The sequence below is a fragment of the Mytilus trossulus genome, chromosome 3, assembly GCF_036588685.1.
Source record: "Mytilus trossulus isolate FHL-02 chromosome 3, PNRI_Mtr1.1.1.hap1, whole genome shotgun sequence".
NCBI lineage: Eukaryota > Metazoa > Mollusca > Bivalvia > Mytilida > Mytilidae > Mytilus > Mytilus trossulus.
The window spans coordinates 70690835-70835013 of record NC_086375.1 but is presented as its reverse complement, the minus strand read 5'-3'; the positions used below and the strand labels follow the sequence as shown (position 1 = coordinate 70835013).

The 144179-nt window shown below is 32.2% G+C and overlaps 6 protein-coding genes across 8 annotated transcripts; 4 read left to right on the top strand and 2 right to left on the bottom strand.

The window, feature by feature from the left end:
• Positions 1–5086: 5086 nt before the first annotated feature.
• Positions 5087–56938, bottom strand: LOC134712288 (uncharacterized). The gene is made up of 10 exons (XM_063573689.1): positions 56687–56938; positions 48166–48333; positions 45982–46143; positions 44619–44731; positions 41096–41277; positions 18600–18753; positions 17477–17533; positions 11624–13148; positions 9493–9584; positions 5087–6711 (listed from the first exon to the last, which is right to left on the bottom strand). The coding sequence occupies exons 1-10, from the start codon at positions 56818–56820 to the stop codon at positions 6596–6598; spliced, it is 2703 nt and encodes a 900-aa protein (XP_063429759.1). The 5' UTR covers positions 56821–56938; the 3' UTR covers positions 5087–6595.
• A 14304-nt stretch (positions 56939–71242) lies between these two features.
• Positions 71243–80602, bottom strand: LOC134709685 (monocarboxylate transporter 12-B-like). Its single transcript, XM_063569833.1, has 6 exons — positions 80550–80602; positions 77606–77830; positions 76744–76887; positions 75562–75708; positions 72538–73620; positions 71243–71520 (listed from the first exon to the last, which is right to left on the bottom strand). Exons 2-6 carry the CDS (start codon positions 77778–77780, stop codon positions 71393–71395), a joined length of 1677 nt encoding a protein of 558 aa, XP_063425903.1. The 5' UTR covers positions 77781–77830; positions 80550–80602; the 3' UTR covers positions 71243–71392.
• Positions 80603–92343: 11741 nt separating this feature from the next.
• On the top strand, positions 92344–94161 carry LOC134712287 (tripartite motif-containing protein 2-like). Its single transcript, XM_063573688.1, has one exon. It carries the CDS (start codon positions 92384–92386, stop codon positions 94133–94135), a length of 1752 nt encoding a protein of 583 aa, XP_063429758.1. The 5' UTR covers positions 92344–92383; the 3' UTR covers positions 94136–94161.
• A 16743-nt stretch (positions 94162–110904) lies between these two features.
• On the top strand, positions 110905–115030 carry LOC134709684 (short-chain collagen C4-like). The gene is made up of 4 exons (XM_063569832.1): positions 110905–111043; positions 111367–111493; positions 112814–112882; positions 114494–115030. The coding sequence occupies exons 1-4, from the start codon at positions 111035–111037 to the stop codon at positions 114973–114975; spliced, it is 687 nt and encodes a 228-aa protein (XP_063425902.1). The 5' UTR covers positions 110905–111034; the 3' UTR covers positions 114976–115030.
• Positions 115031–124220: 9190 nt separating this feature from the next.
• On the top strand, positions 124221–136324 carry LOC134712283 (monocarboxylate transporter 12-like). Of its 3 annotated transcripts, none has more exons than XM_063573682.1 (6): positions 124221–124447; positions 127763–128009; positions 129533–129676; positions 130237–131076; positions 131891–132016; positions 136009–136324. In XM_063573682.1, exons 2-6 carry the CDS (start codon positions 127775–127777, stop codon positions 136188–136190), a joined length of 1527 nt encoding a protein of 508 aa, XP_063429752.1. In that variant the 5' UTR covers positions 124221–124447; positions 127763–127774; the 3' UTR covers positions 136191–136324. The 3 variants fall into 3 exon arrangements, with proteins under 3 accessions (XP_063429752.1, XP_063429754.1, XP_063429753.1); XM_063573683.1 differs by lacking the exon at positions 124221–124447 and adding an exon at positions 125023–125080; XM_063573684.1 differs by lacking the exon at positions 136009–136324 and having other exon boundaries at positions 130237–131118; positions 131891–131991.
• A 4238-nt stretch (positions 136325–140562) lies between these two features.
• LOC134712284 (acetylcholine receptor subunit beta-type acr-3-like) lies at positions 140563–142261 on the top strand. The gene has a single exon (XM_063573685.1). The coding sequence runs from the start codon at positions 140581–140583 to the stop codon at positions 141766–141768; it is 1188 nt and encodes a 395-aa protein (XP_063429755.1). The 5' UTR covers positions 140563–140580; the 3' UTR covers positions 141769–142261.
• The last annotated feature ends 1918 nt before the right edge of the window (positions 142262–144179 follow it).

Sequence of the window (144179 nt, the reverse complement as noted above, 5' to 3'; positions counted from 1 at the left end):
TTAACGAAACCATAAAACAGTTTCCTCTGCTTCATTTTTAGACATATACTTCGAATTTGACTACAGTGGTCAAATTAATTCCTGGTCCAGATTATAAACGATTTCAATTTGAATTTATACATTTTTTTACTTTAATAACAAAAATCAAACTTAAATTGCATGTGGAGTATACATATTTCAACTAATATGATATATAAGAGCTTGCAGATGGTACAAAAGAAGGCAGGATTGTCTTTAGTTATAGGTTTTATGTTCAAAGCTTGTGCATCATTTTACAATTTATAAGTCTTTGTACTATTGTCATTCAATTGGTCACTAAGCTCTACACGTGACTAGGTATTTGTTCATTCAGCCATCATATGTTTGGCTTTGGGCAGTTATTGTGAATAGATAGAGTGGTACATTTCAGACTAATGAGTTTTTGAAAGTATTGATTTCATTTTTGTTAGTTCATTTTTAGTTTATTGGGTTTTTTTTCTCTTTGGTTTGAGTTTATCAAATCAGTTGTATTTGTATGTCTTTGGTTACATAGTTTTTGACTTCTTGAGCAGCAACAACTAAAGTGGGTTGCTCACTAAATTTTCACAATATAACTGACCTATTCTAATTAACTATTCTCTTAACAAAATAATGTTACATGAAAACTAGAGGCTCTCAAGACTCTGTGTCGCTCACCTTGGTGTATGTGCATATTAAACAATGGACACAGATAAATTCATAACAAAATTGTGTTTTGATGATGGTGATGTGTTTATAGATATTACCGAACATTCTTGTTGCTACAATTACTACGAGGATTCTCGACAGTCCTTTAACATTATAATTTTTTTTGATGTTCGTGTTAGTTATTTGTTAATTTTGTTAATGTTGATGGTCGTTGGCCGTTGTTTTTATAAAAGCTTTAAAGATTAAGGCAGTGAGGTCGTTGATACAAATCAGAATTAAGACACTGAATGGGTCTATCAATGTCCATGCTGAGTCAATCTTTAAAACCCTAATGTTACAAAACACTTATCCTACCTTCAATACAAATATGTTGTTGTCCCCGCAGATTAAGCATAAAAAACACCGTTGTTGTGTGTAAAACTCATTACATTAACTGCTTGATAAACGAATTAGGATTGACAATTCACTTGAAAACCCAACATATACCTTAACGACACTTACAAAAGAAGAAGTCCTGGATAATCATAGGTATGTTCTATGTTTCTTTGGAATTTCAACCAAAGATGATGAACTGGATCTTCCATCACTGTATTGGATATATACTGCATGAGTGTCCTTACAGAATACATACGATCTAACTCTCTTTCATCTTGTAATAGTATTAAAACTTTTCTACATTTATACAAGTATTCCACATTCCAACCTAAATGACCAGTTGAACGAGTTGGTATTGCTTTGTTTAAAAAAGAAAGAATGGCCAATGAAGATACAAGTCTCTTGTCTTAGGAAGGGATCCATTCTACTTTGAAAAGAATCACTCTGATTCAAACAAAAAAATCTCTGAGACTGACATTATCAAGATGACTGTTCTTGCCGACTAGTTTCTTTATTATCATGATGCTGACTTCATACATGAACTTCGTAGGTAAAAAGATAAGAAGTAAGCAATATCCTTTAACTCTACTTTCCGCTATATAGACGATGGTCTTTCACTAAATACTTCAAAATTTGGTGACTATGCCGAATGCTTTTATCCAATTGAACTAGAGATAAAGAATACAACAGATACAGTTAAGTCGGTCATATATCTTGACTAACATATTGACAAAACTTTACAACAAAAGAGATGATTTCAGCTTTCCAATTGTGAACTTTCCATTTCTAAGTAGCAACATTCCAGCAGCACCTGCATACGGTGTATATATCTCCCAATTGATACGATATTCCCGTGCTTGTATTTCCTATCATAAGCAACACGACGGGTGCCACATGTGGAGCATGATCTGTTCTTACTATCACCTTGAAGATCTATTTTTTTGTTATGTTACTATCAATGATGTCAACAGGATAAACAGAATAACTCGTGTTTTACCAACCAACGAAATATTTGCTGGAACAACAGTGCAGTAATCAAATTTGAACAACCCCAGGTAAGTGGTAATATCATTTCTATTTCGTAATCAATAACAAAGTATCACATTTCGTATCTGTTTGTCAACCTTTTTTTGTTGTTGCCTAAGTAAGAAAATGTTCATTAAAGAAACAAGTTAAACTGGACAACTTACAAAATGCTTTGATCAAAGGTTTTTGCTGAATAAACTCATCATAGATACTATGACTTAATTTAGTATATACGCCAGACGCACGTTTCGTCTACAAAAGACTCATCAGTGACACTCGAATTCAAAAATGTGGCCAAATAAAGGACAAAATTGAAGAGCATTGGGGACCAAAATTCCTAAAGGTTTTGCCAAATACATCTAAGGTAATCTATGCCTGAAGTAGAAAAGCCTTAGTATTTCAAAAATTTAAAAATTTGTAAACAGTAAATTTATATATAAAACCATATCAATGACAATTCATGTCAGCACAAAAAGTGCTGACTACTGGACTTGTGATACCCTCGGGGAAATAAATCTCCACCAGCAGTGGCATCGACCTAGTGGTTGTAAATAAACTCATCATAGATACCAGGACTAAATTTAGTATATACGCCACACGCACATTTCGTCTACAAAAGTCTCAACTTGGAAAAGTTTTAATGCCTGGCATCCACTAGATATAATAAAGTTAAATGCATTTTGTGTTTTAGAAAGATAAAATCTCTTTTGGATTTGGATGGTTTTTTTTTTCCTTATGCAAAAGGTGGGAAAATTAACCAAGTTGTGGTACAACTATGAGATGCACCCTCAGGTCAAAAACCGGTTTGTATTGTTTTGATTGTCCTTAATTGACATGGACAAGATGTATCTTCACACAACTATAGGTGAGTTAAAGAGTTTATCTGAGTCAGCTGTGAGTGGACAGTATCAAAGTAATTCAGGTGTTTGTTTATTTTTGCACCATCTGCAGAAAGGAAATAAATGCCCATCAAAAACCAAGAAAGATTTTATCTTTCTTAAACACAAACTGCATTTAACTTTTATATATCTAGTGGATGCTAGGCATTAAAACTTTCCAAACATCACAGGTAAGTCTGTACACCGAGTGGTTTTGGAGGCGAAAATACGGCCATATTTGTCCATTTGTTATGATGAACCTTAATCGTCTCACCACACTTACATGACGTATATGTATACACAGAACTTTTGCTATGTTTATACCATAAGGCTTTGTATTATGGTGTCGTAGTGTTTTTGTTAGAATTTTTGGGCTTTGTATCGATCTCATGAGTTAATTAAACTCATTAGATTTTATAGTTAGATCTCTTGTTTTGTACATTTAAACAAACGTCCAAGGTTATGTGGTAAGCAAAACAAAATGTGTTTAACTTTGTACACATTTTGTATATTCCTGTGTCCCGTCAGAAGCATATAATTTAGTGGTTCTCGTTTGCTGCAGTATATAATATTTGTGTTTTTTTAAAACATTGTTTAATACATGAATCAGGGCGGGGTTTTTTTCTCGTTTGAATTAAAAAACATTTGTAATTTCGGAACTTTTCATAATCGACTATAGATTGAAATAAACAATCAATTTCCCCATAGGCGACAATGGTAGCCTTTTTCGAAATACAGACTTAAGAAAGTTGATTTTTTTAACGAAACCTTGCTAGAATTACGGAAAAGTTATTGAGACAATATTTTTTGGTCCAAAAAATATAGGTACGCGTTGCTTTTTTTAGCGTACTTTGTACTTATCTCCCATGCCTATCAATTTTGCCCTTAAAAATACGTGTCTTGTCCTAGCGTTGAAAAGTCATCTCAGGACCTTTTATAGGGCTACGGAATAATTTTTATTTTGCCTTTTGTATAAAGCAGAGTGAACGAAGTCTCTAATAATAAAGAATAACGGGCGCACATATCGACCAATCAGGATTAGCCATACTCTTAATTCTGAATACCATGTTATGCTAATGGTGTATTGTAACCTAAATGTTATTGGTTTTAATGAAAGCCGTGCGTTGACCTTCAGTTTTAAACTTAAACGCCATTTGTACTCTGGTGCTGATCTGTCTCATTGACAATCTTCGTATTGTCATTTTTATACGAGTTGCAGCAGATATATTTGTTTTTTGTGTTTTTTCTAACGACGATTTTATGTTTATCAATTATTTATCAGTTTTTTTCATTCCATCTGTAAGTAGTTAGAAAAGATACCAGGCTTATAATGTAATACACCAGATTCATCAATGTCGATCAAATCAAAATAGTTATAAATCCAAATAGCAAAAAATTTAAGAGCATAAAGGACTCAAAATATCAAAAAAGGTGTGCCTAATACGGCTAAGCGGATCTTTTAGGAAAGCAACAGAAATCAGAACCTTTAATCTAACTTATATTTAAGAGCTAACTGATATTTTAAATAATATAAAACAACCATGTGATGTTATTTAAGATCACTGCTGCTGCTCTCAGTCTCAGACATAAACATTATAGATCATCAATTTTTGAAAGCTACTTGGTCAGTCAGTTTTGGAAATTACTAAATGCTTGTACAACAAAAGAGCTATTTAATTCGTTGTAAAGAGCTTGGCCGTCAGATGGATACAAAGCAGAAATAAACCTAATAAAAACAGAAAGTGGATATGGCTGGGTACTTTACCTTCCTAAAACATGAGACAATGAGTACAGACCTGAGAGTACATGCAGTTATTGACAGCTTGTTTCAAGTTAATAACAACTATTACAAAAAACATGCATCTTAGACTAAAATATCAATCGGTGCACATCCAGTGGATTTAGTGTCATTATTAGTCAGAGAAAAACATGACCTAATGCAATGCCAATTTAGATACTGGTATATACAGATTGCGGAGCCATTAGTGGGACGCTGATGGACACCTCCGGGTGCAGGAATTTCTCGTAGTATTGAAGACCTGTTGGTGACCTTCTGTTGTTTTCTGCTCTATTGTCTGGTTGTTGTCTCTTTGACACATTTCCCATTTCCTTTCTCAATTCACATGTATATAGAAATAATATTAAGTTTGATTTTAATTTTCTGATAACAAAATCAATATAATTACAAATAAAAACCATGTTCAAAAATCTAATCACAGTGTTGAATTGATTTCCTTTTACAATTACTTTATTTAAAGAATTTATAACTTTACTGGGATCGTACCTTAGTTTTCAACCTCCGTACAATTATTATGCGCTATCCCTATAACTTGAATGTTCATTTTGCATATTTCACCTTTCTTTTTATTGTCTTGCAGTTCCTAATAACCTAGTGATATCTTTTGATTAAAAAGTTGATCCAAATATGTAAAATTGGTTATTTTGTACCAAAATACCCCCAATTATAACATGAAGAGAGGAATAACTTTTTTTTAATTTTATGGAAACTCTTTAAATTATTAAACTGTATCTTAACTATTCAGACTCACTAATATTCAATTACTGTAAAGATTTGACAACTTTTATATTTAATCCTTGCAAGGTTAAACTAATACAAGGGAAACTTGTCCAGTCAAACCAAGTCAGGAATATGACAGTTGTTGTCAATTCGTTTGATGTGTTTTATTATTTGATTTTGCCATTTGATTAGGGACTTTCCGTTTTGAATTTTTCTCCTAGTTCAGTATTTTTGTGATTTTACTTTTTGTCTTACTCCTGCCGCCATTATGATTATGTAAATGTTTTATCTAATGACGATTTGTAATCTTTCGCATGATAAATCAATGACGCTTTCATGTTTTACCTGATTGTGGAATGATTGCTGGAAAACCAGTAGAGATTTTAACTTCGAAGGCGACACTACTAAAATTTTAGAAATTTACCAATTTTTTGTACTGGAACAAACTGGTTCAAACATGTCTTTGCTGTTTTTTATTATTCTTACACGATTTATCCTTTTCCTGACATGTTGACTATTCTCATTTAGTCACAATGTGGTTCGTTGATCTCACCTGGTTACTTAATGGTCTTCGATTTTGGCGTCAAATTTTCTTGCTTCCTTTGAATTTCCTATTGTGGTGGCATAAAAAAAACGACCATGTCTTATGACATCTCATAGAAAGAAAACATTTTTTTGGAAGATCACTTGAAAAGAAGGAATATGTTTGTCTGCATATATTGTAAAGAAACCATTAGAGATAAAGATCCCACCACCATATCTCGTGAAATACTATTTTTATCCACTCTTGAAAGTTAATGTTTTAAATATTTAAAACGCTTGCTATTGGTCAATATTCAGATAGCTATGTACATTAACGGCTCGCAATATCACACAAGGAAGTCCCAATGTACAGAGGCAAACGTGATACTCAGATAGAAATATTGGATTTGGATCAATATCACGTGGGCTAGTCATGTCCAAACAAATACTGATTTCGATGTTACAAATGTTATACAGAGTACTAGTTTGTTTAACAGTATTAGATATGATTAATATGACTGAAATAGTTGTAGCGAATAGTCGTTTGTCCCTACAAACTTGTACAATCTGTTGATACAAACATTACACTTTACATTTTTTGTCATTAATTTTACTTTTGCGGCCTGTTTCTTGGTAATATAAAATTTGTGATAAATAAATCCAATATTTCACACCAGGACAGTAAACTGGCTCCTAGAAATAGTCCCATAGATCCTCCAATATCACCTGAAAAAAAGTTGTGAATATTACTTTAAAATAAAATAAAAAGTATCTACTCAATACAACGAAGATATATTATGATATTATATGTATACATGTAATATATTTATAAGGGTTTACTTTTATAAATTGTTATTTGGATGGAGAGTTGTCTCATTGGTTCTCAAACCACACCTTCCTATATCTATATACATATACAGTATTTTGTTGTACCAAACAAATAAAACGTAACATGTTTATCGTTTGTTATCTATATGTTAGAATGTCTATGTTCACAATTAAACTTAGTGTGGAGCAAATTAGACAAAAATTTACTTTAGAACAAGTTTTTCGGGGCTGTCAGGATTGAGGTTAACTTTAGGCATGATTGGTTTCGATATATACTTCTTAAACAAGACTGTTTGAACTGAACGTTTCGACAGTCATTAAAACAGGCCTGCTATACAGTGTGGGTTTTTTTTGTGAACATGAATTTGTCCTGGTCATATGTGATGTTTATTTGCAGCTTTACTAACTTGAATATACAAATTACAAATTAGTTATCAAAGGCACCAGGATTATATAAGACTTATCAGTGACGTTCATATCAAAATATTTATAAAGCCAAACAAGTACGTAGTTGAAGAGCATTGAGGATCCAACAAGTTGTGTCAAATACGGCAAAGGTAATCTCTTCCTAGGATAAAAAAAATCCTCAGTTTTTCGAAAATTCAATGTTTTATATTCAGGAAATTTATAAAAATGACCACATAATTGATATTCATGTCAACACCGAAGTCCTGACTACTGGGCTGGTGATAACCTCGTATACAAACCCAGTATATATGTAACACTCCCAAACGTGTCCTTCCTCCCAAACGTGTCCGATTCCCCCAAACGTGTCTTTTCTCCCTAAACGTGTCCGAAATTTACAATATTCCCCAAACGTGTTTGGATATATCACCCCCAAACGTGTCCGATAAATGTTATTCGCCAAAACGTGTCCAATATTTAACGCCAGAACGTCTCGAGTCTTTTAGCGTTAATACATGTATCTCCTAAATCAAATCGCTGATAACGTTTACGGCAATTTTATGATGGGTACACAGGTGACAAAGTTTCCATTTGTTAGCTTTAGTTAATTTAATATAGGTTTTTATTGAACATCATAATTCAAAATCTAATCTGTAAAGGTTAATTCATTTTTGATTGAAATTGCTTATTGTTCAGTTGCAAGTATTTCAAACTCATTGAGAGCGAACCTGCACATAATTATAGAGCTTAATTAATCGGTGACTTTGTAAATTATTTTGTACTTATAAACTTCGATGATGCTTTTTATATTTATCCGATTTTTTTTTCACTTTTGTTAATAGTTCTCCATCTGAATTTGTGTGTATTTCAAAAACTCATTAAATCATAAACTGGTTATCCGGTTATTTTTAAATAAATTTTAGGTTTCCAGCATCACTAACGACACACGATCAAGATACATAACGTCCAGTGCCAAATATTTCATGCATTGGTTTTATAGATTCTTTTTATAAATAAGAATGTTATGTGATCAACGCCGGTTATTAGTGGTTACCGTAATTGCAAATTTAATTTGTACTGTATAAATTCACTTTCTAGACTGTTGATAGCGTATTGTCCAGTTGCAAGTACTCTGTGCATATTTAGAGCGAAATAGTTTTACATTTGCTGTATAAATTAACTTTAGACTGTTGATAGCGTATTTCCAGTTGCAAGTATTTCATGCATATCTAGAGAACATAATGGTTTTAATGATTTTACTGTTCTATACTGTTTAAATTATCTTTAAACTGATAATTGTGTATTGTCCAGTTGCAAGTATTTCATGCATATATAGAGAGAACATAGGTTACAAGTTTTTTATTTTTTTTACATTTGTACTGTATAAATTTATTTTAGACTGTTGATCGTCCAGTTGCCGGTGTTTCACATTATTTAGAGAGAATAAACACATTTTAATGTGCAGAGAAAGGGGCACTTTTATCCGTTAACTGTACAGTTTAACTAAACATGTTTGCTTACAATTTACAAACAACATAGCCGAAATGACGCCCCCACTTTTACCCAGTTTTTTCGGCCGGTTTAAAAAAGTACCTTATCTTTATTTTTAATAAATGGTAAAATTAGTATACGTTAATGGAATAGCAATAACCAAATAAAGCTTGATATGGACACATTTTTTGGATTGGACACGTTTGGGGGTTTGTTGAGAAATGGACACGTTTGGGCGTTTATACAAATCACACGCTTTGGCAATTTTTTAACTAGACATGTTTTGCAGTTCAGTGACGTCAATGTGGACACGTTTGGGGGATTCGGACACGTTTGGGGGGAAGGACACGTTTCTGAGTGTTACATATATGCTTTCGTTGATAAATTAATCAATCATAATAAACTTCGTTCTAATTCAAATCAGACACAGTTATTCAAAATTAATTAAAAACATCGCAACCTCACTTTGTAGCAAATTTTCAACAAAAGTCTACATGTGTTATACAATACATTGTTGGTTAGTTTCTGGTCGATGTGAATTCAAAGATCTCCGCATTGCAACAAATGATTGATTAAATTGATAAAAAAAAACTATTACATCATGTGGTTTTGGGTTTTTCGTTTATGTTGTTAGTTTCTGATACATATCAACATTCAGCTTATTTCTTTGCCTCAATTTTGCCATGAAATTTAATTTTAGGGTGTTTCATACGTTTGTTATACATTAAGATCAATTTGCTGAACTAAAAAACATAAATTGGTTAATTAATATTTGATACTCACAAATCAGAGCAAATGGATCATAAGCTTCCTGTTGAGTTATTTCCTCATAGCTCATTTGTTTATAAAATATATCAAGTTGTAGAAAATTTTCCCTAAAACATATTAAGAAAAGAAAATACAGGGAGTTAAATAATGAAATTAAAAATTCCTTAAGCAGAAAACCTGAAAATCGTGCATGAATTGACATTGTTCGTTTTATCACGATTCATTTAAATTGACCTTTTTTACTTGTGCAAAAGTCCTCAAAAAGTGACAATGTCATTTTGTACAGTCTTTTTATTGAATGTTTGAAATCATGAAACGTGTACGCCTTATTTAGGTAACTTGCTGTTGTCATTAAATTAACTAAATCTAACTAGAGTGAGAGGGAAAGAGAGAGAGAGACAATCAATAGAGTGGAATTCGAAAATACAAGTCCGATAAAACCAGACTTTAACATCACCAATGATAATAAAAAGACTGAGCAGCACTTCTGCACCCGTTGTGTTACTCAATCAAGTAAAAATATTGTTACAAGTCACTCTCACTCTCGGTAATAAGATAAGAAATATCCGTGACATTTTAAAAACAGTTACACCTATTAACAATTGCTAAAGGTCTTGTTATTCCAATAACACTTTATAAATGGGTTAATCGTCAGAGGAGAAAATTAAATTGAGATGAACTTATTTGATTGCAGTACATTCCGGAATACTTTTTTACCCTCTGACAATAGTTATCCCATTTGACAAAAAAAAATATAGACAACAACAACTATTTAAAGTACTATATAAATATAGATATGAAAATTGTTATCAAGTCGTTTGATGTGTTTGAGCTTTTCATTCATATGATTAGAAATGTTTCCGTTTTATTTTTTTTTGGTATTAGTGTCATTATACTTCTTCCTATCACGTAACGTAATACTTTTTCCCTCTGACAATATTTATCCCATTTGTCAAAAAAATATATAGACAAAAACAACTATTAAAAGTACTATATAAATATAGATATGAAAATTGTTATCAATTCGTTTGATGTGTTTGAGCTTTTCATTCATATGATTAGAAACATTTCAGTTTTAAATTTGTTTGGTATTAGTGTCATTATACTTCTTCCTATCACGTAATGTTTCATTTTAGCGGAACATTAAAGATAATAATATAGCGAGAGGTTTTGCTAGCTATATAATCAGGTTTAATTGAAAAATTTTATTAAAATTTCCTTTCTTAAATCGTGAATATGGCAGTTGTTTTCAAATAGTTCGATTCTGTGTATTTTGGTTTTAGTTTTTGTTGGCATTTGGTGTTTCTATTGTCCCTTTTTTCGTCCTATAATTTATCCTTGTTATCTTAGAGATCGTTTCTTTGTGTGTTGCGTTGTCGTTTTTTTATTGTTTTTTTTTCATTTCACTTTATGTCACTTCAATACTGTTTCGTTGTATTTCTGTTATAGTTAATGTAAAATTTAAAATTGAGAATGGAAATGGGGAATGTGTCAAAGAGACAACAACCCGACCAAAATAAAAAAACACAACAGCAGAAGGTCACCAACAGGTCTTCAATGTAGCGAGAAATTCCCGCACCCGGAGGAGTCCTTCAGCTGGCCCCTAAACAAATATATACTAGTTCAGTGATAATGAACGCCATACTAATTTCCAAATTGTACACAAGAAACTAAAATTTAAATAATACAAGACTAACAAAGGCCAGAGGCTCCTGACTTGGGACAGGCGCAAAAATGCGGCGGGGTTAAACATGTTTGTGAGATCTCAACCCTCCCCCTATACCTCTAACCAGTGTAGAAAAGTTTACTTCAGTTTAAGTTTGTAACCCGGATTTGTTTTCTCTCAATCGATTAATAACTTTCGAACAGCGGTATACTACTGTTGCCTTATAAATGTATTTCCCGCGTTTTTTATCCGGATTTGTTTCACCATATCGATTTATATCTATTAAACAGCAGACTAATACAATAAATTGCACATTGTACTACTTTAAATGTAGGAGTTTCAGAGAGTATCTCAAGAAATATGAAATAAATCATAACCATTTTTTTTTAAATCTCAATAATGAAACGACATATTTACATGTATAACGATTTACATATAAAGCATATTGAACTTTTAATTAGCTAAGTTAATGCAACTTACTTAATAAATTCATTATTAATATTCATCATTCCCATGTAAGCTGAAAAGTATTCTTCCAAGTTTTTTACGGATTGTAAGAACGCTGTCCCGTCTTCACCAACTGTTTCGTACAATGTTACCAAAGCTTTGAGTCCTGTATAATTACTGGTAATCGTTTCTTTTATATCTTCAAAGGTTTGTAAATATTCGGAATGGTTGGAAAAATTGTAGTAAATAAAGGAGTCTTGGTCATTTACTATTGTTTTATAAATTTCTAAATGATACGAAAATACTCGGTCTAATTCTGACGTTATATCAGAATCATCAGTTAAGATCAATTGTAATAAGTTTGTAAGATCAAGTTTACCATTTTTCACTTGCCCAGATAAAAACTGAGTTCCAATATCATACTTTGTACCGACAAAATTAGAAAAATAACGATCAGTAATAGAACTAATCAAATGAAGTGGTGCAAAAAGAGTGTTATTAACCGATCTAATTGTGTTTGTTAGGGAATGTATTGTTTCTTCTATCGATTCCATTACAGCTTCTGCAGAGAAACACTTCTGTTCAAACTCTGAATGTCTGTCTTGTAATATACGATATGGTCGTTCTACTACTTCGTAATAAGTTACTGCTTTTGCGTATCTCCAATTTCGCATTAACCATCTAAATTCTTCTATCCCATAAAACATTTCATCGTCTGTCACACTACGGTTTGCATACGCGTTATCAGCTAATTCCTTCAAATATGTTAAAATGTCATAAGTTCTATTCAAATAATTTGCAAACCTGTCAGTGTATTTAACGGCATAATTATTATGCGTTAAAGAATCATTCATCAAATGCACCGGAACTGCGTAATCGTTGTGCGACTTTGGTGCAGAGTCATATGTATAGTTGAATATTCCTACCCCCTCACGATAAGCTGTTATTAATTCAGTAAAATTTATGAGTGATCTTCGAACTATTTCTTGTCTATTCAATAAAATATTAATAGTTTGATGATAAAGAAAATCGCGGACAGCCTCGTCAGCAAAGACGGTTGAATTTAATGATTTTATCTTATTTTCAATCATTAAAATAAACTCAGTATACGCAAGGGAAATGATATGAAAATGGCGCTCTTCGTATGCGTCTCGTGCACGGATGAAATTCTTCTGCACAATGTATTCTTGATACCCATACAACCATTTTTTCCAAGTACAAACTGATCTTAAAAAGTCAAAATCCTCTGAAAATCGTATCTTCACCTCTCCCAGTAAGTTCATTAAATTACCAAACAATTCATTTTCAACAACAGATAATTTTGTATAGAAGTTTGTGTAAAGATCTTTGAATTCCTCAAGTTTATCCCCATCCATTCGGGAAGTAACCTCATTTGCATTCATCAACTTTTCTCCCAGTTCTTGTGTAACATTCCCCGCCAGGAATTTATTTGCAGCAAACCTTGAAGTTGAAGCATATGATATGTCGTTTTGATATGCATTAAATGTGCAAGGAACAGGGCAATTACAATTCTCTTCGTACATACTTGGAAAATCATCTGAAATGAAAAACACTTTTATATTTTGTCAACGTTGAATATTTTTAAAGAAAACCCTTGACTTTTGAGTTATTTTTTTTTAAGTATTATACCTTGATTTTTAACTTTGGCTTTGCTAAGGAATTCCTGGTCAACGGTTATGCATTAACTCTGCTTTTTCTGCAGGGAAATCAGTATTTTTTAATATTGCCTGACCAGTCATTTAAATTTGTGCTAAATAAGCAATATTTGACATGAATGGTATTTGACAAATACACTCACAATTATCATTATTGTGTATCTTTAATATATATTACATTCAGGTTCGGAAGTTTTTAAGGGTGAATATCCCTGAAAGTGTATGAATAATTCAAATATAATTTTCTCATCATGTCACGACAGGTATACAACTCGTCACGTGTGTTAATAAAGGCAACAGTGGTAAACCGCTAAAATCATTTGCAAGAAGAAACAAACAGGTTACAAACTAAAACCAAGGGAAACACATCAACCATAAAAGGAGAACTAAAGAACACTGAAGTGCAACAAAATAAAACGACAATGACAATGCAACATACATAGAAACGAACTTTAAGACATTGACGTTTTCTTGGGAACTTAATCACAGCAATCAAACTTTATTAGGTCATGAATATTTGAAATTGATTTTTCATTGTAAATATATTTGCAAAATATGAATCTAAAATTTGAACTACGGAGTTACTCAACCAAAATTGTATATACATGTAGCACTTCTAGCTGATCAGCACATTTTCAAAATGAGGAAACATTTTCCAATCGTAATAAAAAATTTAAAAAAACGTCATATGACACACTATGAAATATTCATAGGAAAAACCACATTTTGAGCTTTACAAACTGAGCTAAACAGTAGACCGAAATGAAAGACTATTTTTGACCGTAGTTTACTTCACCTAGTCGTGTCGTTGATGTTATTTTCGAGTATTTGCAATGTTGATATATGTCAATTGCAAAATGCAGTAAAAATTTCAATGAATTGTTATGTAAGTGAACCATTGTTTACACGTTTTTCTTAATATTTCATTTCGTTTAATATAAAATCTTATTCAAATACGGCGAATTAAAATACCGCCAAATGTTCATGAAATGTGGTAACTGATGGTTACATTAATTTATCAATTTTTAAATCTGGTAAATCGATTAAGAAGTGACCAATAACCATATACACAAAACAAGCTGGGATATCTCGATTAAACTCACAAAAGTGACAGAAATAAGGTGCAACAACAGAGTGTCTACTGCTATGCATACTTATTGATGTGGGTCTCGTTTCTCGTTGTTTTAGATATATTAAACCGTTGTTTTTTTCATGTTTGTCAATGAATTGTTTTACACTAGTCCTCTTATATCCTACTGTTCGGTGTGAGCATATGCTTCGTGTTGAATACTGTACTCAGACCAATAATCGTTTACTTTTACAAATTGAGTTGGAGTTGGATAGAGAGTTGTCTCATTGGTACTCATGCCTCATATCCTTATATATATCAACCGCCACTAAAATCCGCACCTAGTCATAGTATCACAACCAGAAATAGGGCATATTTGGTGAATACAGATCAGAAGACTATATATATTTGTTTTTATCCTAGTATCATATGCAGAAAGACGAAAGCTTCTAAAGATCGGAAGGTACTTAACTACACATGAGTAACACGACGGGTGCCACATGTGAAGCAGGATCTGTTTGTTGGTTGTATATATAACTATATATGGTATATGGTGGGGTATGTGATATTTATTCTTAAGTTTTCTGTGTTGTGTCTTGTGTACTATTATTTGTCTGTTTGTCTTTGTCTTTTTAGCCATAACGCTGTAAGTTTACATTCGAGCTATGAATATGTGTGTCTCTCTTATATCTTTAGTTCCTCTTTTCTATCTTTGTTTATGGAGTACAGCGATGCAGAAAACTAATCTTTGGATGGAGAGACATAGCTGGAAAAACAATCACAATTCATTCCATCTCTAAAATGATCTCATCGTCCAAGTTTTTTAGCACGTTTGTTTTATTTGCAATAAAAAAAATATACCGGTAGTTTTAAACCAAATAAATAAAATTGAGAATGGAAATGGGGAATGTGTCAAAGAGACAACAACCCGACCAAATAAAAAAAACAACAGCAGAAGGTCACCAACAGGTCTTCAATGTAGCGAGAAATTCCCACACCCGGAGGAGTCCTTCAGCTGGCCCCTAAACAATTATATACTAGTTCAGTGATAATGAACGCCATACTAATTTCCAAATTGTACACAAGAAACTAAAATTGAAATAATACAAGACTAACAAAGGCCAGAGGCTCCTGACTTGGGACAGGCGCAAAACTGCGGCGGGGTTAAACATGTTTGTGAGATCTCAACCCTCCCCCTATACCTCTAACCAATGTAGAAAAGTAAACGCATAACAATACGCACATTAAAATTCAGTTCAAGAGAAGTCCGAGTCTGATGTCAGAAGATGTAACAAAAGAAAATAAACAAAATGACAATAATACATAAAGAACAACAGACTACTAGCAGTTAACTGACATGCCAGCTCCAGACTTCAATTAAATTGACTGAAAGATTATGATTTCATCATATGAACATCAGGCACAATCCTTCCCGTTAGAGGTTTAGTATCATACCATTATAACATATATGAGAAGAACATAACCCGTGTCATGCCAACAACTGTTTTAAGAATAAATGTGTTTAGTTCCGACGCAAAGACCTTATCAGTGACTCAATATTAACGCCAAAATATGCAATCTTTAATGACTTGACAACAGTATCGTAATTATATCCCTTCTTAATAAGTCTATTCAAAGGTTTTGTAAGTTTCTGAGGTGAATACTGACAACTTTTTACTTTTTAGATTTAAATGCAGTGCATTTTAGGTACAAACAAACTCAACAAATACTTTTCCTGGTTTTAAGTACTTATAATTCGATTGAAATATCTTACTATGTCATCAACTTATCATCATGAATGCACTAAGTATTCATTATCTAATGAACAATTAAACAACAAGAACGTCAATAGTTTTAATTGTTTGTTTAGATAACCCATTAATATATTGAAAGAGAAAAACATATATAATCCCATTACAATTGTGTTTACTATTTACATATATGTTTAGATGAAAGGAATATCTTAATCGGAATACAAAACTGAATCAAGAACCATATTAGTACTAATAGACAATTACCTCAAATCTATAACATTCAATATGGCAATGCAAACATGTGAATCATGCTTGCAAGCCAAATTAATTATGGATTTGCTTTTGATAAGAAATGATGGGTAATTTCCATTGATTTCTCAGTAAAACATATATAGAATTATAAATATACTTTTATGATTGGAGAACTTTCGAACTTTTGAACAACGGTATACTACTGTTGCTTTTATGTTTGGTTGTTTGTTTGTTTTTTAGTTATATATTTGTCATGTCGAGGGCCTTTTATAGCTTGCATTGGGGTCTTTGTTTAGTTCATTGTTGAGGGCTTAATGGTAAACTATCCTGGCTATTATCTACCTATTATCTGAAAAATGAAGTCTTTGGAAGAGAGTTTTCTCCTTGGCTGACCAAGTGTTGTTTCTTTGTAGTCGATCCATCATCAAGGATGACGGGTACGTGTACATCCCAACAACATAAAAGACACTAGGAACAGTTAGTTAACTGACAGCTAGTTCAAAGCATATAACAACTAGTTTTAAAAAACTCATGCATCTAAGACTAAATTATCAATCCATGCACATCCAATATCCAATGGATTTAGTGTGAAGACGTCATAAACAGCCAGAGAAAAGCATGACCTTGTGCAATGCCATGATACAGGTTCCAACAGATTGTAGATCCATGAATGTGTATATGTATATAACATACTAGTAATGTTTAGTTTGATTTTAATTTACTGATAACAAAATCAATATGTATACCAAAAAACACAGTATGCAATTATCTTATAACAGTGTTGCATTGGTAACCTTTTAGAAAAAGTGATTTAAAGGAGTGATAAGTTTACCAGGATCTCTAAATTTCCGGGAACGGTTAACAACATTTCCGTAAAACGAGGATGTGCTATTCCATTTGAAATAAGTTTTTTACAGGTTCAACCAAACTTCAAAACCAAATCTTTATATGTATGGAAAAATTTAGTAAAGGTTTTAAATAATTTATGGTAACGTTATCCCTGATTTAATAATTTCGTCACTGGTTAATCTTTTGTAGACGAAAACGCGCGTCTAGCGTAAATATAATATTTCAATGCTGGTATCTATGATGAGTTTATTTACCAGTAATACATTTACTTCATTATATCACATACCCAATATCTGTTTTAAACATCCGTAGTACTGCTTGCTTGTACAAACTGGAGGGTAACCTAAAACAAATATAATTTTTTTCAACATTTCATTTTTGTATTTGAGTTTTTTACCACTTCTGATGAATGAAACAGTCTAAATAATGTTCAATTTTTAAATAACATTAAAACGTTTTTAAATAGATGTACAATCGATCATTCAGCTAAAATCTGTACCATACAAGTGAAATAATGTTCTATCAGAGTTATATTATATATTCATTTGAATATTATTGGTTTTTTCTACACATTCTGTGACATTAGTTTTTAGTTTTACCAATGATAATAAACAATGAAATCTTTTTTTCTATCTTTTTTATGATGTGATTGTTTGGGCTTCTTACTGTAAGGTAAATTATCAAAAACTATTTGACACTGAAAGCAGATTTGTAGTATAGTTCATTGAAAGAGGTACAACAAAAATGCTTTTACTATACATGTATATGAGCATTTTCAGAGTGATTGTCACTTGATTGACATTAAATGAGGCATATGCAAATAACAATCGTTGTAATAATAATTAAAAGGAGTGAGCATAAATCTACATAGTAACACACATATTTAGCTGAAAAATCTTTTCAAACTTCAATCCTGGTATCATTGATGAGTTTTGTTTCTTTTTTAATGTTATGGCCATTAGGTTTTTAATCGATGATATATCCGACATTTAGACAATGGCTGTAGTCAAGTTTTATTTGTAAGCCTAGTGATTAGATAAAAGAAAACACCAAAAAAGTCAATGACGAGACCACGTACAATGGAATGAAATATTTGAGATTTGTTAAAAAAAAAACTTTTTTGGGTAAAACAAAGACTACACAAAAACATGTACGCATAGCAAACAAAAACAATTTCACATAACCTTGCCTTGGTCAGTGAACAATAGCAAAAATGTATATTTAATCATCTATGGTTTTACCCTACAATACACTTGGCATTAAAGTGCATGTTTACTGAATCCGTATCAAATGTCAACCCATTTTTGAAATGAATTAATTAAAATCATGACATATAAATGTATGAGAAGCAATTGTTCCCTTCTTCATAACATCATAATGAGTGAACCTATTAAACTGCTAAAACAAACCGTTTTTTGATGGCATATAAATATGTCTACATCCACACATTTGGGCAGCTGTATGTGACAGACAGTCCAGTTTACAAGCTCCTTGTGAGTATCTGTCAATATAATCCAGTTCTCTGCTACTGCATAAACCATGTGGGGAGGGTAGATTTACAACCTATAACCAAAATATGAATACATAAATAATACATACTCATAATTGCCGTTTAAAAACAGATAGTTAAACCAGAGAATACTCTTCTGTTAATGAATATACCAAGTCATTCGCTTAGATACGGTCCTGGTCTTTTTGAAGATATTCAGAAAAATCCATACTTAAAACTTATTTAAGATAACGCTATATCGATCATAATTCGATAAGAAAGACTTTATTTGAACAAAGTTGAGTGGAACGTTACATGATTAATATCAGATAAACTTTGATAAACATGTCGAATTATTTTGAAGAGCTAAACGTAAAAGTATAAGCAAAGGCATGTCAAAAATGAAAGTCAATTACACACAGACAGTACAACGAATACTAAGGAGTGAGAAACACGAGCCCCACCAAATTAAAAGCAAAGAAGAACTCGGTTGGGACAAACGTACCCGTCGATTGTTTTTATTGCTTGTAAAAAGATATTCAGAAAAGTCGTATTCGGTCATGTCAAAATTTTATTGAGAAGTGGCGGGTTTATTGTTGGGACAAGTGTTATTTATCGTTGTCAATCACCTGTGATTCAAATATTATATAACGGTTAATCAGATGAAAGTGACAAACCTTCCAAAGGAGACATGCAACTCAACCATTCTTGAATTATAAATGCAATTGCGGTAACGCACTGTTGGAAAAAACGCTACAAAGAACTTGAATGTTACCATCTAACATATATTGTGTCGTATCCGTGAAATCCCTACCGCCTTTGATTGTCAATTTGAACATTTAAAGTCATATGAATCTTCAAATTAAAATAATGCTTATGTTTTCTTAGTGATGTCAAGGAGTACTGGAATACTCGACTATTGCTCGGTTGGACCCAGTATCGATTAGCAAAATGATACTCGACTAATCGGTTCCCTGTTGTTGCTTTCTCACGTTTAAACAAAAAATATTTTCATCGAAAGCACCTCCCGGGACATAATATACTATTCATTATTCAAATTTGGTTAACTTTGAATACGATTCGAATGTTAGTGTTTAACTGTCATTTAGAATTGCTCATCACATAGGCATATGTAGGATACATATGAACAAGAGCATTTTCCAAGGCTGACACTTTTTGCTAATCTTAGTCATTCCTCCACCTCTCTCAGACCATATATTTTCAAAGGCAAGACCATTAGTTACCTAAAAATTGCTACGTCCCAGAAAAGGTTGACAATAAGAAGAAATTCGTTACACCTTGTATCGACCCTCGGGAAATGTTTCACGGGAAGAGTAAGTTATAATTATCACCACTTTCATTATCATTGAATTTGATTTTTTAATGTTTACTGTTATTCGAGTAATATTTTTTCTATAGATATAATTATTTAATTATTTGATTAGATTACTACCAGTTTATATAACTTGTACATGTAGTAAATGAGCTAATTATTATGGTATAGAATTCCTTGGACTATGATCTAGCTCTATCCTTACCTAGGCAAATATTTTTGAGGGTTTTATGATCATAAGGCAACGACTTACAACACATAAAATTGTATAATTTTGTGTTTTTCTTTCGTGAATGTGTTAGCGAGCGAGTTCTCGAGTATCGCTCAGTAAAATTCAACGAGTAATCGATTAGTAAATCTTCACTAATTTGACATCTCTATTTTTTTAACAAAATGAATAGTTTTTATTATCAAACTCATGTACATATACTTTTTTCTGAAGAAAGTTCTTAAATATGTCCACATTTAGAAGAAATTTACTTTTTTCAATTATTTGCCTCTAGGAAGCAATTCGCCGACATATTTTCCGTATGTAAAGTGACCTTAGCGTCAATTTACCCGTCAAAAATCCGGTGATCGCAATATGCGGTCTGTCACTGAAATAAAGTAGTATCCGATAGTACTTGTTAAACAAGTGGTCAATACCCATACTAACTTGTTTATTTTTTACTTTAATGTGACAATCGGTAACCTTTGCAGTCAAAAGTCGTCATTTAATAAACCGTTTTGTAAAATCATAACAGACAGAGAGTAAATAAATTGACGATTATGCGATATATTGCGTAAAAAAAATACAAGAGGCTGTCACAACGACAGCAAACCGGATTTATTAACATTTATTTGTGTCCTGGCAATATCACAAGAACCATTACTGATGAATGGTGAAAGTGAAAATCGTCAATATCAAATTTGACCTCCATTTTGTTATCAGTATCAACATATAATAATTTGAAAAGCTTAGATTGAATGGTTCATGAGTAAATGCAACAACTTGAATGGAAACGCCATTTTACGATCTTTCAAGAACCATAACTCCTAAACGGTAAAAGTCAAAATCGTTATTATTGAACTTGACCTCTATTTTGTCATCCGTAACAACTTTAAAAATTTCAAAAGCTTTGGTTGAATGGTTCACGAGAAAATGCACGGACACGACTGGAAACACCATTTTTCAATCTAACAAGAACAATAACTCCTGAACGGTAAAAGTCAAAATCGTCATTATTGAGCTTGACCTCCATTTTGTCATCAGTAACAACATATTAAAATTTGGGAAGCTTTAGTAGAACAGTTCATGCGTAAATGCACGGACACGACTGAAAACTCCATTTTTCAATCTTTCAAGAACCATAACTCCTGAACGGTAAAAGTAAAAATCGTCATTATTGAACTTGACCTCCATTTTGTCATCAGTAACAATATATTTAAATTTGGGAAGCTTTGGTTGAACAGTTCATGCGTAAATGCACGAACACGACTGGAAACTCCTTTTTTCAATCTTTCAAGAACCATACTCCTGAACGGTAAAAGTCAAAATCGCCATTATTGAACTTGACCTTCAGTAACAACATATTAAAATTTTAAAAGCTTTGGTTTAACGGTTAATGAGTTAATGAACGAACAACATTTGATTGCCGCCCGCCCGACCGACCACCCGCCGTACATCCCCAAATCAATAACCAACATTTTTGTTTCATATGATTTTAAGTTTTAATGTGCTCCAATCAACATAAACAAAAAGTACATCATCTTAATTCTTGAACGTAAAATAAATGTGAAAGCAAATTTTCTTTTGTTTTTCAAACTCAAACAAAGTCTGTTCCATATCAATAGGTCGATACAAATGGTTGCAATAGGTAGGAAAAGTAGTGTATGTTAAAAACAAAAGACGTCCAGGCGTTACGATAATTAACTTTTGAAATGAATTACCCGTCATTTGATCGAAAGGATATAGGTTTAAAAGTATCAAAACTTTGTTGTACAGAGAGTTTTTCTATACTGTGCTGCCACTTGTTTTACAATATCTTGAGTTATAAATGCAACCAGTTGTATCTAGTTGTTTAAAATCGCATTCTGAGTATGCTACTAAATTAGTAAGAGTTAATATTCAAAATTGTAGGCTAAGAAAGCAAAGAGACAACCAAACCCATAATGCGGAATTAATCTGGCGATATCATGGCTTATATCACATGGGCTTTCATATTTTATTGTTAATACTTGATGAAGGATAATTTTATAAATGGCGCTGTTATGAATACTGTATAATAATAATAATAATAATAATAATAATAATAATAATAATAATAATAATAATAATAATAATAATAATAATAATAATACTTAAACAATTTTAAAAATAGACAAACAAAACACAAAATAGAATACTAAATACTAGAGACGAAGCAACACAAACCCCACCAAGAATAGGGGGATTTTGGGTGCTCGGTAAGGGTACACAGATCCTGCCCCACATTTTCACCCGTTGTGTAGCTTGATTGCGTACACATCCCATGAAAATCAAATACTTTTCGGGAAATATTTGATAGTAAGTGTAACACATCTTTGCCATCTGTGCAAAATTATTCTAGTTTATTATACAATTTGAGTTATCTTAGATTGCAGACAGAGATAACTTAAATGCTTATGAAACGTTAATAATTCAAAAACTAATCTATAGAAAATTTTACGCAATGCACTCTAAAACATATCAATATTAATCTTAACTGCTTTAACGATGTTTAATGCACCTTCATTTAAAAACAAAAGCATTTAAAATATTTGTTTATTAAAATAATTCGTAGAAATAGTACAGGAAGCTTTATCCGTATTAAAAATACTGTTATAACCTGTTGCAGATTTAGATCTAAAAGCAAACAGCAATTACAAATTTGCAATTTAAATCATTGAAAAGATCTTTCATCTGTCATCTATTGAAAAAACACAATGTTTATCATTATTTTCTCAAATTACATAAAGTTGTAAAACTAAAATATAATGCATGTTTCAACATTTTTTATCAACGCACAACTAGAAAAGAGTAATTAGACCAGCTAACATAGCGCTATATCTTATACCATTCAAAAGCTTATCGTCCGTAATATTTTTGTCGACAGCACAATTTGTCAAATAATGTCATAGATTGATAAACACGTTTAGAAAAGAAATTGATATTTTGTATGTTTAGAAAATACAAAATACAAAACAACATGTGAAAATTATTTAACATTACATTAAGTCACACCCCTATTTGGGAAAATAAAATATGAAATGTTAACTTTAAAGCAAGCTTCTTTTTTTAAAATGTGCCATCATGTTGTTTTTAAATCGACAATAGTTTACTGACGATCAAATCTCGTAAATTGATTAGGTAGAGACATTTCAACAACTATTCACTACAAACCATTAAAGTCTGAAATGGCCTATATCTGTACTCGACTCTACTGATTTTTACTCGACCAGTCTGAATTGGTCTGACTTTTACTTGACATTACTCGACCCCAGTCTGAACCATACTTGACTGTATTGAATCGTAATTGACCCTTATCTTTGCTGTTGAAAATAGTCTGAACTATTACTCGACCAGTCTGAAACACTCTTAACCCATTCTCGACATGTACTCGACCTTTTTTTTAGTCTAAACCATACTTCTCCAAAGGTCTAATCAGTACTCGCCCAGTCTGGACCATACTAGACCCAAAAAAACTCTACTTTTTTAACTGTTTAAATATTTTTTTATATTTTTTTTAACCTTTTATTAGAAATATATCTTTGATTATATTTAGGATAAAAAAAAAAAGAATAAAATTAAATAATAAATAAATTTGTTTTTTCTGATAAGTGGTGAAATATAAAGAATAATCTCTGCTTGGGGGCAAACTCATAAATAAGATCACACCTGGTCAGAGGTATTAAATTCTAAATAACATTGATTCAAAATTGCAACATCCTGTTTAAGTTAAATAACAAGGCCTTTCGAATAAACATGTATGTACTAGATAAGTAATACACTACTTTAAGAACACATGGCTTTCTTTTTACCTGTAAAACACACAGGTACTGAGATAATTAGAACATTTTAATGTGCTTTATGTATGCCATGTTAATTTGACAAAAAAATACTTAAATTGATTAAAATAAATTTTTACTGTTACTTTGGAATACATTTCCTTTTTTAAAAAGGTTATCAAGGATTGATATTGAAATTCTATTATCATGATTACATTAAATTCTTGGTTTAATAAAACAAAGCAATCTAGCCCTCAGTTTTTAAAATTTATTAAGTTGTTTTATATACTATTTCATATATATATTTATATAAAAAAAAACATTCACGTCATTATTAATTAAACTGAACTAAATCTATACTAGGTTTAATTAATGGTGAAAATAGTCCATTAAGGTACCATAAAAAAACCTCGGAAATAGAAAAAAAAAATATTGAAAATATTTGTCATTTGTTATTCACAATTCATTTTTTTAGACAATTTGATCAGCTTGTTTTATTTATATTTTAAAAGTTAATATATATTATTACGTTAGTGTTTTGTGTTGAAGTTATTCTATGATTGATTATTGTGAAATTGTAATTTCAATACTGTATTTTTGATGATTCTTTAATTTCATTTTAATTAAAAAAAATCCTAAATTGATAAAATTCAGTTGAAAGAAACATAGAATAGGTCTAGGTTGGTTAAGACTTGGTCGAGTATGGTTCAGACTAGGTCGAGTATGGTTCAGACTAGGTCGAGTATGGTTCAGACTAGGTCGAGTACGGTTCAGACTAAGTCGAGTACGTTTCAGACTAGGTCGAGTACGGTTCAGACTAGTATAAAATGGTTAAGTACTGGTTAAGTACACATCCAGACTGTTAAGTATGGTTCAGACTACAGTCGAGTATTATCAAGTAAATCTCAGACGAATTCAGACTGGTCAAGTAAAAAACAGTACAGTCGAGTACAGATATAGGCCATTTCAGACTTTTAATGGTTTGTAGTGATTAGAATCGCTTGAACTAAAAAATGTGAGATGGGATCCATCTTTATTGCAAGCATGCATCAACCAACATATGTTTTACGCTCAGTAAAGAATTTCACAGTCAGTATAACTATACCAGACTATTTTAGTTATTAAAGATGTATAACCTTAAAATCATGTACCCAGTGTTTAGAGATACAAACACAAAATGTTCGACGACCAGCTGATAGTGACCGAAAAACTTTCAGTCAATTCTCATGAATCTAATTTAAACAGTTTAGGAAAAAGGGGCACGACCTATTTAATCAAGTCGGTTAAGTTTAAACATTCATGATAGCTCATATGGTTGTATATCAAGTTGTTCAAAACACCGCAATATTGCAAAAGTAAATTTTATCTGTTAAAGCACAAATGTAAAGTTGGGTCGACGAAACGCCTTTTATTACAAGATTAAAAGGTGTAGAGGAAATTTATATTTTGGATTCCTGCTTTAAGTGGGTTTTTAAGGGGCTCCAACTTGGTGTTTCAGTATGTTTTGTAACTGCACTTGTGAAAATAAATTGTCTTTATGCAGGAACTGCATGATAATGACATTTTTTTCAAAGTATACTGTGAATAGCCAGCATGTCAGTCGTGCAAAAAGAGTGAACGCCTAAAATCGACAGTTTTTTGTGTAAACAATCTTATTGCAGTTAGTTCTCCGCACTTGCTCCTCACTTTCGTTCGGTTGTTTATATGTCGCGCGTTGTGGTTGATTTACATTCTTGTTCACTGCATCATGGTTCCGAAACGACATTTACTTCAAATTCGTGAATACATAGCCAATGACATAGTTGAACTAACCTGATATCGAACAACCGGTTAAACTATTTCACTTGTTACATATCTGAAACCGGGTTCAATTTAACTGGAAATAATTGGATTGCTTTCTCGTCTTATTCATAAACATAAAAATGAGGCAATATCAAATGAAGTGAAACCGATGTGGACATGTAATGCAAACTTGTATGAATAAAATCGTTATATTTATCTTTGAATACTGTTAAATTCTTTTAAAATTTGGAATAAATATAACAAACGTGCTTAAACCTTTTTGAAACGGTTTTAAAATACATTTCATACAAGGAAAGAATTTGTCAAAGACTTAATTAGAAAAAATTGAAAGTACAAATGTACTTCCATACATAAAGTTCGTCGAAAACAGTATAACCTAAACATATAAAAGAATCAAATGTATGCTTTTAACGCAGAGTCTTACTTTAATATGTAGTTGTATAACTTTACTTTGATCATATGATCTTGAAGCTGTGTAATGTGTAATTGATAAGATGGTTCTTTTCTAAAGAGTTTTCTTATATCAGATAGGTTTCTATAATTTAATTAGAAAATTCTAGTTTGACTCATCTTAATGTGAAGAATAATTGCCACATTCAAAGGAATCGTATATTGGATTTTCTTGTGGTTAATTTCAGAACTAAATGCAGGTTTTTAAAAGTATTCAAGATGGAACTATGTAACCTTCACATTTTGTATAAAGCGCAGATAACATGGTAGAGTCAATACTCTATACCGTGATTGTTTCACATCAATTTACGAATATAAAACGAACTGATGTTTTAAGTTATACAGCCAATACAAAACTGTATATGAATCAAAAAAGCAATTAATTAAAAAAAAATGTTGAATAAGCACCAGCAATATTATTAATTTGAATACAAGTATATGAAGCAAGAAATAAATGTGTGCTTCAAAACTTTCTATAGCTCCACGAGTATAGCAGGTTTAACGTGTTCTTTTGAACCATCTAAAACTATCCTTAGTTTTACGTTTGGGTGCTCGTTGCTCACTCCTAAGTGTTATATATAGTGTTTTGTCAACTGATTTCAACTTGTTTGGGGTTTTTTTTTATTTTTTATTTCTTTCGTTTTTGTCATGATGCTTTATGTTTATCTCGAAGCATGAATTTTGAATGTACCCTTAGTATTTTCCGTCTCGGACCATAAGATAGGTAAACCAAAAATGCTGAAATGTATTAAAATCAATTCAATTTAAAATTGCATGAAAACAATCAAATTCGGCCTGTTTTGTCGTTAAATTTTCACCTTTCACACATTTATTTTCTACAAAAGGTATACTAGAGATATAAGACCTATATATTGAAATAAAGCAATTTAATTTACAAGCATACGAGCTTCTATCGATCTCAAAGTTCTGAATTAACAACGTTATTTTGACCCTTAACGAAAAGAATTGATGCATATTGATTATATGTCCCGAAAGGTGAATGAGTTAGAATATATAACACAGGTTCTGCCATAAGACATATGCAACTAATTCATTTCATTATATATCCATCACTTTCCTTAAGATTTACGCTGACATATATTCCATTAGTATAACTGTTCTATCGAAAATTGACGTATATCTTATTTGTGATCATTACCTAGCATTGAACTTTTCTATAAAAAAATTATGAATAAACCATGAAGAGAAAATGTACTAAATACGCCAATTCAACAGCAAAACAATAGAATTAAAAACATCTAGAGGTTAACATCATGTTTTATTAAGTATCAATTACTCATGTGTCGAGAATGTCATTGTTTGGAAAAACATTATTGTATATATGTATACTTTTTGTTTACTTTCGACTGTTTTAATAAAAAGTATTCTCAATAAACGTCAGTTCTGTGTGATTGAATGTTTTTCAATTTCGATTGATTAATACTATGTCATAGATGTTGATGAGATTTTTGCGTGAAGAAGACAAAATGTCGTATAGTCATTAATTCTGATTTTGCTCTGTTCATTAGTTTATACTGTTATATCTATAATCATATAACTAACTGTGTATTTGATCAGGGTTATTTCGAATAACTATCTCTAGACAACAAATGAAATGAAAAAAAATCCTTATTTTTTTGTTGCCTTCGAAGCGGTTTTCTGTACTTTTTTCTTTAATCAGAACGCTCATACCAAAACTATTGAATGCATTGATGTATAACTACATAAATACTGTGTACATATGACCTTCTCAGGTGTAGATATTTTTAATAAAAGGTTTTTGTAAGCACTTACATTTAGTTAACAATAGTATGTTACATGGATGCCATTAAGGAAACTAGTTATTTATGGTTTACTGGTACTAAAATAGTCTTTTACTATATACACCTTAAAACCATGTTCGTTTTTGCTCTATATGATATTTAGTTTGTTGATCAATTTCAAATTCTTATTATTTATCCTATAATGGATCTGCACATCAATTGTTCTTCGCTGCTGTTATAAAATGTTGCTCAAAAGTCAAATGGCAAAAACACCAAACTCATAGGAAAATTCAATTCGGAAATTCTTTTATCAGTTGTCATTATCAAAAACTTTACAAAACAAACGAAAGGAACAACTATCATAATCCTGACATAGTACAGGAATACCTTTAAGTTACAACGTTGTCGATTAAATCTGGTTTTATCACAAAAGAAAACGCTCACTTGTTTATCATTTAAATGAAACTCCTTAATATATTTCCCGTGCTTGCATTTCCTATCATGATTTTCTTGATAGAGGGTTACTGCTCACAAGGAAGCTATTAAACCAAGAGTTCCAAATGGTGAAGTTGAAATCATCCCCTCGTAAATTTTACGGACGCCATCACGAGTTGGTTGACCGTTATGGAATAACCGTTTCACAAATGATATCGGATATGTTCCTTACGTCTTAACTACAATCCCCTTCCCTTTCATGAATTTGACCTACCGAATTAGACTATTTACCGGATTTGTAATCACATAAGCAACACGACGGGTGCCGCATGTGGAGCAGGATCTGCTTACCCTTCCGGAGCACCTGAGATCACCCCTAGTTTTTGGTGGGGTTCGTGTTGTTTATTCTTTAGTTTTCTATGTTGTGTCATGTGTTCTATTGTTTTCTGTTTGTCTTTTTCATTTTTAGCCATGGCGTTGTCAGTTTGTTTTAGATTTACGAGTTTGACTGTCCCTTTGGTATCTTTCGTCCCTCTTTTATATTGCCAAAAGTGTAACTAAAGCAGGATACATTATACATAAGAATGTCATAAAAGGGACACAGTAGTCAACACTGCTTTTTAATCTGAAATCATAAACAATAAACAGATACGTCAAAATATACCATACATGATACAGGGTTTTTTTTCAAATATAATCGTCGCAATGAGTGCTGTTTACATTTAAGGTTCAATATGCTTTTATATGTACTTACGTTTTGCTCTGGGAATAAATAAAGGCGACAGTAGTATAACGCTGTTCGAAAGTCATAAATCGATTGATAGAAAACAAATCCGGATTACAAACTCAAATTGAGGTAAACACATCAATTTTAAAAGGAAAACAACGAAACAACAGAACCAAAACGACGATGCAACAAACAGAGACGAAAAATCAGATAACAACTGCCATTTTCCTGACTTGGTACACGATATTCAAGAAAACAGGTTGATTGAACCTAAATTTGCGCGTTTTTACTTGTCACCAAGAAAGCAAATACTACGCCAAATCGGAAGTTCCTGCTAATTTTTCACAACATTTGCTAACAATGGGAATAGTTAGTACTACATAACTATATAGAAAGTTATTAAAAGGTTTATCTTAAAATGAATAAAAATATCAATATCGGAAGATAATCTTAAAATCTGCAATTAAACTTTTAACCGTTATTTTCAGGGATGAGAGACAACAACGAGAAACTATAAAAGAGGGACGAAAGATACCAAAGGGACAGTCAAACTCGTAAATCTAAAACAAACTGACAACGCCATGGCTAAAAATGAAAAAGACAAACAGAAAAACAATAGTACACATGACACAACATAGAAAACTAAAGAATAAACAACACGAACCCCACCAAAAACTAGGGGTGATCTCAGGTGCTCCGGAAGGGTAAGCAGATCCTGCTCCACATGCGGCACCCGTCGTGTTGCTTATATGATTACAAATCCGGTAAATAGTCTTATTCGGTATGTCAAATTCATGAAAGGGAAGGGGATTGTAGTTACGACGTAAGGAACATATCCGATATCATTTGTGAAACGGTTATTCCATAACGGTCAACCAACTCGTGATGGCGTCCGTAAAATTTACGAAGGGATGATTTCAACTTCACCATTTGGAACTCTTGGTTTAATAGCTTCCTTGTAAGCATTAAACCTCTATCAAGAAAATCATGATAGGAAATGCAAGCACGGGAATATCGTATCAATTGGGAGATATATACCCCGTATGCAGGTGCTGCTGGAATGTTGCTACTAAGAAATGGAAAGTTCACAAATGGAAAGCTGAAATCATCTCTTTTGTCGTAAATTTTTGTCTTCAACCGACCCTCATTGTCAATTTCTAGATGTAAGTCAAGATATGAAGCCGACTTAACTGTATCTGTAGTATCCTTTATCTCCAATTCGATAGGATAGATGCGATCCACATAGTCACCAAATTTTGAATTGTTTAGTGAAAGAACGTCATCTATATAGCGGAGAGTAGAGTAAAAGGATATTGCTAACTTCTTGTCTTTCTTCCTAAGAAGTTCCTGCATGAAGTCAGCCTCATAAAAATAAAGAAACAAGTCAGCAAGTAGAGGGGCACAGTTTGTTCCCATTGGGATGCCGACAGTCTGTTGAAAAATACGTCCTCCGAACGTAACAAATATGTTGTCAATCAAGAAATCAGGCATCTTGATAATATCGGTTTCAGAGAATTTTTTGTTTGGATCAGAATGATTCTTTACAAAGTAGGATTTATCCCTCCCTAAGACAAGATACTTGTATCTACGTTGGCCATTCTTTTTTATGAAGCCAAGTAATACCAACTCTTTTAATTTGTCTCTTAGTTTGGAATGTGGAATACTTGAGTAAAGAGTAGAAAAATCAAATGTTTTAATACTGTTACAAGATGAAAGAGAGTTAGATTGTATGTACCCTAAAAGATCTTTGGAATTTTTAAGTATCCACATCTGATTCACGCCACCTCTAGAATAGGCAGTTTCACAATAACTTTGAAGCCCGTCTTTGAATGCTGATAAAATAGATGTTAATAATTTAGAAAGGGGTTTCGTGGAGCACTTGGAAGACCCAGCAATATACCGTTGTTTGTAAGGACACTTATGTAGTTTAGGTATCCAATACAGTGATGGAAGATCCAGTTCTTCATCTTTGGTTGAAATACCAAAGGAACAAAGAACAGACCTATGATTATCCAGTATTTCCTCTTTGGTAAGTGTCTTGAGGGTAAATGTTGGGTTTCCAAGTGAATTGTCTATACCTAATTCGTTTATCAAGCAATTAATGTAATGACTTTTACAGACAAAAACGATGTTTTTTGGGGCTTTGTCTGCGGGGACAACAACATATTTATCATGGAGGTCAGATAGGTGTTTAGCAACATTTGGATCTTTGAAGATTGACGTAGCATGGGCATTGATGGACCCATTCAGTTTCTTAATTCTGATTTGTATTAACGACCTCACTGCCTTAATCCATTCGGATAGAGTGTCTACGTCTTCCTTCTCGTGCTTAGCCCATTGATGGCATAATCCTCGACTGAATCCATCAAAATTTTAAAGTTGTATTTCCAATTGATGGATTTAGGCTCACGATATTTCGGACCTTTTGATAACACGTTTCGTAGAGAAGTGTTATTAACAATGTTAAGGTAACCGGTAATAACGTGGCCAGCAGGATTATATGTGAATTGGGAACTAGCACAAGTGCAATCAGGAGGTTTAGACTTGAAGTCATCAATATCGAGATCCTGTAAGACGCGTTTGTAATTGAAAATTTTAGTTGCAATACGTTTGGTATAGATATAAGAAATAATTGGTACAGACTGGTCTTTGAAATAAGAAGGTATTTTCGATTGAACTAATTTATGATGAAGGATATTGCCTAGGTTGACGCCATCGAGACCTTTGTTGGCAAAGGAAAGATTTAGAAAAGATCTTTTCTCTTTTTCATCTTTTCCAATGCGAACTGGCTTGTAAAGTCTGTGACTAACAATATCCGAAATTAAAGCTTGTAGTTAGTATTGGTTTGAATGAGGGTTTGTAACAGTGGATTCCAAACATAAATTGAACAGAGAATGAAGTTTTGAAAGGGGTAATGAATAAAGTTTCGTGCGAATGTGATGAATACCTAACGGTTTTTGTATGCATGGCAGCAAGCCATTAATAGAGACATCATGTATAAATATCTATGAAAAAAAATCAAGGCAAACGATACATTGTGTAATGAAGTTTTCATGATTTGTTTTATATATAATGTACATTGAATTAATACAGACAGTATGTGAGATCATTTGTCAAAGGACAAGGTATGATAAGAGGCGTTTTTGGCCCCCTTCCCAAATAAGTTTATATATATATCATTGATAGTTTTAGGATAAAAACTCTTAAAAACTGTGTTTTTTTATGTTCCGGTGAAAGAAAGGTTGCCTAGCAACGGTTTTAATAAATAGCCAAATTATCACATATGCATTGCTTTCTTATTACAAATAAGCATAATTCAAAATAGTATTGTTTGTTTAACAATAACTTGAGTTTGCAAAGGAAAAGTCACTTCAATTTCAGTTTAAAAAAATGCTTAGCAACAACCTAGCAACAAAAATTTTGCCTAGCAACGGTTCAAAAATTTGTAATTTCGGCCATATGAGGTATAGATATAGCAATATTTAAAGATTTAGCTACCGTAAATGATTTTTCTTTCGTATATATGATGTCTTGGTCATCATTTTTTTTCTCAAGAAAATGAAATTGACCATAGCAACCTAAAAGTTGCTTAGCAACAGCCGAAAAAGATAGAAATCAAATTGAACTACAGAAAAACAGTTTTGATTTTTAATTGTACAAATTAGAGTACAAGGTTTATAGAAATGTTAAACATGCAAGAATAACTAGAAGTAAGAAATGAAAGTAAGTCAATTGTATAGCATGCTGATAAAAAGATTAGCAACCAAAACAGTGCTTAGCAACGATTAAATAATGGTGTTTTTTTTTTTTGTATACCGAAGTAGGTTTTTTGGTATCATATTTATATCTTGATGAAGTAAATATTAAATCATATGCTGTTACAAAACACAGGGTTGAGATCTCAAAAAATATTGTTTAACCCCGCAGCATTTAAGTCATGAGCCTCTGACCTTTGTTAGTGTTTTATGATTTTTCATTTTAGTTTCTTGTGTATAAATCGGAGTTTAGTATGACGCCAAATATTACTGAACTAGCATACATATTTGATTAGGGACCAGCTGAAAGATGCTTCAGGGTGTTGAAGTTTCTCGCGGCATTGAAGACCCATTGGTGGCCTTCAGTTGTTGTTTGCTCTTTGGTCGGGTTGTTGTCTCTTTTCCCATTTTATTCTCAATTTTAGTATTAGATAAAAGATAGCTATCAAGGAATTGGTCTGTTTAATAAAAAAAAAGCATAAATAGAAATTATATAAGAATGTGTCCCCAGTATAGCATACCATGAAAATGGGGCAGCATCTCTAATTTGGCATTAAAATTAGAAATATCATATCACACGGAACATGTGAAGTAAGTTTCAAGTTGATTGGACTTCAACTTCATCAAAAAATTTAACATGAAGCGCGACAGATGGACGAACGGACGGACAGGCGGACGGCGGACGAACGAACATACGGACGCACAGACCGGAAAACATAATGTCTATAAATGGGCCATAAAAACTTCAAGTTATACAAGAAGTGACAATTATTATTCACAAATAATTGTGAGACGTTACGCGCGATGTTCGTACCTCATTGGAAAATCGGTGTAGTTGACATGATGCAAGTCCAAAATATTAAAAGTTATGAATATAGCATTTCACATTTAAATGATGATTACCGGTACATTGAAAAACTGGATTACTATTGAAGATTCAGTATCAGATTTATACAGTATGTAGAGCAAATATGCATAGCCTATACAATGCCATTGTTTGTCACTTCAATAATCGTACACTGTGAACTTTTTAACACTTAACACAATATTTTAAAGAAGGAAATGCTTAAAAAACAAAGTTAAAAATGTTCAATGAGGTCAGGCTTCAAGACGATTCAAAAACTCATGAAGATATGTAGACGAAAGAGGCATGAACATCTTCAAGCTTCTCTACAAATATATTATTTCTACGATATATATCCTTAAATTAGCACATTGATCGCCAGTGTAAAGAATCATGTGCAATCATACCACATCTCCTTATCTTATCCAAAATGTTTTTTTTTTTTTAATGAAACAGTTATTGGTAAATAGTATTTTATACCTAAAAACATTTGAATTTGATAAGAAACGTAGACACACTTCATTAAAGACCATTAAAGGGTCTTGGTGGCCGAGTGGCCTAAGAAGTTACTTCTGTAATCCCTAGCTAGTCAACACTGAAGTTGTGAGTTCGACCCCCGATGGTGCGGGTGCACTCGTTTTCAACCTGAATTTATCCTTTTTAAGTTGATCTATTTATTTTTTTTATTCTGAATGTCTGAATGTCTAACCAAAAGGTTTCAATTTTCAAGATTTGCAGCCGATTTCATTGAGTGTGTAGCCAAAGGTATAGTCTTTGGTAAGCTTGCTTGTTAGCTGAACCGTGAAGTCATTATTTTGTCAGGTTTACTACCCTCTTTTCGAAGTAGTATAGTCCATCAGATAGAAAGATTGGCAATCTGCTGAAGTAGTATATTCTTAAAGGAGGGTGGTTAACCTGACCTAACAATGACTTTATGGTTCATCTTACTAACAAACAAACTAAAGATATTACCTTTGACTTCACACTCAATGATGTCGGCTGTAGAAGTCACCAAGTTCAACCTTTCCGGTATTGAATAAATATTTAAAATTACTAAAAAAATCTTATTTATTGCATTAGGGACATTTAACTGTAGTACTAGTAGTGCAATTTGTGTCTTCAGTAATATATATATATATATATATAGCATGTGAGAGGGAAAACAAGTTCAACTACCGTTTTTGGTGAATATTCAACAACTACCCTAATTGGTTTTTTTAAGTACCAAGAAATATTGACTAAGTCCAAAAGCCTGACATTTTTAGAATGTTTGAAGAATAACAAAAATCCGGTGTACAATAAAGGTATTAAAGCTGTATCTCTAAAACTGTAGGATAACCAAGTGGTGGATCCAGAAATGTTCATAAGTGAAGGCCCACTGGCTGCCTAAGAGAGGGCATGATTTTGTCAAGCTTCAGTGATTCCCTATATATAAGCAACCATTTTATTTCTCAAAAGGGGAGCCGGTCCCCCTCCCCTCCCCTAAATCCGTCTCTGTAACCGACTCTTCATATATATAGCTTGTACCAAAAAGTTAATGTGTCAATATACCGGACATTTATAGAAAATTTTATAAAAAAAAATCAAAACCCTGTAGACATATACATCTCTATTATAAATAAAAAGCTTTTTAGGTCAAAATCTTAAGGCGATAAATAGACGTATATGTCCGGACAGAAACAAACGGACGGATGGATGGATGGACGTACGGACAGATCTAAATTAACGAACGTGCTCGACATTAAAAAGTAAAATATGTTAAAAGTAATTTCGCTATAGCATGTTTTATTTGAAAATCCAAATTAGATCTGAGTCAATTGAATGCTACATGTGTACTGTTTTTATGGTTACAGCTTGTCAAAAGAGTGCTCTGACACATGTATAAGAAAAATCATTAGTGTACCGATATATGAAAAGGCTGGAACACATAATTTACAGTATTGTATACAGAACAGAACAGAACAGAACATATTTTATTTCCAATTAAGGGCCCACAAGGGGCATACAGAGCATACATGAATAAGGAAAAAGAATATTAATTTGATAGATACATAGATACAAACATTATTTTACATACAGTAACAATACAATTATTAACTCATATTCACTTTAATAAATTTACCAACAGCATTAAGGACCTGATTGTCTTCACAGTTTAATAAATAAATAAATTTATGCTGATTATCCAGTATAGAAAAATTTGGAATTCTTTGGCAAACAAAGTCAAAGAGAGCATCTCTATCTGATTTAAAAATTTTACAGTTAGTTAAAAAATGGATTTCATCTTCAACACAGCCAGAGGAGCATTTTTTGCAAATTCTTTCATTTCGTGGAATATTTGAAAAACGTCCAACTTAAATTTGAAGCTTATGAGCAGAAATACGTTATTTGCATATAGATCTTCTTAAATCAAAGTCCTTAATTAAAGAAAGATAATTTTCATAACCAAAATTCTGCTTAAATTTCACATAATTAAACAGTTTTCCATCAGAAGCTTTATTTTGGCTAGCATACCAATTGCTAATATATTTAGTGTGAATTAATTTGCTAGATATGTTCAAAAATTTATATTGTCCGAAATGTTTTACTTCTTGTTTAATTTCAAAAACTTCTAATACTTTCTTAGCAAATGAGTACCAAGTAGTTATGTTAGATTTGTGAAGCTCTTGGCTGCATTTATAAGCATCTTTCAATAGACTGAATTCAGTTGTAAAATTTTCAAATCTATACCAGTATTTTACAATTGACTTTACAATATCATAATGTAAGGGGAAACGCCCCGGTTCTGATAATACAGCAAAATTGACACTCCTTTTGTGTACACCAAGTATAAACTTAGAAAATTTAAGATGGAGATTCTCACACTTAAGATTTTTAAAAATATTTTCAAGATTAAATAAAGAAGACTGTAATTTATTACAAGAAACATTATAACCTCCCCATACCTCTGAATTATATAACAGAATGGGTTTAAGGGTATGATCAAAAATATGAACACAAGATTTTGTATAAGTGTAGTTAACTTATTTTCAGTATCAACTGCTCTTAAATTTACATGGAATTATGTTTATAATTACATTTCATACTTTAAATTCAGCATTAACACTGTTTGCACTGATGCTTAACGTTTTAGTTTAGTACTGTATTTAGATATTTTTCTATTAACAAGTCATAGTATCTATAGCATGTACGAAAGTATAGACAATTCACATATACTTAATTTAAACCAATAGATATGTAACATATTTTTCTGTAGATGGTAAAATAGAAAACTTCAAAGTGCAAAATATATAAGTTTTGATGAAATGATTTTCTTCAGAACTACAAAAAGGGTTTGAATATATTGTGAATTTATTATAAAATTCATTTGTAAGATTTCGTTGAATATTTGAAAATAATAATGAATAAAAATTAATTCACCATATAGGGACAAAACTCTGTATTTGGCTGCATAGTGTTGGACTATTTTGATTAATATGGGTCTTATTTCACGTACTATATATTTCTTTAAGAGAGTGACATGTCTTGATGACTGGATACGGCGTAATACTATCCGTACGTGATATTCTGATCGATTATGTATCCCGGAATAATTTCTTACCCGTGCCGATCCCTATGACGTATTACAATGACTTGCCAAAATAATGTAAACAATCGGATTATTTTTCAAATTTTTAGACATGAGCGCCAACGTAGACCACCATGATATTTTGTTATGGAAAAGATACAGAAGAGTACCGTTGATGGTTAAAAATTTCAAGATGGTCTACGTTGGCGCTGATGTCAAATTTCGTCTCCGAACTTGACAAAATTGTAGATTTCTTACACTTTTCATCGGTTTAAGCCTATTCAATGTCTAAGTTTGAACATATTTGAGTACATAACACCTAAAAATAAGGTTCTACAGGGACGAACAGATATTGAAGTTCATTACACAAGCGTGATGGGATTCAACTTTAAAGTTTAAAAATTCTGGAAAAAGGGGGGCCAAAAACGGCCCTTATCATACCTTGTCCTTTCTATTGTAACAACGAAAATTTCATAGATGTCAATCATGTTTATTATACCCTTTCTTTTGAGCGGGAATTTTACTGAACCTAATCATGATAACATTGACTGGTCAGCACAAATAGACTTTGCAGTGGCGATATCGGTATTTACAATAAAAAGAATACACATGCTAAAAATCATACAAAAAGACTTATCGCATTCAGCAATTTAATAATTGAAATAATATATAACTTTTCAAAAGTTAAAGTTAAGAAACAATACTAAAACAAAATTCAGATTAAGTGAAGGCATGCTAAAATCATTATCTGCATCATAATTGATCAGACAAATAAATCATATTTTACTGTTGAAATCTTCAATGACGAATGGAACGAAACATATTCTCTATTAATTGATTACTTTTTGTATAACTTAAGGCATGGAGAAAACCAGAACAAACATGTTAAACATCTAATTAATTTCTTTTTGTGTAAAACAACGGACCATCAAACTAATGTCAATTTGTATTCTATAACAGCACATTGGTTAAATAATCGACATTGTCAATATGCATGTTTTGCTGTATAGATTATAAGGTCAGATCGCAACATGGTTGTAATTTGACGCGTTAACTTCGGTTACAAAAATTAAGGTGGTACCCAACACCTTTACTAAAATTAATTTGGCTCTTTTAATTTCCATAAAATTTTGTCAAAGTAATTGACAAAATATAAAAAAATTCAAAATAACTGAACCAACCAATTTATATGAAAAATTACACTGGTTATATAGCAGTTTGACAAACACTGATTTTGATCATTAAGGAGCTTAATTTCCCTTAACAAAACAACGTAACTAAAACGTTTAGCTGATTTTGCAGAGTTATCTCCCTGTGGTGTTAGGTACTACCTTAAAATCACAAAAATACAAAATTCTGTTGAAAATTCAAAACAAAGTTAGAACTGTATAAAATATAAACATTAAAACAGTTATATGTCCTTTGTATTAATTTATATCTAGTGTAAATTACTTACATCGACGTTGTAAGAATTCTAATGATAATACCATCACATTGTCTTTATAGAAATTGATAGTAAACAAATTATAATAAATGGCTAACGACCGATATATAAAGAATAGAAAACAAATAGTTTATACAAACAAAGAGTTGTGGTATGGTTTCCAATAATACAACTATAAAACAAAGTCCAAAAGAAGTACATGTAAGCAATTATATGCAACCGTAAGGCCTCAACCATGACAAAAAAAACGAATATTCGGGTATTAAAGGGACCGACAGGAATCAATTTAATTAACAAAACTAACGGTCTAATCTAAAACAAAAAACTTACGAACAACAATATGACAAACATGAACCAACGACAACCAATGAATTACAGGCTTCTGACTTCAGAGAGTCACATAAAGAATGCAGCCGGGCAAAACCAGTGTGTTAGCGCTCAATCATCCCTTTACATTGGACAGTTGAATAACAGCACAATATAAGAACAAACCACACAAATACTAATTTAGGTCGACAAAGGATTAATCCATCAGATCGATGCAAAAACAAAAATCAACTGTATCCAGTCAATTGAATATATTATACGGTACTCCTTTAAAACATACATCGAAACAATTTCCGTCATGATACAGCTGGTTTAAGATTCCCATAGATCCACTGACCGTATATATGTACAACTTAAATTTATTACACTATAAATGCTTAAAATATTTTGATCGAAAAACTTGAGTATGGAGGTTGACTATTTATGAAAATTAAGCAAAGGAATTTCAATTGAAATATCAGTATTAATTTAGATCACGTTGTATATTTCATTTGTTACAAAAACAAGTCCTGTCTTAATCTTTTAGAATTAAAAATTTTCAGAAGTCTTTTTTTAGTGTTACTAAGCTATAGTTGTTTATTCACTTCATATAAGATGTAACGTATAAAACTATCGTTTAAATATACGTATGTAACAATCTACACAAAAAAAGTAATAATACTATTTAGGGACATTTTTGTTTTTCAATTTGTAACCATTGTCGTTTGTATATGGCCCTTCACAGGGCAAATCCTAGCATGCTCATTTCAATACAAGTAAATGTACATTTAATCTTTCCATGACAAAATAATTTCAACACAAACATAACGGACATCACATGCAAACGAACATTAATATTGAAATTTTGAAAGTCTTTAAAGGTGTAAGCAAACAAAATGAAGCAGCAGATCTATATATACATACATGGTAACACACCCGATGCTGAAGTGAATTATAAGGAATATAGATCAGAAAAGAAGATAGTTTAAGATGTTGGAATAGACAAAAAACATAAATACTCAATTAACCTTGTTTTGTCATGCGTGTTTCATTGGTGATAGATATATACTGATAACTTAGTTTTAGATATCTGATACACTCATCTCGGTATCATGTGCTAATATGACAATTATATTGTTAAATGACATGCATGGTGAAGCTGATAAAACATATTGATGACGTATTATTACTTTATACTTAACATCAAAGAGTTGCCAATCCCGTATTATAGATAATCAAACAGCACAAGAATGAAATCAAACACTTGTCAATATACCAAACCTTTACGTGTAAACAGAAATTAAAGTTTCTTTTATACTAAACCTTTTTTGCCGAAGATAAAACTTGCTTGTTTTGATCTATTTGCGCAAATTTAAAAAAATAATCACTTTGTTTGCTAGAAAAGTTTGAAGTAGAAAATACTTTAAAGGAACAGTCAAAATGCATTGAGGGAAACAAAAGTTAATGAAAAACAAGTTACAAGACATCATTGCGTACAAATATAATCAAAATCGAAAATGGATCAAAACAAACTTCACTTCACATTAAGGATCTAAGAGGGTAAGCAACTACTGCTGCACCGTCGTGCTCTTGTCCAAAACGGTGGAATGAGACAGGGATTGTGGCAAGGACAAAGTGGAAAATCAAAACTTACAAATGTTTTGACATATATACTTTTTTTCTACATTTTGTATAATTCAATTGCGAGAGAGAGTTGTCACTGCCCAACAATCAACTCCTGGTAATCAATCATTTCACACAGAGTTACTAGATAAACAGCTTAATTATTTATGATTTTTTTAATCTGCTCGTTTAAAGTGCTAGTGATAGTAACATATTGCTCGAGTAATATGCACAGACAAATCAGATAGAGATTTTTCCGACTTTCAAAAAGATATACAAGTAATAACAAGCTAGTTGGAGGCATATTTTTGGGATGAAGAGCAAGTCGTGGTTTAGTTATCAACTTAAAAATATCTTTACCTTTAGCAATTGCACACCTGCAAAAACATTGGAGCCTGTGGATACGGCTTGACCAAGGGCATACACTCTTGGTATCTCCAATCTATCATGAATAAGAATTTTAATACCAGCAGCATCATGAGGTCCTGGCATATATTCATACTGTTCTACGTTCAGTCTCAATTTTAATCCATTTTCTACACCTAAAATAAAAGTCAATGTTTTAAGGCTGTTTATTAAATATATTATAAATTATAACCATATCCTTGACAAACAAAAACTTCCATATTCTAAAATATGAATGTTTACGTCATAGTTGTTTTTCTATGTTCCGTATGCGTTGCCGAATATACTACCTTTAACTTCTACTAAAATAACAATCTATATGATAAAACATGATTTCAAAGTTAAAAGCTACATATAACTATTTGTCATTATATTATATATGCTATAACTTTATGGGTTTGCGTTTTCAATGTCATGGTTTTATTTTCTCATTGTTTTTGTTTTCATACTCTTTGTCTGATTATAATTTTTATATTGTCAAGTCGTTTGACTTTGAAATGTTAAACACTTTAAATTCGTCAATTATTGTGACTGTTTTATATTATCCACAGAACGAACTAAGAGATAATTTGTATTTTCATCGTTGTCTGTAATGCCAATCTGTTTCAGATTTTATAATTTCTTTAGATCTTTTGACAACATGTGTTGGACTGAGTGTCTACTAATTTGCGAGATCCTTTTAGTGAAATTGTATGATTTTAAAGGATTGTTTGATGCTTTGATTATTAAGATAAAAATATATTATTTTTTTCAGTTTTTTTATATTTTTTATATTAAGACCTAATCTTAAAACAAAAGATGGTATATTCGGTGAAAAATGATTTGATAATCATAGCACACGGAGATCAAACAAGAAAACATTCCTCTGGTTAATGAATTTAATTTTCATTTGACAACTAATTTCCCTGTTTTGCCATTTCATTTAAACAAGTCACTGAACTAACCTACGCTTATTCCCAGGTACTATTTATTTTCTTTAAGAAATCTACTCATTAACCCCTTTTTAAAGTAAATGACGTGATTAGGATTATGACATGTTTATAGATCGTCTGTTGATTGTAAGATATAACAATTTTAAATCCCTGCTGGCAAGACATTTATAGCAAATGTTTATTAAAGCTGAGTCCTAAAGGACCTAATTTGCATATTGTCCATTTGGCAATCAAAGACGACACACTCATCAGAATTTTCCAATATGATAGTGCAAACATTTACGGGACATCAATCAATGTGTTGAACAAATTCGACTTTATTGAAAAATTCAAAAGTCGTTAACTTAACAAAAGAAGATTTGCAAATAATTGTTTAAAGGAACGGCAACTATGACAAATTCATATTCAATGGGACTTTATGATACAAATTTTATATATTATAAACTTATCCTATTTGTTAACATATGTTTAAAGATCTTTTTTTTAATGTTGAATGTTGAGTAAAATCAAACACTTCTTTTAAAGAATGGCTCTCTTTTGTTGCATACGTAACTTCTTTAACAGTTGATTCTGTTACACTTTTTTCAAATACTTGGAATATAAACTCAAACTATAAACAATTAAGCACAAATACAAAAGAAAATATGACATAGAAAGTAAAACCCCGATACGACTTGTAAGGGTAAGAACACTTCCAAATTAGTTTACGTTAACGAAATAGATGATCTGCCCTATACACGTATTTTTGCCAGGAAAGAGACGATAAACCTTTCAATTAAAATTTAATAAATGTTTTGACTAGTTTGTGATATCGAAAACCCTGGTGTAATAATTTTTCAGTAATACATAAATTTCTCTCGTTAAAAGCATATAAGCGCCTATACTGCAGTTTTATATTATAATTTACATTTCGGAGAAACATGAGTTTTAACCAAAAAAACGAAATACAAGGTAAAAGAAAAAAACAGGAAATCCAAAACTAACAAAATAATAAAAATTAGATTTTAACAAACGAAACTTATTTGCTATAAATAAGGAAAAATGACAAAGCCCCTGTGTTAAAAAAAGTAAAATCACAAAAATACTGAACTTAAAGGGAAATCAATTCGGAAAGTCCATAATCACATGGCAAAATAACTAAACAGACACTATAAATAAAATAGTCAAAAAATGGGTACAACAGTCACGATCGTGTAACAATTTTAAAAGGAACAATTTAAGAGAGCACAAAAACATCTATCTACAAATCATTCATTGCTTTGCGTGTCTGACGTGAGAAAATTTTATTCGTCACATATATTTGTCGTTCAATGTACATACAAACAATTTTAAAATTTCACATAGACAATATTAGCATACAGGGTTTAAAAATCAAAAGTATGTAAGAATAGATATCAGAAATACTCAAATTTATAATAGTCCAAACGTTATATAGATTTTATAAGAATCCACAAACAGTTAATTCCACTACAGGACTGAATAATTTTAAACTAATGCACATAGTTTGAATGTGTTAATGATGATTTGTATAAGATAGTCACATAACCATTGTGTTGTAAATACGATAAACTGGCTTTGTTTTTCTTGTATTATTTTAATTTTAGTTTCTTGTGTACAATTTGGAAATTAGTATGGCGTTCATTATCACTGAACTAGTATATATTTGTTTAGGGGCCAGCTGAAGGACGCCTCCAGGTGCGGAAATTTCTCGTTACAATGAAGACCTGTTGGTGACCTTCTGCTGTTGTTTTTTCTATGGTCGGGTTGCTGTCTCTTTGATACATACCCATTTCCATTTGTAATTTTATTCAATTGATTAGAAAATATAATGTAAACTTAAATAAAAGGAAACTAATAATGAATCTGAAGCCCATCTTAATTGATTAATACGTTAAGTTTCCAGTAATATTGTTTTTCAGATCCCATTATCATAACGATAAATCATAATGCTAATCGTCATGGAAACTTTTCCACACCTATTGCTCCTTTTGCAATACGTCAAAATTAAGAGATTATTTTTATTTTCATATGTGTATTGATATCATAACGTATTAACTATACAAATACTCTGGTTTGATTTGGTAGAGTAATGCGCATGGATATATAATGGGAAATGTTTTACGCTTGTTTAGTTCATAAAACGGGACAGTACATTTGATTACAAGACGTAGTGGGTATTCAGACGTAAAAATAATCTAATAGGTTTATACTTCTTAGAAAATGAAAAAACTGGTCTTATTACCATCAGAAATATTTACATCACGCTGATTTTTACTTATTGTCTGACGTATCGTCATCGAATAATATAGTTTATAAATCAAAAGTTTTTTGCTTTATAAGATACGGTTAGAAACTAAAGTATTAAAGAACATAAAAGTATACCTTCATACACCTACATTATTGTGTCCAATCATTTTATTCGTACAACAACTGAAATGAAACAAAGTAAAAAAGGACACGCGACATCTAGATAACATTGCGCTACTTTTAACATGTAGAGTGGTTGGAAGTTTTGAAATGCATACGTTCGTCATATATTACTTTACCTGGCGAAGACACATAATGGTCATCTTTATTATTCCATGTAAAACATACTCCATGGTCTGTCAATATCTTGTTGAAATCATCAGGTTTACATGGTATGCCTTTCCAAGAACAACTACAACATATTGAACACACGTACTATGAATTATTGAGGTGCATTAATGTTTGAAGTATATAAAAGTTAAATGAGTAGGAAGTTAGTCTTTTCTGTTTATTGTAAACAAGTAACATGTGCCATATGAATACATGCTGAACTGCCATCAAATTTAACATAAATATTTATATGTTCACTCAGAATTTAGAATTTCAATCAGAATAGCGTCGTCTTACATGGCTGTACATTTCAACCCATACATAATGTCAGAATGAACAAAGATTACACAATACGCGATAATCCAGGACATTGATTATAAGAATTCTATCTAATCAAAACACATTTAATCCACGATTATAAAAAGAGTCTTTTTCTGTTTATTGTAATGTGCCATTTGACTACATGTTGAACTGCCATCTAATTAAACATAAAAGGATAAATTTACACTCAGAACTTAGATTATCAATCAGAATAGCATCATCTTACATGGCAGTACATTTCAACACATGCATTAGGTCAGAATGAACAAAGATTATATTTTGGCCACGAGCATCATTGAAGAGACATGTACTGTCGAAATGCGCATCTGGTGCAAGAAAATTAATACCGTTAATTTCATTACAGAATACACGATAATCCAGAATATTGATTATAAGAATTCTAATAGAAACGCATTTCATCTACGATTATAAAAAGAGTTAGAGTGATACAAATTAGTTCTGTGTCGTCTAAGTATCTCTTTTCCGTGTCTGATTATCACGGCAATATATACGATTACATGATATGCATTTGAATAGCTACAGCATTTTCAAGTATTTTGGTTATTAGAGCCTTCACAATGCACTGAAAGTTTAAACCTAAATAAAATTAACTTAACTACAAATATAACACGAAGACTTGTTTATATAGGCTATGTTTAGTTTAGTTGAAAAATATCGTATTTGCAAAATTATAAAAGAGTCAGACACAAGTAAAACATACGTATACTTCTCAACAATACAATATGTATCATGTATAACAATACAAATTAAAAGTAAACTTTTATTGTATAATATAAAAACATAAATGTAACTTTACTTTACTGGAAAAATGAAAAGGGGATGAAGAAAGAACAACAGCGATAAAGATGAAAATGTGCGTTAAGCCTATGTCGATATTATACCACGATAAATCTTTTTGATCTCTTAATAATAAAAAATGTTTTATGAACATTTATTTTCAATATAACTCATATACACCCTTATAATAGTTTGACAGAATTAATGACATACCTGAAAATAAAATCATCCCTTTCATGTGCAGTATTGAGGTACAACGTTTCTAACGTGATATTTTCATACAAATTGTTCTGTAGCAAATCATCAAGGGATGCTTGTGTTGTAAACATTTTCTCTATCATATCATACCAACCATATTCTGTAGCTAAAGATGCTCTATTAAAAAAGAATATGTAATGCTATTAAATACAAATACTTTATTTACAAAGCCGTTCAGAAATTCATACGGCATTACATGTCACATTCACCACTAAAAATAATGATGATGTGATACTAAAATAAACAATAACTTAGAACTGTCCGCAAAGTGGGATTAATATCCCCGAACATGCATTTTAGTTGCTACTACGAAATTCAGAATTCAGGCAATGACGTTTTGAGATTAGTTGTTTTCAGCTTCTTTTTATTTTATATAATAATTGCTAAGTGTGTTAGATTGACACATATAACCTCAGTCACATTATGTATGTATGTGCCTCTCCTAGTCGAGAGCCTGTAATTCAGTGGTTGTCGTTTGTTTGTAGCTGTGTTACTTATTTGTTTTTCTTTCATTGTTTTGTACATTATTGAAGCCGTTTGAAAAGTTTTACATTTTTTCCTCGGCCTTTTATAAATGACTATACGGTATTATATTTGCTCATTGATGAAGCCGTACATTGACTTATAGTTGTTAATTTTCTACGTCAGTTGGTCTCTTGTGAAGAGTTGTCTCATTGGGAATGATTATACTTGGTAGCTGATCCTAATATTACTGACCTAGCATCAAATTCTGATTATGTATTTAAACTTAATTCATAAATTAAAGTTCATGGTCATGATAATGCTTCTGCAAACGACGTTTAATCAATCAAAGTGCTACGTTACGGTACAAAACGTATGCATCAAACACGAGTTAGACAATGTTTAAATTTCATGGCTTAGTTATGTTGGATAATCTTGCCTTTATTCAAAATGCTTTCGAAAGGTAATGGGATTCAAACAAATGAAATGGATTTTTTTTTGCTGTTGTTTGAAAAATCATGCAATAATCATTAGAAATTAAGTACATCGTAATTGAACAAAGATTATCATCAAAGTCGCCTCAACATCGATATTTTTCACTCGCATTTTTACCAGTTGAATATCTTTTCATATTGTTGTATAGTTTTTCATTCGTTTAACGTGGTTTTTTATTTTGACATTTGTTGAGGGACTGCCCTTTTGAATTTTCTTTGGCGTTATATATGTTGTTACTATACTTTCTAATAGTATTAATACCCTATTTTCAAGCATACGTGCTGTTTATGAAGAATAAATTTTCGATGGTTCCATCAAGGTACCAATAAGATTTGATAAAAAGTTAGCACTTATAATGAAATGCACCTACTTAAATGTCCAACTGATTAAATAATTAAAACAGTTTGGTTCAGACTGTGGGAATGTAAGCAATTTGTCTTACTTCACTTTTGGTTTTATCACATTTAAGGAATCAGAATGGATTGTGGCTTTGAACATCCCAACTCTAAATAGGAAACGTTATGTCTACAATTTAGCTCATACATTTACATTATTCGGAAATCGAAATATTCTAATGCATTTAATTTAACCATTATATGGTACGACTGTCATACAAGTGCTAAGTTTAGCTAGCTATAAAACCAGGTTTATTCTACCATTTCTACATCTGAAATGTCTATACAAAGTCAGGAATATGACACTAATTATCTAATCGTTGTTGTGTTTGAGCATTTGATTTCGCCATTTGATTAGAGACTTTCTCTTTTGAATTTTCATCGGAATTAGTTTATTAGTTAAATTTACTTTTTAGCACGCACATTTGAATTTTACTTCATGGTTAGAATTATGTCAAATTCGTTTAAAATGTTTTATTTCAGGTGGTTGTATAATGTAGCTGTCTTTGTAACATTTTATATTTGTGATATTACCTGGGGTGTCATTGGTATCCATTTGTATGGAGAATAGATATGTAAGTGATTCAAGGTTTGTCTCAGATTTCATTGAAAGCAAAATGTTCTATACTAAAAACTATACAATCCCTAAGATAGATATCATAAATGTTAACTTTTGTTTTAATAAATGCAAAGACTTTGTTGAAGTACAACCTCACTGTACTAATAATACAAACAAACTAAACATATATTGTATTCATATTTGGAATTCTATTTTCTAACAACTTACTTGAAAGCGTTTTGATTGCATATGGTGACGGCAGGAAATTCAAGTGTTTTATTATAATTGACACCAACATTCACTGTTACAGGCCATCCAAAGTAATATGTTACTCTGTCTACAATTTGGAAAACTAAACCTCCAAAACATGCTAAGATCAGTAAGAACCAAAGCAGTCTGAAAGAAAAATGCACGTTTCGTATAACTTAAAAGTTAGTATATACTTCATAAGCATGAGCTACACCCGAACTTTATTCACTCCGCAAACAAGGTGCTTTGTAGAAAACAACCTTGATTAGAATCAGTATTACTTTTGACACATCAGATACATTAATAATCCACGTACGAAAGTATTTTTACAGATTGTAGACACATTGATAAATATACATCAATTTGTCTGAAATTACTTTTAATTTTCTTTTGTTACAGAATTCTACGGAAGCGTATTAGCGCCACACATTTTTTTTTTTTTTTTTTCTTCCTATGTTTCCGTTATAACGGAAACCTTTGCGTTATAACGCAAACATTTGCGTTATAACGCAAACCTTTGCGATATAACGCAAACCTTTGCGTTATAACGCAAACCTTTGCGATATAACGCAAACCTTTGCGTTATAACGCAAACATCTTTATTTCAATTATTCATTAAGTTTCGTATATATGTCCGTCTATCATTCATTTCGGATGTGATTTACTAGTAGATAAAAAAAGAAACATACATACAAGGCCAAATCATTATAATAAATATGCATAGGAATAATGGAATAATTGAAGTGCAATTATACATAAATTAAGACTGATTTGTGCATCAGAAAAGTATATAATTTAACAAGAAAATAGATATAGTATATAGTCATATTAAAATTGAAAGATCAAAAATAATGTCATACAATTGTGAAACCTCCAAGTCAAATAGACAAAATGATCTTTCTGCTTTAAAATGAATTATTAATAAGGAAACATTTTTTTTAAATCTCAGAATATGATCAAGATTCTTTGATAGAAAGTCATTGAATTTTCATTTCAATATAATGAAGTATTTTTAAGATGCTTGGGTAGCAATTTGAATAGAGAGTACATAATTTTATAAATGAAACATCTTCATTCTATACATTTATTGCCAAAGGGTAGCTTGTTCGAATGTAACCTACTTTACACAGTTCTCAAACGAGAGCTTACTTTGGAAGTATATTTATATTCGGTTATAGCTATATAAGCAGTGTTGATTTTTTTCTTAGGTATAACCTCAATTTACTCAATTTTCTTTGTAATATATATACTAGTAGTAACTTGGATATCGTTTTTGGGGACCTTATAGTTTGTTGTTTAGTGTGAGCCAATGCTCCGTGTTGAAGACCGTAATTCGGCCTATGATGGTTTACTTTTACGAATAGTGACTTAGATGGAGAGTTTTCTTATTGGCACTCATACCACATCTTCTTATATTATTATGCTCATTATTAGTCATTGATATGATCTAATTATTCAAGTAGTTTACTTTGCAATTACTACAAAGGTGATAAATTTTATTATATCCAGCCTCCTCCATTAATAACTACTGTTTCCTTTGAATCTTAAATAAGAAATAAGATAAAACAAATGTTTGCGTTATATCGCAAAGGTTTGCGTTATAACGCAAAGGTTTGCGTTATATCGCAAAGGTTTGCGTTATATCGCAAAGGTTTGCGTTATAACGCAAAGGTTTGCGTTATAACGAAAAGGTTTGCGTTATAACACAAAGGTTTGCGTTATATCGCAAAGGTTTGCGTTATAACGCAAAGGTTTGCGTTATATCGCAAAGGTTTGCGTTATAACGCAAAAGGTTTGCGTTATAACGCAAAGGTTTGCGTTACAACGCAAAGGTTTGCGTTATAACGCAAATGTTTGCGTTATATCGCAAAGGTTTGCGTTATAACGCAAAGGCTTGCGTTATAACGCAAAGGTTTGCGTTACAACGCAAAGGTTTGCGTTATAACGCAAAGGTTTGCGTTATAACGCAAAGGTTTGCGTTATAACGCAAACATAGGAAGAAAAATAAAAAAAAAAATGTGTGGCGCTAATACGCTTCCGTAGAATTCATTATCGGAAGCGTGCAATTTAATAAATCAAGTTATCCAATAGTTATTAATTATCATATGAATGTTCAGCGCTGTTGGTTTTATGTTTGAGGTAAACAGTACTCTTCAATCATTGCTGGAATGATTAGACTCCTTGGCATATATTTGGACTAAATTTTGTGTGAATTTAAGATATACGGGTACGTTTGCGTGTTACACAATGTAATGACATATTTCATCTTACTAATTAATTTCAAATAACTTTCTACGTTCATAAGACGATCATTGCATATGTATCTACTGCTTCCATTCCCTTCATGCACTTGACATAACCCTAAGTAGATTAAAAGTCTTTTTACCATATTACCTTACCTTTTATTTACAAACTTTTCGGAATTTTTCGTTCTCAATGCTCTTCAACTTCGTACTTTATTTTGCGTTTTCAATTTTTATGTTTCGAGTGTCACTGTCCATCGTTTTTAACGAATTTCACAGTTTATCAGAAGATCATTGATACAGCTGAATAGTATGCGGGCGTGAAAAAATGTCACCACTATTCATTCAGCTTTTCTATCGTTCAAATTTGGGCTTACATCAATGATTGTACGATGGTCTAACCTTAGTCGAATATACAAAAAAAAATAGCTGGTGTATTTTTTGCTAGCAAGTCAATAATTTAACCTCATATGAATCTATATTCATTCGATATCGATTTGACCTTTTAGCTTGATATGGGTAAGGCATGTGATCAGTTATTAAAAAGAAATGGTTGTCAAGAATGAAAAGTGAAACAAGGGATCCGTCATGCAAATAGAATCATTTCGTTGACTGATTAACATTCATATACACATGTTGTAAATCTATGACATAATATCAAAAAAATATAGAACCGTTGTCTATATACGATCGCTAGTTTCATGTTCATATCGGTCAATACATCCTCGCTATTCTTCGGGGTAACCTCGATAGTAAAATGAGATGGTGTCAAGTCTACAGATACACACGAAATAATGATATATTATACAGAGTCAATTCAATATTGATTGTTTGTTTTGGCATTTTTAAAATGTGGATATACGTTTTAATATATTTTAAACAAATACAATAAATTGAGTCAAATCGGCGATCATGAGTTTTGACTGCAAACTGCAAATGGAAATGTAATGAAAACCCTGCACAAAGGCTTGGTTTTATTTGTCGATAGCTTTGTGTTTGTTTGATGAAAATCATATTTTAACGGCAGGGGTATCATTTTACACATTTTATCACAAAATATTGTGCAAATAGTTAACCCACAAATGTTTTAAATCCGAAAATTGACTTAATTTTAAATGTCAAGGTTTACTGTTGTCTCATTCTCTGAACGAATTTGAACAGCGCAAAGGGTCTTTCATTTTTACATCTGATATTGACTTAAATAAGTATTAGATGATTATCTTACCTATTATGTCTTTTTTTGGTTGTTTACCTTATCTTGTCACTTTAACATAACTATATTAAAAAAAGCTGTCAGACAATTGCAAGTTTCAGCTAGCTATAACATTAGGTTCCATTAACTCATCATTTCCATCGGAAAATGCCTATACCGAGTCAGAAATCTGACCATCCTGTTTGTTGATAAAGTCTTACGTTTATTTTTGTTGTCAGTTTTTATGAACTTCCCTTTATAAATTTTCCTTGTAGTTTGGTATTTTTGTTATAAGTTTTCTTATTAGTGGTTATCAATGGAACAAATGTATTTCATTGATATTAAACCGAGGCTTTGTTCTTCAACTCGTAGCTGTGATGTTATTGTCAGTTCGCAAATAATTCCTTACAAACAGGTACAAGGCGCTGTTTTAAAGTTCTAGTAAGGTAGAAGGTTTTTATTGTGCTTCGTGTAAAAGTCCTCACTGTGACTTTGAGATTAGAATATTTTGTGATTTTGCTGTGCATATACTTATTTTGTACCATGAATAGAAAACGCATATCCTTTATTTTCTATTATGACATTACTTAATCAAATGTATAATACATGTCTATGCACTTAACTAAATTTGTCTAATGAAATATAAACACTATTATGATTCTGTCGATACCTCTATCTTTTAAACAATACTAGGATCTTAAACATATTTTTGTTAATTAAAGTTCTAGTTAATGTTCAATACTAATGTGAATATATCATTAACTTTTTTTAAGGTGAACTGATGTTATGTAATTTCTCTGACATATTATGTAATTCAAACGCGGGTAATCGTTTATCATATTTATTCTTTGAATTTACAGGGAATAAAATCTATTTACCGAACGCTTAGACAAATATGAAACTGGTAATGAATTTCAACTTTAAACATATTTTGAAGAAGATTCTTAATGTCTGAACATTATGACGTAAGCATTTCATGTTTTAATCCAGATATTTTCCTTGTAACTAACTACGAACTCCCCTTAAAGACATTCAGAATGTTCTCAGATATCCGTAATTATTATAATGCACGGACAATATAATAAAGCGATCAGATTCAATTTGATTGATCGCATGTGTATTGTATTCAAAGTAGTAGACTGAATTGACCACAATGAAAAAGCCTGAAACCTTTAAAAATTGACCAATACCCGTATCAATTATTGATAGTTATTAAAATAAAGTCATAGCAATGGCTGTTTCAACACACTACAATCACTGTAAGCCTATACAAATCGACACAAGTTCAACATGTAAGACTTGTGAATATGTGTTCATATGCTTATACCAAGCTTATTACCAACCATTATGTCACACTGACTAGCTTAACAGGTACATGATTGCTAAATTTGTTATTTAAACAAAATATTCAAATGTTAAATAGCTTGTGATCAAACTATTTTAAAAATCGTAATGTTCAGAGATTTAAATACAATCTTACTTTGCCAAATAACCAAGAATGTCAGCAATATTACTAAAGTGTCCCCAGAATTCTTTTTTAGAAATTTTAAATTATATCTTTTTCAACTGTCTTTAAGGATGAACAACAAAAGTACTTAGACGCAGCAAAATCTAGAATTTAAAAAAACTTATACTATAAATCAGAAGAACATACTGTAATGAGAAAAAAAATCAGCTAAAAATATTAATAGGTTTTTGAGCTCCTTTTCATGGTATTTAATTTTTTTTTAAAACTGAAAAAAGCTGACTGGGACTTTTCGTTTTATTAGCAATGGTAATATTTGGGTCTCAAATCGAAAGAAAAAGAAATCTAGAATCTTACATTTTGATAAATGCCTTTTCATGAACTTTAAAAGAATTATATGAAACGGGTGTTGTGGGGCAAAATAATTCGCCCTTTACGAAGGGGGGAAAACCAAGGAAACCGCGGTTCTGGCAAAAATTCCTTAACCTGACCTAAGTACATTATTGAATTCACAAAGTGTAAGAATTTAGCCTACAACAGATTTCATAAGTTGAATTCAAATCTATACATTGTGTGTATGGTGATAGTTAAGGCTTAAGGTCTAGTAGTTTTACAAATATTTTTTGTGTTCTATACGGTCTACAAAAGGGTACTTTTTCATCAAGGAATATAGCTTTATTTTAATTTGATTATTTTATAATACCAACCAACTATACGTATTGCTATTTTTCATCAATTGCGATTCATTTGTGTCATTACTCTATTCCCCGTCCCTAGCATATGGAAATTATCATCCCTTATATTAGCAGGCATGTCAACATTATAGATATTGACGTGTTTCTTAAAAGAAGTGTGGGGCTACGCAAGTGTTACAGATGCTAAACAAGTCACCTCTAAAAATGACATTGTCTTAAGAATATGTCAAGTTCAAAACCGACCGCATTTTAAAAACACGCAGGGATTAGAATTAACACAGACTATTAAAGATCAAAGTTTACAAACAAGGATGATATCTGCAGAAATTGTTGAAACTAAAATTTGTTTAACGTTTCGATGTTAATTTAATTGCAGTGTAATGACTAAAAATCATAATACTGATTTTAAAAAACTAAATTGTATTATATAGAAACAAAAACAACCAATTCGTTTCAACAAAAGTCTCCTTTTATTTCTCTTGATGATCTAACGTCACTGTTGCTTTTCCTTCAGATAACAAACAGTAGTATCCAATTTAAAGATCAGACTTAAAAAGTGTAAAAATACAAACACATTTAAATGTGTTATGCGTTAACCTTCATTTGATTACGACATTATTATTTTTAAAAATAACTTAGAATTCTACTAAATAGAAATAATGGTTATCTCTCACTTGATCTCGATGTGTTTAAAAAAAATTATAATGGTTTTTGAAACTTTGTAATTACGTTTTAAACGCTTCGGACGACAGAAATAATTAAACGTGTTGTTTTCAGTTTTTTACATCCCTGGGGGTATCATCAGCTCAGTAGCCAGTAGTTCGGTTCGGTACTGACATGATTTAACAAACTTTACTAAAATTGTCCGTTTATAAATTTATAAATTATTAAGATACTAAGGTTTCCACTCCCTCAGGCAAAGTTGGCTTAAGATGAATTTGGCTATTTATTTAAGTTTTTTAACATATAGCTCTTCAACAGTTTCGGTACTTATACATCTTCGGATGTCAAATGTTAAGCTTTGAGCGTTCCTGATGATGGTAAATCCAGAAAAGCGCATCGGACGCAATAATTATTTAACGTATTGTTTTCAATATTTTTAGTGCTGATCTAATTTTATACATTATATATTCAATACAAAATTCCCGGTCATTATCAGTAGTCATAAGATATAGGAAGATGTGTAATGGTGCCAATGAGACAACTCTCCATCCAAGTAACAATTAAAAAAGTAGACCATTAAAGGTCAAGGTACGGCCTTCTACACGGCGCCTTGGCTCACCCCGAGCTGCAAGCTATAAAGGGCCGAAAAATTACTATTGTAAAACCACTGTTACCGTAGACCACGTTTTACCCATAGACCAAATGTAAAAGCCGCCATTTTGTTTGGTGGAGGAATTTTCGATAAAGGTTAAAGAGTCAATATTTGCACCTGTCCTAAGTCGGAAATCAGTAGTTGCCGTTTGTTTATGTAATTTAAACGTGTTTCTCGTTTCTCGTTTTTTATATACATTTGACCGTTGGTTTTCCCATTTGAATGGTTTTAAACTAGTAATGTTGGGGCCCTTAATAGCTTATTGTTCGATGTGAGCCAGGGCTCCGTGTTGAAGGTCGTACATTGACTTATAACGGGTTTCTTTTATATATGGTTATTTGGATGGAGAGTTGTCTCATTTGCACTCATACCATACCTTCCTATATCAATAAAAGTAATAAACAGTTGCAGACGATATTTGTATTATCAGCTTACTAATTATAAATCCCACATCAAGATTGTGGTGAATATTTCAATTAAGAAACGTTTTAACTGAATTGAGTATGCCATTAGTTAATTAAGTATACAGTAATTTCATAATATTACACAATGATTACCCAGGTAGATATAGTTTTAACAGGTGTAATTATAACTATAAGATTCACTCTAAACATAAATAAGGAAATAAACTTGTGAAGTCAATGTTACTATTAAATATAATATCGTTTATAGGATCCCCTTCCTTTTGGTTTGTATCACTTTCGCAATTATTCACAAAGAATCGACTTTGATGTGAACTTTTGAACTTCTAGGATCCTTCTATTTCTTTCCAATGGTGGTCCATGATGGGATAGAAAGCTCTCATTTTTCTCCAAAATCTTCCTAATATTGTAAAAACCTCACCCATCTAGTTTTTGTCATCTTCACGAGATTTTTTTTTTCAAATATGTAAGACATACTCCCAGTTTAAACTTGAAGTGAGTTTCCTTCTTTTAATTTTTAGAATACGTCCTGGAAAGATGTGTCGATAAACTAGAAGTTTCTTTTTTTTCTGTCTTCACTTCAATGATTGACATTTTAATAGTACTATGCATTGTATTGTTGTATCCATCTCTAAAACTTTGATTTTTGTCATTATATCTGTATGACTTTTAACAAAAAGTAGCAATATATTTTCTTTTTACTGTTTTTATAACACGCTCGGACGCAGATCCCTAACCCCGTTTAAGTCTTACACATGAGTTATTCCATCTTTTTTCAGAAGAACGATCATTGTTAACAAACAGTATAACGTTTAAAAATTGCTGTTGGACAAGAGGGTTTTTTTTTGTAATTACATCGTTGACGTCCTGCTTACTAGTATTCATTTTCTCGTTCACATACTTGTCATATTTCTTATCCCAAGTTTCTTCTGTTGTATCAATAGTTGTACCACATACGGTTTTGTATGCTTCATTTTTGTCTATATTCCCTTTTCCAATTTCCCTAATTTTATCTTAGCGACTAACATATTTAATTTGTTCTGTTTTACTTTTTAGGATAATTTTCATCATCAAGAAGATGGATTTTTTTATGACAGGCTAAAATATAACTATATACCAATAATACAAAGGTGTAAGAAATATTTTCAAGCATAAAGAAAAATCCTACCTTCTCATAGAGAATGAAGAATGTTCCGCTACATAACGAAATCCGTGGAAACTGGTTTGATCCCCAAAATCTTTCAGTGCTTTGAATTTCTTCCCTCTTTTTTCACTTCTTTTAATACTTCCGTTTTCCTTCATTTTCAATGAAAAGACTTCAACCGTTTATTTAGATCTCCGTTCAAAGCTTAATAAAACTGTTTAATACAACAATACTTGTAGATATTTAGTCCAATCAAGAAGATTCAAATGATTTGACGACAATTGGTCTATTTCATCAAACGTAATTAATCAATTCCAAGTAAAATGGAGAAGATTAACATAATCACTACAATATCCGATATTGAACTTTTTAAAAATTCATCACATAGATAACGAGATAATAACAAATTTAATGATACTGTCCAGTATTTACATTTCTGTGTGTTGTATCTAATAATAGTAAATATAGGAATCAATCATGTATATTATTTTGAGATATGAAGCAATCATAGTACAAGTGCGATATTCGTTCTACTCAGCATTATCCAACTACTGCATATACTGCCTATTGGTTTATATCTCTGAAACAGTTGTTTAAGTCGGTCTTATCTGAGAATCTGTTACTGTTTAGTTAATCAATGTCCACACATTGTGATTATAGAAACTGTCTGAACGGACATAATTTAGATATTGTGAATCTTAATTTTTTTGAACCTACATATTAAACGTTTTTTTGTCGTTAACCCCTTCACGTTGCCATCGGTACTCTGCTACCGATGTGCTATGTTTTCTTGGGCAACTAGCTTGCGTAGAGTATTGAATCTTTGACATTTGTTTACGTACAGTAGTGTTTAAGGGCTGAAATCAATCACCTATATCACAGCTGTGTGATTAATGTTGCCTTAAAATTCTTCCGACTACGATTGGTATCAAAACGCCCCTAACGGACAACATTTCCTCTTGTGAAAACCATGTATGTAAGTTCTGCTTTGTAAATTATTTTGCATAAAATTATTGTTCTATACATTTTTCAAGCGTAAGACATTTCAAATTTGTCAAATAAGCAATGTTATAAACTATTAATCTTGTCTGTACAATGAAACTTCAGTAGTTGCCAAACTGACCTCCGGTTATATGACTAGTAAAATTTTATAAAACATCTTAAAAGTTCGGACAATGGTCAGCCTTCGTCAGCAAATCTTTTGCTTGTTACAGTCACGCGAAAAACTTGTATAAGCTCACTGCCAAAGGCCCATTGTGATACATTAATTAGTTATATAAGAATTTTAATGTAGAATGACCCACTACCTCTGTTCATTGAGAAAAATTAAGTCCCATGGAAAATTCGTTAACGTAAATAAAAGTTTACCGGATTTTAATGACATTTACATTACGAAGTGTATTATCTCAAAATAGTCATTTAAATCAGTATCTTTATGTACATCTGTAAATATTCAAAGGCCTTTAGATCATCAGATATATGATTAGCATTATTATAGGTATACAGACATATTTGAATTATACTATATATGTTTTACTATTCATGGAGTATTTTATTGTATTGAAAAAAAAAAGAAAAAAAAATTATTATTGAGTGTTAATTTTCTTTGTGTTTATATATTTAGATTGGTGGAACAATCTCTTTTTCAAAGTGAGAGCGATTATTGTATTAGAAAAATGCAGTTTATTTTATTTCCTTTTATTTTATTAGTTAATGTATGTATGCACAATCTAAGGGGAGGCTCACGGGAAGTTGTACTAGCCCACAGGATGAAGATTGCCTGTTTGAACCTCAAAGCTGGAGGTGAAACAATAATTTCCTTTATGTTAAATGTAACTTAACTTAACTTTACTTTCAATTTCAAAAAGAGAGTCATGGATACATACAAAACTCAAATTAAAAACAGTGTTTGTATGTTTTTGAAGAATATGTGTCCTAATTGCAACCCCCCCCCCCCCTAAACAAAAACATCATAGGCCCAAAACACCAAAGTTATTATTGGTAATCATTGAATCTTTACTTTTAAAGTAAAAATCATATGTGCTGCTTGAATAAACATAATTTAGCCTGAACTTTGTGTCAAGAATTTGATTTGGACAAAAAACGGCTGAAATCCGTTATTTTGCATGTTGCGGGCATCAATTTTTGGAAGGCATATAGCACGTATTTCATTCAACTATACCGAAATTTCAACTTTTCTCTTTCTATCAGACTTGGGCTATTGCTTTGACACCATAATATATCCTATTAGCCAGTAAAAAAAAGTCTCCACACGAAAATGCAAGAATTTTGTATTTTTTCATTTTTTTTCCGCAAGTCACGTGACTTTTGGACAGATAACATGTGACTTCGAAAGACAAAAATTCTGATATATTATTTTTTGGAAATATTTAATCGATTATCTTTCAAATGGACCCTAAACGACCTTTGTGTTAGCTTCAATGCGAATACTATATGCGATTGAACTTTGATAGTGTCTTTCCACAAGTTTACGTCCAATTTGGCGGAACGTGAAAGGATTAAAATCAGTTGATTTGGCCAATATGGAAGAACACAAGCGCAGATACATATGACATACATACACACATTTACTCTTCTCATAATTCGACTTCAAAGGATAAAGATATTTATTGTTTTCAAAATGCCTTCAATTATGGCACAATGAAAGGTGTATCTATCAATTCATACTTTACAATTTTATCAGTTAACAACTGGACAGAATTTCGAAATATCGTTTAATATCTTTAGCAAGAACGTTTTCACCTCAAGAAATCTTGATTAGACAGATAGCTTCCAACGCATAATTGTATCTTAACATTCTAACAGCGAGATATTACTGATATAACAGATCAAGTTATTGACTATTAGCACTCCTTTGAAAGAATCTAATTGTGATACGGTTTGTGGGTTTCTAGATGATTTAACGTATATGTTACTTGGAAAAATTATTTTACTTTGTATGAATTGGAAAATCAAACACAAAACAATTATGTTATGTGAAATCATTAAAGCATATTTCATGGAATATTAATTATAATTTTAATCATCACGAATTACGTCATGCACATTAATTAATGTTATACAGAAATAAACACTTTGAGATCAAAACAGATTAGTGTATACGAATTTAGCAGATTTAAATTAGGAACATTTGGACACGTTTTTTCTTTATTTAAAATTTATCAAGTACGCAGGGTTTAAATAATACAAAACTACAAAAGAGATTTATGAGTCTTTTGTAGACGAAACGCGTGTCTGGCGTATATACAAAATTGAGTCCTGGTATCTATGATGAGTTCAATAATGAGTTGAACATTATATTGACGATAAGATCCGTTTTATATCCACTATTAGGATTGAATCCTCCCTGGAATTTATATAAAAGAGGAATGAAAGACACCAAAGGGACAGTCAAACTCATCTATAATACTAACATTACGGGGTCCAATTTGTCAGCCGTCATCACGTATAAACGACGAATCAAAGAATTCAACTTTTTATATAACTAATATATTACAAAGGTGTATATTAAAAATTACACCCCTCCAGTCCCCTTTGTTTTCCACGTAATTAATATTGCCAATAATTAAGAAGTTCCAGGTCGAGTCCGAGACCGATAGCAATAGTATATTCACCTGTTATAGTTACCTATCACCTTATCTGTACGTTCCGCAACTGACTGGCGCACCACTAAACGGTGTATTCAGGATTAATATGCTATATACACGGGTCATATTCACAGGGTTGACACTACTAAATTGTCAAATTGTTACCTATTGTTGTATTTTAATCAGTAAGACTTTTTAAGATAACAATACGAATACTAAAAATCTGGGCTGAAAATAAGGCGTATAGGTACAGTTTTCAGTGTGTTAGCGGACATGACGTAAAACAGCTAATCAAAGAATTCAACTTTATCTATAACTAATACAGGACAGTGCTGTTGATAAAAAAATACTCCATTCCAGGACCTTTTGTTTTCCAAATTATCAATATTACCAATAATTGATAAGTTCCAGTTCGACGGGTTCAAACAAAGATTTGAAAGCAGAGAAAACTGTGTATCTTATAATCGGCATGACTTAATCAGATGACAATACTAATACTAACATAAGGCTTGCGCAAAGTTATATGCTTTAATTCAGTCACAGACCCGCGATATCACGGGTGTGCTCTAGTAAATCTAAAACAATCTGACAACGCCATGGCTAAAAATAACATAGATTAACAGAAAAACAATAGCACACATGACACAACATAAAAAAACTAAAGAATAAACAACACGAAACCCATCAAAAACTAGGGGTGATCTCCGGTGCTCCGGAAGGGTAAGTAGATCCTGCTCCACATGTGGCACCCGTCGTGTTGCTTATGCGATTACAAATCTGGTAAATAGTCTAATTCGGTAGGTCACATTCATGAAAGGGAAGGGGATTGTAGTTACGATGTAAGGAACATATCCGATATCATTTGTGAAACAGTTATTCCATAACGGTCAACTAACTCGTGATGGCTTCCGTAAAATTTACAAAGGGATGATTTCAACTTCAACATTTGGAACTCTTGGTTTAATAGCTTCCTTGTGAGCAGTAACCCTATATCAAGAAAATCATGATAGGAAATGCAAGCACGGGAATATCGTATCAATTGGGAGATATATACCCCGTATGCAGGTGCTGCTGGAATGTTGCTACTTAGAAACGGAAATTTCACAATTGGAAAGCTGAAATCATCTCTTTTGTCGTAAAGTTTTGTTTTCAATCGACCCTCATTGTCAATTTCTAGATGTAAGTCAAGATATGTAGTCGACTTAACTGTATCTGTAGTATCCTTAATCTCTAATTCGATGGGATAGATGCGTTCCACATAGTCACTAAATTTGGAATTGTTTAGTGAAAGAACGTCATCTATATAGCGGAAAGTAGAGTTAAAGGATATTGCTAACTTCTTATCTTTCTTCCTAAGAAGTTCCTACATGAACTCCAAGTCAGCCTCGTAATAATAAAGAAACAAGTCGGCAAGTAGAGGTGCACAGTTTGTTCCCATTGGGAGGCCGACAGTCTGATAATATATATAAAATATGTAACTTCCTTTATTCGTGTGTATATATAGTTCACACGACAGTCAGATACATAAGATATCAAAACCTGGAAAATAACCCTATTTTCCATGCTCTCGTGCAAAGGCTTTTGAACAGTTGCGGTAATTTTTAATTTCTTACAGTTTTTGGAACAATTGGGAATTACTTTAACTTTAACGGAATCGTAAATATGTACAAAGATAAAGATGAAATGAGGTGATATATGAGTGTCAATATGACAGCTATATTAGTCTGCAGGAAATACGTAATACATTCTGCATGAAGCCTTTATTTCAGAGAATTTATTAGTTTGTATAAGGCATTTTCATTGGCATAGTTTTCTGAAAACTGAGGTTTACTCAAGTAAATGAATAATTATTTGGAATGTGACTGGAAACAAGTCAAATGTTGTAAATATTCATCAGAATTCTTCGCGAAGATAAGCATCGATTTTCAAAAGTGGAATTTTAACTTGGCAAATAGTCCATAAGTATACCCATCTTGGACTTTTGTTGGAACAGTTAGATTACTAGATTATCTTTAGGTATTTTGATTTCGAAACGTAAACCGTTAAGAGGTTTAACCGTTTTGCACTTTTCCTCGTAAGATTCATTATTTGGAACAGTATCAGCTTTACACCTGGTGTAAGGGGAAATAAAATCTATATTTATATCAACTCAGTACACAATAAAACGATGTATGTTGTAGTGAGATACCGGTCCACATAGAGACGGAAGATTAAATCATTGTCGAGAAAAAAATCATGGAATATTTTAATTGAAATATATTTGAAAAGTAATAACTCTAAAACTGAAAACTTTATCATGAATTGAAATTTGTTTTGGAACTTTTTATCAAAAGTGAATATAAGATATAATGTATGGTAAGGTAAAGCTTCACAACGACAGAAATACAAATAATTTCGACCTGGCAACTATATGTCAAAAGTTATCTTTGGTGGATTAGAAAAAATATCCATTTTTTAAAAACCAATGATGCGAATCTTCACTCCGCAACGACAAGGTGAATCAGATATAATATTTACCATATGAAATTTGTTTTAGAAATATAAAGAACATCATCTTAGTTTTGTAAGAATTAAATAGATATGGTAATATTTATAAATTAACTTCCTTCAAAAAAAAATGACATTTTGAAATACTAAGACTTTTATACATCAGGAATAGATTACCTTGTATTACTAGCTGTATTTGGCAAATTTTTCAGGAATTTCGGTTATCAATGCTCTTCAATTTCTTACTTTATTTGGCCTTTTAATTTTTTTGGATTCGAGCGTCACTGATGAGTTTTTAGTTTTAGTAGACGAAACGCTTGCATTTCCTATCATGATTTTCTTGATAGAGGGTAACTGCTCATAAGGAAGCTATTACACCAAGAGTTCCAAATAGTGAAGTTGAAATCATCCCTTCGTAAATTTTACGGACGCCATCACGAGTTGATTGACCGTTATGGAATAACCGTTTCACAAATGATATCGGATATGTTCATTACGTCGTAACTTCAATCCCCTTCCCTTTCATGAATGTGACCTACCGAATAAGACTATTTACCAGATTTGTAATCACATTAGCAACACGACGGGTGCCACATGTGGAGCAGGATCTGCTTACCCATCCGGAGCACCAGAGATCACCCCTAGTTTTTGGTGGGGTTCGTGTTGTTTATTCTTTAGTTTTCTATGTTGTGTCATGTGTACTATTGTTTTTCTGTTTGTCTTTTTCATTTTTAGCCATGGCGTTGTCAGTTTGTTTTAGATTTATGAGTTTGACTGTCCCTTTGGTATCTTTCGTCCCTCTTTTATTAATTGTCTGGTCCATAGGTCTTTTTAACAAAACATGTATTATTTAAAAACATATTCCTCTTGGTTGATTGGAATGACACAGTTACAGGTGAAATATGCATTAAAAGGAGGAAGGTATATTGATTTTGTTGTTAATAGGTCATAGGTCACATCGACTGTTACTTTTAAAATATTTTTTTTTAAATGATTTTCAGATATACATGTATATTGCAGTTTGTAGTCAAAAGTCATGGTCACTATTTATTGATACTTTATTTGTTCGTTCGTCTGTGCTGCATCCACTTATCCACTCATCCATCCTTTCATCATTTATTTTAGAACTGCATGTTGCAACAAAGATATTTTTCAAAGATAAAATTGTGATTTGTTTTATAATTATGCAGACGGTTATACTATCCCCGATACTATCATCCCTTTATTTTCCAATGTCTAGCATTAAAACGTCAATACACATTTAATTAAAATGCCATAGGAGAATAATGTTTACGCCTTAGCTATTAACGTGATAGTTTTTCAACTAGGCTTGATTGTAGTTGTTTGGTCGCTTTTTGCTTTTTCGATTAATCTATTTATCTAAATAATTATATTACTTTTATTAAACTGAATCATTATCTTGGATAAATATAAACATTTGCGTATTTTTCACATGCGCTTGGGGATTATCCCTCCTTTCTTATAAAATAATAATGGGTGTGTTTTGAAAACTTTTTTTTTATTATATTTATTTAGTTTCACTTATTTAATGTGTTCCTGTCATTACCTTTACCATTTTACAATACTAGTACTTTATAAAGTATTATATTTTGTTCAGGTGAAGAAAAGAAAACGCTAATAACTTTATGGAAATGGGTTTCATTCCTTTAACCCAAAGCGCATGTTGTGAATGTGACCTACCGAATTAGACTATTTACCGGATTTGTAATCACATAAGCGACACGACGGGTGCCACATGTGGAGCAGGATCTGCTTACCCTTCTGGAGCACCGGAGATCACCCCTAGTTTGTGGTGGGGTTCGTGTTGTTTATTCTTTAGTTTTCTATGGTGTGTCATGTGTACTATTGTTTTTCTGTTTGTCTATTTCATTTTTAGCCATGGCGTTGTCAGTTTGTTTTAGATTTATGAATTTGGCTGTCCCTTTGGTATCATTCGTCCCTATTTTGTGTTCATATGATACAAATTTAGTATTTGGTGTACTGAATCGATATTGTTAGTTTCGCATCATGCAAAACTGATATGCACACGTGCATATAAAACTGAACTATAATTATTACTAATTTGTAAACAGTAGTATCAGAAAATCAGAATACTTGTACAATACTAGTACGTAATAAAGCATTATTTTTTTTACTAAAATAAAGCGCGACCAAATATTCTGAAAGGTGGTTTCATTCCCAAAGCGCATGTGGTGTTCATAATAATGATAATAATTTCAATAAAAAATTAGTTTCAGATGTACTTAATCGATGTTGGTCGTTTCCCGAGGTCGTTTCACAGCTTGCTTTATTGATATATATACGTACATTTAAAACTGGAACTATAATTATTACTAATCTGTAAACAGTAGTATCAGAAAATCTTAATGAATTCTCTTGACAGCCTATTGCTCAGACAACATTAAATCAATTTAATGATTATATGTGATACTTAAACACAGGAGAGAACTAACGTCGTTTAGTCAGTTATTATAACGTGGCCAATATTTTACTTCTTTTATTTTCCTAAATTAGATTATCTAGAGAGATTTAATGAAAGCATGCACGTATGATACCTACGCTGATTACGTAATTGAAGCTTTTAGACACTATATTATTGGGTCACATTCACTTTATTCAGGATTTCAATTTCAAATATTAACACTTTTCAAGTAATTTTAACAAGAAAATCTTGGACTTGCATCTATACAAATACGATCTTCCTTTTGTAAAATGTGCTTTCAATTAGCACTCACGATATAGTTTTCTTCGAAAATTTGAGGAAGATGTATTGGTTTGTTTTCGTACATGTACAATGTGAATTTTGATATTAATTAAATATAAAAAAATATCCAAATATTAAAACTCGATGTCTTAATTTTAAGCAGAATCGTCGTTTCCATCGTTTCCTTATTGTGTACAGTAGATCAGAATTTTTTGTGTATATAAACTTTTATTTTTTCTCAGATAAAACGTATTTTGGTATACATATTTCGTCAATAGCGCAGAATTGTCCTCACCAGAACAGTAAGCCGAAAAATTGTCTGTTAAAATCGTATAAAAGAGAGGCGAACGATACTAGATGGACAGTCAAACTCATAGTTTAAAAAAGAACTGACAACGCCATAGCTAAAACAAGAAAAAGACAAAAAGACAATTAATAGCACACAAGAGTAAACATAAAAAAAAAAAAACTAATTAACACGAACCCCACTAAAACTGGGGGTGATCTCATGTGATCCGGAAGGGTTAGCAGAACCTGGTCAACATGTGATAACCGTCGTGTTGCTTCTGCTATTACAAATCCTTTAAATTATCTTATGCGGTAGGTCACATTCAGGAAGAGGGAATGGTGTTGTAGCAAAGATGTATCCAATATTATCTTTGAAACAGTTATTCCATAAGAGTCAACCAACTCGTGATGGTGTCCGTAAAATTTACGAAAGGATGAGTTTTACTTCACCATTTGGAAAACTTGGTTTAATATCTTCCTTGTGAGCAGCAACCCTCTATCAAGGAAATCATAATAATTGAACACCGATCATACCGATCACGGAGTTGATTCTGGAAAACTAAGTCATATATATATAAAAAAAAAAAAAAATGTATGTGTTATCACAATAACTTAGCAAATATATTTGTGAAATGAATTATTTAGTATGCTATAATTACTCATATCATCAAGAACCTATATCTTACCAGATAGTATAAAAAAGAAATTAAAACAGACAAAAAACAACTGTGTATGTCTAAAGCAAGGTTAAGGTCTAGAATTGAGGCGAAGGAAGCCGTGACTGTTGTTTCTTCAATTTCCAGATCTGGGGGAATATATAAATGGTACCCAATTGGAAAAGTGTGGATTGTTAATAGTTATATCTTAATGTTAAATTAAATTAAATGGCTGCTTTGATCTTCTTGTTTTTAACAAGTGTCTGAAGTGACTCCAATTCAAACGAAAATAAAAGAGGTCGACAAGGAGAGGCATACAGTTCGTTCCCATAGAAATGCCTACACTTTATTTAAAAAGAGTCTAGTACCCCCAAATTTAACAAATGTGTTGTCAATAAGAAACCCCAGCATACTGATCACTTGCCCTCTGATTACTTATTTGTTCATTATTAACCAAATGTGCCGTATGGTATCCCAAAGTAATAAATGTATAGCATATGCTGCCATTTTTATGTTGAAAAGCATTCTGGATTATTTATTTTTGACGATTTTTCAATTTCTCATGAATGTTGGTATAAAGGGTTGAAAACTATAAAATGTTTATGAAACTAATTTCAGAAAAAAGATCGAGATTGAAAATTATCTAAAAGCCTTTTTGAGTTTTGTATAGATTCCACATAATAATGGTTAATACTAGTACGCGAGATATTTTTGAAGACCCTTTTTCACTGCACACAGAATATTTGTCAATCTAATAGACAATTCTTTATTCGAACATGCAGATGAACCGGCAAAATGATATACAGATAATCAATAAAAGTACACCCGTTTTTCTATTTCAAACTAAATATTAAAGATATCTTTTTATAGAAAGTAGAATTTCTTCGATTTGTTTCAAAAAGTGATTTTGTTCAACGTAATCTGTACGATGTTTTACGTTTGAAGTTAAATTAAAAATAAAACTGGACATAGCTATATAATATATAATTAAAATTGCTACCTTAGTTTGCTATTAATTAGTATTGCAATGTGCGTTGTTATTAAATGTAATATCAGTATTTAGTTCAAATATAATCTGAAATCAATCCTATTTCTATCTTATTTTTGAGATATAGTTTAAGTCATTCTAATGTGACGTCATTTTTGTGCTGTTTCAGAATTTCAACTAATGTGACGTAATTTTTGTGCTTTTCGTCACTTCGTATGTGACGTCTCTTTTTTCACTTTTTGCGTTGAGGCCTAAACTAAGTCGGATGTGTCTATTTTTTTTATTTTTTTTTGTGTTGTTTTATGTAAGTATCCGGGTTTTGTTTTTTGTTTTCTGTAATTATTTAATACTTCAGTTTTATCATTTATATCATTTATATTCATTTGATAAAATTTACTGTTTGCAATAGCATAAATTGTTCTAAATAATAAGGATGTTTTTATCCCAAGCAGAAAACCCTAGCCGTATTTGGCACAACCTTTTTGAACTTTTGACCATCAGTGCTTTACATCTTTGTACTTGTTTTGCCTTTCGAACTTTTATATCTGGGCGTCACTGGTAAGTCTTGTGTGGACGGCGCGTTTCTGGCGTGTTGAGTTTTAAACCTAATGCCTTTTGTTAGCTATTATTCGTGTGTTTCTTTGTCTGATATATTCTCCTATTTATTTGTATTGTATTCCTGTGGTATAATGTTGTCATTTTCATGTTACATTGCCATTAAAGGTTTCGCATACCACAAAACCAGGTTCAACCCACAATTTTTTTTTCTCTCAAAATGTCCTGTACCAAGTCAGGAATATAGCCATTGTTATATTATAGTTCGTTTCAGTGTGTGTTACATTTTAACGTCGTGTTTCCGTTGTGTCGTTTGTTTTCTCTTGTATTTGAGTGTGAATTCACATTACTATTAGACATGTCACGGTACTTTTCTATCCCAAATTCGTGCATTTGGTTTCGATGTTATGTTTGTTATTCTCGTCGTATTTTATCCAATGCTTAGTCTGTTTCTGTGTGTGTTACATTTTTATGTTGTGTAGTTGTTCTCCTCTTATATTTTATGCGTTTCCCTCACTTTTAGTTTGTTACCCCGATTTTGTTTTTATTCATGGATTTACGAGTTTTGAACAGCGGTATACTACTGTTGCCTTTATCTGGCATTTTTGTCGCAACGAACACCAGCGTAACTGGTGTCATTATGATATTAATTGCAAATCACATGTTAAGTCTTATGCAGACAAAACGCGCATATGGCGTACTAAATTATAATCCTGGTACCTTTGATCATTATTTACACCACTGGGTCAATGCCACTGCTGGTGGACGTTTCGTCCCCGAGGGTATCACCAGCCCAGTAGTCAAAATTTCGGTGTAGACATGAATATCAATAATGTGGTCATTTTGATAAATTTACTGTTTACCAAACTTTGAATTTTTCGAAAAACTAAGGATTTTCTTATCCCAGGCATAGATTACCTAAGTGTATTTGGAACAATTTTTGGGAATTTGGATCCTCAATGCTCTTCAATTTTGTACTTGTTTGGCTTTATAAATATTTTGATATGAGCGTCACTGATGAGTCTTATGTAGACGAAACGCGCGTCTGGCGTACTAAATTATATTCTTGTACCTTTGGTAATTATTCACACCACTGGGTCAATGCCACTGCTGGTGGACGTTTCGTCCCCGAGGGTATCACCAGCCCAGTAGTCAATATTTCGGTACCTTTGTAAGCAAAATGTGTAAAAAAATTAATACAACAGACCAATTACTTAATTTAGTTACAAAAGAAATCATCAAAAAAATCGTAATTATTCAATAAATCGTTTCTCTTAATTCAGGAACTTCGTCTAATAACGGGGCTAAAATTTTGAATTTTAATAAAAACACAATAATTTGTTATAACGAAAAGACAGCACGGAAAATACCATAAAAGACAAAAATGAGAAAAAAGACACTGACATTTCTAGCATACATATTGTACTGCAACCCATCTCGAATAGAGGAGACAAAAACAAGAATGAAATAAAAACAGTGCTTGAAAAAAGTCCAAGAAAATACTCAGAAAGTAGAAAATAAAATGGTCTATTCATGTTTTAATTCAAAGCAGTTTTTTCCTACAACCTTTTAAATTTGAGAATAATGTTTGCATTTGTTAATTCGAATGGGGAAAGAAATATGATTATTTGATTAAGCGAGTTTGAACCGTTTTGTTTATGATGGATAGTCTAACAAATATTTTATTCAAGTAAATCAATACATACTATACAATTCTAATACATGAAATAAAAAGGAATCAGAAACAAGCAAACAATGCTTTTATTAATCTATGTCCTAGTATATATATATATATAGATTACTTATATCATCAACATAAGATAAGTATTCTGAAATAGTCAATTTGTAATGACAAATTGCAAGATAATGAAGTTAAATTAAAAAAAGAATACTGAATACACGTGGTAAACAGCATAGTGTTTTGTGTGCATAATGAAATGCTTAGGTTTTATAAATGATCGAGCACTTCACCAGGGTTAAATCGTTTAGTTGTAATGACATATTTCTGTATTAAAAAAGATAAAAGACTGGTTTGCTCGTTCGAGCGTACGTTTGTATCAAAAAACAAGGTATTAATGTTAAATTGAACTAAAATTCCTGCCAGAAGTACCTGCCTTTATATTAGTGTATATTAACAGGCTAATAGAAAAAGAGAATGTATTTCAAAGATAACACGACGACAGTTTAAAATGCCGAAAAAACATAAGAGAATATTCTTTAGAAAATATTAACATAAATCAATACCCGAAATAAGAAATTAGGTAAATTTATGCATAGAATGAAATTGCTCTGTATCCTTGAGCGTTGAAATCATCTTTTAAACCATACTTAAATCTCCTCGTCATTAGGGACGAAGGTAACGCTTACTAGTAACGATGTCTTGCGTAACGTCAGAAGTGATGTTTGCATGCTTAAAAGATGTAAAGCAGCTCAAAATAAAATAGAAAGTGGAAGGTATTAACGGAAAGAAAGTTCATATGATGACATGTTTTAACTGCCCTTCTATTATAGAAGACGAACGTCGTGCCATTTAAAATATTCCCTTATAGACTCTCATAAGCAAAGTCTGATGCATGAAGATATGCGTTGGGTATTTTTAATTTACACATGCGGCATTAAGTGTTCCTGATAAAGGTAGTTCTAGAAAAGTGCTTCGGACACATGCCATTTATAGTGCGTTTTTTCTTTACCAGATAGTTTGTAATATATACTTTGGTTTGATAATGAAAATGTTGTTACGTAGTTGAAGAACCTGATATATATATTGTTTCTTAAAAGTCTGTCATATTTTGCTTTAGGTTGGTGCATAGATTGCAAATGTTTAATTGCTTTATATATTATGTTATCTTGTGATTCTTGTTGTCTGTTTGTATATGGTGATACACAAATAAAATATTGAATGTAAAAGAGCAGCGAGTATATTGCGCTTTCAATCAAAGGCACAAAAGCAATCAATTGTGGACTTAATTCGCGTTTTCTTTTCATAATTGTATTAGGTCGTGATATGAATGTTCTATCTACTCGTATACAAAAAAAATGTATTCAAAACAATGCTTGTGTACAATACAATATACAATATGCTTTATTTCAAAAACACACCGTCACATTGACATGTGAAACAAGAGGTAAATTACAAAATGCAATCATATACAATTAAAAAAAGAAATAAAACAACTTAGAAATGGAATATATAGAAAATTACTTTACTTTATATTTTTGAAAAAGACATAATTGTAACCAATCAGAAATAGAAATTTTAACTTTTGTGTTTTGTATCGAACATAGAACATGTTAGGCAACATTATATTTGTGTAAATCTAATATGATGTGGAAGACAGAGAGAGAAAGAATTTTCAAATTATCTGATTAGATACTCAAAAGTGATGTGCCATGATAGATCACTCTGTTTAACTAGATATTTGTTTATTTAACTTCATTGATTTTACGTATAATATAAAGGCCAATAACAAAGATGGTCGCAGCTAAAAAGTCACAACCTGCCATGAAGTAAAATGATGTGACGTAGGTACCTGTTACATCTCTTAAAAATCCTGAAATAAAAAAGATGCGATATACCAAATAAATAAATTAAACTAGTATATAGAAATCACACAAGTACATTCTAACAATTGACAACTGCATGATTAAGAGTCTTACATTAGTGAAGGAATGATATTCGGTGTTTTGTTCAGTACATTTCATACCATTTAACTAAAATGATAGACCCTATGTCATCCTATGACCAACGCATATGGTTTAGCACTGGTTAAAGGCCATTATAAAACAAAATGCTGTCAATTTGACGTGATAAAAATGAAATATTGTTGCAGTATTATGAAACAGTTCTATTGTTTGAATGAAGTCAAAAATATATGAACAGCACTGAATGTCAATACAAAATGTAATTAGCGACTGTAGTATTTTTCATTTATAACATACATAACAAATACCTACCCTGTTAACATATTTGTGAATCTCTGAATAGGTTTTTTATGAATATTTGTTATGGTTTTTTTTAAGGTAGAACATAGGAATATATTTTCTCAGATAGAACTTTCTAATACTTTGACGAAGTGAATATTTTATTATGCTTTTATTTAAATATATGATAGAATAGATATAGGAAGATGTGGTGTGAGTGTCAATGAGACAACTATCCATCCAAATAACAATTTAAAAAGTAAACCATTATAGGTTAAAGTACGGCCTTCAACACGGAGCCTTGGATCGCACCGAGCAACAAGCTATAAAGGGCCCCAAAATTACTAGTGTAAAACCATTCAAACGGGAAAACCAACGGTCTAATGGTATGTTTCACCATGCTATTTTTTAAGCTACAGGTCTTGTAAAATTGTCTAATTTTGCATAGACTTTTCATTGAAAATAGCTCGGTTTTGTCAATCAAAAAGAATTTTGAAAAATAAATTTAAGAAGACATGTTTTATAATCATTTAACGTTCTATTCATTTTACATTAACAAAAGGAATGATAGCAAAATTACAGAGAAAAGCATCAACAATCAAAATAAGCAGACCTACTGAAACATACTCTGTACTTCTTATACTCACCCATGAAAGGAGCTGACATTCCTAAGCTGACTCCCTGTAATAATACTAGAATACCCATAGCAGATCGGAAGTTTTCAAGTCCTAAGAAATCTACCAAAACTGGTGGAGTCAGAGCGAATATCCCTCCTGCACCAATTCCGCTTACAATACAGAGCAGTACAAAATGCCAGAATTCTTTACAAAGCGGTGTGAACATCAAGCAAACACTGGTTAAGCTAAGTGTTACTATAACAGTTACATGATTTTTGATTATTTTCCTGTCAGTAATAACCCCACACATTACCATTCCAATAAAGTCGCATGCATTTACAAGTGCAACAAGTATAGCGACTCCAGAACTATCAGTGTCCATTTCTCTTGCCAACGGTGCTATAAAAATACTGAGATATGCTGCAGGCACTCTTCCAAAACAATAAACCAGAGCATATATCCACATGAAAGGCTTCTTAAACAGACTAAAATCAACCAATTTATTTTTACAACTACAATCTTTTTCGATACTTTGATTGGAGTCATTTGGAACAGGTTTGTCATGAAAGTCAAGTAAAGATATACTGAAAGTACATTCACTCAAAACACGTGATACATTTGAATTGGATAATGTGTCTATGATCTTTGTTAAGGAGCCTTTGTTTGCATCTGTGGCTAAATGCTGCTCTGAATAAGCATTCTCAAATAATTGTATTTTCTCAATTCTTGCTTTAGGAATATTAAGGCTTATACTTCTTTTTCTTCCTGCATATTGTTGTTCTTTGAAAATATTGTTATTTTTTAGTAAAGTACTTGATCCCGGTTGCGTAATATCCCTGCCATCTATTTCATTTTTCGATTTCAATTTTTCGTTGATAATCTTAGGTCTAAGTAACAAAGAAAAAGCTATCAAATTCAGCTGCATCCCTCCAGTAATCAGCATTCCACCTTGAAGTCCATAATGTTTAATTAGGTAACTATAAATTGGCGGGAAAATTAAACCTCCAAAGGTGAATCCAGATACTGCTACAGCTTGTGCTAAATTACGTCGTTTCATGAAATAAACTCCAGTTAGATACATGAGTGGACCGTGGCAAAAAGTAAATGCTAAACCTGAAAAAGAAGACAATGTCATCATAATAAAAAAAATAAAAAAATAATGGAATCTTGAGACATATTTCATGATTTTACATTACACAAACATATCAAAATTATTGTGTTAGTAATACTATCAACCAATATCGTTTGATATAATGACGGCATTGGTAACAGTTTCATTGACTTTTTTTTAACGCTGACGTATAATTTTCTTGCTGCAATAATCATCAAGTGACTATTTTACAAATATTGGAAATATTATCCATTATTCATATACTTCTCTTACATTATAGATATACGGGAATTGAACATCTCATGCTCCACAAAACTGAGAGAATGATTTCCTTTTCTGCTAACTATTGCAACTAGTATCCATTTTGTAGAATGCAGACATGTTAAAGATATAAATATATCCAATATTCAAGATGTTTTAATTGGCTAAGAGGTGTACTCTTACTGAGTCTTTAGAGTCTTTATTTTCGTATGTTTTGTGTTTTCCGTTATGATACAGCTTATATGCTTTTAAAAAAATTTACTATATAACATCTAAAGGAGGTTTTATATTTCACTAAATTCCATATCGTATGAAAAAAAAGGTTCCCATTAGATTTGGAAAAAAGTAAAATTACAAAAATACTGAACTCCCAGGAAGTTTTAAAACGGAAAGTCCGAAAGAAAATTGCAAAATCAAAAGCTCAAACACATCTAACGATTGGACAACTGTCATAGTCCCTGCTTGGTACAGGCATTTGCTTAAGTAGAAGTGTCGGATTAAACTTGGTTGTATAGCTAGATAAACCTATCACTTGTATAAAGCACATGCAATGTGCCTATAGTAGTGCTCGGTTTACAAATATATCAAAATAATTTTGTGTGATTGATTGCTTTTTCTTTGATTGTATAATTATCACATCCACTTTATGCTGCATTAATTCATGTTTACTGAATATATAACTAGATACTCTAAAGAGTCCGCCGTATGTTCTACAATGGCCTCCAACGGTGAATCCTCCAAAATCTAAAGTCCAACAAATGAACATACTCTAGATCTTAAATATGTTTTGGGTATTTTTCGATTTTTGCAGTATCCCTCTTTATTCTATATTGTTTGCCAAAAAACGCAGAAACATCAATTAATTAAGGGCAATAGATCCCTTAAGGACAAACTTAGCTACGTGAAATATCTTAAGTTCTAAGTTATCTTGTCTCTACATTTCCGATTTCATTGAGTGTGAAGCTTAAGATAATATCTTTGGTTAGTTTGCTTGCTAGCTCCCTGGAGTCATTTTTTGGATAGGTAAACTACCCTCCTTTAAGAATAGACTAGTCCGACGGATAGCCAATCTATTTGATTGTAGGACTATGCTACTTCGAAAGGACGGTAGTTTACCTTACCTAATAATGACTTCACGGTTTAGCTAGCAAAGTTCACCAAAGATATTATCTTCAGCTACATACTCAATGAAATCGGCTGTACATCACTATTAGCGGTAATATTTCCGGTCCTATTTTCGTTATCTATAACGATTTTCAAGTTAATAGATTAATACTTGCATTTGACCAATACGTTCTATTGTTAGCATTGGTGGCAATGTAGGTTTGCAAGCGGGGTCATTTGTAACATGATTTTTTTTAAATTATTATAGACCCCAAAGATGATCTTGACCCTTATGGTTCAGATGAGAATATATTTGAAAAATAACAGACTACAAACGACGGCAACAGTGATCAGAAAAGCTCATTCGGATCTTAGGGCAGGTGAGCATAATAATCAATGAAATTTGTAAATTTTAAACGATTCCAAGGTAAATCGCGTGGCACATTTGAAATCAAAATGCAAAATGTGCTACGTTACTTGCTTTTATTGTCTGAAACTTACAGACATCAGTATTTAATTTTTAAACAGTCCTTCTCCATAACCCACCGATGTTATTCTATTCAAACGAATCGTCTCACCAGCCATAAATCCGTTTGTTATTACAATAATATCTATGCTACTAGCAAAACTTCCACCAATAAAAGCTCCACTGCACAAAATACTTGCTATTATTACACACTGTCTTGTTGTCAGATACCGTAGACCTACTGTCAGAACAGGCAGTGCTGCAAGTATAATTAGATGCAATTCAATGATTTCTCTATAAGTTTCAATAGTACACAAATCATAATATCCTGAGCGAAAAATCTTGAGCTGCTTTGATGCAAAATTGATATGGTTGGAGTAATTTTAAAAATGAAACAACCATATAGTGGGGTCCCAATTGAAATCTAGATTGTTGTCTTAAGATGTAATGTGTAACGGTACAACTGTTGTGTCTTTGCGAATTATAGAGTTTTGACTTAAACCGCCATGTTCAGAATTATGTTGTTAAACATATCGATGGATATAAGTTGATTCTCAATCACAGGTATGTGCTCATAAATGTACTCTCACCAAAAAATGTTAAGGAAAAGAACGACAGAAAGAATTAAGCTTTTTACGGTTGACATTACCAATTTGGGGAGACAAGTACACACATGTAAGGTCTTAAATAGTTTTAAATATATTTTTTAAACAAACGTTGAGGAAACTTTTAACAAAAATTCCCTAGTCAAATGACATAATCAAATTAAAGTTTAAACACATCAAACTAATATCGAAATATAAAAATACTTCTAGCTTCGAAAAGTCAGTTTCCTATGTACTAAATGGCGGATTAAACATGGTTTTATAGCTAGCTTAACCTCTCACTTCACTTGTATGTCAGCCGCATAATGTTCCATTATATTGACGACACTGTGTGATCAATACAAACAGACTTCATACATATAGGTTAAGATATGAAAAAAAATATGTACTTTTCCTTTTGGGAAATGTGTATCTGATATAATATTTGGCATACATACGTTGTTTTTGGGGTCTTCAATGCTCTTCAGATTTGTACTTATTTGGCTATACATCTATTTTTGATTTGAGCGTCACTGATGAGTCTTATGTAGAGGAAACGCGCGTCTTGCCTATTGAATCATAATCCTGGTACCTTTGATAACTATTGTTATAACACTTGTTTGACCACGGATAGATTAATTAATGAATTATTGCAATGGCTTTTGTACCTCAGACGAGTATTTGTGTACACATTTATGGAGCTAACTTACTGCATATGCTGTATGTTGTATGTAACACACCACTTATCATTGACGTAACTACTGAACTAGCATTAAACCTATCAATAAATCCATTAAAGAATACACCGAACCCTTTCATGGTAGCTCCAAACACACAAAAAGTTAATGTAGCTCCTGAAATGAGAAAACATCTCAAATGAGGATACTATTTGGCGCCTAGCTAGTGTTTTGATATAAGTTTTAATCAATAAACAATTTGTTACGCTTTTCAGTTAATTTATTAATAACAAAAAACCTCAGATAAAGTGAAATACTATGTTTAGACCATTGTGATTTTTGCTTTCTCACATATTTTATCATTTTAGCTCTTTTAAAACATGTTGGCAGTAGGCATACATTCAACTTCAAGGCAAGGTCTGAAGCTCATAAACTCGGCAATAAACGAAGGGCTTCGGGAAAATTCGGAGAGCCGACAATATTGCTTCGAAAGTTGGCGTACATCATTCCTAATGAATAGTATTAACAGAAACACGTGATGTATGCTCGGAATTCATAGTATACATGGTTATTAATGTAAAATATTTATTAAATTATTGTTATTTGACTTTTTGGCTAATCTAGTGCAATCCCTTAAATTTATTTCACAACTTAATCATGGGGAAAATGTATAATCAACAAAGGGGCCAGTAAAATAAAAATTTAACTCTCACAGACTCAGATGGCCTACGTTCATTGCCTATTTGTATGCTAGATTGCAGCGTAGCTTGACATTGGATCTATAAATTCTCATTTGTGTACGAACTATTTCAAACTTTTGGCTACTTATATCATTAACTCGAAGAAAAATTTGTACTAAAATCCAATAAATTAATATTGATGTAAAACATTATACCCGCCAAAACCTTCCATGCCCAGCCTCCATAAATATCTTTGTCTTGAATATAGTCAAGTGAAAAATGGCTTTTAAAATCACTATTTCCCGTCAGTTGCTCTTTCTCCACATCACGCTGATCATCAGTAGCTTCATTGTCTACGGGTATAGTTATTTCTGTTACATTTTTATACATAGTTTTATGTAAGCTTTAAAATTTCGCATGTAGAATATGTCAAGAAAATTCTGAAAGTAGAAATAGATAATTCTAAGTTATTTGAAAAGTCCCTTTTTTTTTTGTGTTTATTATTCGAATGATATCGGTACAAATGTGTAATCATCAAAATCGTACTTACTAATCTAAATGTATCTATAATTTATGTATTGATGTGTAACAAATAATATCTAACGAAAGCAAACTGACAGCTATCTCTGAAATTAAAATATATTGCAAACATAGGAAGATTTTTTTTTTAAATGTGCAAAGCTAACACTTCATACATTTAACCTTTAAAAAGATCCAATGCTTTTGAGAATAAAATGGATCATCTTTGTCTATGAACTTGATTTATGATATATTAATATGAGTTTACTAGGTTTTATTTTAGCCAAACTTTTAAATTATGACATGCATTCCCCTACGACGAAGCTTTAAGTAGACAGTATGTGTCTAATCTGTACTTTTTCTTATAATTGGTTCGGAACCAATTATTGTTTTATCTTTGGCATTGACTTATTCTATATATCAAGATATTACGTAGTGTTGCTTATCTTCAAATCATCATGAATTTTGCCAACTAGGTCAATATATTTAATTTGATATGACATTTGTGTGTCCATGACATGACTTTTCTATCCTTTGATACATGCTAACAATATGAAGCGCATGGGTTCATTACATAAAGACGATGTGTCATATACCATCTAAGATGACCCCTAACATTTTAACTTTCATCTCAAGATCAAAAGTAGATATTGCGTACCATTTCATGTTCATCTCAAAACCATATTTGTTCTTAACTGTCATTGGAAGACTTTTCTAGTGTACCATATTTTCTATGTTGGTAACATGCCACGGCCCCCTTTAATATTAATAATTGTTAAAAATTCCAAATTAAAAACAAATCTCATCCCCACCCCCTTAACCATATCTTTTTTGAAGTTTTTGACAAAACCTGCACAATACACCAATAGTTATATATACCTTATATATCGTTTAATTATAAATTTGAAGAAAAAAAAACAGTTTCAATCCCAGCTCCGTAAAGTATGTATATTTATATTGCCATGATAAAACATTTCCAGTTAACCGGAGGTTTTTGTCCCAAAAGTCCATGCCCCGCTTGTTCTTTTATCAGAAAAATAGTGTTCAAATATCTCTACAATTGTACAGATTTATACCTCTATTTTTGGTAAACCTGTCCGACAAGATTTGTTAAATGCACCATGCATCTTTGTGTGTCCTAATCCCTTATATCACACATCGTCAAATATTTCGAAAACCGTTAAAATTTTAATCTTCTGTTTATTTATATCATGTTCAACTAATCACTATCATAGAGGAAATACAATTATGTATATCACTGGCGTACATGTACCACTTACGGTTATAAAATGCAACCATACAAATGACATAATCACAACACATTACATTCTTGACGCCGACGCCGGAAACAGCACGCCTCACTTTTAGTATATCGCCGAAAGACTAAAGCAAGTATTTCCCGCTTTCAAAAAATAAATCAAACCTATTTGCACGAGAGTGTTATATCAAGTAATGGGTAATAAGAAGTTAAAATATGTGTCGATTTGAAAAAAATATAACACAGAAACCATTTCATAATTGAGGAGGCTGAAATATTTATAACTTTTCAAATCGTTGATTTTAAGGATATTGTACCTCTTTGTTCGATGATGGCAAATATTGCTAAATGCATTTCGAAATGCGCCAGTGGTCCAGCAAAAAAACACCAATATGTATATCCCTAAATAATATTACATTGTGTAATGCAATGTTTTGGTCAATATATTTGTTGTTTTTAATTTCAAGCTTACAAAGTAAAAGCTGAGATTTCCTGATGAAATACTTTTTTTTAAATAGTTAAGTCTCCCAATTTTCATTATCCAATTGTTCTTTGAGTAGATTTATGCGGATACGCATTATAAGCAGTGAAATATGTTAATGTTCACACTCTAAAACGCTTGTCTTCATTCCGCAGTAAACTAATGATCACTAATTTTGTTCTGTTATCTTTATTAGTTGACATACATTTGGTCTTAATTCTTCTTTTAAATATTTCAAATATTGGTTATCTTTTGACTTTAAAGCCAAGGTTATTTACTAACGTTGAATGTCAGACAGTCGTACTCTTTCGTAGTGTTTTGTCAGCAAGTTTAGAAGAGTAAACATGCTATATTCAAGATAAAGAGGTTTGGTTTTTTTAAAACAAGGATTGACTTCCCTCAGGGTTTGACTATCTCTAAATTGTGTTCATGTTTGTTCTGATCTTTATGAATTATTAGCCACTCAATTTTTAGAAAACATCATTGATAAAATTATGTCGATTGTAATTGTATGTAATTGTACTTTAGTGCAGTACAGTTAGTCTGAAGTACTTATATGTTAACATGAATTATCATTGATATGATTATTATAACTAAAAATTGACTGCTATTAAAATTATTTTTCGATATACTAAGGATTTTGTACCCCTGAAATATATTAACTTAGTCGTATTTGATAAAACCCGTGGGTCCTCAATGCACTTTAACTTTGAACTTCATTTTGCGTTTTTTTTTTAATTTTTGAATCGAGCGTCAATGATGAGCCTAATGTTGACGAAACGCACGTCTGACGTACAAAATTTTAATCCTCGTATTTATTACGAACTTTTTAACTTCAAATATTTCACATTCCAAACATTTTTAAAACTATATTCATTACTATATCAAAGTTTGAACTCACATGTTCAGAAGACAGTGCCCTCAGTATACATGTACTTGGATGTTATAGTTATGATTAGTAAGATAAGACGGTTCGTGCATGTCTTATCAGTGTATTAAACTGATGTTTATATCATATATTACTTTTCAGGGTTGTAAGAGACAATCTCAAGGTTAACTTTCCTTAACAATAATGAAACACTTCCTAAATAATTTATAATGAAATTCAATTTAGAACGATTCTCAAGAGATTTATTTTTCTCAGCCTTCATACAAAAATAATTAAAATCAGAGGGTAATTTCATTCGATTTATCGGATAAACAAGAGAGTGCGCCGGTCCATGAAAGTATAATATTGACAATATAATATTTCCATGAACGAATAGACAAAGAAATGAATTATGTTATGTGGGAGAGTCTCTCTAAACGCATAGAAAATAGGAGTATTAGTTATTTATGCTATCCTATATTCCTAAACACAAAATGACATTTTATCATCTGATACCAAATACCATAATTTAAAAGAATATTTTCATAGATAATGATATTAATCCCTGAGACGGTTTTTTTTAAGTTTTCTTTGCTATATAGTAAGTCACCTAGAAAAAAATATAAATTTTAGAAAAAAAGACAGACCAAATTGAAAATTCTCTTAGGTCTACACAAAGCATATCAACGACTGACTATGGACAAAAAGTACCAACATAATAGTATGAAATGTCAACGCAAAGCCAAATTTCAACATATAGATCGACTAAAATATTGATTATTATACCTAAAACGGATTAAGATAATAAACTAATTAGATGCAGTGACCATGTGCAAGGTAAATATAATAAGGTGTTGATAAATGTTAGTAACTCACTTTGAAGTATGGATAGAAATATATTTTTAAGAGGCTGCAAATACCAATGGGACATTCAAAGCATACAATTTAAGAGAAACTGACAACGCCATGGCAAACGCAACCCGGTTTCCAACAAATATTCAAGTTGTCTGCACGCAAAGCCAACAATGTGAAAATGTCGTTAAACTTTAGTCTACCGTTTAATAAAATATTAGTATTCAATTTATAGTTTATATGTATCAATATAAAATCAAAACAAGAATTTGCCAATAGTACATTGGGGCATAATAAGTACCGATAGCAGTAATTATACTCAAAGATCTGTAAATATTTTCCATTGAGAAATTTCAAAATGAAAAGTGGACTCTTATTTTTAATTACTTGCCCAGTCAGTAATATTTTTTTTAATGACTGCGAAACCATGGTAACGACATGCATGAAGTCAAATCTTGACTCTGATCAAAATTACGAAATTGAAAAAAAAAAAAAAAAAAAAATACAGGCTTCCATAAAAGGAAAACATTACGGACATAAATCAAACTTAAAAAAAGGAAAGTATCCGGATAATTAGAAATACCACTGTCAAGTTGTTTTTTTGACTAAGCCTTTAAAACCCGAGTAGATTAGTATCACTGATAGGGCAATAGTAGATAAGTATCACTGATAGGGCAATAGTAGATTAGTATCACTGACAGGGCAATGATACGTCTATTAATAATAGCTCGAATACTAGAAATTATTATATAAAAAAATTGATATACATTTTTGTTTAGGGGCCAGCTGAAGCACTCCTGCGGGTGCGGGATTTTCTCACTGAATTGAAGACTCATTGGTGGCCTTCGGCTGTTATTTGCTCTTTGGTCGGGTTATTGTCTCTTTGACAAATTCTTAATTTCCATTCTCAATATAACTTATACACTTCTTATCGTCATAATACTTATATATTGTAAATTTAACTATTTGTCATAAAAACCTATATTATAAAGATCATATCTCTTTGAAAAAGTCTAGCAAAGGTCTACCAAGCTCATTGGTAGTAAATAGAAAAATTGTGACTGGAAACAGACTGCAAATATAGAGAAATATATATACTGGATGAACTTTTGGTTCCCTTGATTTAGAGAGATTTACAGAAGGTAACAGGTATCGTTTGATTTCGTCAGTTTTTTAAGACTATCTTATACTTTAATTTACCTTAGAGTTAAGTTTTTTTCTGCTTCGTATTTGTTGTTCAGTAAAGATTTATTCAAACAGTTCGGATGAGTCACTTTTTGTTGCATTGTTTGTGAATAATTGATTTTTATTGAAAACTAATAATATCTTAGTGTTAATAACATTTTTCTATAAAATCTAATTCAAACATAGAACTCGGATTTTGTTACAATCATTTGTGGAGCTAAATATATAATTCATGTACATGCATTCAGAAAACATATTGAAGATATCTACACTTTTCTTATTCTTACATATCAGACATATGTGAATAGAGAGTTCATCTTGTCTCATTATCACTCATACCACATATTCTTTATATTTATATAAGGCAATTGAAATTGAGTTTTTTATTATATATTTTTCTGGTAAAAGGGAGCTAAGCATATAGTGGAAGATATTAGCAAGCAAAATCGAGGGAATTGTGCAAATGATGATACAAGCATGAAAATTACCACAAAGCATCAGTATTATATACTTTTTAAGAATTAACTGCTGGCCATTACAAAAATGAGTTTTTCAAGATGGCCACGGCCATTTTCTAAAATGGCTGTTTTCTTTAGTTTGAAAATACTGATTTTTTTGGAAAACTTTTCTTTGAACTTCTTTTTAGTAAAAAAAACAATTACCAGGTTTCGTGGATACATTCCTTACATCAAATATTTATTAAAAATGAATATTTGACATATCCAGTATTTGCGCATGCGCTAAAATGTAACAAAATTCTTTCAAAAACGTTTGAACTATTTACCATAAATTTAGTGTTTTGGGATTTCTAATAATATTATGAATTGATTAAATAAAAATTTTCAAGGTTATGATACACATGTGTTTAACACTTTTGCGCATGTGCAAACTATTTATAGACATCAAGAGCGATTTGTATGCCCTACCAGTCCATTCTCAGGTATTCGATGGTTAAGGCGAAAATGTGGTTAATCCCGGAAAAAACATCAATTGTAACTGCAAATCAGCCACTTTATGAAATTCAGTGGAAATTGCCTTTTTTGTACGGAAAAGATAAGTGTATCGTCATGTTTGGTGAATTGCACATTGAAACGACTTGTTATGAAACTCTAGGTGATATATTTCGGGATAGGGAATGGACATGTTATCTTACTGGTGCCAATATTGCAACACCAAGAACGCCAGATTCTTTTTATGTATGTTCAAATGTATCTAGAACTAGACAGGCCCTTCAGACAACCACACGTAGTTTGCTTGAATTGTTAATTCAGATTATGAATGCTAAACTTAGAATATATTATTATGTCATGACTCTGTGGCTTTCAGTGATTCAAAAGACTGGTGTAAGGAAATAGAGTCATCTCGACCACAGTTTAATTCCTGGCGTTCAATTATAAATAAAGAACTTCTTTTTATTTTGGTATTATGTATATTTTATGAGTGAGATTTCGTACTTTTCAAACAGTCCATATAAAGCATGATAGCATATTGTTTTAGGTCTTGATCTTATGAATTATGCTCGGTCGTTACCGGACCGTCTCCGAGATATGACTTCTCTTCCCGAACATCACCCACAGGTGGCGATGGAATTTGAAAATGATAATTTCACTGTTCGTAAGACCACCAAATTTCTTTCTTATTACACAATTGATCAGACACAAAAACAAATTTATACAATTGTGAAGGGCGATGTTGGTGCCATAGGATTATTCAAAGATCACTTTTACACAATTGGGTGGTAGCTGGACCAGGATTCAGTATACTAGAATATGAATTTGAAAGATCTAGTGTTTTGGGTCATTCTACAACAGACGAACGACATGATGAAGACTCTACGAAAACACAAAAAGATTTCTTTAAACAGCTTAAAATGATTGAAAGCGATGAACGAGTCTGGAAATTCATGTCTAGAAGAGTCGTCAGATTTGTCCAAAAAAATACTCCATTTAGGAAATGGTTGATTCGGAAACAGAAAAGATATGTAAATAAACTCCAAGATATTGGTCCAAACAATACGAAGATCTTTTGAAGTAAATGCAAAACGTCTTTGTCAAAAACAAAGCTAGAAAACCTTTAAAGTGATTGCGATATATTTTCTAGACTTTTCATTTATTGTCACAGTAGACAGTTTTACTTGGAATATTTCTTTATCCATAAAAACTAAACAGCTCCTCTGTCTTTATCTCAGGTAGAACACTAAGGATTTGTAGTAGTTTTCTCTGTGAAGAAGACAACGAAACAAAATTGTTCAAGTTTCTTGCTGACAAAATTTCTTCTTGAGAGACTATTACAGATGTGTATGTTACTCATGGTGAACATATTCTTTGCAATTTCAATATAGATACTTCCTATCCATCCCTTTGTAATCATAAAGAAGCAGATACACGGATGTTTGTCCATGTTCGGCATGATTATGAAAAGTGTTGTAAAATGTAATTTTAGGTAGTACTGACACAGATGTAATACTAGTAGTATCAATAATTGCAGCAATAGGAAAATGAGGTAGAAAAAAATGTGGATAGGTTATGGAAGGAATAACGACTTTCGATGGATTTCTGTACGTGACATATGAAATGCGTTTGGTGCTTGTGTAGCTGCTCTTACTTTCGTCCATGCATTCAGTGGATGTGGCACTTAGTCGAATCGTCGTAAGAAAGGGAAGAGGTCAGCTTGGCTAACAATGGAAGTTTTTCCAGATGTAAAGGACGTTTTTTTGGCTTAAGTATGAAGCGAGGCACGATGTGAATTGTTTGCCAGGAGGCAGCGGCATTGTGATGCAATTCCGCCTACAAGAGGATCTTTTCCAGAGCACAACAAAAGAGAAGTAATTCAAGGAGGATTTGTTCGGGCTTAGCCTGATTCGTGTATTCGACAGGTACATGTACAAAGTCATAAACATTGGGATTGGATGAAAGAAAGAATCAATGACATTTGGAAACCACAAAATTGACTTCTTTGACTGCCGTTGGTGTCAGGACATTTTGAAATACGGGTTGTTGTATAGACAACTATCAGATAATTATAAGCAATTTGTCTTTCTAACCAAACTAGGGATTTAAAGATGAGCTATAATCCAAAAGGTCCAAAAAGTATAGCCAAATCTGTGAAAGGAATCAGAGCTTTGCTTGAGGGAGATACATTCCTTAATTTATAATAATTTTGAATATTTTGTAACAGCAAATTTTTTATAACACAAAAAAATCCGTATTTGTATGCCAGTACCGAAGTACTGGCTACTGGGCTGGTGATACCCTTGGGGACTTATAGTCTATCAGCAGAGGCATCTACCCAGTGGTAGTAAAAAAAACGGTTACAATTTTCTTGCACCAGACGCGCATTTCGACAATACATGTTAAGTTGATAGAAATTATAAAATAATATTTTCTACGTATTTGTCGCCATTTTTTAACCGGAAGTCACTATTTTTTCATTTATGTGTTGTTATGTCGTACTTAGGAACTGCTTTTAACCTTTTTTTCATAACTTACATTGGATTAAACCTATAACACATCTTTCAAGGATGTACATCCCTTGTAAAGTTGCTTGAAAGTAGAAAAATAGAATTTTTTTGACTTTTTGGCCAGCATTTTAAAACCGGAAGTCACCTTTAGTTTTATTAATGTGTTGTCTAGTCGTAATTTAGGAACGGTCATTTACTTTTTTATCAATCTGAAATTGGATTTTATATATAACACACCTTTCAAAGGAGTAACGAATTATTGCCAATTTGTAACGACGCCATTTCCGAAATGTGTGGTGGCCATTTTGAAAAAATGATTTTTTTTTCTGGCCAGCAGCGGATTTCTTTAAAGTATCATTTAGTCAACCTTTATACCAAATTTCATGCTTGTATCACGATTTGCACAATTATGTCCATAATATCTCCCACTAATATAAGAATCACATCTACCTGCCCTTGGAAATGCATAACATGTATACCATGATATCAAAAGTTCATACGACTCTATTAAATTGAAAATACAATTAATCTTTTTAATTAATTCAATATTTAATAATGTTTATCTTTATAGTGATGGAAGTTGCAATTTTTCTAGTTTTACAAATTAGTCGTCAAAAATTTTGAATCAACATTTGAGTTACATGCTAATTCTGTAATAAGAAAAATTGACGGGGAACTGTGATACTGAAGATATGTCTCCAACTAAATTGAATCCAACAGGAACGAAAGCCTTAGTGGAAAGCTCATGTACACGTTGTTCCTTCGATAAAGAGAGTTTCATTGCTTTGAAAAGAACTTGTCAATTTAAGATATTCTTGATTAAAGGAAAGAAGAGTGACAAACATTATGAAGAGAAAGACAAATAAAAAAGTGGTCTGATGTACTTTCATGTCAAAAGAAATAAAAGTATTATACAGCCCGTAACAGAGTAGTGATCGAATTTGCGTTTCTTTACCGTCAGAATAAGTTACGTTATCGAGAAACTTATTTCAGAAGTGACATAATAGTCCAGTCGATTTGTTCAGATTTTTGACAGAATGTGGTAAAAGCATGAAATTTGGAATAGTGGTAGTATATGTCATGGACAACATTTTAAGCTATGGACCCACTCTGAAAGTCGAAATTTGCGGAAGTGGCGGCCATTTTAAAATGGCTGCCGTTTGATCTCTATAGATTAATAAAAAAAATTATAAAAAAATATTAGAGAAGATATTGACATGAAACCTGGGTAATAGAATAACAGTGCTGATTCCAATTGTCTTGTTGAACAAAGTTTTTGGAAATGTTACCCATATTGAATATTGAATGGCGGCCATCTTGAAAAATCTTTGTTTTTTTAAGCCAAAAAGTCATTATTCGATGAAAATTAAGAAAAAAACCAATGTGGAAGATATACAAATGTATTTGTTTGAGCTATGTAAACGGGACGAAAGGCGAGCCTATGACCCCCCTCCCCCTTACATAGAGTAGTACAACTTAATACTGCCTTTACACATTTGCTTTTCCTTAGTAACCGTTTCACTTTTTTATCAGTTAAGCGCTTGCTGCAGAAGTTATTATAAAGTCATATAGTATAGTCATCTGTGTATAGTCATCACAGATGACAAGAACTTCATATGTATTGATTTTTGGAAGCCATTTTGAATGATGGCCATTTTGAAAACATGAATTTCCAATATAACATTATTCGCTAATCATATTTATTCACTGTTTGCATTCACACTCTTTTTTACAAATATGCATTGGATATTTATAAAATGGTCAGATAAGGCATGCGCATGTTTACAAAATAAAGATATCAGTATAAAAATTTCTAACTGTTACTTACACGTTTGCCTAAGTAACTTTTTAAAACAGAAATTACGTATTTATGATTTAATTTATGACCGAACGTTGTTGTTGGAAAATATCAAAATTGTAGATTTCTAAAACACTGGAGATAGATATCAGAAGAACAAAATGGGCGTTTAGACTAGAAGGAATGTGTGAAACGGCAAGAGAGGACATGTGAGGGATTGCATGCAATGTCAAGCAGATCCAAACAGAACAGACATAGACATTTGAGCTGGCAATCACTCTTTTTGATGCAGGCATACAACGATGTTGGGTCTTGAATTGGTTTTCCTTTCGCTCAATTGGAAACAGTTGAATGAGGGTTATGGAACTGCAGAACCTCTCCAGACGGCACAAATCTTGTCAAACAAATTTTCAGACCTCAAAATATTTCATCAGTAAAAGGGAAAACATACTTCAGATGTTGAAGATAAATTGCCAGTTGAAAGAAAACAAGAAGTAAATAGACACTATTAAGTGATATTGAATCAACACAAACAATGACTGCAATGTATTTTTTTCTGTTGTGATGTACCTGAAGATCACCATGATACTTCGAAATTTAAAAATCGACAACAATGGGACATGACTGTGCACCTGTACCAAAAGACAAATTTCCTTATCCAAAGTTAGAGCTGGAGATGTCAAATCACCAGTATCCTGCTTGATGATTGAAAAAACTTGACAATATAGCAAATAGGCAGAGTAAAAGACACAGAAAGAAAGCCAATAATCTTTTATCCTTGGAGTTGTGCTTTCCAAAATAATAAAATAGATTGACGGCACACGGTCTGGCAGAGGTATTGCACCAATCTCCAAGCGTGCAGATCACGCTAAATTGTACAATAAACGCCTGGAACAACTTGTAGTTATCATGGAAGGACAGTATAATACAACGCATCTAACTACTAGTAAATATGAATGTAGCTAACAAAGGATATCTGCAAGCATACAAGCAAGATAAATAAGTTCTCTTGATTTTCAACAAAGGTATTCTATAAGCTCTGAAACAGAACTCATAATTAAAGGGTATCATCATAGCCCTAGCAGGCAAACTATATATGCTTGCTACTAAGAAAAGCTTTACAGCAGGGATACTCAACAACAGATTTTAACACGAATCAGTTCATAAGCTTCCTTAGTATGAATGGTACAGGATGGCCAAACATCGAGACACAATCCAGTAATATCGATAGGTGGAAGACAACACCATTTCTCAGCTATAATAGTTCAATTGTGCAATTCGTCATCGGAAGGATACAACTGCAGCTTATCAGTCCTCCGATAGAGAGTAAGATGTCTTAAAGATTGTGGAACGGATTCATTTGAAAGCCTACAATGAATGTCCCTGTAAAATTTTCAATAGTATCAAGCATAACTCTTCAAACTATTCTAGTAGCTATGACTATGAAGAGGCCTTCCCCATCACGACTTAAACATTTTGTAAAAGACAACGGCCTGTTTCAGAACTTCCCCAACATATTCATTGAGAATCCAGAGAAAGACGCAACCTTTCATGTGTGCTTGCATATCATCTATGGTAGCTAGTATTCAATTTTTCATAACTGTTGTATTAATCAATCCTTCCATGACAACTAATATTTACTAAGGAAGTTTACTGTACCATTTTTCCATATCATCAATTTCAAATTTTAAAACAATATCTGTTCCAGACTGTGAGCCGTCACTGTTTTCTATTATTTTGGCAAGCCCCATTGCAATGGATAACAGATTCTTGACATTATTTCTGTGTCTCGAATTCTGTCTAATTTCCTTGTCGTACAGTTTTAACAAACATTTAGCATGAGATCGGCTCCTGAAATATTAATCTTCAGCACTGAGTCTGGCTAAAAGAACCATGGTTAGTAGTTCAAGTGATAGTCACATACTCTATTGTCGATCACAATTGTTGATGCTTTATAATGATAGTCAGATACCTCATCACAAAGAAAGAAAGAAATATCTGCAATCATCGTTCTTGTTTATTCATCACAAACTATGGCTGGTTATTCTACTGTTTTTTTTTTTAATCCGTGACTCATTTTGTTTTTCCTGACTATATATATATTAAAATTTGCTTTGACAGGATAAGTACATTTTGCCTTGTGATTCTCCCATTGAATAGCCTTCATCAACGTGGAACATTTGTATGCTTCAAAAAACAACTGATTACCAGCTCAAATGTCTGTGTCTGTTCATTTTGTATGTGCTTGGCATTGTAAATCATCACGTGTCCTCTCTTCCCGTTACGGAATTCTTTCCAGTCTTTTTATTTATTAGATTTTTTCAGCTCTAGTGATTTTGATTTTTTCCTGTTCAAAATATAGTGCTCCTATTGTATATACGCGTTTTTTTGTATAGTACCTAATCCCTACATGCTAAACTGCAATTAAAAGAATTAACGTATTTCTTTAAATACATTCATTTGTTAACATATGCATATCTTATTTGAGCACTTGGTGAATATATCTTATATATGAAAAGCAACATTCATAGATAAATGATTAGCAAAACTAGTTGTAAATGCATATAAAACTTAGTATTAATTCAAAAAACAATTTAGGATAGCGAATAAAAATATATTGCAAATTTACGTTTCCAAAATGGCCACCATTCAAGATGGCCACTAAATACTTCAATAGTCCTCAAGTTATATTCTTTGTCATCAGAAATACGAAAGTTTATCAAAATTAGTTAAGTAACATATTTTTCATATTTTTTCTAATAATTTTTATTGACTTTTCGGACATGATTTCAAAATGGCAGCCCAGAGCCGCCATTTTGATTTTCTGAATTGGTTCCATATCTATAAATGTTCGTTATGACCACAACTAACACTCTGCAAAGTTTGATGCTTTTACCACAATCTGAGCAATTGTTTCACATTTCGATTGGACAATAATTTAATTATCTTCATCGACAAAATATTTCATGTCCAACGTGTAAGTTTTCATTGTTTAAGTCGAAGTTTTTTTAACACAGTAAAACATTCTTTATAATCAACCTCTGTCATTGGCATTTTCATTTTAACGGTATCAAATATGGGATCTCCAAATTTCTATCATTTGTTACGAGGAAATCATTATTCAATCGAACATATGTCTTTGTTCATGACACATATTATCATCATAATTATGAAATACAAAGGAGTTGAAATGATCAAATACTTTCGAACTGACGGAAACAAAAATACATAATCTAGAATGTCTTTATCGGGATCGCATCCATTGTTTCTACAATACACATTACCTCATCGATTTACTCAATGTAGATATTATGTACTAATTGCACTGTGAGATTCAACACTGTAATAGTTTTTCTTTCGTCTGATACAGAATACCCCATATCTTTTCTTTTTTTCATACCTATCTGTTTATTATGTCCCCGGGATTATGTCAATCATTCATTGTGGCAATACCGACATGCTTTTACTTTGTCACAGAAAAAAAACTGAAATAAATTTCCTTCAAATCGAAGTTAAAAATACAAATGTACCCTTTAACATTTGAAATGTTGAAGACAAAATTGCTCTCTTTCTTAAGTTATTGACGAATATTTGAAATTAAAACCTCTATGAGATGTGATGTACGGCATTTCATTTTATCATTGGTAATGATCCATATCTGTCAGAGAAGAAATATTTGTAATCTCAGAAAGTTTTCGTAAAGATTGTTAGATACCACTAATCGTTCCAACAGTCAACACAACAGAGACAAACAGGGAAAAAAATATTAAAATGAAAAGATTTGACTTTATGTTTTAAGGAACTGTAGAGGTCTCCACTGGTATTCAACTAGGGTAAAATTCAAAACCTTAAATATGAAAGCCTCAAAATCCATGATACTTTTTCTGTGCGGTAGTTATATCTACAAAATCCAATCATGTACACGACATATAATACATGTATATTCATACATGTATCTTTATATATTGGGAATTTATTTTTGTTTCCAAGCAGAATTATAACGTTATGTATAAGTGCCTCCGTTCACTGCACAATTGTGAATTGTCTTCCTAAAGTCCAGCCAAAATAAATGGCACAAGTTCACGTAGAAATCAGAAATACGGAATAGTATATGTTAATGGTTTGGAAATCCGTTTCCCCTACATGTTTTAAAAGTAAAAGACAAATGTTTTCCACGATACAACCGTTTTAAGAACCAGCTTTGTTTAACCTTTAGACAAATTCGACTGTATATAAGGAAGTTAATATGTAAGTGTCAACTAATGCATTTTAAGTACAAGAAACAATCATTAAGACATTTAAAAGTGAAGGCTTTTCACGACTGTTAAAATAGTCTAACCGTTCTCGTTTAATGGACCACCACATTAAAGATATTGGCTAACTTCCAATTTACTATAAAATACGTAATATTGATCAATTGTTAGTTTTAAAATTACTTGTTTAATATGAAAGACATTTAAATCTTTTTTTAGAAAAAAACTATTTTGTTTGAAATATACTTCGTGTTTGAATAAAAAGAAAAAGATGGCCGAATCAACTAGTATAAACCAAGCTCAGGATGTAATACGATGCATGCACTGCAATCTTTCGGAAGCGGAGTATAGGTGTGTTCCGTGTGGGGATCGCATGTGCCAGAATTGCAAAAGATCTCACTCTCAAGATGCTTACTTTGCCAGCCATGAAGTTGTTTCGGTTCGTGAAGGTTCGTCCTTGGATCAAAAATGTCAAGATCATCCTTCATTCCGTATTGAAAGTGGATGTAGTGATTGTAAAGTTCCAATTTGTGCAGAGTGTAAAATTAAAGCACACAGAAATCACAAATATGTTAGCAATGATGACCTTTTTGATGATACAAGGAAATTTTTACTAAAAAGCGTAAAGAAAATGAAAGAAAAGGAAAAGAAGGTTGAATCATTTCTTGTTAATACAAAGCAGGACCAACCAAAGATATATGAGGACGTGAGAAAAGCTATGAAAAAACAAGTTGAACTATCTAAAAAAGAGGCCGATGCCCTTCTGCGAGAGAGTATAAAAAAGCTCGACGAAATGGAAAAGACAGATGTCTCTAAAGTGGCAGAGTATCAGAATATGTTAAAAGAGAAATTGAATGAATTGAAAGTAAACATTGAGACTGCGGAAGTAGCATTGGAGAGAAGTACTCCAGTGGATCTTATATTATTCTGCAAGTATGGTTTACAAGTTTCCGATACTAAGATTAAAGACACGTTTAGCTTCACCTATCCGTCATTTAAGGAAGGTGATGTAACACTTATTGCAAAGATATTTGGAACTTTAACCCCCTCGAAAGTTGAATGGAGACCATTTAACAAAGCACGCAAAAGTTCAACGACAACATTAATGCAAAGACCTAAAACAGCACCAGTAAAACAACCCAGTAAGGAAAATCTTGTAGAAAGTTGTTTCTTGCGACAATCGTTTAACGTTGTTACAACTCCAAGGGTACAGCAAGGTTTTAAAGAATTACCTCGCTGTATTGCCGAATTTGACAGTCCATATTCCATGTTATTTCACATATCCTACTGTGGACAAGATCAAGTGTATGTAAGTGGTAATGGTAAGAACATCACACTGCTCAATATTAAAGGAAAGAAACTTAAAACAATCAACACAACCAGGGAAGTGCTAGGTTTTACCGTAGCTTATAATCAGACCATCATTTATTCAGACGGAAACGCTGGTGTCGTAGAAGTTGCAATGGATAAAACAAGAAAAACTATATTCACATATCCTGGAGCGGACCCATGGGACATTTGCTGTTCTAAATCAGGGAATTATCTTGTATGTTTAATTCCGTATTCCAGTATAGATACAACCGAGGACAAATGTGGACTAGTTGTAGAGTTTGATAAAACTGGTACTATAAAAAGAGAGATAAACTGTGATAGACAAAACAATCCAATTTATCGCGAACCAAAATTTGTTTGTGAAAATTCAATTAGAGACGTGTGTGTTTCTGACTGTTTTGTTCGGAAAGTGATAGTTGTTAATGCATTCGGTATTGTTCGTTTTAGGTATGGAGGTCAATTAGATTTGAGGACCTGTTCACCGTTCAGTCCTCGTGGTATTGCTACAGACTGTCGCGGAAATATTCTTGTTGCCGACAAGGACAATAATTTTATCCACCTTTTAAGTCAAGAAGGACATTTTATAACATACATTTTGACAGTAGTTGACGGAATAACGAAACCATGGTCAATTTGTGTCGACCCTGACGACAGAATATGGGTGGCTGAGGAAAATGACACTCCACAAGAAGTTCGAAGGAAAGCTAAAGTCAAAGTGTTTAATGATCTGAGACTGTAATATATAATAAATTAAAAGTTATCTTCCCTATTTGGGAATAAGAAATTATTATGTTGTTCAATTAAGAAACATGCCATTTTAAATTATAAAGACTGTTAAAATATGGTTGCGAAACATGAAAATAGTTATTATATTTCTTCACCTAAAAAGCATATGACAAAGTATACAATTGTAGACTCATGTACTCACAATGGAGTAAGTCCAAGTTCATCGACAGGGAACATGCATTTCGAAGTATCTAAACAGTAAGCGTAGGATATAAAGTAAATCTGTCTAGATGAATCGTGACAACCAATGAATTCGTAGTGTCAACCGGTGGCAACTGAACCACTGTTCAGTGGTAAATATTCTTATATCCTATTTTTTATTTCCTGTATTGATTATATAATTGATTGTAATGATTAATTTTTGTTCTTCGTTAGATGAAAATGCAGAATTTTACATCATTTATATCTGGATTTTATATCAATAAAATATTTAACTTTGACGTATACTTTTATCATAGCACTTCTGAAACAAATTTTGATTGTGAATTCTAATGAAAAACATACACAGAAAAGTTAAACGCCGAAACTACCTAACTCCTAGGGATTTTAACAATGTAAGTACCTAATCAAATGACAAAATCAAAAACTGATACACATCAAACAAATGGATAACAACTGGCATACTTTGGTATTTAGTACCAATACAGAATGACTTTTGTTATTTATCGTGCAATTAAAACTGAAATCGTCATGTATGTAAGATTTTTCTTTCCAATTGAAACCCTTGTTTTAAGAAAATGCAATTGAAATACTTAAATTTGGTCCCATATCGTTGTAATTTGATAACAATATAACCGGATAAAATACCGATCTTTTAAAACATGCATCAATATGTAGGTGCCTCATATCCAGTTATACGATTACAATGAATTTAAATACTTGTTTTTATTATGCAGTATTGGTTTATGAAGTTTATAGCAGGTACATTCTGTCCAAATCTATAACTCTAGTTTACATAGTTGTCATTACTGAAAAATATATTTCTTATGTTGAGGACACAATATTGAATTTTGTTTAAACTGAAATTTAATTATGAAAACTCAATTATCCTACCGTAGTCTTAAATCGTTCATTTTGTCAATTCGTTAGCAAACTATAATAAAAGAATTTAAAATATGTATATATCTTGTGTCGATGTATGGACTCTAAATAAAGGATGGAATTTCAGTTTCAATATATATTGTATTATTCGTTCATATGCAGGCGGTAACCCAGCTGGAATAAAAACCAAAGAAATGGGACTGTTTGTTAGAAAAAGTAATTTAAACAATCAAAATTAGTAAATTTGAATTGTTTACATCTGTTTCTATAGGATATACGTTTATGGGTATTTAAAGATTAATAAAGGATTCATAATTTAGGATTGTATGCATCAGATATACGTGTTTACTTGATTTAAAGAAGGGCGATTTGAGGCATAATTTGTAAACTTTTAACAGTTTAAACTATAGACACCTTTTCATTTAAAAAAAATAATCGATTGTGGCAGGTTTTAATCGAAGTGGATCTTTTTGAACAAAAGCATGAACTCCACAGAAAGATAATGAATTTATCTTTTTAAAAGTATTAAGTTGCATCTCTGCAATATATAATTTTGACGAAAACAAATTCTCACTGTATGAATGGAGGTAGGAAACATTTGCATTCTGCATAGTTTACATGTCATTGAAATAAAGAAACACATATACCAATAGATATAACTATAATTGTCATTTATTAAGATAATTTGCTTGATACTGTGTTTGACATTGAGAGACAAAGCTCATAATCGGATAAATAGAACCATGTGTTATAAAGCAAACATTATTATATTGGAATATTTGAGCTAAAGATGAGAATTTCTGAGTGGGTGCCATTAATCCGGCATTGGCTGCCAAATTTTTGTTCAACGATTCGTATCATATTCACATATTTAGTTTATAACATACAAAAACGTATATTCAACAATAAAAGTTTAAAATAAACAATTCTAAAGGGCATGGACTCGATAATATGTATCATCGTTTTGTCTATATATTAGTCTCGGCGCCATCTTATAACTATCGAGTTCATCTCGAAAACTGTCGAAGGTCATAAAAGTAATATAAACATAATAAAGACAAAAAAAGATAACGAACTCGTGCAACTGGAATTATTTTTAGGTGTGCTTAATTTCCTAATATAGATTAAAAACATATTTAATCATCGTGGTTACATGTATTAATGAGTTGGGTTTTTTTGGTCGAATCAATCAAAGGATTTAACTTTAATGCACTAATGCTGAAATTCTTTTTATTTTAATAATTGAACACACATTATTAATGCGAAGTCCGTCTTTAGCTAGGGTGTTGAATTAAAGTCACATGAGTACTGATACAATGATGTCGAATTATTCACTTGCAAGTGATCGATTCACCATCGATAATTCCTAGCTTCTTTTGACAATATTGAACCATCCTGGCTGCTAAAAGCTAATTATTGATACACTATTTTAATTTCAAAAATGATTGAACAATAATCATATATTAGATTTGTATATATCTCGTAGCTAGTGCCCTTTTAACGTAACCTCCTTACTAACTATTTACTAATGTACTGTGTATAAATACATTTCAAGTATCAGTCATACATTTAAAGATTTAAACCAAGGAAGATGGTGACTCTCATTTATGACTTTTACTCAATAAATAGGTAAAACGAAGTGAATTCACCAATATTCCAGTTCTACAGTGTCCTATACATAGCTGTGCTTTGAAACCCTAGGACCTGGATGAAGCATTTGCAGCTGCTCTCACCAATACTCTTCAGATTATTGCCAGCACTGTCCACATACCTCTTCCTCAACCAGCAACGCACAGGTAAAAATTAAACCAACATAATATAGCTGCATAATGTGATCCAGACTAATGGTCGGCATATACCAGAAAGTAAAAAATGTATAAAACAGGGATGGCGATCACAGGCAATGTCTTTCCCACTGCCCTAATCTTCGTACAGACATTATGCATGTCATACAAGTTGATGTCGCCAACATGACATTATAAATGCTATCAAAAGACGGTACGTCAAAGAAGAGAGCACACTGGTCCATAGCAGTAGATTGAACAGGATGACTCAATTAACTGGGTAAAATATTTGGACTGTTTTGCCAGTCTCAGAGGTCAAGAAGCGCTTTGCGAGTATAACATAACGTATCTAGTTGCAACCACATACATGTATTTGATTATATTGATGAGATCATCAAAGACAATACATGGATAGGTATTGTAGACCGAGAAATTAAAAATGGCCCAATAATGTGATCCCAATACAGAAAAAACACTAGAAGAGACTATATCATTTATTGCTCAGAAAGAGCAGTGCAAAGTCAAAGTAGTGCAGTAGGAGATTCAGCTAGTGCCATGAGTGATACATGTCATAATCGAAAACTACCCCAAGCAGATGGAGATGGGTGTTGGGCGTGTGGCGGTCCTGCTCATTGACAGACGAATGATCACAAGGCCAGGTCTACAAATTGTCAGGCTCGAACATTCACGTGTGCTAAATGCAAAGTTGAAGGTCATTATGGCTAATCATGCAGCAAGTGCACTAACTGCGGAGTACGCGACTGTCATACAAGTTAGAGATTTATAGCTAGCTATATTACCAGGTTTAATACACCATTTTCTAGAAATGGAAATGCCTTTATCTTATACATTTCTAGGAATATGATTGGCTAAAAAGCTTCCGCTTGGAGACGGTGTATATTTGATATTAGGTTAAAAGGGAGGCGGTGCTTATTCCATACACGGTTAGTAGTGGAGCTACGTCCCTTTATATTCCATATTAGGTAAAAAGGGGGCGGGCTTATTTCATACACAATTTGAAGTGGGGTTGCGTTCCTCTATAAGAACGAAACGGTACCGAGAAAAAATCTTTTTCAACAGACGAAGAAATTGATGATTAAGATTGAAATAAATTCATTAAAACCAATTAAGTATTTATTGCTGGCATCTGTTTTTGTAGGATCAATGAAAGTAGTTTCTTAATGCTAACAGTATTGACGATTTGCTCATTTTGATAGGTCACAAGTCTTAATTTCACACTAATGATAGTCGGTAAGATATGGAATTTACAGACCCCATATATATACCGTATTAGGTCACTAGCGTACTATGTAACTAATAGTACATTATAAAATCTAGTTCAAATAATAAATATATCATGTTCTGCAACAATAAAGAAACATAATACTAACAGTATGTAGGACAATATGGTTTTTATTTATGTTTTTAATTATTTTGATATCGTTAAAAAAACAATATTCAAAGTGCTTACTATAGTTTTAAGGGGATAACCTTTTAGTGTATCCAAAGGATAAATAAGTTTATACGGAAATTCCTACATCAACATTACTGCCAAATCAAAGATGCTTTATCACGTTTGTTATTAGAATTCTACGGTATATCCAAACACCAACACAATTGTATTTTCATTAATAGCATATTTAACCTAATTTGAAAATGTCATTGCAGAAACTGGTATTGAGAATAAATGAGCTAAGAACTATACAACCGAGAGGAAATGGCTACAGGAACATTACACAGTCTTAAAAGGAAACTTGAAAATTTGGAACGAACGATTGTCTCTTTCTCTGTTAAATTAGGTAAACAGTTTCCCCTGTAAAACAAAAGAATTCACCTCTAGAAAAAGAACAATAATAGAATATGCTCTTGTACGTTTAACTCGTTATGCCTCATTCATTGTTATGACCAAAATCAATGCTATTCTTTTAAATATATTATGCAGCTGAATAAAAGTAACCTTGTTAATGGCTTTCTTTTGTAAGTGCTCAATCAAAACTCGCTTAATGCAATATTCTTCAACATTACATATACTGAGCGATCAAAATGGTTGAATTATATAAACAGGTCCAATTGTACCTCTTTTACAACGCATTTCGACAAATATTGTCTCATCAGGGATGCTTTAGGCCAAAATATGTGAAAACACATAACTAATAAAAAAAACAATGAAGATTTGAACAATATGCACATTTGCTAAAGTAGCTCCCATTCAGGTGTGTTTATTGTCATCTTTTATTTACATTACTCGGCTTCTTTTATCATTTCAAACGCTGAATAAAATAATAAGTTTTTGTAAAACTATATTTGTGATACAAGCTAAATTAAACACAGCTATTAATGTCTAGGTTTGATATGGATGTTCCATAATGCATAATTCATGACTTCAATATTCTACATTAGGTTTTTTTTTGCACAGTTTATTTGAATAGAAAACTTACCTTTTGCTTTTATATCTGTGACACAAAAGACATTACAAACATAAGTTGTAATATTCTTATCAGTGACATATTCACATCTACACGATTATTATAGTGATATAAACACCTAATATCTCGTACATGCACTCATCATTTATAAAGAACAAAACAAACAATAAAAAAAGACAAAAAAAAACATTTGAATAACAAGGGACTAAAGAATTCTGCGTTGATCATTTGAACAAACCTCAGCAGTTCAAACATATTCAAACTAAAGATGAAAACTAAATTGATATAGCCAGTCTACAACTTTTAGTTACAATAGACACTAAACAGTTTGCATTCACGTTTGAGAAACTTGTTCAGTAATTTTGATGGTGATCTGGACCGTCTTATTATATTAAACCTCATCCTGCATACAGAGGTATTTTTTTGAAGGTTGTCCTCTCAACCTTGTCAAAATGAAACAAGAGAAATATTGTTCTTATAATTAAGAAAATATGCTCTCATCAAATGAACTTCTATTGGTTGGTGATGATGGCCTTAAATTTCAACCTAGTAAACTATAGAAATGTTTTTGTCTCTATCAGAATAACACAAAGATTCACATTATACGTTTTCCACACTTCAGTTCAGACCTGTATAAACTTACAATTTATATTGTATTGTACTTTTGTACTTTTTTTTTTTTTTTATTTTGTTCTTACATGCATTCCTATTCATCAAATATACTTTATCTTTATATTTGTATACGCGGAGAGCACAGCACGTCATTAATGTTGTAATGAATTGTGTCCAATCTTTCATGTTACTGTTGAAAATAAAATATGTTTAAAAGATATTTGAATATTGTTTCTTAATTATCGGTACTCATGATCGTTGATTATGTGGAGATCTTTCGTAAAAGTGCATTGTATCTGCATACAAAAGAGGAGCATTCGGATGCTGTAGATTAGTACACAATACTGCCATATTATACACCAATTGTGTAGCCAATGACAAAATCTGAGGTGGGGAAAAAACTGTTGATGAACTATACTTTTTAGGTGCAGAGTATATCTAGTCATCTTCAAGTGAATAAAATGGCAGCAAAAGTACAACAAAGGCCTACGTGTGTTGTTTTTTAAAGCAAGTCCCTTGTTTATTCAATTAAAACATATATAATTAATTATTTATTGTGTTGTTGTAAAGATATTTGGAGTTTGTGGGCAAACAATGCTTTGACGGATGTAAGGGTAAGTTTAACCTCCCTTCGCATACAGGAAACCCGTATTTTAATGTTGGTAAATATACCCCCAAACGATGCTGTGTCAGGTGACATGGGCTGGAAACCACCATGTGTTAAACAGTGGATAAATATTTTTAGGCACTGGTCCAAATGTACAAAAATGGACAATAATAGAATTAATTATAAAGTTTTTAAATGGTCAGTGATGAAAGGTAGTTGTAAATTTAAAAAAAAATTGGTGCTACAAAGTTATGGAGATGTTGAAATTATTTGATTTTGAAAAATATTGTAAAATAAATGAAAATTGTCTTGATAGTTATAGTATATCTCAGTTAGAAGAGAAAATGTTTGATAAATATTACAGAAACTAGTGTACAAGAATTTTTTCATATAGTACCGGTTGTAAATTGAGAACATATAAACTTTTTAAACATACTTATAACACTGAGCAATATTTGCTACAAAAAATGCCACAGTGCCATCGTAGTGCTTTTTCCATGTTAAGATGTGGTGTAGCCCCATTAAAAATTGAAACTAGTCCATATGATTTTAAATTGTCCCTTGTATGAAGATCTAAGACAAGCTCTTTTTATTGATATATTGTGTCATAATGATAGGTTTTTAAACTTGTCTGATGAAAAAAAAGATTATATATATGTTTGAAAATACCAATATTTGTAATATTGTTGCCAAAACCTGCAATAACATTTAAACAAGGAGAAACAGAGTTTTATGTCTTTAACTACTGTATTTGTAGTATTTTATAAAATGAATAAGTATTATTAGTATTTTAATAGTCTCTCAGTATTCATTTAAGAATGGCACATACATGTATTTAATTGTTTTAACTATGTTTACTGTTTAATTGATTTTATAATTGTATCTTGTTATAATCATGTTGTATGTGGTGAGACTTTAATATAAACTATTGAATCTGAATCATCATGGGACATTAGCTGTTCTAAATCAGGGAATTATCTTGTATGTTTAATTCCGTATTCCAGTATAGATACAACCGAGGACAAATGTGGACTAGTTGTAGAGTTTGATAAAACTGGTACTATAAAAAGAGGGATAAACTTTGATAGACAAAACAATCCAATTTATCGCGAATCAAAATTTGTTTGTGAAAATTCAATTAAAGACGTGTGTATTTCAGACTGTTTTGTTCGGAAAGTGATAGTTGTTAATGCATTCGGTATAGTTCGCTTCAGGTATGGAGGTCAATTAGATTTGAAGACGTGTTCACCGTTCAGTCCTCGTGGTATTGCTACAGACTGTCGAGGAAATATTCCGACAAGGACAACAATTTTATCCACCTTTTAAGTCAAGAAGGACATTTTATAACATACATTTTGACAGTAGTTGACGGAATAACGAAACCATGTTCAATTTGTGTCGACCCTGATAACAGACTATGGGTGGCTGAGGAAATGACACTCCATAAGAAGTTCGAAGGAAAGCAAAAGTCAAAGTGTTTAATGATCTGAGGCTGTAATAGATAATAAATTCAAAGTTATCTTCCCTATGTATATTCTTACTGTATTGATATATAATTGATTGTAATGATTAATTTTTGTTCTTTGTTTTGTGACAATTCAAAATTTGGATTTTATATCAATAAAAAAATTAACTTTGAGGTTTACTTTTATCATAGCACTTCTGAAACAAATCTTTATTATAAATTCTAATGAAAAACATACACAGAAAAGTTAAACTCCTATGATTTCAATACTGTAAGTACCCAATCAAATGACAAAACCAAAAACTAATACACACCATGCAAATGGATAACAACTGCCATACAGAATGACTTTTTGTTATTTATCGTGCAATTAAAACTGAAATCGTCATGTATGTAAGATTTTTCTTTCCAATTGAAACCCTTGTTTGAGACAATTCAATTGAAATACTTAAATTTGGTCCCATATCGTTGTAATTTGATAACAATATAACAGGATAAAATACCGATCTTTTAAAACATGTGTCAAAATGTAGGTGTCCTCGTATCCAGGTATACGATTACAATGAATTTAAATACTTGCTTTTATTATGCAGTAGAGTATATGAAGGCTATAGGAAGGTACATTCTTTCCAAATCTATAACTCTAGTTCACCCCTAGTTTTTGGTGGGGTTCGTGTTGTTTATTCTTTAGTTTTCTATGTTGTGTCATGTGTACTATTGTTTTCTGTTTGTCTTTTTCATTTTTTTAGCCATGGCGTTGTCAGTTTGTTTTAGATTTACGAGTTTGCCTGTCCCTTTGGTATCTTTCGTCCCTCTTTTAGTTTACATAGTTCTCATTACTGAAAAATATATTTGTTATGTTGAGGACACAATATTGAATTTTGTTTATACTGAAATTTATAAAAACTCAATTATGTTTGCAAACTATAATAAAAGAATTTAAAATATGTATATATCTTGTGTCAATGTATGGACTCTAAATAAAGGAGGGAATTTCAGTTTCAATATACATTGTATTATTCGTTCATATTCAGACGGTAACCCTGCTGGTATAAAAAAAATCTTTTTTTTAATTTAATAATTGAACACACATTATTAATGTATAGTCCGTATTTAGCTAGGGTGTTGAAGTCACATGAGTACTGATACAATGATGTCGAATTATTCACTTGCAAGTGATCGATTCACCATTGATGATTCCTGGATTCTTTTATTATCCCATCATTGAACCATCCTGGCTGCTAAAAGCTAATTATTGTTACACTTTTTTAATTTCAATAATGATTGAACAAAAAAAATCATATATTAGATTTGTATATATCTCGTAGCTAGTGCCCTTTTAATGTAATCTCCTTACTAAATTCTAATGTACTGTGTATAAATACATTTCAAGTATTAGTCATACAATTAAAGATATAAACCAAGGAAGATGGTGATCTCATTTATAACTGATACTCAATAAATAGGTAAAACGAAGTGAATTTACCAATATCCCAGTTCTACAGTGCCGTATAAAAAGCTATGATTGGAAACCCTAGGACCTGGATGAAGCATTTGCAGCTGTTCTCACCAATACTCTTCGAATTCATGACAGCACTGTCCACATACCTCTTCCTCAACCAGCAACGTACAGGTAAAAATTAAACCCACATTATATAGCAGCATAATGTGATCTAGACTAATGGCCGGCATTTACCAGAAAGTGAAAAATGTATAAAACAGGGATGGCGATCACAGACAATGTCTTTCCCTTTGCCCTAATTTTCGTACAGACATTATGCATGTCATACAAGTTGATGTCGCCAACAAGACATTATAAATGCTATCAAAAGACGGTACGTCAAAGAAGAGAGTACACTGGTCCATAGCAGTAGATTAAACAGGATAACTCAATTACCTGGGTAAAATATTTGGACATTTTTGCCAGTCTCAGAGGTCAAGAAGCACTTTGCGAGGATCACACAACGTGTCAAGTTGCAACCACATATTTGATTATATTGATGAGATCATCAAAGACAATACATGGATAGGTATTGTAGACCAAGAAATTATAAATGACCTGCTATGTTACCCCAAATCAGAAAGAACTCTAGAACAGACTTATCATGTATAGCTCAGAAAGATCAGTGCAAAGTCACAGTAGTGCAATGGATATTCAGCTAGTGCCATGATTGATACATGTCATTATCCAAAACTACCCTAAGCAGATAGAGCTTGGTGTTGGGCATGTGGCGGTCCTGCTCATTGACAGATGAATGATCACAAGGCCAGGTCTACAAAGTGTCAGGCTCGAACATTCACGTGTGGTAAATGCAAAGTTGAAGGTCATTATGCCTAATCATGCAGCAAGTGCACTACCTGCGGAGTACGCTACTGTCATACAAGTTAGAGATTTATAGCTAGCTATAATACTAGGTTTAATACACCATTTTCTAGAAATGGAAATGCCTTTATCTTATACATTTCTAGGAATATGATTGGTTAAAAAGCTTCCGCTTGGAGACGGTGTATATTTGATATTAGGTTAAAAGGGAGGCGGGGCTTATTCCATACACGGTTAGTAGTGGAGCTACGTCCCTTTATATTCCATATTAGGTAAAAAGGGAGGCGGGCTTATTTCATACACAGTTTGTAGTGGTGCTGCGTTCCTTTATAAAAACGAAACGGTACCGAGAAAAAATCTTTTTCAACAGACGAAGAAATTGATGATTAAGATTGAAATAAATTCATTAAAACCTATTAAGTTGTTATTGCTGGCATCTGTTTTTGTAAGATCAATGAAAGTAGTTTCTTAATGCTAACAGTATTGACGATTTGCTCATTTTGATAGGTCACTAGTCTTAATTTCACACTAATGATAGTCGGTAAGATATGGAATTTACTGACCCCATATATATACCGTATTACGCCACTAGCGTACTATGTAACTAATAGTACATTATAAAATCTAGTTCAAATAATAAATATATCATGTTCTCCAACAATAAAGAAACATGATACTGACAGTATGTAGGACAATATGGTTTTTATTTATGTTTTTAATTATTTTGATATCGTAAAAAAAACAATATTCAAAGTGCTTACTATGGTTTTAAGGGGATAACCTTTTAGTGTATCCAAAGGATAAATGAGTTAATATGGAAATTCCTACATCAACATTACTGCCAAATCAAAGATGTTTTATAACGTTTGTTATTAGAATTCTACGGTATATCCAAACACCAACACAATTGTATTTTCATTAATAGCATATTTAACATAATTTGAAAATGTCACTGCAGAAACTGGTATTGAGAATAAATGAGCTAAGAACTATACAACCGAGAGGAAATGTCTACAGGAACATTACAGTCTAAAAAGGAAACTTGAAAATTTGGAACGAACGATTGACTCTTTCTCTGTTAAATTAGGTAAACAGTTTCCCGTGTAAAACAAAAGAATTCACCTCTAGAAAAAGAACAATAATAGAATATGCTCTTGTACGTTTAACTCGTTATGCCTCATTCATTGTTATGACCAAAATCAATGCTATTCTTTTAAATATATTATGCAGCTGAATAAAAGTAACCTTGTTAATGGCTTTCTTTTGTAAGTGCTCAATCAAAACTCGCTTAATGCAATATTCTTCAACATTACATATACTGAGCGATCAAAATGGTTGAATTATATAACCAGGTCCAATTGTACCTCTTTTACTACGCATTTCAACAAATATTGTCTCATCAGGGATGCTTTAGGCCAAAATATGTGAAAACACATAACTAATAAAAAAAACAATGAAGATTTGAACAATATGCACATTTGCTATAGTAGCTCCCATTCAGGTGTGTTTATTGTCATCTTATATGTACATAACACGGCTTCTTTTATCATTTCAAACGCTGAATAAAATAATAAGTTTTTGTAAAACTATATTTGTGATACAAGCTAAATTAAACACAGCTATTTATGTCTAGGTTTAAGATGGATGTTCCATAATGCATAATTCATGACTTCAATATTCTACATTAGGTTTTTTTCGCACAGTATATTTGAATATAAAACTTACCTTTTGCTTTTATATCTGTGACACAAAAGACATTACAAACATAAGTTGTAATATTCTTATCAGTGACATATTCACATCTACACGATTATTATAGTGATATAAACACCTAATATCTCGTACATGCACTCATCATTTATAAAGAACAAAACAAACAATAAAAAAGACAAAAAAACATTTGAATAACAAGGGACTAAAGAATTCTGCGTTGATCATTTGAACAAACTTCAGCAATTTAAAGATATTCAAACTAAAGATGAAAACTAAATTGATATAGCCAGTCAATGACTCCAATGCTATGAAATTTTTACAAACTTTGGAAGACCACAACCTGACACAGCACATATCCACAGCGACTCACATTCGTGGACACACACTCGATCTTTTTATCACAAGGTCGGAGTCAAATTTACTGAGAACCAAAGCCTCGGTACATGAACCGAATTTATTTGATGCACGGGGTAACCCTTTTGTGATCATCATGCTATTCAAGCCGTATTGGCTGGTGATAAACCAAAGAAAATAAGTAAAACTTTCACTTTCCGTAAATGGAAAACCGTTGATCAAGTTGAGCTGTCAAATGATATTGTTCTTGATATCCCTGATACAAATCCATCTGTTGATGAACTAGCGAATCAGTATGACTCGGAGCTTCGGGATGTTGTAGAAAAACATGCGCCTTTCGTAACAAAATCTGTGCTTCTTCGTCCGAACACGCAATGGTATTCGGATGAACTCCGTGAGTCTAAACGTAACAGACGGAGAGCTGAGCGAAAATGGCGAGAAACTGGTTTAGAGATACACCGACAAATCTTCAAAGAAAGATGTTCAAATACTGGCAAACTTTTACATCAAACTAAACAAGATTTTTTCTCCAAGAAAATCGAGGATTGCTCAGGTGATCACAAACAACTTTTTAAATTGTCAAACTCATTGATGGGTAAGCAGCATGATATTGTTCTACCAACCTCAACATCGAACACAGAACTGTCTAATAAGTTCGCACATTTTTTTAACAATAAGGTCACCACAATCAGAAACGTATTAAGTCAGCAACATTCCTTTAATAGAGAGTTATCTTTGGCTGAAGACACTCCGTTTAATGGTGAGCCTTTGGTTTGTTTCAAACGCACAACTAACGATGAAGATTTTAAAATCATCAGCAAGTCACCGAACAAGTCATGCGAGCTAGACCCTCTGCCGACGCATATTTTGAAACAAAATATGGATGCTGTGGTTCCATTTATCGGTAAAATCATTAACACTTGGACAATCAGTAGTGCCTTCAACATTTAAAGAGGCGCTAGTAAGACCTTTGTTAAAAAAACCTGGACTTGATAAGGAATTGTTTCGGAATTATAGACCAGTCTCTAATCTTCCTTTCATCTCAAAATTGTCGGAAAAAGTAGTGGATAAACGTCTTGATCAGCATCTTGACAACTACAGGCTTCGTGATCCTTAACAATCAGCGTATAGGCCACATCATTCAACTGAGACAGCCCTGCTTCGTGTTAACCATATCGTGGAATCACTAGATGGACAATTATCAATGGTGTTGGTATTACTTGATCTTTCAGCAGCATTCGATGTGATCGATCATTCAATATTATTTCAACGGCTCGAACATTCGTATGGGATAACTGGAAAAGCATTAAATTTGATTCGTTCTTATCTTACTAACAGGAACCAGTGAGTCGTTATAGGGTCGGATAGATCAAACGCCAGTCATCTGCCATTCGGAGTTCCGCAAGGTTCAGTTCTCGGACCAATACTGTATTGTCTTTTTTCGAGACCAATTGGAAATATATGCCGTCGTCATGGTTTCAAATTTCACTGCTATGCAGATGACACACAGGTCTACATGACAATCAAACCGCTCGATGACTGGAACAACTACATTAAAAGACTTGAATTGTGTTTGGAAGAAATTGGCATTTGGATGTCAAACAATCTGTTGAAACTAAACCAGGATAAAACGGAACTGATCGTCTTTTCATCGAAACATCAGTCGAAGAACATGCCTGTTTTAAAACTTAAAGTAGGTGAAAATGTCATCAATAGTGTCACATCGGTACGTAATCTTGGTGTTTATTTTGACAGCTGTCTTACCATGGAAAACAAGTTGCGTCTATCGTAAAATCGTGTAATTATCATCTGTGCAACATTGGACGAATCCGACATTTCATCTCTACGGATGCTTGTAAAACTCTGGTTAATTCCCTTGTAACTTCCAGACTTGACTACGCAAATAGTCTACTCTTCGGCGTTAACAAGCGTCAAATTGAAAGGTTACAGAGAGTTCAGAACACTGGAGCCCGTCTTGTTACGAAAACTAGGAAAAGAGAACACATTACACCTATTCTCGCTGGACTGCACTGGCTCCCTGTTGAATTCCGGCCAAAGTTCAAAATCCTTGACTATACGTACACGGCACTGCAAGGGACTGCCCCGGACTATATACAGGAACTATTACATCTCCAAACAACAACTAGGGCACTACGACCAGAGGGCAGCCTTAGATTCGAACTGCCACATGTCCGAACAAAAACGTACGGTGAGAGACAATTTAATCGTGCTGCCGCTACCCTATGGAACAATCTACCTGTACAAATTCGTCACTCTAAATCTGTTCAGTCATTTAAAAAACAATTGAAGACATATTTTTACAGACTTGCGTTTAATAAGCTGTTATCTTAATTCTTATTCTTTTTATTTGAAAATGTGCTGTGATTTTTGTTTTTTGTTTTCTTCGTACAATTTTTATTCTAGCAAAAGTGTTCATGACCATTTCAATTATTTATTATAATCTTTCTGCTAAATTTTTAATATATTTTCGCTTTCTATGTTTTTTTTTTTGTTTTTTTTTGTTTTTTTTTTGTTCGGAGGTCTTTTAATATCAATATTAACTTATCATTGAACTTTTACTATTACATATATACCATGTGTATACGTTTTTAGTTCTTTTAAACATAACATTTTTTATTCCATTTTGTTTTGTGGTTAACTTATTATATTTTTATCATGTATATATATGTAAAGCGCCTTAGAGTGATTTTATTGTTATATATGGCTCTATAGAAATTTTTACTATTATTATATTATTATTATTCTACAACTTTTAGTTACAATAGACACTAAACAGTTTGCATTCACGTTTGAGAAACTTGTTCAGTAATTTTGATGATGATCTGGACCGTCTTATTATATTAAATCTCATCCTGCATACAGAGGTAGTCTTCTGTTGAAGGTTGTCCTCTTAACCTTGTCAAAATGAAACAAGAGAAACATTGTTCTTATAATTAAGAAAATATGCTCTCATCAAATGAACTTCTATTGGTTGGTGATGATGGCCTTAAATTTCAACCTAGTAAACTATAGAAATGTTTTTGTCTCTATCAGAGTAACACAAAGATTCACATCATACGTTTTCCACACTTCAGTTCAGACCTGTATAAACTTACAATTTATATTGTATTGTACTTTTGTACTTTTGTTTATATTTTATATTTTTTATTCTTACATGCATTCCTATTCGTCAAATATAATTTATGTTTTTATTTGTATACGCGGAGAGCATAGCACGTCATTGGTGTTGTAATGAATTGTGTTCATTCTTTCATGTTACTGTTGCAAATAAAATATGTTTAAAAGATATTTGAATATCGTTTCTTAATTATTGGTACTCATGAACGTTGATTTTTTTTAGATCTTTAGTAAAAGTGCAAAGTATCTGCATAGAAAAGAGGAACATCCGGGTGCTACAGATAAGTACACAATACTGCCATATTATACACGGTCACCAATTGTGTAGCCAATGACAAAATATGAGGTGGAAAAGAAACATGTTGATGAACTTCAATTTTTAGATGCAGAGTATTTCTAGTGATCTTCAAGTGAATAAAATGGTAGCAAAAGCACAACAAAGGCCTACGTGTGATTTTTTTTAAAACAAGTCCCTTGTTTATTCAATTAAAACATATATAATCAAATATGTATTTTGTTGGTGTAAAGATACTTGCAGTATGTGGGCAAAAAAATGCGTTGACGGATGTAAGGGAAAGTTTCACCTCCTTTCGTATACAGGAATACCGCAATTTAATCCAGCACACGTGTCAATGCTCATACATGCAGACTTCTTAAACGTTCAGGTATTTCACATCCAATTTTTTAGCTCACCTGGCCCAAAGGGCCAAGTGAGCTTTTCCCATCACTTGGCGTCCGGCGTCCGGCGTCCGGCGTCGGCGTCCGGCGTCTGGATTATAGAGGAAGAAGCATAATTTGATTATACGCGCTTCATACAATCATGGAAGTATTATATTGACACTATTATACATGTACTTCTATGATACAATTAATGCGCACACTTTTACCGCCCTACAAAATAACAAAAAGAAGCATTAAATTCTAATAATAACATTTTAATGTCAAAAAACAAGAAATTGCAAGTATATAAATTCAGTCTAGTCTTTTCCTTATATGGTAAGTTGTAAAGGGAGGCATATGTTTGCATGAACATTGTATTTTATTGAGAAACCACATCTAATTTTTTAAATGTTTCTCGTATATTATCGTTTTCCTCAAAAGTACGGAATAAATAAATCCGATTCTTATCAAACATATATTTATTTTCTGTGTCCTTTGGTCTCTTGTGAATAGTTATCTCATTGGAAATCGTACCACATCTTCTTTTTCATATGTAATGTAAATATCGTCAATAAATTAATTGGTGCCAGTCTGTTGCATCTGTCCATCCATAACACAGATGATATCTGAACGATAATTAAATTCTGTTTTTGCCTGAAGCATTTTAAACTTCAGACTTAACTTTACAGATCCAGCAATACAGGTCCGACAGAAAAATATTTTCAACAAATGGAGAAGGTAATATTTACTATATTATTATTATTAAGATGTTTTGTGTAATATATCTTTCTTTCTTTTGTGTTTTTTGTTTTGACTTATTTTTGTTGAGGGTTAAGGAGTACTAATTGTGAAAGATATAAGTAACTATATATATATTACGTTTGAACGTATTTTTCAATTTAGACTTATATATATATATTCACAAAGGTTTTATTGGATCGCGAAAAAAAAAAATATTACACCAAATTGAATATTTGATGTCCATTTTCCACACATCCAAACACCTCTTACTCATGCAATATAAAGTACATATACTCATGAAATTAATATTTTTTTCTTAGGTATCCAGACATTTTCGCCAGTGTTTGGTATTATGGACTTGTATGTTATTGACATCTGAGTGTCACGGTTATAATTTAGAGGACGTTCTAGAAGAAATTGACTCCAGATCAGATTATCAGCTGAGAGGTAAAAAAAAAAGTACTATCATGCTAAGATACAAAACAATATACTTTTTTCGCCAATTGTTTTTTTTTTCTTTAATATATTTTTTTTAAGGTATCATTTTCTGCAATATTCGATATTGATTTGTGCTGATTTACTACAACAGATCTATATCATACATAAAAACCCTAAATAAATGTAGCAATAGAATAATTTATGCAGTAAATGGAATAATTGTTGTTAAAACATCAAATTAATGGTGAGTAAAGTGTCGTTTAAAACATGAATAAATAATTTATCGATTTTAAATAAATGTTATTCACCGCATCCATCCATGTTCCGGGATCCATGTATGCTTTTTTTGACAATATTGGGAAAATTAAAGCCACGTACTACCTTCAATGAACATTTTAAAACTGCAAAGTATTATTACAGTAGCAGGTAGAAACGCAGCTTAACTTGGAAAAGTATCGAAAGTTTACGAGAGGAAAACTCAGCCGTAGAGGTTATGTTTATGTCATGAGCTTCAAGCTTTTAATATTATTATTTTGTATAAATGTAGTGTTATGTTTTAAATGTGCTAACGAATGACTTTAGTTTCTCACTCATAATCACTGGAGTTTGCAAAAATATGCACTCAAACCAGTGCTACGGATACCGTCTGAAACTTGCAGTGAGGTGATATCTAGTTTTGTTTCGTTTTGAATGCATCAAAGGAAGAACAGCGATAATAGCGCTTGTCCTTTTTTTAATACTGCGAAAACAAATCGGCTATTTGGTAAGTGTTATTACCATCATTCGGGACTATTACGCACACCGTCGTTTACCCATTACAACTCACAATTTATCAACAAGAACTTAATATGTTTATTGTTTTGTTGTATAACCTTAAACCTCAAATATATCATATTGCTCTTGTAGAATAATTTGCCATGATTCAAACCGTTTATTTCAGAGTTCTTGAAAAGTGGAGGTCCCAAGGTTTTGATCTCCAAAACTTCCAAAGGACCACCACAATTTTGGTATTTTGCAATAGAAATGATAGTGAGAACCAGCAGATATATTCAAAGGACCACCAGGAAAAAAAATATTTCGAGAACTCTGTTAGGCCCTTCTTCCAGCTATACTTTGTTTGTTTTTGTATCCCCACTTTTTCCCAGTAAGAAACTATCGCAATGAAAAAAATATTTTAATTTCACATATGTTTGATTATGTAATTCTGTAAAAGGGCATTGTGATTGCTACAAACTGTGATGACAAATAAAGATAATTATTGTTTCGAACATGTACATATTTTCCCTCCAGTCTTTGTAAAATTTTAATTACTGTATTAACTGATTACAGGAAATGGACCTACATTCACCAGATGGGGTCGTTCTGAGTGTCCCCCTGTCAGCGAAAAGGTTTATAATGGTAGGTTTAACATCTATACAGATTTTTCTTCTAGTCATTTTGAAAGCCTATACTACTTCATGTAACATACTGAAATATTGACATTTGATTTCCTAGTACTTTTTTTATCGCTATGTAAAGACATAGAACTGATATATTCAATTTGTCATGCAGTCTTTAGTCATTCCTAAGTAATTTTCAAGAATTAAGGCTTGGAATGTTTGTTCTGTCTTAAAGTCATATGAAACCTCAAATTAAAAAAAAATGATGTATAGGCTTTTTTTATTACTAAATGGATAGTCATAATTATAAAACTTATGTACATGATATACTTTTTTCTAAAGAAAATTCTTTAATTTGTCAACATTAAGGAGAATTTTACCTTTTTTTGTTATTGCTTGCTTCCATGAAGCAATTCGCCGACATATTTTCCGTATGCAAGGTACCTTAGGGTGACCCTCCTCGTTAAAATCCGGTGGTAGCAATACGCCATGGATCTGTCATTGAAATAAACTATTATCTGATTGCACATGTTATACATTCACGTGCTAAATATACATGCTTCTTTGTTGATTGTTTACTATAGGGTGATAATCGATTATCGGTAAACTACGGCTTCAAAACACGACAATAAAGTAGCTGTCATATTTTCACATCATAACAGTCACAGAGTGAAAAAATGACGATTGTGTATAAGTATGCTTGCGTATAAAATGATAAAATCATGCACAGAAGACTAAGTTTATGATAAATACATGCATTGGTTTAAGAATTGGATAAACATTATTTTTCAAAAGTCACTCGTTTTATATGACTTTAATTTTGATTTTAAACCAAATAGCGAATGATGGTCATTATTACACCAGGTCCACGTCAAAAATATATATCTTACTACTAGTGTGAAATTCTTCTTGTTCTTTCATATATAACAAAGTTACGACTAAAATGAACACCATTGTTGAAGGCCGCACTTACGGTAACCTTACAACATTTATTTGTATGCAATCAAAATTAAAATATAAGGGCAAATCTAAATCATGATGATTGTTCATCACACGATAAAATGTAAAACTATATGCGTCTAAAAAAAAGTGTGACAGGAGGATACACTTTCTAATTTTGCAAAAATGTTGCAGTTTTTGCCAAATATTTCAAAAAGGTAAATTCAATTGTCCCTGATTTTGTTGGCGTGGGCCGTTTTCTAAATATTCTTCAACCTGTACAAAGAATTGCCACATTATAGATTCATACAAATTCTTTGAGGTTTCAAAAACAGTTTGCGTCTCGAACATTCTACCAAATTATAAATACCAAAAGATGCTTAAAGCAGACATGTTGATAGAATTTTCAAAATCATTGATTATGATTCACAATTAAATGGAAGGAAATTCTGAACAAAAACGATATTTATTGAGGAAGTAAGCCTATATACATTTAGGGAGATGGGGTTGTATAAGATCACGGGTCTAGTTTCCTTTTCCCAATTTTGAAATGACTTGTATATTTCGTATTCAGTAACTCTCGTAGATATACTCAAGATTTCCTTTATAAAAAATGTTTACACAAAAGCATACTATATAATACTTTTTTGATTCACTTGAAATGAAATGATATTTATATTGTACATAACAGGTTACATGTCTGGACCTAAACATAATTTCGGTGGCTCTGGATCCAATTACCTCTGTCTACCAACCAACCCACAGTGGGGAGACTACTCTGCTGCATTCGACAACAAAAGAGCTGTCATAGTAGGTGTGGAGATGAAAACCAGTTCAGGGAAACCTTATCCTTCGTACTTACAAGATCATGATTCCGCTTGTGTCGTCTGCCAGACCATAAACAGTAATTCAATTTTAATGGTTCCAGCACGACTAACGTGTCCGCTAGGATGGACGAGTCAGTACAATGGCTATCTCATGTCAGAAATGATCACACCGAACAGACGGAGAACTGAATATATCTGTTACGATGGTTCGCCTGTCCAAATCCAAGGCTCAGGTGATAGAGAAAACCAGGCTATGATTACACCTGTGGAAGTACAGTGCGGTTCTCTTGATTGTTCTAAGTATGTCAGTGGTCGAGAACTAACATGTGTAGTGTGTTCTAGGTAAAAAGGACTTTTTGTTTGGCATTAAAAAAAACAATCAAATGTTAGCTGTCTGATAATCATAGGTCCCGCCTTTGTATAATGTTATAGTAATCATAAATGTGTGAGGTTATTCGTTATGCTTACTCTTTAACCTATGAGAATAAGTCAATGCTTAAATACGTTGAAGTGGACCTTTTTAAAAATATGTTTGGTTTTATATACACTAACTACATTTTCAATCATAAATATGGCAACCATTTTAAACATACATTTTTTTCTGTATATGCTTTCACGTTAGAGTTTATGTTTTTAGAATCTTTCTGGCGTAACCGTTTGCAACCGTAGAATCAGATAACTTAATTTGCGATAGAGTTAGTACATAAAAAAGAAGATGTGGTATGATTGCGTATGAGACAACTATCCACAAAAGACTAAAATGACACAGACATTAACAACTATAGGCCACCGTACGGCCTTCAACAATGAGCAAAGCCTTTACCGCTTAGTCAGCTATAAAAGGCCCTGATAAGACAATGTAAAACTATTCAAACGAGAAAACTAACGGCCTTCTTTAAGTAAAAAAATGAACGAAAAACAAATATGTAACACATAAACAAACAACAACCACTGAATTTACAGGCTCCTGACTTGGGACAGGCACATACGTAAATAATGTGGCTTGGTTAAACATGTTAGCGGGATACCAACCCTACCCTAACCCTGGACAGTGGTATAACAGTACAACATAAGAACGAACTATAAAAAATCAGTTGAAAAAGGCTTAACTCATCAGATGGACGTGGCCGAATACTTATACATCCCGACACAAAAAAAATACAATGAAAAGATCTGAGAGTACTCGCAGTTATCTGACAGCTAGTTCAAAGCCACTAACAACCAATAAAAAAAATCCTGCATCTAGGACTAAACTATCAATCCGTACACATCCAACATCCAATGGATTTAGTGTAAAGACGTCATAAACAGCCAGAGAAAAAAATGACTTTGTGCAATGCCAAGTTACAGGTATCGACAGATTGTAGATCCATGAATATGTATATGTATGTAACATACTAGTAATATTTAGTTAGCTTTTAATTTACTGATAACAAAATCAATATTTATAACCAATTAAAACAATATTCAATTATCTTATTACAGTGTTGAATAGGTAACCTTTTACAATAAGTTTATTTAAAGGAGCAACCAGTTTACATGGATCATTTCTAAATTTCCGGGCACGGTTAACAACATTTCCGTAAAAATGAGGATGTGCTATCCCGTTTGAAATAAGTTTTCTACAGGTACAATCAAACTTCAATACCAAATCTTTGTACCTATGGAAAAATTTAGTAAAGGTTTTAAGTAATTTATGGTAACGTTATCCCTGGTTTAATAATTTACCAGTAATACATAGGTTGCGTTCGTTAAAATCAAAAACATCACAACAGACACGGACATAGCGAACAAGTTGTGAAATATAACCACCGTAAGATGGTGCCAAAGGAACATCACCATCTAAAAATTGAAAATTAACAATATGGAACGAATAGAATTGTTTTCGTGAAAAAAAGGTTAAAAAAGTTCAACCAATACTATGGAACGCCATGACTGTCTCCTGATGTTGATTGTTTAATATGTTCGGTGCTTTATGCATTATGTTCAGTAGTTTGTATATTATGTTCAGTAGATATCCTTTTATGTTCAGTAGTTATTACATTATGTTCAGTAGTTTTTACATTATATTCGGTGCTTTGGTTATTATGTTCAGTAGTTTCATTATTATATGCAGTGGTATTTAAATTATGTTCGGTACTTCTGATGTTATATTCCGTACATTTTTCATTATGTTCAGTACTTTCGACATTATGTTCAGTAGATTCAATATTATTTGCAGTACATTATGTAATACCTTCAGTAGTCCCGGTTTCTTTATGTTCAGTAGATTATTCATTATGTTCAGTAAAAGCATTTGTATTATATTCGGTTCGTTCAACTTTATGTTCAGTGGTTTTATCATTATGATGATGTAGTAAAAGTCTGGAAGTCAATAACGGAAATTGTCGGAAAAAACCGAACGCGAATATTTTTACGAACGTTTTATTCATGAACACCTTTACGTGATTGAATGAAAATGGAAGAAATGGAAGCAGTTTTAAATCGGCGTGGTTTACGTTCCCAAGTTGGCATTTTTCACCAGGAAAAAATTACTCCGAACTTAATTTGTTAGTTGTCGCTACAAGATTTCGCGTATTTAGGTATGAATGATGGGAGAAAAATAATGGAATAAAGAATAGCTTGTGTTCATTTCAGCAGCAATATTTTGACTAAGAATTATAACAAGTTTTTCATTCCCAAAGAAGCACTGGAACCCTGCTTGAAATCGATTTAACTGTTATAGAAATTAGTGAGATGTTAAGTGTATTAGAGAGTACAATTTATAGAAATATGAAAATGTATAATTTGAGTAAACTTGAATTTTCTAATAATTCTGACGAGGATTTAGATGCTGTTGTTCAGGTAGTGAAATTTCCTTGCTGTGGTGTGAGTCTTCTAACGCAGATATTAGCTCAACAAAACATTAAGATTTGTACCGTACGTTCCAAAACCCCAGTCCTAAATTGAATATTTTTAAACACTAGTATGTTTCTGATCCATTTCCCGGCTTGACGATGTGGATATGATAATTAACGAAATTTACAATAGATCTGAAAACCACAATATCTGATCTGATCAACATTGATTTAGCCGAAATTGTTGACATTATTTAAAATATATTAAAATCAAATAAAGATCTGGTGTATACAGATATTACAAGCCATAGTATGCTTAAAATATGTTCTGAAAGAAGCAAGATCGCTTCATTAATCAAAAACTGATTGACTTATGTGGTTGTTGGACTATCAATGCATTTGAATGGGGACACCCCTTTTTAAAATGGCTGGATCCGCCCCTGCTCCTTTTTTGATAATTCCAGGTCAGAATTTTCGCTGCTTTGGATAAGTTGTGATCTACAATTTCACATGACCTGAATAATTTCAGGTAAGGGGGTACAATTTTAAGCCCCCCCCCCCGCCCCCCCGCGTATTTTGATAGTGAAGTTAACCCCCGGGTAGACCTCTGTTTGCCATCTGTGTGTGGGTCATACTACAACATAATTAAGATGCGGAAAGTTCGTATCAGGTTGTTTCTCAAAATGCATAGATTTCGGAACCTTTTACATCATATTTGAATGTTTATTATACCAAATGGTCAATATTAATTATTCATGTGATTTGTTCTGGGATGTTTGCAAAATTTCAATGGAAACAAATTCTAGGCATGAAGAAAGACCATTAAAATTTGTTTCACATTTGTTTTTTCTCTCTTTTAATTACCTAATAGTATATTAACCTTTCAAATGTAGAATTCATAAGATCAAAAATTTCCATGTGGATCAAACTCCCTCCCCCCATTTTATGTGCTCTCAATTTCCAACCCTCGTATTAAACTTTTCCAATCTAATTAAAATTTTAAAAAAATGCCTTTTCACCAATCTATGCATGTACCGGATCGGTAACTTTATTTATTTAATCAGAAAATCTCTACAATGCCATTATAAACATGTTATGGCTAGGAGCCCCCCTAATTAACTATGGCCTTATTAGTAATAAAATAAATAAATGAAAAACAAATATGTAACACACCATACAACCAATGAATTACAGGCTCCTGACTTGAGACAGACACATTATTATATATACAGAATATACGACGCGGTTAGACATGTTAGCGCGGGGATCTCAACCCGCCCGTCAAAAATATCCGCGTTCGTTTTTTCCGACAATTTCCGTTATTGCCTCTCCGACTTTTACTACATCATCATAATGATAAAACCACTAAACATAAAGTTGAACGAACCGAGTATAATACAAATGTTTTTACTGAACATAATGAATAATCTACTGAACATAAAGAAACCGGGACTACTGAAGGTATAACATAATGTACTGCAAATAATATTGAATCTACTGAACATAATGTCGAAAGTACTGAACATAATGAAAAATGTACGGAATATAACATCAGAAGTACCGAACATAATTTAAATACCACTGCATATAATAATGAAACTACTGAACATAATAACCAAAGCACCGAATATAATGTAAAAACTACTGAACATAATGTAATAACTACTGAACATAAAAGGATATCTACTGAACATAATATACATACTACTGAACATAATGCATAAAGCACCGAACATATTAAACAATCAACATCAGAAGACAGTCATGGCGTTCCATACAATACTTTTCAAATTTTAATATATTGTAAATTTTTACAAAAGAAGTTCCGTTCGGTATTAGTGAATCGTAGATTTTCACGTTTGTTGCTTCGCAAAACGACCATTAAATGGAAATTGGCAACCTATGTCGGTTCCGTGTAAATTGAGAGCTGGATTAAATTCTGGTTAAATTTATATTTGCTGTTTCTCATGACAAAATCGGGGTTGAATGTTGCAATTTAATTTTCTGTTCGGAGGTTTTTGTCCGTGATTGATATTATTTCTGTCAGTATCTAAATGAGGCAATTGAATACAATTTGGCACTAGCAGCACAGGGATATCAAAGAAGATTAAAAAAATATAATTATGAAATCACATTTTGGTATACACACGCTACATGGTAACTGGGACAAAATACAACAGTGGCTCACCCGTTATTTCGCTTTTGCAAACCTAGCTCTGAAAGCGACATTTGGCCGCTTGGTGGTAAAGTCGTTTTCGTAAGACCAAGAAATTGTATATCTAAGAGCCCAAATTCAAAGACAATTTCATAATGCATCTCCTTTATATAATCCCATTCCTTTTCGTGAATGTGACTTACCGAGTTAGACTATTTACTGGATTTGTTATAACATGAGCAACACGACGGGTGCCTTATGTGGAGCAGGATCTGCTTACCCTTCCGGAGCATCTGAGATCACCACTTGTTTTTGGTGGGGTTCGTGTTGCGTATTCTTTAGTTTTCTATGTTGTGTCATGTATACTATTGTTTGTCTGTCTGTCTTTTTCATTTTTATCCATAGCGTAGTCAGTTTAATTTAGATTTACGAGTTGGACTGTCCCTCTGGCATCTTTCGTCCCTCTTTTAGAGAGATGTCCTAATTCAATCCCGTATCTCATGTAAGTTACTAAAAACTGATCCTTTAGCGTTAATCAATCTTCACCAGTCAATCTGATACGAGGAATCATACTTTATGAATGATCGGTGCTGTTTGATTTTTTTGTATGCCCCACCTACGATAGAAGAGGGGCATTATGTTTTCTGGTCTGTACGTCCGTCTGTCCGTCCGTCCGTTCGTTTGTTCGTTCGTTCGTTCGTCCGTCTGTTCGATCGTCTGTCCCGCTTCAGGTTAAAGTTTTTGGTCAAGGTAGTTTTTGATGAAGCTGCCGTCAAATCAACTTAGTACACATGTTACTTATGATATGATCTTTCTAATTTTAAAGCCAAATTAGACTTTTGAGTCCAATTTCACGGTCCACTGAACATAGAAAATGGAAGTGTCAGTTTCAGGTTAAAGTTTTAGTCAAATAAACTTGAAACTCAGTACACATGTTCCCTATTGTATGATCTTATTTAATTTATTGCCAAATTAGATTTTTTTACCCAATTTCACGGTCCATTGAACATGGAAAATGATAGTGTAATTGGAGCATCCGTGTACTTTGGACACATTTTTGTTATATCTAAAAATTATAAAAAAAAATTAAGTGCTAGTCCGAAAAATATCTGTGTAAAAAATACCGTTCTGCATGGTCCGAAAAACCACTTTCTAAAGTAAATTACATTGTCAGCTAATAACTGTGGAATGTCACGCGGGCAATTTCGTAAAAATGTATCATGTGACTGTATGTGATAACTCTGGTCGTCCGTTTCGTCTCTTCCATAAATAGTCTTACAAAATAAGTCATAGTACTTCGTACGATAACGGTATGGATATGCGAATTTATGGACTAAAATTCCTTTGAACATGTATATGTCTGTCAATGAACGACGTACATTTACAATAGGACATAATAAATACCGGTGAACGGCTTTGTCACAAATTAAAATGGCAGAACTCATTTATAACTTCGTCCGTATTTTTTCATTATTGTGTGGATCTCGAAATTAAAGTGATTTTGTAAAAGGTCAAACACGGCAGTGTCAAAGTCTAACAATACTCTTTGGCCCAACTTTTCCTCGCTGAAACTTTTAAAACAATACATCTCCCTATGATCATGTGATATGAGGAAGAGGTCTGTTTTATGAGCTGTTTTTTCATTGTAATGTTGTCATTATTCTTTAGTGAAAAGGGATATTCAAAAGTAGGGGAAATGGCATGACTTACAACATTGCAGCCTCCGTCAACAGAACAGGAACAGAGTAATGGACACCTGCGTAAAATGTTATAATATAAGCAATAGCCATCAATTTCATTTGTTTTAATGGTCAGTCTTTCAAATGACCATGTAATATCCCCGAAACTAACAACCCACATTTCATTAGTTATACTGCTGTTACAGTTGAAAGGAAAGGCCACGTCGAAATTACTGTCAATTTCCGTTTCGCAAGAACCCATGATACTGCGCACAAACTACGCTTTACAACAGATCAGGATTCGGGACATAGACGGACAAATATTATAAACAAGAATGTGTCCAAAGTATACGGATGCCCTACTCGCACTATCATTTTCCATGTTCAGTGGACTGTGAAATTGGGGTAAAAACTGTAATTTGGAACATATCATGGAAACATGTGTACTAAGTTTCAAGTTGATTTGACTTCAACTTCATCAAAAACTACCTTGACCAAAAACTTTAACCTGAAGCGGGACGAACGGACGGACGAACAGACTAACGAACGAACAGACGGACGAACGGACCAACAGACCAGAAAACATAATGCCCCTCTACTATCGTAGGTGGGATATAACAATAACTTAAACTTAGCTGATATGATTCCCCAAGGGTAATACAATATTTTTGTCGAGTCTGCTTCTTTTGTCACAGGAAGCTGCGGCGTTAGCTAACTTCTTAAAAGCTTGATATTTTAGACGGTGGAAGACATGGATGTTTCATACTTTGTATATAGATGCATCATGCTACGAAGTTACCGTCTGTCACATGTCCATTGTCCTTGACCTCATTTTCATGGTTCAGTGACTACTTGAAAAAAGTTATATTTTTTTGTAATGTTAATTTCTCTCTTATTATGAGTAATAGGATAACTTTATTTGAATTGTGCATACCTTCCAAGGTCCTCATGCCCATCAGATAGATTTCCCATGTCTGGGGGCCGCTTAAGGCCCCCAGTAGGTCCAGGGCAGAGCCCTGGTAGGGGGTTCAGGGGGGCGAAGCCCCCCGACGGAAAACGGTTTTAAGCATTTTAGCTGTATAATTTTATGTTAAAAAATATTAAATTTACTGGTTATTTATTCATGATAATTATTATATACATGATGAAAAGTTCGAAGAATTATGAGTAATCTGACTAGTGAATTAGGTAACGCAGTACAATCGGAAATATGGATAAAAAACTCACATTATGCACTGCCCAGCGTAGATCAGCGTATCCATTTAATGAAGCAGTACACCCTGTTTGGTATTTTCATATCTATTCCGTTCTGATTGATATATACGTATAACTTAATTAATAGTAAATATTGTGACGATCCTTCATTAAAAAAAATAGGAATCCACGTAAACACTAATATTTCTATATAATAAAACGATCCGTTTGGCTGGAAAATAATCATTAATCTTTTTTTTTTATTCTTATAAACCTACACCCTAGCCACACAAACACATACACACAGTTCTGTTCTGTTCATACCATCGTAACAAAATTCAAGAAATGCATATTTCTTTACTAGTATCCTCTACTGTAAAATCCCTACCGGATTAGGAATTTGGACAATTTTTTTTTTACAATAAATACATACAACAGGGAGCTAGGTCCTGTAATAGGTATCGTCCAGAACGAAGGTCTGGAAATTTGAAAATGAGGGATTATTGGAAAAGAGCAGAAATTCTGCCTTTGAGTAGACCAACTACGAACTCCCCAAAGAGTGGCATTCTCTCTACAACTAGGCATCGGATTTAATGTCCCCATTTTGACCTAACGTGACTGCGTATTTATACATCTTGCACAGCCAAACGGACAACCAACATTGGCAAGTCGGGTGAGGGCAAAATGGAAAGCTAGTTGAAAACTAACAACTAATTAAAGTAAAACACTCATGTGTCTAAGTTGAGGTTCATTCAAGTTTTTGTTGATAGAAGTGAAATGATCTGAACCAACTAAGTTCTAGTTTATAGATTCTATATAAGGTAAAAACATAATAACATTCATTTCTTTCCAACATTCCATTCACTAAGAACGAGAGACTAGTGTGCACTTGGCATTCGATAATCAAAGAGTTTTGAGAACTTAACTGGCGTTCATCTACACATAACGTTGTTTATCATTTTTTATTTTTTTGGATAAAAAAAAAATATTTGTGAAAAATTATGTGTAGGCACGTGCCTAAAGTGCCTAACGGCAGCTACGCCCCTGCATGACCTCGACCTATTTTCATGGATCAGTAAACAAGGTTAAGTTTTAGTGGTCAAGTCCATTTCTCAGATAATATAATCAATAGGTCTAGCATATTCAGTTTATGGAAGGACTGTAAGGTGTAAATGCCAAACTTGCATGTGTCATCTGACCTTGACCTTATTTTCAAGGTTCAGTGGTTCAAGTTCATTCTTTATGTTTTTGTCTGGGCTTTTTAAGTAAAAGGTCAACAATATGTGTTGTATGAAAGAATTGTAAGCTGTACATGTCTACCAGGTCAACTTTACTGCTTAGAGTATTGAATGATTGTAAGGTTTATATGTATTTCTTGTTTGTGTTTATATGACCTTGACCTCATTTTATTGGATCAAGTTAAGTTTATGTGATAGTTGTAGTGAAGCTTTATATCAAGGACTATCAACATAATATCAATGCTAAGTAAAAAAAAAAAAGGCGAGACATTTCAGCGTGTGCACTCTTGTATTTTTCATTATTTGTTTTTGGTAATAAATTTTATATTCTGTTACACTGTTGAAATAATACGTTCTCAGTAGGACGGTGATATTGTGTCTCCGTTATAGTATCACCAGCCACTTAATTATATGCAGCTTATCTAAACCTGGTGGAGGTCGATAAGGTCAATTACAAGTGTATAACATTTGCAACCTTCAGACAATAATCAATGTGTTCGCAAATAAGTCGCACCGTAATTAATTTACGGTATACCTTCTTGGAGAAACTCAGTGATTAGAAAAACATATTGGTTTTTCTTCTTTGATCGAGGACTTCGACCTCATTATATTGCTATTCCTGTAAAAAATTCAATTACTGCAATATCTGTGACTTGTTTTGCCGGAAGTATATTAGAGAATGTAAACATTTCTCGTAATTTCAATACAAAAACGGGTAAGTAAGAAACCGTAAAATATTTGTTATGAGAATAACTCTCACGTCATTAAATTATTTTAAATAATAACTCTGTTATTCTGAACCTTTACAAAGAGTAGGTAACAATGGGTGTCATTCCGAAATAGCAAAAAAACTGAAGTGTTATTTCCCGGATTAATCCCTTATTTCAGGGTCCCAATATAAGTAAATCCCTGATTTACGCTAAATTAAAATTCCATTCCGTATTCTCCTTATCTTATTGTGCTCGAATGAACTGTGAGTCTTTCTACATAAACAAACTCATTTTTAAAAAGCTAAATCTTTGACAAATTGCATTCATATAACATGTGACAGATCAAAGATAACATTACATATTTACACTATTACATGTATAGTACACGGCATACACTGTTTGTACTAAAGATTTATATTAATTACTTTATCATAATCATTTATACATTTCTAATCATCATGATCATATGAAGTGTATTGACAATCAGTACACAGTACATGCAAAATCACAATTTATATGCTGTACTTTAGCGTCACATATGTCCTCCGAACTTTTAACTAAAAATATACTTTCAGCGATAGATTTACCACGACTCTTCCATTGTCATGATTGTTTTATCTATGAAATGGTCGTAACAGGTAGGTTATTATGTATAATTCAAACAGAAAAGCATACATGCGAATAAACAAATATACTTCTATGTAACTTGGTCATCATACCACATCTTCTTATATCATATGTAGTATTTACTAAATCCATTGGATGTTGGATATTTCAAATGCATATAATTCTTTATTAGTTGTTATTGGCTTCAAACAAGTTGCAGTAAGTGCGTGTATACTCTCAGATGTGTGTTGAGTGTTTTTTGTTATGTGTATTCATAGGTTCCCGTCCACGTTCATATATGTATTTATTATATGTATTTCGACGTGTTTCATCTGATGAGTTAACCTTTTCAACTTAATTTTACAGTTTGTTCTTATTTCGTACTGTTACACCACTGTCCCAGTTTATTTAAAGGGTCGGTGCCTTCAAACGAGTTTTGACCCGCCATATTCAGTATGTCACTTTGTGCATGTCCCAGGGCAGGAGCCTCTAAATCAGTACTTGTCGTTTGTGGCTGTCACTTAGTGCATGTCTGAGGTCAGGAGCCTCTAAATCAGTACTTGTCGTTTGTGGCTGTCACTTAGTGCATGTCCCAGGTCAGGAGCCTCTAAATCAGTACTTGTCGTTTGTGGCTGTCACTTTGTGCATGTCCCAGGTCAGGAGCCTCTAAATCAGTACTTGTCGTTTGTGGCTGTGGAACATATATTTGCTTGATGTTTAGCGAACCAAGTAATTACGATACGATCCAAGTAAAACAATCGATCTTTAAAAAAAATGTATAAGAATGTTGTATTTATAGGTACCTGATTTTGTTTTGTTATTTTTTATTGGCTGAAACTAGCTTACAGTTACTGAGAGTTCTCTCAGATCTGCACTTTTTGTGTGTAGTTAGTTAGTTTGGTTTTTTGTGCTTTGTATCGTACCGATAAGTGCAACCCTTTTTATCTGATTTTTAATGTGCGTTCTTAATAATGTACTGTTACACCACTGGTCAATGCTAGGTGAGGATCTGGCGCCTGCAATCATGGTTAAGCCGGCCACATTCTGTGTGTTCGGTAATTTAGTGGTGCGTCGTTTTTTGTTGTTTATCATTTTTGTTTTTCGGTTATTCTTTTGTACGTAAATAGACTCTTAGTTTTCTCGTTTGAATTGTTTTAGTGAAGGAGTAGGTCCAGTAAGAGCCGATTTTGGCCTAAAATTTCAGGTTCATCTAACGAAAGTTTTTGGACACTTTTTAAACACTTAAGTGTCTTTTTCAATTGATTCGATTAGTTTGCGTGAAATTTTTTATCTGATTTAGTCATTAAAAACGCTCTGATTCGAGCTTAAATATGAAAAATCTATCGAATATGCAAAAAAAAACACGTCACTTTTCAGATGGTTTTTGTCAAAATTGAAAGTGACCGCATCCGTGTTCATCCTCCGAAACCGTCTAAAAATGAACCAAAATGCTAAAACTTTGAAGATTTCTAATGATGCTAGAACGAGATATTTGTGCATTGTATTGTAAAAAACAGCTGATATTTATGCAGCAGAAGCATTTTAATTTCCAAAATATAGCTTAAAGATTATATTTTCACAAAAATTTTTAAAACTGCTATATTTTGGGGCCAAAAAGGTGTCTTACTAAACCTACTCCTTTTGTTATTTAGGGACATTTTATAGTTGTACAATGGTTTTGCTAAAAAAAATATAAATGCCGTCCTGTGATCTTTAGTTGCTAACTTTTACATATGTGTCATGTGGTCTCGTGTGGATAGTTGTCTCATTGAGAATCAATACATAAAGCCGAAGCTGAAAATATATATTTAAAGTACGCAAGTATTTATGATAAAAGTTATTATTTTAGATAAAATTTAAACATGCCCTAGATATGTTATTATTTAGAAATTTAGATGCAAATCCTTTACTTACACATATGAATACTCAAATCAAAGTCAATGCATTTATAGAATCTATATTTAAAATAAAATTGAGAATTCCTTATATTTACTTTTTACACAAATACATGATACGCACGTACAAGAAAGCACATTTTGCAAATAAAACTACTTTCTGTCCTGTTTTTATTTATTTTTTTATCGAAAATAGAGGACTCTTGGTTTTATTTAGTAAAGGAAAAGAGTCGTCGTCCGTTAGGTCTAAGAAGGGGTTTTTGGTGTGGTTTCTTTTTTTATCTTAGCCTGCCAACACTGTTGTCGAGAGTTCGAACCCCGTACGTTTTAAATGTGTTCGCCTGATATAAAAAAAAAAATGAATAGAGTTGCCAGTGTTAATACCAAAGGTCAGTAGTTCTCTCTAGACATACACACTGCCCGCCACGACATAGCCAAAAATGCTGAAAGATACGTAACACATCTGGATCAAATAATCAAGTAGAATCATAAAACGTCGATGGTTAAAATGTTATCAGAATAGATAGAAATGATTCAATTTACCTCATAATCATACCGATGAAGGATATCTTTTATCCGAAATATTTATAAATGATTGCATTTAATTTTTCCTTCTTAAATATTTGTGTTGTTTAGGACACTTATATGTATTTATATAATTTATGTATTGTTTATAAGTATCTTTACTCGTAACAATTCAACGCCCTCGTAAGAAAGCTGGTGATATAGGTGCAATTTGGGTATCCTCACGTTAAATATACATTATATATTAAATCTATTTCACAATTGTAAGAGAGATAATGTGGAAATATCTTACAGAGAAGGACAATAATGGTAAATGCAGAAGACAAAACGATCAAAGAATCGAAAATTGATATTGCAAGGCCAACAGATGGGGGATACGGATGGGTTGTTGTTTTTGCTGCATTCATGATGAACTTCATTGTTTTTGGAATACTTAACTCATCTGGAATACTGTTTGTTGAATTGTCGGAGGAACTCCAGGCAGGAAAAGCTGCAACTGCTTGGATCAGTTCAATAACCTTTGGAACTTTGTTTGTATCGAGTAAATAATTGTTTATTTAATTATTTAAAATCATCTGCAGAACATTATACAAATGCACCTACTCTGACAAAAAAATCGCATCTTTAAAGTCATAAGAAACCTCAAATCAAAAAAAAATAATGCATATGTTTTTAATAACTCAATGGATAGTTTTCATTGTAAAACTTATGTACATATACTTTTTTCTGAAGAAAATTCTTTAATTTATTCATATTTAGAAGAAGTTTACTTTATTTGAATTGCTTCCTTCCAGCAAGCAATTCCCTCGATATATTTTCTGTATGCAAGGTGACCTCAGTGTGACCCATCTCGTAAAAATCCGGTGACCACAATACGCATGGATGTCCTTAAAATAAACTATTATCTGAATTTACATGTTAAACACGTGCACAATTTCCATGCTTTTTTGTTTATTTTTCGTCAATTGTTGACAAACAGGTGACAATCGTTAAACTTCGGCTTCAAAACACGAACTTTAATTACCTGCCATATTTTCACAACAACACTGACCGATTGAAAAAAAAATTGACGATTATACGAAATTTACACGAAAAAAATGATAAATTCGAGCACAGAAAGGCTAAGTTTATGATGTTTGTATGCATTGGTTTAAGAATTGGAAGAACATTATTTTTCACAGGTCACTCGTTTCTTATGACTTTAACATTTCAGAAGAGAGAAGTCACTAAGCGGCCAATTAAAAAACAAAAACAATAATTATAGCAAAAAAGCACACACTTGAATAAAGACTGAACAAAAGGAATCGCTCCGGAAGAGTATGCAGCTCCTGTGTGCCGTCTGTCGTACTGTTCATTATAGTAAAATTCTTTAATAGATATAGGAAGATGTGGTATGAGTGCCAATGAGAAAACGCTCCCTCCAAATTACAATTTATAAAAGTAAACCACTATAGGTCAATACACGGCCTGCAACACGGAGTTTGGGCTCACACCGAACATCAAGTTATAAAGGGCCCCAAAGTTACTAGACGTGTAAAACCATTCAAACGGGAAAACCAACGGTATAATTTATATAAAAAAACATAGTTCACATTCGGTAGTGTAACAATCAAAAAGAAATGGAGTTAAATGTAATAAAAGGTAAAAAAAAACTTTTCTTTAAAAATTAAAAATTATGTTCATATAGGAAACAAGATTTGACAACGTTGTAAATAACTCATCATATATATACCAATACTAAATTAAGTATATACGTCAGACGCGCGTTTTCGTCTTCAAAAGACTCATCAGTGACGCTCGTATCCAAAAAATTTTAAAGCCCAAATAAAGTACGAAGTTGAAGAGCATTGAGGACCAAAATTCCTAAAAGTTTGCCAAATACAGCTTAGTTCGTACAAATGAAAAACTGCAGAATAATTAATTCTAATTTTTGTTTGTTATATTATTTTATATCATATGATTTTTTATAGGATTATTAAAAACACTATAATTTGTTCTACTAGTATTGTTGAACATATTAAATTTGTTTTATAAATTACAAAAAAAATATATCTGTTTGTATAGGTCCAGTATCAAGTGCATTGTCCATGCGGTATGGGAGTCGGATTATTAGCATTATTGGATCCTTGATAGCTGGGATCGGGTTTATATCTAGTGGATTCGCTGAAAGTATTTATTTTCTGTATATCTCACTTGGACTTGTTTCAGGTAGGCCTATTTTTCCAAATTACTTGTAATAATTCATATAAAAATGATAAAAAGCAATGAGCTATATCAGGTATTGAACCAATAATAAAAACCACATGGAACACAAAACACAAATCGTTGTAATATCTGTAAATGTTAGCATGATTTACACACGAAACTCTTTTAAGTGTTCAATGATTAAAATTTTGGGTTTGATATATTTTGTACCCGATATTTGAGAAAGACTACCAAGAAATTAGCAAGTTTATTTAAACACATTTAAACCAAAAAGCTGCTTCAACATATATTTCTATTGTCACATCTTCGTTAACTTTAACATGGTGCAAACATATCTGTAGGAAGTATATATGAAACAAATAATGTTCAAATATATTGTATGACTTTCACTGAGATAACTATCCACCAGGAGAGTTCAAATGAAGTATATTTGAGCAAATATAGGATACCATACGATCTTCAACAATAAGCTCATACCTAAAAGTCAATTTTATAGTCCCTGAAATTTGGATTGATAAATAATATTAATACATTATAAAACTGACCTAACTTTTTTTCCACAGGGATTGGATTAGGATTGGTTTATTTACCGTTTGTCGTTTCTGTTGGTATCTATTTTGAAAAGAGAACATCTTTCGCAATGGGTATTTCTGTTTGTGGAACTGGTGTAGGTACTTTTGTATGTTCACCGATTGTGGAGGGACTTTTAAATGAATATGGATGGAAAGGTACAACTCTAATTCTTGGAGGAATAGTTCTTAACCTAGCAGTTTTCGGTTCTTTATTGAGACCGCATGTAAAACATTTTGACAATAATCAAAACATTTGTTTAAGTAAAGAGAGAAATTCTCATCCAGATTTCTATTCTGAACCCCAAAATGTTGCCTATGGTATCAATTCAAATAATTTTCTTTTCGAAGAAACAGAGAAATGTCTTGCTAATAAGCAAACAAGGCCGTCAGCTATTTATAAAAGTAATTCACGTTTGAAGGAAAAGGGAGACTTAGACAATTTACCAAAAGAACATACTTGCACACGAATCCTTAAGTCGGCATTATCATATTATGATTTTTCTTCATTTAAAAACTTTAGTTTTATAATTTTTTTGTTTTCAAACTTTTTTATAATGCTTGGTATGAATGCTCCGTACATATACCTTCCTGATCGATCACAGGAAAAGGGTGTTAGTAAATCTGACAGCGCCATCTTTATATCCGTTATTGGAATAGCAAATATGGCTGGCCGCATCGTGATTGGCTGGTTTGCAGACCAAAAGTGGGTCAATCGTCTGCTGCTATACGGCACTTCAATGGTGGTTTGTGGAACAGCTACTGTCATCAATCCTTTAGATGACAGTGTGGAATATTTGATGGTTTATTCAGTGATTTATGGATGGTTTAGCGGTAAGATGTTGTAGTTCCTTGAATCTTCAAAAAGTATCACATGTACGTTTTTTTCAATGGGTTTAATCTCGCATAATTGCAAATAACAATTTTATTCAAATCATGATAGTTATTTTTTGTTTAATATGTTTTAACATAACAATGAAGAAAATAAACTAAAATTACCAAATAATCTGTATTCGAAAAGCTTCCTAATATCTAATGTGTTTTAAAATGTGTTTTAAACGCTTTCCTATATAAAATGTACCAAATAATCCAATATTAAATAAGTAATGAATAAAACAAAACAATAAATAAAACGAATATGAAAAATATAGAACGCGAAAGAGTATAAAAATCATCAACCTTCGATGAAATATTGACTTGGACTTGTATACGTTACCATAGATCCACCAATTGGATCACCAGTGAAGGTGACACACGGCTGTAAACACAAATTATATTCATAATTACTCTAAGTATCAGAACAATAATGGTAAACTGCAAATTTTCGGGGCAAATTTTTGTTCTTCCTTCGTGGTAGGTCAGAACTTGTGCCGAGCGCTGACCACAGTGCAGGCGGTGTTGTCACGATGTCCCAACTAAAAAGATATTTCTTTGACTGACTCTTACGGTAGTTAAGGACAGATAATTTAGCTAATCTGCAATTAAGTCCATTTGTTAATGCCTAATATATCATGTACTGTGTTACAACTCTAAATTCTACTGACAATTCCCAAATCAAATAACTTTGTATATGAAATTAATTTCAAAGCTGTTGCAATTCAGAATACCTTTGTTCACCTGTTTGCTAGATATTTAATTTTTATTTCAGGTGTGTTCATCTGTTTGTATGCAATAATACTCATAGATTTATTAGGATTACAGAAATTTAGTAATGCTTTGGGAATTGTCGTAATGGTGCAAGGAATCGCATCATTTATTGGACCACCTGCTGCAGGTAAATAAAAACTTTAATTCACAAACAATGCACTTTTAATGTAATGTTTATTCTAATTAACCGGTTAAGCTTTAAAGTTAAGTTAATGCATTATTTTGTAATGTAATATTGTGCAAAAATATCAGGTTAACTCGACACCATAGCTTTCCTGAATAGCATTCGTCATGTGATGTGTCTGGATTACTCGTTTTTGGGTGGTTTTTTTTTATAGATTAGACCGTTGGTTTTCCTGTTTGATTTTTTTAACTCTACTAGAACACACCCGTGATATCGCGGGTCCGTGACTGAATTAAAGTATATAACTATGCGCAAGACTTATTTTTGTATTAGTATTGTCATCTGATAAAGTCATGCCGATTATAAGATAGTTATCACAATTTTCTCTGCTTTCAAATCTTTCTGTTTGAAACCGTCTAACTGGAACTTATCAATTATGTTATAGATAATGCATATTTTAAGGTTTTTCTTGTCGTAGAACACACCGAGGGGTGACAGGATTGATCAAATGAAAGACCGACCGGAGGGAGGTCTTTCTTTGAACAATCCTGACACCCCGAGGTGTGTTCTACGACAAGAAAAACCTTAAAATATGCATTATCTGACTTATATACCGTCAAAAAATATTAATTTTATAAAGATTTGTAAAATTAAGTATCCTTTTTTACCGACAACACTAAAGTGGGATATTCCTTTCTAATGCGTTCAGGTTAATACGTCCTGCGGCTAATTTAAAATCTGAAATAAAACTCACTAAATAATTTAGATATAAACCTTTTAAAAATTGTTATCCATACACAATAAAAATATTACTGTAACTGCATGAAGTAAGACACACATGTATTGCTACCATCCGATAACGGTGTATGACAAATACAAGACACATTGTAAGTTATTTATTGTATCACTTAGCTTAGTGAAAAGGGGAAGGGGTATGTGTTTTTTTTTTTCGTTTTATTATGTTATTTCTATCGCGGAAAAGTTGTTATTTATTTAACCATTTTACTTGAATCGGATGAAAAATTCAGAAAGATTGTCTTTCGAACAGCAATACAATTTATTAAAAGATAATCAGGATAAAATTATATATTACCCTCCGCACCGACCCTTTCGTGTTATTCAATAGAATATAAGATTATTTTATTAGTTGATCATTTGATAGAGTAAAAGGAATACATAAATTTTTAAAAGTTACGAAATGACACGAAGACGAATTTAAATACATGTAGGTCTCAGTATGATTTCCTATTCAGTGTGTATCGTTCTGAACATGCATGAAATATTTGCCACTGGACGTTAAGCAATCAACCTATTCAGTTTGACTCAATAAGATTTTCAAAATTTTACACACGAATATGTTAAATCTGGATTTATTTTATGAAAGTCTACATTAAAATTCATCTGACCTATATGATAATGTTTCTTTATTATAGCGATAAATCAACAAAACTTCACGTTATTTGTTTCTTAAATTAAATTGCAGGTCTACAATGACGGTTTCTTTTACATCTATCATCGGTTGAACTTTAGAAAATAAATATCCAAATCGGCACCAAAAAACTATTAGACAAACAAAATTTTGAAGTAAATCATAGATTGCATGTTAATCAAGGAAAATAATGACCTTACACAGGTCATTATTTTATGCCTTGGAGCATATACCATTGAAACATGGTATCGTCCGGGTTGATTCTGAAAAAGAATGACCTGACGTTCTGAAAGAAAATAACTCCATATAGGTATATAATGGTAATATTAATTATTTGGAAAACAAAAGGTCCTGGGATGGAGTATTTTTTTAATCAACAGCATTGTCCTATATTAGTTATAAATAAAGTTGAATTCTTTGATTCGCTGTTTTACGTCATGTCCGCTAACAAATTGAAAACTGTACCTATACGCCTTATTTTTAGTATTCGTATTGTTATCTTAATATAAAGCCTTACTGATTAAAATACTACAATAGGTAAAAATTTGACAATTTAGTAGTGTCAACCCTGTGATTATGACCCGTGCATATAGCATATCCTGACTACACCGTTTGGTGGTGCGCCTGTCATTTGCTGACTTGTTTCTTTATTATTATGAGGCTGACTTCATGCAGGAACTTCTTAGGAAGAAAGATAAGAAGTTAGCAATATCCTTTAACTCTACTTTCCGCTATATAGATGACGTTCTTTCACTAAACAATTCAAAATTTGGTGACTATGTGGATCGCATCTATCCCATCGAATTGGAGATAAAGGATACTACAGATACAGTTAAGTCGGCTTCATATCTTGACTTACATCTAGAAATTGACAATGAGGGTCGGTTGAAGACAAAACTTTACGACAAAAGAGATGATTTCAGCTTTCCAATTGTGAACTTTCCATTTCTAAGTAGCAACATTCCAGCAGCACCTGCATACGGGGTATATATCTCCCAATTGATACGATATTCCCGTGCTTGCATTTCCTATCATGATTTTCTTGATAGAGGGTTACTGCTCACAAGGAAGCTATTAAACCAAGAGTTCCAAATGGTGAAGTTGAAATCATCCCTTCGTAAATTTTACGGACGCCATCACGAGTTGGTTGACCGTTATGGAATAACCGTTTCACAAATGATATCGGATATGTTCCTTACGTCGTAACTACAATCCCCTTCCCTTTCATGAATTTGACCTACCGAATTAGACTATTTACCGGATTTGTAATCACATAAGCAACACGACGGGTGCCGCATGTGGAGCAGGATCTGCTTACCCTTCCGGAGCACCTGAGATCACCCCTAGTTTTTGGTGGGGTTCGTGTTGTTTATTCTTTAGTTTTCTATGTTGTGTCATGTGTACTATTGTTTTTCTGTTTGTCTTTTTCATTTTTAGCCATGGCGTTGTCAGTTTGTTTTAGATTTACGAGTTTGACTGTCCCTTTGGTGTCTTTAGTCCCTCTTTGCAGAACATACAGATAAGGTAATAGGTAACAGATGAATATACTATTGGTATCGGTATCGGACTCGACCCGGAACTTCTTAATTATTGGCAATATTAATTAAGTGGAAAACAAAAGGGCCTGGCGTGGTGTAATTTTTAATCTACACCTTTGTACTATATTTGTAATATATAAAGTTGAATTCTTTGATTCGTCGTTTTTACGTGATGACGGCTGACAAATTGGACCTCGTAATTTTAGTATTATAGATAATCAGTGTATGGGCCTTTATTTGCTTGCTGTTCGGTGTGTGCCAAGGCTCCGTGTGAAAAGATGTACTGCAACCTATAAGGGTTTACTTTTTACACATTGTGGCTTGATTGAGACGTTTCTGTATAAATACTCATCGGGTACATTACAAACAAGAAAAGATTCTAGATTACTATTCATCAAGCACACTCGGCACATAAAGTTTCTTGATAAGCATTCATCAGGTACACTCGACATCAAAAATGTCTGGATTAAAACTCATCGCGTACACTAGACTTAAAAAATGTCTGGATTAAAACTCATCGGGTACACTAGACTTAAAAAATGTCTGGATTAAAACTCATCGCGTACACTAGACTTAAAAAATGTCTGGATTAAAACTCATCGGGTACACTAGACATACCAAAATATCTGGATTAACACTCATCAAGTATACTAGACATCCAATTTATCAAGAGTTTCACTCATCGGGTACACTAGACACCAAAAGTTTCTATAACATTCATCTGTTCACTCAACAACAAAACGTTTTTTGATTTCAATAGGTACACTTTACCTCAAAACGTACTTGGTTAACATTCATCAGATACGCTCATCAACATAATGTTTCTTGATTTATATTCATTGGGTACTCTTAACATCGAAATATTTGGAATTCTAATGTTCAATATAAAAAGGTTTACACTTGTTTAGTATTATAGATCTTAGATGTGTTATCTGTATACGTGGAAGTTGTTCTTCTATGAAAATTTTGTTCTTTGTGAATGATAAAAAAAATGTGTTCTTCATAAATGATAAAAAGTTCTTTTTCAGGTTGGCTTTACAGCAAAACTGGAAATTACAATACATCTTTTTATGCAATCGGCGCTGTGGAAATATTTGGTGGACTATTGGTTTCTTTTATACCATTAGCACGCAAATATTTCATAAAACAAACATTAAAGCTAGATACTGAATGTGAGGTTATAGAGATACATACTGGTGACAATAGCTGAAATCATCCGATTCTCATTCGAATTAACGAAATCGAGCATCAAGTACGGATCCGCCATTTGTAATGATTTTAATAATGAAATTACCAAATAAGACATCATCAAAAGCTATATTAGAGTCTTATATAACAATCTCACGAATGAGTTTTTTTTCTTCTTGAGAGTTGGAAGGGCGTTCTTCAACTCGTTTGAATAACTCAACTAGCTTGTTATAACGACTTAGCTAACTTGGTATAACGACTGAGACACCTTTTTTTTTAAACTTAGCTTACTCGTTTTTAAGTCGTTATAGCGAGTTTGATGAGCTAAGTTGTTATAACAAGTTAGCTTAGTTGTTTACAGAATTCTCACATGTTTCGCCTAATTAATGCAGAGAACAACTAAAAGCTAACACGTTGTTATTGTTATTGTTTGCGTTTGTTTTTTAAAACACCAATGGAAGTAGGTCTTTAAATTGAAGACTAGATCAATTTGATAGGCCGTCATTCTTAGTAAAATTGAGAATGGAAATGGGGAATGTGTCAAAGAGACAACAACCCGACCAAATAAAAAACAACAGCAGAAGGTCACCAACAGGTATTCAATGTAGCGAGAAATTCCCGCACCCGGAGGCGTCCTTCAGCTGGCCCCTAAACAAATATATACTAGTTCAGTGATAATGAACGCCATACTAATTTCCAAATTGTACACAAGAAACTAAAATTAAAATAATACAAGACTAACAAAGGCCAGATGCTCCTGACTTGGGACAGGCGCAAAAATGCGGCGGGGTTAAACATGTTTGTGAGATCTCAACCCTCCCCCTATACCTCTAACCAATGTAGAAAAGTAAACGCATAACAATACGCACATTAAAATTCAGTTCAAGAGAAGTCCGAGTCTGATGTCAGAAGATGTAACCAAAGAAAATAAACAAAATGACAATAATACATAAATAGCAACAGACTACCAGCAGTTAAATGACATGCCAGCTCCAGACTTCAATTAAACTGACTGAAAGAATATGATTTCATCATATGTACATCAGGCACAATCCTTCCCGTTAGTGGTTTAGTATCATACCATCATAACATATATGAGAAGAACATAACCCGTGTCATGCGAACAACTGTTTTAATAATAAATGTGTTTAGTTCTGATGCAAAGACCTTATCAGTGACTCAATATTAACGCCAACATATGCAATCTTTAATGACTTGACAACAGTATCGTAATTATATCCCTTCTTAATAAGTCTATTCAAAGGTTTTATAAGTTTCTGAGGTGAATACTGACACCTTTGTGCCTTATAAAGAATATTTCCATAAACAATTGGTGGTGAAATACATAAACGTATAAGAAGTCTGCATGTTGAGCTATATTTACGAATGATGTCTTTATACCGATGATAAAATTTAGTAAATGTTTTGACTAGTTTGTGATATCGAAAACCCTGGTGTAATAATTTTTCAGTTATACATAAATTTCTCTCGTTAAATTCTAAAACATTGTTACATACACGAGCGAATCGTACAAGTTGAGATATATAAACACCGTAAGATGGTGACAAGGGAACGTCACCATCTAAAAACGGATAATTAACGATAGGAAATGAAAAATCATACCTTTTATCATAAATTTTAGTATTCAGCTTTCCTTTAGTGATATAGATATCAAGATCGAGGAAAGGGCAGTGGTCATTGTTAGTATTAGCTTTATTTAAAGTAAGTTCAACAGGATAAATTTCATTAATATACATACTAAAGTCGTCATTATTGAGAGCCAAAATATCATCCAAATATCTAAAAGTATTATTAAATTTGTTTATCATATGTAGTTTCGATGGGTCTTTGCTTATTTTGTCATAAATTGTAACGCATAACAATACAAAAACAGGTCCGCAATAAGTGGTGCACAGTTAGTCCCCATTGGAATTCCGATAATCTGACGATATACGGAATATCCAAAGCGAACAAAAATGTTATCTAGTAAAAATTCAAGGGCATATATAGTATCAAAGCATGTCCAATTAACGTAGTTTTTTTTGTTTATTGCTACTAAAAAATGACCTAAAAGAGTTTGAACATATATATTCACATTCTGATTTTTTGAATGCCCATTTAATTAGGAGTGTGAATTTTTTCTTAATGAGAATGTGAGGCAATGTGGTATACAGGGTAGAAAAATCAAAACTTTGAACAGATTCAAAATCACCAATATAAGCATGCAATTTATCAAGTACTTCCAACGAGTTCTTGACACTCCAAAAGTAATTTGTTCCACTATTTTCGAAGGCCTGATTTGAACTATTTATTATCAGGTTTTTAATTGTACCAAGTGTGCTGGTAAAAAGAATAGACAATATAGTAGTTGAACAATGCCTTGAAGACGAAATAAATCTACATTTGTAAGTGGTTTTGAGTAGCTTCGGAAGCCAATACATAGTTGGGACTTTCATTGTATTTTGCTCTGCTTGTAAAGCGGTGGCTAAAAGTTTATGTTTGTTACAGATTTCGTTTTCTGAAAATGGAGTCAGATGGAATGTTGGTGAATTGGTAATTTCCTTTTTCAGAACCTCAATGTAAAATTTACGTCAAACAATAATAATATTATTAGCAGCTTTATCGGCCGGGACAAAAACCAATTCCTTTGCTAGTTCTTTTAGTTTATGTTTGATACGAGAAATAGGTTTATTGTGGTTATTGTTAATAGTAAAATGTTCTTTAAAATGTTGAATACTAGTACGTTTATCAACTATCTTCATTACTGATTTAAAAAAAGTGTTCAAAGATGTTTTGTCAGCTTTTTCCCGTTTTATCCAATTCATACAGTAAGTATGGAGTGAGTCGTGGATGATATTATGACTCTCATTCCAATTAATAATTGACGGGGGACGATATTTAGGTCCTTTACTGAGGAATGATTTTAACTCTCGGTCTTGAACGATGTTAAGATCTCCTGTTATAAATGGAAAATTAGTCAAAAAATATATTCGAAATTACTGCAATTACATGAAGTAGGTGTATTTTCACTGATATTAACATCTTTACACAATTGACTATAATTAAACACAAATTTCCGGGTAGATTTCTTGTAAATATAGCAAATAAGAGGTAGCTCAGTATTGTCAAAATATCCAGGAATTTGTTCTTTAACAGAATGGTCGTTAAATATACCGGCAATATTTACAAAATCAAAGCCTTTATTGACATACTTAATTTTAATAAAATGTTTTTTTATGATCTTCAGGGCGATCAATTTTGGGAAATAATTTAGAATAACAATATGCCATAATAATTTGAACAATTTCATACTTAGAACTGCTATATGAAATTGTGTTGCAATCCTCCAAAATATTATTTAACTTATTAACCGGTAACGAACAGAGTTTTGGTAACAGATAATGTCTGTCGTTGTTTTTTGAAATAGAAATTAGGTCCGAAATATTGGTTTGATTGGCCCGAAATTTTCTTTGGTTGCGATTTGTTCTACGACCGTGAGAACGTTTTTTACGAACAGTTTTAGAAACTATATTCAGAATGTTAACGGAATTGGTTCTAGATATATTACCAATTCCCATGATATTTTCGTTTAGACCGAGAGGGTAAACTGTCTGTAATTTTTTAATCCAATTTAATTCAATTATTTTCCGTGATCGTACAAACTTTGAATGCGATTCACCAGGCTGCTTATTTACTACTTCTAAAGATTGAACTGCTAAATATTTAAAAGGATGGTTGTGCTTCTTAAGGTGTTGGTAAATGATACTTTTGAATCTATTGGGTCATGTCTCACGTTTTAATAAACGGTAGGATAAAACGTCACAAAGTGTGCTAATGTCTTTATACAATATCTATAGCGTTAGTAAAGTGGTGAATTGAGAAATGCGACCTGTCTAATTCAAGTATTTATTTGAGTTAAAGTATTCACAAGCAACGTAGAGGACAATAAATAAATCCTTGCTTGATCGGTTAATATTTTATCATTCGTTACTCAATATGACCTTTCGGTATTGCTTAAACAATAACTAATTTCATGTAATACATTAGATATTTTGAACTCGGTATGGTAAAGTGATACGTGTCACGTTTTATAATAAAATGAGTAAGTTAATGTTTCAGTCAACTAAGGATTTCATTAGTAATCACTTACTTTTTTGTTTAATAGTGAACTTCATTATAAAATCTATTCCATATGTTAAGTGCTTCATTCAAAATAATTAAAATTTTAAAAGCATGCATTAAGTTTGTCAACAGAATTTTCCAGTCATCAATTATGAATAAAAGAGAACAATAATTACCAATTGACATACCATATTGATATTTTGAAACTACATTTTATCACCTGAGATAAACTATAGGGCAGTATTCTACGATTTCGTTTACTTGAGATTGTACACATCACTTACAGAATAATGAAGTGCACTACCATGCCATTCTTAGTTGTGTTATTTATCATAATTCCTGGATTCAAATGTCAAAGTCACACTACCGTACAAAATCTTTATTCACATGTGTTAACAAACTACACCAAAAGGATAATGCCATTAGCTGACCACTCTCAACAGCTTTATGTTGGGGTCGATTTTTTCTTAAATTCTTTCATATCCATGAGCGAAGTTGACGAAACTATTTCCATCATGGGAACTATGTTTCTTAATTGGACTGATCCAGCGCTCCAGTGGGATGTTTTGTCTTTCGATAACTTGTATGTTATAACCATAGACCCATCTGATATCTGGACACCTCTTATGTTTCTTGCAAATGCAATAGATGAAATGGAACCCATTGGAAACGGAGTTATGTTTTACTCAACTCTATTGTATACCGGACAGGTTTACACAAGCCCAGGAGGAATAATGAATGCAAAGTGTCCTACTAATGTTGCCAAATTTCCTTTCGACACGCAGGAATGTAATTTGGTGTTTTTTAACTGGGGATTATCAACATCCAAGATAAAATATTCTTCTTCGTTTGACCAAGCAAGGTTAGACTGGTATACACCAAATTCGGACTGGACCCTTTTGGAATGTTCAACATTTGTTGAGACCAAGAACAATTTCAGCACGTTCAACGTGAAAATAAGGATAAAGCGTCAGTTTTTGTATTATGCCGTGATGATGATTTTACCAACTCTGTTGTTTGCTCTCTTGAATCCCTTGGTCTTCGTTATTCCAGTAGAATCAGGTGAACGTGTATCTCTAGCCATGACAATATTACTTTCCTATGCCATATTCTTAACTTTGGTGTCCGCCGCTATTCCAACATCTTCCAATCCGATGTGCGTACTTTTAGCCGTCATGATAACAATAATTTCACTTAGTGGTCTAATGGTGGTAAGTGTCATAGTTATTTCTAAATATTATTTTGAAGAAAACGCAGTGGAAATAAACTATCCATTAAAAAGATTGGCAAACTGGGGTATGAAGAAGAAACGTAATGTTGTTTTACCAATGGAAGATCACAAGAAAGATATAGGTGATATAGATTATAACATAACAGGGAAGGATGTGGCAAACGCTTTAGATTGTGTTTGTCTGTGTGTATTCTATATCGCTATTGTGGTTTGTTTGATTGCATATTTTCTCTATGTGTCAATTTAAACTTTGAATCATTCTGTTCGAGATAAATGTAAATGAAAATACAGCACTTCAAATGAATATGATATAACAGAATATATAACGGTTGTTGGTGACACAGATACTCGTTAACCTCCTTTACAAACTGCTGATTTCATCATTCGATATTCAATTCTCTTCCATGGTCACCGTCAATATTTCGTTCTGTTTGGGCATGGGATGATATTAATCAATGCTGGCAAAAGAACACTTGAATATAATATACCTAGTCTTTACGTATAACATTATAGTAAGATACTGGAGATGAATATTTACTGATTTTGCCTGCTTTAAATACGGATCGACTTTTTAATTCATCTTTAATAAAACAACAATTCACCAGCGTAAATTAACAGTCGAATTCATACCAAAGATGTGCACATAGAGATCTCACTATACAAATCCTTGTACATACAAAATAACAGCGGACAAACATTGTGTACGCTTTATCCTAACATTTTTACTGCAGGTTATGACATTTGTGACATATTTTATGTTTCAAAATGTTTAGAATTACTGATATAAACAACTTTATGTACTGGAAAGTTCTGATAGCAAAACATACAAATTAATCATTGTAATCCTTTGTATCTATCTATAAATCATCAATTCTTCTAAAACAAGTATTGATCACTTATTCAAATTATCTCAAATATGAGTGGACCCGGTAATATTTGTACCATTATTCACGATGATGTACTACTTATTTACTAGTATCCTGCAATTGACCTTTCTTATATACAAATAGAAAAGTACCTGGGGCGTATCCAGAATTTATGCAAGCGTTTGTCACCTCAACAAAACAAAATTTCAAAACATGTTTTTGTAAATATCTTGGTCAAGAGGGTAGTAGTTTAACTGTTTATGTATTTATATGCATACTTGATTATGTGTTGTTGGGTTTTTTTGGTGTATATTGTTAAATGTTCTTTGTATGCCCATCTGATAGGAAATAAAACCTGCTGTTGTTGTGGTTGCTACAGAACCGAAAGTTACATATGTTTTTCAAAAACCTTATTTCATTTTTTCATGGATTATTTTGAACAAAATTATAAACCTGATATTAGTATAAACAACAATGCACGTGTATCAGTGCTAATCCATTGAGTTTCTTTTGATACCATTTATATTATCAAGATGGTCAAGCCGGTTATGTTTCTTTGAGCTTATGAATACAGACTTATATTTCATCCATGTCTAGAACAATACAAACTTAAACTATAGATTCAGAGCCTCCTGTTATACTGCTATGTTATGTAGCGAACAGTTAAAATAAATTACTGTTTACATCTTTGTTTAATTTGAGATCCTCGTTGCGCTCCGCGTCTGTGATTTCATACAAAAAACAATTCTGCGATTTGAAAGAAAACGAATTATACGCTTAAGTTCGATGTCAAATTGGAAAATAAACACATTATCGTGCAGTGTATGAAAAGATTTATAAAATGTAAGTATACTCCTAACTAAATAGGAGAAAAGTTCGACGAGCCATTCTTTTCCCTCTAATTTTAAAGCGCGTCAAATGAATATTATATTTTTCTAAAAGTCTTAAATTCTGTACAAAAGTCATCAGCTAAATTGTGAGGTTTCTACAGCTTTTTTTTCTAAAACTTTACTATACATAGAAATGTTAAAATATAAGTAGCTTGATTTAAAATTATAATTTAAGTAGACATTTGAATTAAACCCATCATATCCCCCAGACGCGCGTTTTGTTTACAAAAGATTCATCAGTGACGCTCGAATCACAAAAAGTTAAAAAGGCCAAATAAATACGACGTTGATGATGAAGCAGGACCCAAAATTCCTAAAAAATTTGATATTAACTGAGGTTTGAAAATAAATGAATTGCTTAAAAAAATGGCTTAGTACTGCCTCTTCCCGGAGGAGCCCGGGTAGTTACATTACAAGCTTGCCTCTGACTTATTATGAAGCATGTCTTTATTGGTTTACTTTAAGAAAGCGATTCTATTCACAAAACATCTTACGAGAAAAATATTCATTAGTCTTAAAAAGTGAAATCTCAAAAATACTGAACTCCGAGAAAAATTCAGAACGGAAAGTTCCGAATGAGATGGCAAAATCAAATGATAAAATAACATCAAACGAGTGGACAACAACTGCAATATTCCTGACTTGGTACAGGCATTTTTAAATGTAGAAAATGGTAGAATGAACCTGGTTTTATAGCGCTAAACCTCTCACTTGAATGACAGTCGCATCAAATTCCGTTATTTTTACAACGATGCGTGAACAAAACTGACATAATCGGTAGAATAGTCAAAATATGGTTACAACAGTCATCACTGTTCTACAATCTCAAAAGCACAACAATTATCATATTGAAAAACACATTCATTGTTTCGCGCGTTTGGCGTCAGACAATGTAAACATTG

Bases quoted from the DNA above. Each gene is read 5' to 3' on its own strand.
- LOC134712284 (XM_063573685.1), top strand. From the start codon at position 140,581: ATGAAGTGCACTACCATGCCATTCTTAGTTGTGTTATTTATCATAATT.
- LOC134709684 (XM_063569832.1), top strand. The intron at 111,494-112,813 runs GTAAAAAAAAAA...AACTGATTACAG, and splicing joins ATCAGATTATCAGCTGAGAG to GAAATGGACCTACATTCACC. The intron at 112,883-114,493 runs GTAGGTTTAACA...TGTACATAACAG, and splicing joins CAGCGAAAAGGTTTATAATG to GTTACATGTCTGGACCTAAA.
- LOC134712283 (XM_063573682.1), top strand. From the start codon at position 127,775: ATGGTAAATGCAGAAGACAAAACGATCAAAGAATCGAAAATTGATATT. The intron at 129,677-130,236 runs GTAGGCCTATTT...TTTTTTCCACAG, and splicing joins CTCACTTGGACTTGTTTCAG to GGATTGGATTAGGATTGGTT. The intron at 131,077-131,890 runs GTAAGATGTTGT...TTTTTATTTCAG, and splicing joins GATTTATGGATGGTTTAGCG to GTGTGTTCATCTGTTTGTAT.
- LOC134712287 (XM_063573688.1), top strand. From the start codon at position 92,384: ATGCACTGCAATCTTTCGGAAGCGGAGTATAGGTGTGTTCCGTGTGGG.
- LOC134712288 (XM_063573689.1), bottom strand. From the start codon at position 56,820: ATGAAGGAAAACGGAAGTATTAAAAGAAGTGAAAAAAGAGGGAAGAAA. The intron at 18,754-41,095 runs GTAAAGATATTT...TTTTGGTTATAG, and splicing joins CAGGTGTGCAATTGCTAAAG to GTTGTAAATCTACCCTCCCC. The intron at 13,149-17,476 runs GTATGTGATATA...TTTTCATTTCAG, and splicing joins ATGTTTAAAACAGATATTGG to ATGATTTTCCAAGTATGTAC.
- LOC134709685 (XM_063569833.1), bottom strand. From the start codon at position 77,780: ATGTATAAAAATGTAACAGAAATAACTATACCCGTAGACAATGAAGCT. The intron at 76,888-77,605 runs GTATAATGTTTT...TTCTCATTTCAG, and splicing joins GGCATGGAAGGTTTTGGCGG to GAGCTACATTAACTTTTTGT. The intron at 75,709-76,743 runs GTAAGTTAGCTC...TTATACTTGCAG, and splicing joins TACAACATACAGCATATGCA to CACTGCCTGTTCTGACAGTA.